The following is a 144,179-nucleotide window of genomic DNA, read 5'->3' as shown; positions in this document are numbered from 1 at the left end:
GGACCAGCATAAAACCAGCACAATTTAAGTGCAAGTGTGGGCTACCTAGATACTGAATGCTGTGTTGTCTGTTTTACAGCCTTTTTGATTGAGTCACACTAATACTGCTACTTTGGTATCAAGTAGAGATGTGCCGATCAGGTTTTTTCCTCCCGATACTGATACCGATCACCCTTGAGGGCCGATCACCAATACCAATCACATAATTATTATTATTATTTTTTTATCATAAACACTACCGGTTACATTATGTGGAAAAGGGAACCATGAATTCACCTTAATTTAGACAAAAACTTGTTTTTAATAACTTTTTTCAAGAAGAAAACTAAACAAAACAGGCATTGTGCAAATTGTACTGCTATTGATAATATTACCTTTAACAGACTGATAACATATGAAGGCTCTGAAGAGGCTAAATAATACAAAGAGCCAAAATAAAACCGCTCAACATTGCCAAAAAAATTAAAGTATAAAACTTAACATTCAAAGGCAAAAACAGGAACAATTACAATAAACAATCCAGAGTTACTGAATGAAAACTTCCTGATAGCATGGCGGCTAGCTGGTTACTGCTAGCTCTGATTGGCTGTTTCTGACTGAGCGGAGTAATTATGCAGATCATGGAGGAGATCGATTATTTTTTTTAGAGATTATCTGTCTCATGTTAGGACAGCGAAAGTTTTAAAACGTATGTAAAATGTATTTTTTAAGTTATATGCTGCAGCTTTAAGCAGAGGTTCGGTGTGAGAGTCACTAGGTGGAGCAGAAGCGAAGCTCCATCTGTCAAATATTACTACCTGTAGTGTAGCAGCGGTTCAACAGGAGAGCAGAACCAGCGTCTGACATCGCAGCTCGAAGACTTAAATAATTTTGCGGGTTATTTGTTTAGCTTTCTGACCGTCATGCTAATCCGGGTGAGTGTTTGTAGCTGTGCGCTGCTTTACCTGCTAATCTGATCCTCCGTATGTCTTTTTTACTGCAGTGAGCCTCGATGTAGCCAAACTCCGTCAAGTATGGCATTGTTTTTATGTCGTATTAGCTTCGTTGTGTTGATGCATTTTGACCTGCTTTAATTTTCCGCCGCAACACGGAAACTTCCCCATTCACTCAGTGCGTTATAGTTCCACATCGCTTAGGATTTATTGCTACGCGTTTGCGCAGAGTGAAGGAAAGAGGAGAACAGCTACACAGGCAGGCTGGAAATGAGATGATCGGTATCAGCAACAAGAGCCAATGATCACCGATCATGCACTTTTTCACGAAAATCGGCCCGATTATGATCGGTGACCGATCGATCGGCACACCTCTAGTATCAAGAGATCCAACAGGGAATAAACAAAATTTGGGAATAGGGTGGCACATAAGACCTGAAGGAAGACTCTACCTCACCTACAGTTCTGTTTCAGAGTTTATGTTTAACATACAAAATAATAATAAAATACTTTTAATATACACAGGTTTTCCTTGAAGTTTTCCTGTTTACCTGTGTTGTTGCAGTTTTTTGTAAATAGCCACCTCATCACGCTCCACTGAGCCGAGTTCTTCTCAAACATGAGATGATGACACAGTACAACCTCCATCAGATAGACCCAGAAGAAGAAGAAACCACTTCTGCTCAAACATGACTCAACAAATCATCAAATGCAGAAGGCATAAGAAATGCTTGACAGATCTTGACTGTTAATTCAAGAGAGCAGCAGGTAGGACTTTGTGACATCTGAAGAGAAATGCACATTTATTCTATAGAAAGTATTTTCATTTTTATTTAATTATTTAACATGTTATGCATATTGCTATGTTTTTTTCACCTCTTTAATAAGCAAGAAAAGAATAGGTAGGGTTAATGTTTGACTGACCAATATTTATTTGGACAGATGACAAAGCCACAAAAACAAATAAGACATTGTAATAATGTGTCTTTACATGTAATATCTCAGGCTTCTTCAGCTTCAGAATTCCATATTGATCCAAAGGTAATTTTCTCAAATAACAAGGTGGTATTGTTACCACAACATTTGAACTCGGCTTTGTTACGTTGTTTAAACGAATACTCTAAGTTCTGATGAGGCACGATGTTTGAATTGATTCAAAGTATTGTCATGTTTTTCTGAAACATTTCACAAAGAACAAATGTAACTAATTAGAGAAAACAGAAAGTCTCAACTGTTCAGTTTATCAAAACAAAAGTACTTCTTCAACTTTTATTCTGCGATGTAAACTAAGAATGTTATTTATACAACACATTACACATATTACTATGTACTGTAATTTATTGCTCATACTAAGGCTAGTATTACCTTTTTGAAGGGTCCTGAAGAAATGCATGTAATAATGAACAATCAAGCCATGATTCTGTCTAAGCTGGACCATTGTCTATGGGGGAATTTTTCTGCCATAATCCTAGAGCACACATGTCCAGTCTGAAAGTAGGATTTCTGTTCTCAAAACGTTTAATACTTTAGCTTACATTTTTATTTTGAGAGCAGAACTTCATATCTTTGTTCTCAAAACTTCTCCTTGCGCTCAGACTTAGTCGCTGCTTGGAGTAAATCTTTGCTTGCAAAACTCTGCTTGCTTGGTGGAATTTTCCTGCCATAATCCAAGAGCAAATATTTTCAGTCTGAAAGCAGGATTTCAGGTGTTTTGTTCTCAAAACTTTTAATGCTTTTGCTTACATGTAAATTTTGAAAGCAGGACTTCATATCTTTCTTCTCAAAACTTGTAATGATTGTACTCAAAACTTCTCCTCGCGATCAGACTTAGTCTCTGATCAGACTTAGTCTCTGCTCGGACTCTGCTCACTTTTGGAAACGCCTATTGGCACAGTTGCCAAGCAACCTCTCAGCCAATAGAATGAAAGTGTTGTGCTGGTTGTGTTTGGTTCCTTTTAGTGGTTATTGATTGTAGCAGAAGCCTCACCACTGCCGCATATTGTTGTTCATATCGATGGACTATTCATGTGAGATCTCGGGGGATAATGTTTCACAAGTTAGATAGACATGTTACTGTTTATATTTGTGAATAGAATATTACTATACTGTTGTGGATACAATGTATATATTTCACACCAGAATGTATGCTCTTATTGTGAAGGGGAGAAGGTACAATACTGTATTTGCTGTATGTCCACCGTCAAAATGCCAGCTAATATTAGCTTGGTGTAATACCGGGGTTCAGCACCCGCTATGAAGGCTAACCTAGATTTTGTAAATCTAACGACATTAACACACATAATATATATAAGTTTGGGAATAAGTTTTATTCCCTAACATCATAGGCGTAACTTCCTAAAGAACTGGGGCCTCATGCATAAAAGAGTGCTCAGTTTTCACACTAAAACTTGGCTATGGAAAAATTTAGAAAAGTGCAGCGCACAAAAAAAAATCGGAGGCATAAAGCCATGTGCACCTTTCCTTTACAAATCCTAATTTGCGGGAAATAGAGCGCAGCTGCTGGTCCGCCCTGTTGTCACCCTTATATGTAAATTAGTATAAATATCCGAAAGTCTCCCACCACGTGAAGCAGTAACCATGGCAACATCCTTGTTTGAGGCAGTATAAGTATTTATAATAATAATAATTCTATATTTTACGTAAAATGTGCTTTCAGGGCACAAGGTCACTTCACAAAAACAAAAATAATACATTTTAAAGAAAAATAAATAAATAAATAAATAGAGATTATGCAAATAAGAACAGTAGTGTGTCCAGCTGGGATTTAAAGAATGACAGCGTGTCAGAGAGTCCTTTGAGTGGGAATGTAAACGTCTATACCAAATAGTAGAATCATGTGTATAAGTTGTACATTTACAGAATAGACTTGCTTTCTGTCCATAAGGGGCCTTCAGAAAGCGGGCATGGCTCAGCTGAAGGATGACTGCAGCTGGACCGGTACCGCACGGTTCCTTCTTTAAGTTCTGCTCGGAGCTCCAGGATGATCAGTCTGGATGAATCTAAATGCTAATAAACCATCATCAATATTTCCCAGCAGATCAATATGATCTCTGATCAATCGCTCCCTCTGAATCCTTCTACTCTCGATGTTCTCCATCAGAGCCAAAGCTCTGTGCCACAATTAGGTCGTTGCGTGTAATTGTGGCACAGCACAAAGGTTTGCCCTTTGCACAGCTACTTATGTACGTGTGATTGTCTCCACACGTTGATCACCTTAAAATAATCAAACCTGTTTGGAGTTAATCTGCTGATCCAACCATGATTTCTTTGTCAGTCAAAATGAAATGACCCCATAGATGAATTCATGCTCTTCAGCTCACAGACCAATGCGTTACATCTCAATGAGACAAAAACTGAGGAAAAGTACTATTTACATTAGAGTCAGGTTTTCAGGTCCTTTCATTTTTATTTTCTTTATTTTGTGTGCGTTTTATGTTATTGTCTGAGGATAAATGTGGTTCAGTTTCATCGTTTAGGTTTAAACAATAAAATATTAAAACCATGAAAAAAACATCGGTTTGATGCTTCTTGTCTAAATAACTGAATGTGGTCAGACTTCAGTGTATTTATGTGAGTTTTGACGCTTTGTGGTTTGATATTATCCACAGAAAAAGTTTGTGTGGCTGCCGCACATTTTCAAACCAGTGAAAAAGTGTTCGTATATTTACATAAACTTTGACACAAAGTACATTTTTATACATGCCGATATGTGCGTAAACTATGGAGCCACACATTTTTTGTGCACACACACACTTTATGCATGAGGCCCCTGATGTGGACATGTCCCCACCAACTTTGGACTGAAGACGACAGTCCCCACCAATATTTCTTGCACCATTTTTTCTTTATTTGCCTGCATCTTCGTGTGGACAGTAACTCGGGAGCAGCTGTGTGCTGTAAAGCCTGACAGCCAGTTAAGGCTTTTTAAAGTTCCTTTGTAAAACATAAGTGGCAAACCTTCTGTGATCTACATTAGTGGATTGCTTCTTCTGGGCACTGACGTCACATCCACATGAGCAAATGCGGCTTTCTTTTTTCTGCTTTGAGTTACCATGACAGCTAGAAAAGACTAAGTCCTATTTCAGACGCAAATAAAGCAATACTATGAACATTGTTGTCTTCCTAATATAATGGGCTTTTAAGTTTTCATGGATTTCCAAGCGATCCTAAAGATGGTGGCTTTGCTGTACATCCATAGCTACCAGTTAAAACTAACGCCGCACAGCAAAGTTTGCAGCCTCCACTTCACTCCAGATCAGCTTCTTCAGCCTAAAGAAGATGGTAAATAAAGGAGCCTCCCTGAGTTATTTCCATGGAATCACTTCTGTATTCAGCCTGAAAGAGTTTATGGGAACGAGAGAGCAGACCAGAGCCTGAGAGCCCAACAACCTGAACACACTGCTGTAAACACCGTCCTATTTGAGCTCTTCACAAGAAACATGCAAAGGTAATACAACAAAATAACACGGAGACATGAAGCAACACGGTCATATTTTTCTAAAAGCAGCAACTTTGAACCTGAACAGCTGAACCAGATCTCTGACACCAGAGCTGCGCTACTGTCAAGCTATGAGGCTTGTTGAGCTTGTCAGGCTTCGGAAGCTAAAAGCCCGAACCGTAACTTCCCCTCTGACACTAACGACAATAAACACACAATATACTTGAAAATAAGGTAAAAACATTGTCAATTAGAATGGATTAAAATGCTTAGATACTTAACCCTTTGTGCTGTGAGGACTGAGGCAAATGTAGACGGCTGTGGAAAATGAAACAAGTTTTACGTGTGTGGGGTCAGTTGGACTTCATTTCTGGACACCAGGGTTAAAAAGCACATTTTTACAAGAAAAATGTCCTTGAATATTGCCTACCAGCATAATCTAAAGTTAATGTTAGCCACAAAGTTTAAAGAAAGTAAAACTTACTGTCGTATCTGTGGATGTATAATGAGGCGTACATCTTAAAACCTTTCTTCAGCTTACTTTTTGGGGTTTCAGATCGATGTACAAAATTAATTGCTACCTTGGCCAAACCCTGCAGCACCAAGTGAAAAATGCCCTTTTTAACAGACCGGAAACATCCAAGCCGCTTTTCCCCAAACACTACAAAGAGCCCAATGAGTCAGGAATGTCGGTGTTGGTAGAAATGACACAATCAAGCCAAGAATCTGAAAAAGTGATGCAAAATTTTTATATTAATTGTCAACACTATGACAGTCCAAAGGGATCACATTTCACATGTCAGTAAAAGCTTTAATTAAAATATAGTATAGAATAGAATAGAATAGAATGTACTTGATTGATCTACAAGGGGAAATTGCTTATTTGTTGAAAACTACTCCGCCTGCGGTAATAAATACAAAGTTTATAAAAGATACCTAAGAGTGATGAAGTTCAAAATGACTAAATATAAACAAATAAAGAAATAACAAGCAATCACAAACAAATTTATGAATCAATAAACTTATAATGAATGCAGAGAAAATTTTAACCAATTAGCACACACTTGGGCATTGTAAAGCCTAATGGGCTCTTTGCACCTACGGCGTTGACGTCACATCTCCAGGAGCTAATGCGGCTCACTTGTTTCCGCTTTGAGTTACCATGACTGGTAGAAAAGACTAAGTCGTATTTCAGATGCAAAAAAAACAATACTATTAACATTGTTGTCTTCCTAATATAATGGGCTTTTAAGTTTTCGTTAATTTCCAAGCGATCCTGAATTAAGAAGATGGCTTGTAAATATCTGTCACTACCAGCTAACGCCGCACAGCAAAGTTTGCAGCCTTCACTCCGGATCAGCCTAAAACTACCGGGGATAGGGATGGTAAATAAAGGAGCCTCCCTGAGTTATTTCCATGGAATCACTTCTGTATTCAGCCTGAAAGAGTTTATGGGAACGAGAGAGCAGCAACTGATCCGCCTGTACATCCTGCTGTAAACACCGTCCTATTTGAGCTCTTCACAAGAAACATGCAAAGGTAATAAAACGAAATAACACAGAGACATGAAGCAACACGGTCATATTTTTCTAAAAGCAGCAACTTTGAACCTGAACAGCTGAACCAGATCTCTGACACCAGAGCTGCGCTACTGTCAAGCTATGAGGCTTGTTGAGCTTCGTTAGTAAAAAGCCCGAACCGTAACCTCCCCGTTAGTCTGTGACACTAACGACAATAAACACACATAATATACTTGAAAATAAGGTAAATACATTGTCCGTTAGAATGTTTAGATACTTAAACAGCACATTTTTACAAGAACAATGTCCGAGAATATTGCCTACTAGCATAAACTAACGTTAATGTTAGCCACAAAGTTTAAGTAAAACTCACCTTCGTGTCAGTGAATGTATAACGAGGCGAACATCTTAAAACCTTTCTCCAGCTGACTTGTTGGGGCTTCAGATCGATGTACAAACCTTGGCCAAGCACTGCAAGCACCTAATGTAAATGATATTTGTATTGGATCGGAAACAATCGAGCCGCTTTACCCCGAACGCGGAAGCTGAGGTGCAAAGAGCCCATGGCAACAGCAGAAATGATTTTCTGTGGTGTACTTTGGTAAAATGAGTCTCTGGCTGAAGGGGCTCCTGTATCCAACCAGCACGTCATGGAGTGGATGAGACTCGTCCAAGATGGCCTGCATCTTAGACAGGATCCTTCTTTCTTTCACCATTGTCAGAGAGTCCAGCTCCACTGGGAGGGGAGAGTTGTTGGACAGCAGCAGTTGTATTGATGGGGAGGTGCAGGGCCCGGAGTGTCAAATCTGTTGAAAAACAGATTGAGTTCATTGGCTCTGTCACATGGCCCTCAACCGCACCACAACCTGCTGATCTGAACCCGGTGACAGTCCTCATCCATCCCCAGACCTCTCTGGTGTTTTTCTGCTGGAGTTTCCTCTCCAGCTTCCTCTTACAATCTTCCTTAGCTCTTCTGATCTTTACCTTCAAGCACCTCTGAATTACTCTCACATCATCCCTCTTGCCATTTCTGAAAGCCCTCTTCTTCTTATTCAGGATGGTCTTGATCTCATCCAGGGCTTGTTATGTGGGTAACAGTAAACTGTCTCAGTAGGGATGATGGAGTCAACACAGAAGTTGATTTGTGTTTTGCACTCAGTGAGCTCATCGATGTCCTCTTTATTCGGATGACAGAGTGCCTGCCAGTCAGTGACCTCAAAACATCCCTGTAGTGTCTCAGTGACCTCTTTGACCCCCTCCTCACTGTCCTCATGGTTGCAGGCTGTCTCTTCACCAGAGGCATATAACATGGGCTCAGGTGCACCAGGTATGATCAGACCATCTGAGTGGAGAGGAACTGACATCACTAGTGAGGAGAGGGTTAATTATGCTAGCTTAACTTTCATCACCTTAACATGTACTTGTACTGCACAGTTCAGAGAATTTTGGTTCACTTAACACAAAAATACGGCGACCCACATAGATTTTTTGACAGATATTCAGGAGTGCAGGTGTTTAAATTAGCTAATCATCCACCACCAGTGTTCAGGTGATCAATTCCTAATGATTGCAAAATGAAAATTGACAAACATAAATCTGCAATGAACAGAGTGTTTGGTGTTTTTACGTACTTTTTTGTGTAGGAAATGATTTTGTGGCTCTTTAGCGTTAATTGATGCACTTGAACGTACTCCAACCAAATCATGGACAGCTGTGGAACCAGAATCACATAATTGAAAAATACAAAGGTTGCACTAACAAGGATTCACTTGATTTACATGGAAGTTATTTATTCTGTTTTTTACATTTCGAATAACATGTTGATTGCTACGGAATCTCTTGTTGATCTTTTTGAGCAGCTTTGGCAACTATGTGATAATTCATCACAAAAATATTATTGAATTGTGAAACTTTTCAGCTGTAGGCAACCATTGAGCAAATATACAGATTTATTCCATAAATTTTAAGATCCCGGTACGAAATTCCACCAAGCGAGCTGAGAGTTTTGCAAGCAAAGATTTGCTCCGAGCAGAGACTAAGTGTGAGCACGAGGAAAAGGATTGAGTGCAATCATTGCAAGTTTTGAGAAGAAAGACATGAAGTTCTGCTCTCAAAATAAAAATGTAAGCAAAAGTATTAAACTTTTTGAGAACAAAAGACATGAAATCTTGCTTTCAGACTGAACATGTGTGCTTTTGGATTATGGCAGAAAAATTCCCCCATAATTGTCAGGTTGAAAGTTTGTCCAACCAAAGAACATGCCCTTAAACCTCCAACAGGTTTAAGCTGACTGCCTGTCAGGGTTCTGTGTCAGCCAGTACCTTAACTTTCTTATAGTAAAATCATTAAAAATTGATCAAACTTAAAAATAAGTAAACTTCAAATATCAATGTATCCTTGGAAATAATTACATTATCCTTTGTGTCAGTCAACAGTTCTGGTGGCCCTTAAAAAACCTGAATCATGCAGAAGAATCTTCATACACTTTTCAGTCATGAATACATGGGATTTCCATGAAGGGTGTGGCGCAGAGTGGAACAGTAATCATTATGGCAAATAGGAGGATGCAAGTTAAATTACAGCTGTTGAAATATAATGCTATACAGTAGCAGTACAATATTTATTGTTGGATATTATACGTGTTGCCTCTTGTCTTCTCACAGGGCTATAACAATGGCTTCACCCTTTCTTTCCTGTCTCGGCCTCTGTATGATTATATCAGTCTTTGCATTACCACCCACTGAGCCACCACTGGTTCGTGACCATCCCTTTGTGGCCATATGGAATGCCCCCACTGACCAATGCAAACAGCTTGAAATTCCACTGGATACCGCTGCCTTCCAGGCAGTGACTACACCTTCAGCTGTGCCAGGTCAGTTTCTTACCATCTTTTATGAAGATCGCCTTGGCCTGTATCCTAAAGTCGACATAATCAAGCACAAGATCTACAAAGGTGGTATCCCTCAAAACGGGAACTTGACAGAGCATCTTGCTAAGGCCAAAAGTACAATAGATCACTATATCTCCCAAGATTCCTCTCCTGGGCTGGCTGTGATCGACTGGGAGTCCTGGCGCCCTCTGTGGGACCAAAACTGGGGATCAAAACGTATCTATCAGAAGCTATCCATTACTCATGCATTGCAGCTGGCTCCCTTTTTGTCAGCAAAAAAAATTTCTCAAACAGCCAAGAGCCAGTTTGAGCTAGCTGGGCGACGCTTCATGGAAAAAACTATCAGCATTGGCATCGGCAAACGTCCAAACCGCCGCTGGGGCTTCTATCTGCTTCCTGATTGCTTCAACTATGGATGGAACAAGCTAGGATACACAGGGAGGTGCTCCACTAAAACTAAGAAGCAGAACAACAAGCTGCTGTGGCTGTGGGAACGAAGCACCGCCCTCTTTCCATCCATCTACCTCCATATGACTCTGAGAAACTCTCCCCGGGCCGCTCTCTATGTTCGTAATCGTGTCCAAGAGGCGCTGAGGGTGGCAGCGCTGCCAAAACACCTCTCCACTGTGCCTGTCTATGTCTACTCCAGACCCCTGTACCGGGATCAGACCCAAATGTTTCAGACTCAGGTGATTCATTTTTAACATTTCTTCTTTATTGTTTACATTCAACCCTGACTACTAATCCCAGAATTTGGGGATCTGGGATTCGTACTCAGGTTCTCAGCACCAAGACAATAATGACGCAAGAAGTAAAAAAGGCAATAAAGGTTTTTCCACATTTATGACTAGAACATCTTACAGTGCCCTCTGCACTGCGGAGGGTACCCTGAAAAATCTTTAAATAATTTCAATTTTTTTTTACATTAGCTTAATCTTCATGAACATTTTATAAAAACACATTTCATTTGGGGGCATTTATTCAGAATGGAAAACTACCATATGAAGACAGTTGTGTCTACATAAAACACATCAAGGCCTTCAAATTACTCCTTTTACTAGGCCCACAAAATATTAGAAGATATGCAAAAAAAATTTGCCCAAAATTGTTATGCTGATATTGTGATGAAGATTTATGAGAAATATATTATTTAGCACCACATAAAGTATGTAGTGCTATATTGTTTAGTGTGAATACAATTTACTCAAAACAATTAACAATTTTTTGTGTGAATTCTATTCTCTGTTTTCAGTCCAGCAGTGAACGCTCATGTACGCTAAAGCTAAAGCTGGGTTCCTGCTTTCCTCACTGTCAGATGATTCAGGCTGTTTTTATTTATTGCTCTGACCATAAATATGCACATTAAGGCCATAAGCTGTTGCATTGTAGCTTTTTCCTGACATATGATGATCAACACACATCTGCCTAAGTTAAATGGCATTTTGTTTTGTTTTTCCTATTTTGAAGGGTCTGCCACAGTCTTTAAACGCCAGAGAAACAGGAAGTCATGGATTACTCAATGAAAGTGTTTTATTAGAACAAATAAAATGTGGCACTTTTGTTTCTTTATGTGAAATTTGAATTCCCCTTAGTGAATGAGCTGAGAATAAATGTTTTCTAATATTCACTTAGCTAACACTACCACTTCCTTAGAGCCAATGTTATTTATTAGAGTTGTATTTCTGTGGACTCAATAATCCATTTCCAGTCTGTTTTGTAAGCAGTTTTACAGGATTTACATCACATTGCCATTTTTCTTTTGAAGCATAGTCTGATGTTTTAGGCAGAAACCACGATTTAAATCAGAAAAGTTCTCATGAAATCCATGAGATTATTATCGTAAGTCAGTGTAGCTCAGAGTACTGGACACTTCCAGTCTTCCTATTTGGTTAACATTCAATATTTTCTTTACATGAGCAGAGGATTTTAGGTCATTTCCAAATGTCCAACATCCAAATGAATATAATTAATAGTGAATATGAGAGAGTGACAGGAAACAGGAATCTGGTATGAAAATGTATTTGTCACTTGTGTGTGTTTTTGCCCTTTCAGACAGATCTTGTTAACACTCTTGGAGAGTCTGCAGCTCTGGGTGCTTCTGGGGTTGTAATCTGGGGAGGTACCAGGGACTACAACAACAAGGTAACTTTCAAGGCCTGAAGTCATTGACGAACAGTCTGTGTTGATATAAAATTCACATGCCGGCACACACACTGAATAGCTGTCCCGTCTCTCTAAAGGAGAGGAGAGGATCTACCACTGAAGGTTTCTGGGTTGATCTGCAGACATGATCACAAAAACTGTTGAAATATCTAAACAGGAACACAGATGACTAGGCTTTAGTCAGCAATAATCTGAATGTCTTCATTTCCTCTTTTAGGTAGAGTGTAGAGGAAAAAACACGGAGGTATTCTTATCTATATGAAGCAGTCAACCACCAGTTAGTCTTTTGTGGTTTGTTGTTTACTTTAATATAATGTCAAACAAACATTTTTCTAGACCTGTTTTGGTCCTCTGGTATTTGAATTTTGGAATTTATTGGGTTGGGTTTATTATTTATTCATATCTTTTATTTGTGCATTTACATTTAGCTTTTTTAGATTAGCGTCTTCCTTTATTGTGTCTGTTCTGCTTAGTGCCGTTAGGGTTCATTTGTCTCCCTTCCTCTGTTAACTTCAGCCTGCTGGTCTTTGCTCCTGCACTAGGCGTTCCCTTTGACTTGACTGCCTCGCCTGCAGCCCATGTCATCATCTTCTCCTCCTTTTACATAGTTGTCTGCTTTCATTGCACTTTGCTGTTTCCTCTAATATTTCCCTACCATTTTGCTGCTTCTCTGCACAAGACTTGTAAGTTTTCAGCTTTTGTTAATTAAAGAGAACGCATTACAATCTCAGTGAAATCAGCAACCCTGTATGTTGTGTACCGTAACTCAGTCTAAGTTTAGCTCCATTGAGAAGTAAAGGTAAAGCGGGTTCAGTTCCTCCAGGTACGGGATGTTTCACTTCAAACAAATTGCAACCGCCAATTGATCAGTCGCTGACAAACCCACTGGACTGGTTAACAGGTGGCACCATGTCAATTGAACTAACAGGGATTTAAAGATCGTCTCAGATGCCTGTTTTTCTTCATCTTGAAAACATTAAAGGGGATGTATTATGTGACTTTTTTGAACATTATATCATCTTATAATGTTGAAGGTCAGCAGCACTTAGCAAACACCTTGCAGAATTGTGCATCTACTGAACTACTTCTCAGCCCAATGTACCTAAGAACAGCTGTAAACGGCATCATGGAGAAACACTGTTGTGATAATTTGCACAATCATCCCATTCCCATCAGTGAGAAACTGATGGGAATGGGATGATGTGTTTACGGGTATAAAAGGGATACAGGAAAGGATAAAATGTCAATAGGTACAAAATCAGGTTATGAATAAATTCAGGGATGAGTAGATGTAGATGATTGATCCTTCAACTTCCTTCAATTTGTAGGCCTCCTGCCAGTCTCTGTCTGACTACCTGTCCTCCACGCTCAGTCCATATGTTGCCAATGTGACTGCGGCTGCCATGCTCTGCAGTAGGCTGCTGTGTAAGGGAAATGGCCGCTGTGTGAGGAAGAACTACAACACCGCTCACTACCTTCACCTGAACCCCACCTCCTTCCGCATCCTAAAGGCAGGCGGGAAGTACATCGCCGTCGGTCTCCCATCTGCCAGTGACCTCAACGACTGGGTGGAGAACTTCACATGCCAGTGCTATGCTGGGTGGAGCTGCTTTCCTGAGCTGCGGCGTCCAACTCAAGTTCAACTTATAAGGGTTTAAATGGCCCTTGCTGCCTTCTTATGGTTGTGTAGTCATTGCTGTGAGGAAAACATATCATAAACAATGTTTGCTCACAAAATAAAGATATGAGGCAAAACATTAAATTTCTGATTCCTGCATTGGGATATTTTTTCTTCCTTCACACAGTTGCTAAACCAACAAGAACAAAATAAACTTTGTGTAGTCATGATATCTGAGAAGTCCAACACATTTACAATCCACTATTGGCTGAAATGTAACAGGAGTGCTTTTTTTTTTTTTTCAGTTTATTTTTCTAGGAATAACTCACTGTCAATCTCAAGACACTTTAATAGAAAAACTGCTCCAGCTGTAAATACTTATTTAATCAATCAAATCAATACAACAGATTCTAATTTAATTACATACAATCAAATTAAATCTTAAAACAATGGAGTTGAATTCAGACAAATGGTTAAAAAAAGTTATATCTGTCCTCTTTAACCAAGCATGTGGCATCAAGGAGAATATTGTGCAGCTTTCTGCCATTAAACAACTTATTGAAGCCTAGATGATAATGTCATGGTAAACTTGTGACAGTTAATTTACAACATTTTAGATCAATGATGGCATACCTATAGATGTATTATTTCAAGGCAACACCTCAAGCTTTCTTACTAACTCTAACCCATAAAAAAAAATTAAGGAGATTAAAATTCTAAGATTTGGAGACATGTCCTGTGGTTCAGGGATGGCCCAAGGCACAAGCAAACTAAGCAGCTGCTTAGGCCCCCAGGGCCATTAAGGGCCCCCCTCAGTGGAGCTGATTGTTTTTTTTTTTGTTTGTTTGTTTTTTTAGTAATAATTTCTATGTCATTATAATATCAAAAACACACAATTTCACTATGAACTGATTTGTTTTTACAATATATATTTGATAATGTATGTAGACATCATTATTTTATGGATAAAAGAAAAAAAAAATTATCTTGGGGGCCCCTGGTGGCCGCGGTAGGTACCGCACACTTCGCTGGTACCTTCGCCGGTAGGAAGAATAGAAAAAAAAGCCAAGATAAAGGTTTGTTTTAATGTGCCTTGGTAATGTAATGGAAAAGATTTGTAAAGCTGGTAATAGAAAATTAGCTTGTTAGCAACCTGGAACAGTCCAGTTCAACAGCCAAACCTTTATGCTAGGGGCTTTGTGTTTGTGGGAAACTGAGTTTAAACTTTAGATGAGTTGGTTCTCATCAGTCCGTATATTTCTGAGGTATTTTTGGCTTCAAACCACTGTGTTTGATAAAGTTTGATAACAATAATTAAAACTTCTCAATGTTTGACATTGTCTAGCAAAATGTTTCTATGTCAGGCTACATAGGTGCTACATCGATGAGCTGCTCTGTGCTGTAGTTGGAGATATGTTGTTTGCTGCTGAGCAGAATCATTTTGTGGCTAAAACAAACATTATTTTACATCAACTTCTAAGTTATGTGAAACTTCTGTTAAATTCATTTGAAGGCTCAGAATCAGTCCAGTACCAATCCACATTCCAGGGGAGAAAGACAGGTCAGGTCTGCATTGTTGCACGTTTGCAGACCTGACCTGGTGGGCCGGTCCGTCAGTCACACCTCTCACTATAGAGCAGAAGAGGACAGAGGCTGATTTATAAACCTTTGCTGATGAAGATAAGATTAGGAGATAAGATCAGATTCACGTGCAAGTATCGGCCAATCACGATCCCCCAAAATTAAGGAAATCGGCACCCAGAAATCAACTGGTCGATAAATCAGTTGGCCAATAAATGTAACCTATATTATGCATGTATATAATGTAAACACCACTGCCAGAGATGCAGTAGGTTTATAGCAGGTGTGTGAATGATCTAATGATCGGACTGCTGACTGCAGCCAGTCCACATTGTTAGCAGAACTAGAAGGCCCCAAAACCACATTTCAGTTTTGGGGCCCTCAAAATGTTTTTTGAGGGCCCCAACGCTTAGCAACATAAGCGTTACATAACCTTGTATTAAAGCAGAAAGTACGGCGGCCACCGTAAGAAGGGCTTGCAGTATTCAATTATGCCCCATGAACTGATCAGTAGACTATTGCGAGGGAACGCAAAACCTTTTGCAAGGGAACGCAAAAGAAAAAAAAAATTCCCATGTCCCCTGGAAGGCTCCGTAGGTTTCCTTGTATGCCATACCTTTGAGGCATTAATTCAATATAAGAAAGCACAAGCTATAGTTAGGAAGACTATTAGAGCAGCTAAGAAGGCTTGTTGGAGACAGTATTGTAATTCCATTGGAAGAGAGACCAAATTGTCAGAGGTATGGAGAGTTATTAAGAAAATGAATGGTGTTAAAAAGAGTTTTTCCTTACCGGTTTTAGAATTAAATGGGAAAATAGCAGTTAGTAATAAAGAAAAGGCAGAGTTATTAGCAGAAACGTTAATTAAGGTGCATAGTTCAGAAAATGTATCTGAAGATATGGAAAGTTATAAAGAAAATTTATTGGATGAAAATCCAGAAGTTACTACTAGGAGAGTAGTTTCAAATCAGGATTTAGATATGCCTTTTACTATGTATGAGTTAGAAAAAGCTATTAATAATGCTAAGCAATCAACTCCGGGGAAGGATGGAGTGTGTTATACAATGCTTAAACATTTTAAATATTCATCTCTTACTGTTATATTAAAATTGTTTAATTTGATTTGGATGACTGGGAGTATTCCTGCAGAATGGAAACAGTCAGTTATAATTCATGTGTTAAAACCTGGTGAAAATGCAGCAGACCCGTCAAATTATAGACCTATAGCTCTCACTTCTCAATTAGGGAAAATAATGGAGAGGATTGTTACAGATAGGCTTTATTATTTTATTGAGAGTAAAAATAAATTCTGTCCTTTTCAGAGTGGATTTCGTAAAGGGAGGAATACGATGGATGCAGTTCTGTGTTTAGAGTCAGAAGTAAGAAAAGCTCAAGCAAATAAAGAGTTAGAGATAGATGTGTTCTTTGACATAGAAAAGGCTTAAGATATGTTATGGAAAGAAGGATTATTGATTAAACTAAGAAAACTTGGTATAGGAGGTAAGATTTATAATTGGGTTTTGAATTTTTTGTTTGGTAGAGAAATAGAAGTTCGGGTTGGGGCGAGTTTCTCTACCAGGTATGCTGTTGAGAATGGTAAAAAGCCCAATTCTTTTTAATATTATGATTAATGACATTTTTGATGAGATAGATAGTAGTATAGGTAAATCTTTATTTGCAGATGATGGTGCTTTATGGGCGCGGGGACATAATCTGGTATATTTGCAGAAAAAGATGCAGGATGCATCTTTTTCTGAAAGTGGAAGGTTGGGCTAATAAATGGGGATTTAGGATGTCAATTGCAAAGACTCAAGTTATTTGTTTTATAGAAGACATAAGGAAGTCAAGTTGTACCTTTATAAACAAAAGCTTGAACAAGTGAAAACAGTGAAGTTTTTAGGTGTTATATTTGATGAGAGCTTAACTTGGAAACATCAAATAGAATCAGTTCAAAATAAATATAAAAAAGTGAATAATTTGTTTAGATGTCTCTCTGGACAGGAATGGGGAGCTTCAAGAAGTGCACTGTTGGGAGTCTATCAGACTCTCATGAGATCTACTCTGGACTATGGGAGTATAGCATATATGGCAGCTGCTGACAGTCATCTGAGAAAACTTGATAGGGAGATAACACAAGGATTAAGGATTTGTTGTGGAGCTTTCAGAACATCATCTTTAGCTGCTCTACAAGTAGAAACTGGTGAACTTCCTTTAAGATTAAGAAGGTTGAAACTAATGTATGTTGTTAAGGAAGAAATTTCTAAATAGTTAACTTTGGAAAAAGTCTGGCTCTCTCTTCCTCTGGATCCCAGGTCCTCTCGGCGGGCCACGTGTAGCCACAAGGAAAACAACAATGCGTGTTGACGTCACAGAATTACAGAGTTTAATCCAATATAAGACAATGCATAAACTTAGAAGTAAGACAATGCACAAACTTACACCAGAAACTGCAGAACAACGGAGACAAACATTCATTTACCTGACAGACTTGGAAAAGAAGGAAAGGAAGAAAAGCAAAGACGTGCAAAGACATCTTTGGAGAATTGCAAGTGCAAATTTGATTCGTTACTTCTGTGTAGAAAGTTTTATCCTCTTGTATTTAATTTATTTAGGCGTACCTGTGCTCATCCAACCAGGACCTATCTCTGACCCTCCCTCAAGCCAGAAACCCCTGCCGTGTATACGGCCTTTCACAGATGAGTGTGAAAAGCTGGAACTTCCACTGTATTGTTTTCCCACAGACAAAAGGCAGTTCAAACGATCCTAGCAAACCATCTGCTGGAACTACAGGTAAAATAAAGGTCAATAGGCCAGAATAAGTTACTAATTTCAAAACGACAATTAGGCCATTTGAATCAAGACATGTTAAGTTTTAAAACTAGCTTATTTTAAATTTATTTTCTCAACAATGTGTATTGGGTGAACTTACAAGGACATAAGTGTGATCATCCAGCTAAGATGGTGCTGAAGGACTGTTGGGAACATCATAAATTAAATTGTAATAGTTTTGGATGGATTGGGGACATAAAGGCAAAATATCTTGGTTTAACTTTGTTCCAGTATAGTGTTTCAGCTCCTCATTCTGAAATTCCACCATGGTTATTTATATCTCCAGAAGTTGATCTTCAATTAAGGGAATTTTTTGAAAAGAATAAGACTCCAGAATGGGTTGTAGTTAACAGATATTTTGAAAGATATAAAGACAACATAGTTATATACACAGATGGATCTAAAGATCCAAATAGTGGTAGAACTGGGGCAGCAGTGAATATCCCACACCATAAAGTTTTGATTAAGAGGAGAACAGCTGACCATTTAGCTGTATATACAGTTGAATTATCAGCCATTATTTGAGCTTTATGTAACTCTTCTGATTGTGTTGTTGGTCACCTAGCACAACAAAAGATGAAAAACTCCTCACAATGTGATTGACCGCAGCCAAGTGGTCCAACAGACTCCACCAGCGCTCCTCAGAATTCTTTCTTTTTTTTTTTTTTTTTTTTTAGATGTGATCATATAGTTTAAACAACACTCACAACGGTTAACAAATTTTCAAAACCAAAACAAAACATTCTTATTCAATGAATCAATCAAAAATAACATCAACAGCAATAAACAGTAAAATAACAGACAACTGCTACATCAATTAACAGTCAAAACACTCACAAACATTTTTCTATATAACAACAAATTCACTGTCTGAACCCACCTAGCACAACAAAAGATGAAAAACTCCTCACAATGTGATTGACCGCAGCCAAGTGGTCCGACAGGCTGAAAAATAAAAAAAAAATAAAAAAAAAGACAGTTTTTTATTTTTCATTTTTCGTGGCTGACCGAGTGGTCAGCCACGAACACCAACCGGCGCAGCTCTCACTCATAGGGTCACATTTTTCCAGCCCAACCACAAGAAAACTTTACAAATTATATTTATAAATGTTAAATATTCTTACAGTACCTTATTAATAGTTGAACTAGAAAAATATGACCCTAAGTAAAAAAAGAAGTGAAGAGCTGCCTCTCTCGCACCTCCACCAGCGCTCCTCAGAATTCTGGTGGAGGAAGCCGCGAGAGAGCTTGATGGACCCGTTGCATGCAGTCACTCATCACACCACTAGGTGGCTCCAAACAAAATAAAAAATACATACAACCATCACTATAATCATTTCGATCAAAACTCACACAGACACACGAGCTCTTCTCTCTGTTACACTTAGAATGGTTGTTCGATTATGATATTAGGGAAGAAAGTAAATTTACTATGGCAGCATTATTAAGTATTAAATCTGGCAAATCTTGTAGATTAGATTTGATATTAAGAATATACCAATTATTAGTTTATTTACATAACAAGAAATGCTTGGTTCGATTTGTCTGGATTCCTGCACATGCAGGTATAGAAGGAAATGAGGAAGTAGATATTCTAGCTAAGCAGGCCTTGAAATCAGAAATTGTTCATTTGAATATTCCTTTAAGTAAAAGTGAGGGTAAATCTATTATTCAAAAAGAAATTATTAAGATTTGGCAGGATCAGTGGGATAATCATTAGAGATGTGCCGATCAGGTTTTTTATTCCCGATACCGATACCGATCACCCTTGAGGGCCGATCACCGATACCGATCACATAATTATTATTATTATTTTTTTATCATAAACACTACCGGTTACATTATGTGGAAAAGGGAACCATGAATTCACCTTAATTTAGACAAAAACCTGTTTTTAATAACTTTTTTCAAGAAGAAAACTAAACAAAACAGGCATTGTGCAAATTGTACTGCTATTGATAATACTACCTTTAACAGACTGATAACATATGAAGGCTCTGAAGAGGCTAAATAACACAAAGAGCCAAAATAAAACCTCTCAACATTGCCAAAAAAATTCAAGTATAAAACTTAACATTCAAAGGCAAAAACAAGAACAATTACAATAAACAATCCAGAGTTACTGAATGAAAACTTCCTGATAGCATGGCGGCTAGCTGATTACTGCTAGTTCTGATTGGCTGTTTCTGACTGAGCGGAGTAATTATGCAGAACAGGGAGGAGAACGATTATTTTTTTTAGAGATTATCTGTCTCATGTTAGGACAACGAAAGTTTTAAAACGTATGTAAAATGTATTTTTTAAGTTAGATGCTGCAGCTCCAAACAGAGGTTCGGTGTGAGAGTCACTACCAGGTGGAGCAGAAGCGAAGCTCCGTCTGTCAGATATTACTACCTGTAGCGTAGCAGCGGTTCAACAGGAGAGCAGAACCAGCGTCTGACATCGCAGCTCGAAGACTTAAATAATTTTCCAGGTTATTTGTTTAGCTTTCTGACCGTCATGCTAATCCGGGTGAGTGTTTGTAGCTGTGCGCTGCTTTACCTGCTATCTGATCCTCTGTATGTCTTTTTTACTGCAGTGAGCCTCGATGTAGCCAAACTCCGTCAAGTATGTCATTGTTTTTGTGTCGTATTAGCTTCGTTGTGTTGATGCATTTTGACCTGCTTTAATTTTCCGCCGCAACACGGAAACTTCCCCATTCACTCAGTGCGTTATAGTTCCACATCGCTTAGGATTTATTGCTGCGCGTTTGCGCAGAGTGAAGGAAAGAGGAGAACAGCTACACAGGCAGGTTGGAAATGAGATGATCGGTATCGGCAAGAGCCAATGATGGCCGATCACCGATCATGCACTTTTTCACGAAAATCGGCCCGATTATGATCGGTGACCGATCGATCGGCACACCTCTAATAATCATGATAATGGAAGACAGTCGTATGCAATTCAAAAGAGTGTGGGAGGTAGTAATTGTCTGAGTGAAAGGAGGAAATAGTTATGACTTGACTTAGAATTGGGCATTCTGGATTTAACAGTTCTCTCTTTAAAATAGGAAAGCATGAGACTGGGGCTTGTAATTATTGCAATCAGGCGGAAACAGTGGAGCATGTATTGTTAGAATGTGATAAATACTCAGAGGAACGTCAGCTTTTAAAGTCATTACTAAGCAGAAAGAATATAGGACTGTCTATGATCAATCTACTAGGTAATAAATCAAATTATGTTAGATATCTTTTATTTAGGTTCTTAAATAACACTAGGTTAATGAATCGTATTTAGAATATGTGTAAGTATGTGTGTGTATGCCAGTACATGCTCATGCATTCTTACATGTATTTAATGAATGTGTTAGATGTGAATTTGCACATTGTACACATCATTGAGGCGTGTTAAATTCCCTCTGAGATCTCTAATGACTACACTCCAGTCTGGTAGGTGGCGGTAAACATAGACATTAATACGTAGACGCCTCATGGAGCGGGTCGGCCCGTTGCAGCGATACGTAATCGCGTCCGCGATATTGAATGTGGCATCTCTGCCCGTAAGCTAATACAAATGAATGGACCGAACTTCAGAAAATGCCATTCCACAAAGTATTTTTAGCTAATGTTCATCATCGACCTTACTCACATATAAACGTGAATATATTTGGAATTTAAACAATCACCAAAGACAACATTTATGACTTTTCATTATATTTTAATTGTAATTTCTGAATAAAGAAAATAAATGTGAACCTATAATACAATTGATTTTGATAAATCGTTTTTATATATACAGTAATCAACATTTATGAACATATGTACACACACAGACGTCAATGTATTAAATAATAAAATATATGTATATATAAAATATATATATTATTTATTTATTAGTTAACAAAATATTTTATTATTCAAATAAATATATGAATAATATATAAGAAATTTTATATATATATAGTCTTGAACAGTAAGGTTAATTTTCTCCTCTTTTCTGCTGAAGAACTGTTTGTATGTGTGCAAATATGCACACACACACATATATATATATATATATATATATATATATATATATATATATATATATATATACAGGCATCTATATATATATATATATATATATATATATATATATATATATGTGTGTGTGTGTGTGTGTGTGTGTGTGTGTGTGCATATTTACTGAATGTGGAATATGTGCCAGTAAGGTAATACAAGTGAATGGGCTGAACTTTATAAAGTGCAGTTCTACAAAGTATTTTAAGTTAATACCTGCCATTGACACATTTTCTCTCACACATTAATATATTTGGCAATCAAAGAAATTACTAAAGAGAGTGTTTCTAACTTTAAAGAGCACAATTAAATTAAAGAGCACAATGTTTTGTTTGATAGAAATGATTCTGAAAATTTTTATGACATTGATGAACAGACACATATTTACAGTGTTTTATTGAAGAATATATTTACATAATTCCATAGTTTAATGTACATTTAACATTTCAAGACAAGAAACAAATAATTTTCCTGTATTTATTTTTTTATACGTTACTGAGAAATGACTTTTGATTTATAAATCAGTCATTGTCAAACATTAAACTACATATATTTCTTACTTTTTTCCAGATAATTCACAGTATGTCAACTCTGCTATTGACATCAAAGAGTGAAAATAATTCTAACAGAATAAATTATTTTTTATTTCATTATATAAGCTACATTAATACACTAATACTTCAGATTGAGATATTTAAAAATACACAAAAAGTGAAAGAATAAAACATTTATTTATTATACTGGGAACACTGGTCAAAGGCTTCAGTCTGCTGGTCACACTGGGAGAACTCAATGACTTCTGAGACGTCCTGGTTCACAGGCTGAAGTCAAGGATAAAAGAGAAATTATCCAAAATAGAAACTACATATATGTTTCCTTGACATTCATAAAAAGCCATTTTCAGCATGTTGGGCTCTGACTCGTAGCATCTTTATAGCCAAATACCGACATGATGAAGCTGAGCTGGAAACAGACTGAAGAACAGCAGCTCCAGCTCTGATCCTGACTGATCTTTGCTCACTATCTTGTGTCAGATAATCTAAGTCAATGTTAGAGAATAATTATTTTTTTTAGATTTACGGAATCTCAGTTAGCCTTCATAGCGGGGCTGAACCCGTATTACACCAAGCACTGTAGCTAATATTAGCTGGTATCTCGCTGGTGGACATAAATACAGTAAAGTAATATTCTAATCACAATATATACACAATAATATGTCCATCTTACTTGTGAAATATTGTCTGTGGAGCCCTCACATCAATATTCCATCGACCAGAACAACAATATCCTCAGTGCTGAGGCATCTTCTGCTGTTTTAGTTGAGCAAAGTAGGAGGGTATACCGCTCCAAGATGGCCGCCGTATTTCCTGCGCCGGAGCGGTCCATGAGGCGTCTATGCTTATATTATGTCTATGGTAAATGCACCTTAAGTTGGATGCCAGCCGCCAATAAAAATCAAAAGAAGAAGAAGGTTTCCTTGTGCGCATGCGCGTCAGGGGAATTTCCTGTCTGTTCGAAACCAGGGGAGGGAAAGCAGTTATTTCCTGTTGCCGTAAGTTGTACTTTTCTTATTGTCATTGTAGTTTCTTGGGTTTTCATGTAAAGATAAAGTTTACATGGAAACATGTTCTGAATGGTTTAATGCTGGATAAGCTTACGCATTCGTCAACGAGAGTGTGTGAGACCAAACTCGGTTTAAAAATCATCATGTTTTGCTTTGAAAGAGTTACCGATAAGCCAGCAATGGATAATAAGTGCTACTTCATTTAGATTATTAATTTTGACAAACTATTCTTGCTTACGGCCTACATTAACAGTTGAAGTAGATTTCTTTTCTGATTCAAAATGCGGCTTTAATGGGAATTTGTTGGATCTGTAGTCTCGGTTTTCACGTTAAACTGGGATTTCACTGCTGCAGTAAAATCCCAGCTGAAGTTGGTTTCCAATTCTAGCTTCCGATTTGGGAAATGGCTAAAGGGCGATTCTACCTAATTTTCCACTACCTTCCGTATCTTTAATAGACTCTAATTTAAAAACTACAACACCTAGACTTTTCAAACCTGTACTCGATTATTCTCCTCTAATTGCAGAATATTTAGAACCATGTTTGTGATTTGTGAAACTTTTATCTGATTTGTGAAACTTCAATAAAGGTTGATTTCACCACTGTTTTGCATCTGGGTTGCACTAGAACTGCTCTAGCTCCAAAACTACAACACCTACCCAGATAGCACACGATGTTAAATCAACGTTGAATTATAGTTAGAATTGTTGATTTTTGGTTGAAGTTTACAAATGATGGTAAACTTCAACCATCAAACAACCATCCAATCAAACCGTTGAAACTGTGTCACTGAATCAATGTTGTTTTGTGGTTAAAATCTGATGACTGAAATGCTGAGGTCTGATTAATGGTTGATTTGTGGTTGAAGTCAATTTAGAATCAACACAAATATGCATGCAGAACCACGTTCAGATGAAGGGTGAATCAACGTTGATTCCTAACCGATTCAATGCACTATCAACACAAATATGCATGTAAATTGACATACAGATGATGGTTGAATTAACATTTACATAATGTCAGCTATGGTTGAAACCCTAACATTGATTCAACATACAAGTCACCGACTACTTTCAACGTTGATCCAATAATGAGTTACACCAACATTTAATTTCCCATTGGGATTAATAAATTGGTTTGGAATTAGAATTGAATTTGAATTTGAAAAAAACTGCATGGAACAAGTGTGAATAGTAATCTGATCTTTAGTGAAGTTTCACAAATCACATAAAGGTTTCACAAATCCCAAACATGGATTAAAATATTCTATTAGAGCAGAATAATATAGTCCAGGTTTGCAGAATCTAGGTGTTGTAGTTTTGAAGCTGAAGCAGCTCTGATGTGACCAAGATCCAAAAAAAGGGCTGAAATCAACCTTTATTGAAGTTTCACAAATCCCAAGCATGGTTCTAAATAGAGGTGTGCCGATCGATCGGTCACCGATCATAATCGGCCGATTTTCGTGAAAAAGTGCATGATTGGTGATCGGTGATCATTGGCTCTTGTTGCTGATACCGATCATCTCATTTCCAACCTGCCTGTGTAGCTGTTCTCCTCTTTCCTTCACTCTGCGCAAACGCGAGGCAATAAATCCAAAGCGATGTGTAACTATAACGCACTGAGTGAATGGGGAAGTTTCCGTGTTGCGGCGGAAAATTGAAGCAGGTCAAAATGCATCAACACAACGAAGCTAATACGACATAAAAACAATGACATACTTGACGGAGTTTGGCTACATCGAGGCTCACTGCAGTAAAAAAGACATACGGAGGATCAGATAGCAGGTAAAGCAGCGCACAGCTACAAACACTCACCCGGATTAGCATGACGGTCAGAAAGCTAAACAAATAACCTGGAAAATTATTTAAGTCTTCGAGCTGCGATGTCAGACGCTGGTTCTGCTCTCCTGTTGAACCGCTGCTACACTACAGGTAGTAATATCTGACAGATGGAGCTTCGCTTCTGCTCCACCTGGTAGTGACTCTCACACCGAACCTCTGCTTAAAGCTGCAGCATATAACTTAAAAAATACATTTTACATACGTTTTAAAACTTTCGTTGTCCTAACATGAGACAGATAATCTCTAAAAAAAATAATCGATCTCCTCCCTGATCTGCATAATTACTCCGCTCAGTCAGAAACAGCCAATCAGAGCTAGCAGTAACCAGCTAGCCGCCATGCTATCAGGAAGTTTTCATTCAGTAACTCTGGATTGTTTATTGTAATTGTTCTTGTTTTTGCCTTTGAATGTTAAGTTTTATACTTGAATTTTTTTGGCAATGTTGAGAGGTTTTATTTTGGCTCTTTGCGTTATTTAGCCTCTTCAGAGCCTTCATATGTTATCAGTCTGTTAAAGGTAGTATTATCAATAGCAGTACAATTTGCACAATGCCTGTTTTGTTTTGTTCTTGGAAAAAGTTATTAAAAACAAGTTTTTGTCTAAATTAAGGTGAATTCATGGTTCCTTTTTCCACATAATGTAACTGGTAGTGTTTATGATAAAAAAAAAAAATAATAATTATGTGATCGGTATTGGTGATCGGCCCTCATGGGTGATCGGTATCGGCAGGAAAAAACCTGATCGGCACATCTCTAGTTCTAAATATTCTGTTGTTAGTTGAGAATAATCCAGTCCAGGTTTGAAGAGTCTAGGTGATGTGGTTTTGGAATTAGAGCAGATCTTGTATGATCAAGACCGAAAAAAGGACAAAAATTGACCTTTTTTGAAGTTTCACAAATCACAAACATGGTTCTGTATATTCTGGTATTTGAGCAGAATAATCCAGTCCAAGTTTGAAGAGTTCAGGTGTTGTAGATATGGATCTGGAGCAATTCTAGTGCAACCCAGATGCAAAAAAGTGGTAAAATCGCCCTTTACTGAAGTTTCACAAATCACAAACATGGTTTTAAATATTCTGGTATTGGAGCAGAATAATCCATTTCAAGTTTGAAGAGTCTAGGTGTTGTGGTTTTGGAATTAGAGCAGATCTTGTGTGACTAAGACAGAAAAAAAGGGTAAAATTTGCCCTTTATTGAAGTTTCACAAATCAGATAAAAGTTTCACAAATCCCAAACATGGTTATAAATATTCTGCTATTAGAGCAGAATAATTGAGTGCAAGTTTGAAGTGTCTAGGTCAGGGGTCCCCAAACTTTTTCCTGTGAGGGCCACATAACATTTCCCTTCTCTGGTGGGGGGCCAGAGTCAGCTTGTAACAGAAAAAGTGACGTCACGTCGGCAATGACAGTGAGACCTGGTGGGGGCATGGTTGGGAGGAACGCCCCCCCCCGATCTGAACTTGAGTGGTGTTCTGTTGTTGGACTTCTGTGCCGGTCATGGGTTGTCCATAACGAACACCATGTTCAGGCATAAGGGTGTCCATCTGTGCACTTGGCACCAGGACACCCTAGGCCACAGTTCGATGATCGACTTTGTCATCGTTTCATCGGATCTGCGGTCGTATGTCTTGGACACCTGGGTGAAGAGAGTTGCGGAGCTGTCCACTGACCACTACCTGGTGGAGAGTTGGCTTCAGTGGTGGAGGAGGATGCCAGTCAGACCTGGGAGGCCCAAACATGTTGTGAGGGTCTGCTGGGAACGTCTAGCGGCATAGACAGAGCTTTAACTCCCATCTCCGGCAGAACTTTGAACATGTTCCGGGGGTGGTGGGGGACATTGAGTCTGAGTGGACCATGTTCCGTGCCTCCATTGTCGAGGTAGCTTATCGGGGCTGCCCAAGTGGAGGAGTTTAAGTATCTGGGGATCTTGTTCACGAATGAGGGAAAAAGGGAGCGGGAGATAGACAGGCGGAATGGTGCAGCGTCTGCAGTGAAACGGGCCCTGTACCGGTCTGTCATGGTGAAGAGAGAGCTGAGTCAAGAAGCGAAGCTCTCGATTTACTGGTCGATCTACATTCCTACCCTCATCTATGGTCATGAGCATTGGGTCATGCCTGACAGAACAAGGTCCCGGATACAAGCGGCTGAAATGGGTGTCCTCCGCAGGGTGGCTGGGCTCTCCCTTAGAGAGAGAAGCTCGGTCATCCTGGAGGGACTCAGAGTAGAGCCGCTGCTCCTTCACGTCAGTGAAGCCAGTTGAGGTGGCTCGGGCGTCTGGTCAGGATGCCTCCTGGTGAGGTGTTCCGGGCACGTCCCACTGGGAGGAGGCCTCGGGGAAGACCCAGGACACGCTGGAGGCACTATGTTTCTGGGTGGCCTAGGAATGCCTTGGAATTCCCTTGGAGGAGCTGGAACAAGTGGCTGGGGAGAGGGAAGTCTGGGCCTACCTTCTTAAGCTGCTACCCCCGTGACCCGACCCCAGATAAGCGGACAAAAATGGATGGATGGGATGGCCGATATATCAGTTGACCTCTACTGATCTCCAGGTTTAATTTTATGGAAATTGTTCTACCTTAACAGAGCAGCTGTGGATAGCAAATAAAAGAAGCCTCTTCTTGCCCTCCAGCAATGTCCGCATGCATAAAATTTCTGGATGTAAACAATAACATTTAACGTATCTGCAATATATGTATAAATGTGTGTGTGTATTTTCTACATAAAAGAAATACACACACATTGAGAAATGGGTATTATTGTGTGGTTAATACCAATATAATGTTTGCCCTGGATGAGAAAGAAATAATTTTTGTGGTTTTCATCCCAGGTCACCATAACATCATGGCAGTGTATGTTCTGTCAGACGGGTCGGGCCCAGGCTCCCAGGTACCGTCACACCTGACCAGGATTCCCATGGCTCTCCTCTGCCCAAACACTAACTACAACAACAAAACAGTCAAGGTTTGTTTGAGTCACCATTTGTCTTATTTTGCTGCCTCCACTATCAGTGAAAACCTTAGAAGTTGATTAAGATTTACTTTCCTGCTCACTGCTATAAAGCTGGGTTATGTAACTTTTATAAAAAAAAAAAAGTTTTGTTTTTTTTTGCATATCTTTTAAAACTGTCTTAATGTCCTGAGAGAATATTATGAGACTCATAATCCAGTTCTTCTGCTTTCTTCTAGTGCTAACTACAGAAATAAATAACTTGGTCAGAAATAACCAGTCAGGGCCCAGAGGAAGGTCTTAGCTCTGTCAATCACAGGCTTGTACACGCTGCTCACACTCTCCCCTTGCTCTCTGCTAACTATCAGTGATTCTTGAGAATAGGGACAAAATGGGTTTTAATTTTCCCATAATTTTATTTTATTATTTCTCAACCTTATGTATGCAAATATGACAAATAATGTTTAGGAAATGTGAAGATGCTAAGGTACAGGCTACCAGTTGCAACATTTTTTAAAAAAAATTACATTTTTAATTGACCTGACCTAGAACGTTGTCATCACCATCTGACAAAAATTAATATAAAATTATTTTTAATGACCCTATTAGAGATATTTTTACTCATTTTACAGATAAATGCTTCTCAAGAAACAAAATAAATATTATTTAAAACCAAAAACAACAAAAAGTCCATCTGACGGAGTTGACACAGAACTGAAGGTGGTGACAAACTAGTGAATAAAATTAAAAACTTGGTACATGTGAAGTAATGCAATTCATGTAAAATACATTAAAATGAATTATTTGCACATTTAAGTGAGATTTGACAACAATTTCACTGAAAGAGTCAGAAAAACTCTGATGGAGTTGACATCTGACGGAGGTGACAAAAAGCCAAACTACCTCAATTTATATGATGTTATTCTGAAGGAGGTCATATTGTAGCTCTTCAGGTCCATGAAATCTTCACAGTACACCAGAATTAAGCTTTTATTTCACAAAATTTCATCAAAGTTTTGAAAATTGTCACTTATGGAGTTGACACATCATGGTCAACATCATCATCATGGTTGTAACAAGCAACTTAGGAATAAAAAAAAGAAAAAACTAAAGAATAACTTAAGCTAACCGGAGCTAACTAGCCCTCTTAGCAAAGGAAGAGAAAGGAAGAGGTCATGGGGTCCTCAGAAGTTCTGGTGCCCCCCAATAATGCCTGAATTTTTTTTTACATTCTTTTCATTTCTGACGGTGTTGACAAAAACTAGGGACAAATTTCAATGGAGTAGGAAAATGTATAAAAATTATTTTTAATTCAATTTACTGATACCTCTATAATTATTTATATGACTACTTATACTTAATTGTCACAATATATAATTTTAGTATTTCTTTAATTATTTTAAACTATTATAATGTGTTGAGTTCTGCTCCTGGACAAGAGATTTTACAGACATCATCCACCAACTACAATGTTTAAAAGAAAAAAAATATTCAGCAAATACCTGGAAAATATACATTGTTGTGCTCACATGACCCAGGTTAGTTGAGTCAGATATTTGAAAAAATTATATTTTGTGTATATTTTATTCAAATTTTGTGCTTTATCCATAGGACCTGTTTTGTCCCTATTCTCAAGAATCACTGCTATCTAAAGGGCTAGTTAACATTCTATACTCTCACCAGGAATTCTCAGGTTAGTTAGCATGGTCAATGATGATGACTGATAAAGGATTTTCCTGAAACGTTAAGTTGTTAGCATTTAGCAGCGTGTACATGAGATTGAGTGACAGCATGAAGACCGTCCTCATGGCTCTTGTTGATTGTTTTTGACCAGCAGCGGTGCCTTTCTTCAGACATAAATAGCATCACTGGGAGGAGTTGGAGGAGATTGATCTTTTCACAGGTTATCTGTCTCATAGATGTGAAAAACAGTTTTTTAAAATAAAAGTTATCCCAGCTTTAAGCTATCCCAGTGAAGTAATCACATTGAGGGGAAGTGAGTTTCAGGCGGTGAGTTGGAAAATTCAACCCAAAGCTTCCACATACAAATAGCATAAAGTCACTGCTAAGTTTTGGGATTTGAAGGAGAATGGGCACTAAAGTGGATTAGGGTTTGAACCGACAGCGCTGTGGTATGTTGTTCTATCTGTCCATGTTTTCTTCTCTCTTGATTAAAATGCGGAGTTGATAACACTAAAGCAAGAGAATGATTGCTGTCTCTCTCATTTCATTTCCACAAGCTACCTGACATCCCTGCATGTTTCTCTGATGCTAATACTCTAACTGGAGTTTCTGACAAGCTCTAGTCAGAACCAATCATGTTTGAATATTTATTATAGTGTGTTTTTCTTTCCAAGGGTGAAGTGATTCATAAAGGGCCGCTTGTGAGGGTAGCAACCGATGACTTGATCCTGAAAACCATCATTCATGGTAACCATTTCATTAGCATTGCTCTCATTCACCGCAGTTGGTCTCCTTATAGGAGAAAGTAGTTGATGGAAGCTGTGGCCCACATAGAAGAGAAGTCATTGGTCAGGGGAGGTTGTCAGCTTGGTTCCAGCCTTTCCACCACACATCAGGCCTAAACTAGCCTCTGATCTGTCAACTAGAGTGCCAGTAAAACTTGAAAATAACTATGTTTCTGATATTAATCCCCAGCCTCCTGGTGCACACTGTTGGTCAGCTGGCTTAAAATTTGTCCCTACAGGAATGACAAATCCCTTTGCCTGGAAATATACTGCTCAAAAAAATAAAGGGAACATTTCACTTTAATTATGTGTGTGGCTCCAAATCCAGGCCTCCATTGGTTAATAAATTTGATTTCCATTGATGATTTTTGTGTGATTTTGTTGTCAGCACATTCAACTTTGTACAGAACAAAGTATTCAATGAGAATATTTCATTCATTCAGATCTAGGATGTGTCATTTGAGTGTTCCCTTTATTTTTTTGAGCAGTGTATATCGGGCCATGAAACAAACACAGGCATGATGCTGAAACTAAAGCCTGACACAAATCACAGAGGACTTGAACATGTTTGTCTGTTCCAAGGAAGGTGTCACACAGCTCTCACAACCGCCCAACTACTGCAGACATTCAGACACACAAAGAAACGACCCACACAGATGTAAATAACCAGAAGCAACTTCCTCATATGAACCTAGATCAGTGGTTCTTAACCTGGGTTCGATCGAACCCCTGGGGTTCGATGAGTCGGTCTCAGGGGTTCGGCGGAGGTAAAGACACGCTGTGTAAAGTCGTGATGACGCCCCGCTTTGCCATCACTTGCTGCAGAGGATCACGTGTCTTTAATTACTTAAGCAAAACTTACAGTTTTTACCAAATTCTGTAGTTTTCGGTGTACTTCTAAATCTGCTCCTTAGTCGCATCTTTTTGGGGTTGTTACTGCCTCTAGTGGCGTGGGGGTGGTAACACAATATAATTACATTACTAAATCTGTCTTTATTATTTATTATGAATTTTTCTTTCTCTTAAGAATGTAGAGCTAATTAAATAATCTAAACAAGACCTTAAAGTGGTTCCAGTTTCTCTTGATGGCCAACCTGTTGAAACTGTGGAAAATTTGGGTCGTTCCTGGACAGTCTGCTCAACTTTGCTGAAAACACTGACTATATTTTGAAGAACTGTTCTCAGAGACTCTACCTTTTAAGAAGACGTGGTGATCATGGGGTGACCCAACTACATTCTAGTCACCCCCATGTCTTGAATTTGGAGGAAAAAAAAAAAAATTATCACTACAGAAGGGTTCAGTGAATGCGCATATGAAACTGGTGGGTTCGGTACCTCAAAAAAGGTTAAGAACCACTGAACTAGATACATACACACTATTATAACAGCTCATTTCTATAGCTTTGGGTATAGAAAGTGTTCATACCACTGGAAGATTAAGCTGTAAAGTAAATAGACTAGATGCAGACATCAGACAGTTTGCAGAGAAAGTGGGTCATGTATTCACAAAGAATCCCCAGACTAAAAGTAGTTACCAGTGACATCATTTTAGGAGAAATATTATAATCTTTGGAATTCTAAGATTTGTGACTACCCAAGATGAACAAGTCCCCTTGGAGGCGTTTTCAGTCATTTACAGATTCTGAAAGTGGTTTCCAAAGATGTCAAACACCTGTAAATCAAAAAGAAATGAAGAAGATATGGCCATTTCAGTGTTGACACTGAAAACAAGATTTCAGAAAAATCAACTCTGCTGAGCAACCTGGTGTTAACAAAGGCTGACTGTCAGCCAACGGTGGGAACCAAATCTTCAGGATCCGTTCACTTCAAAAAGATCAATTTTTGATATTTATATTTTTCTAAGAACAAGTCATTTTATCGATAATACAGTTTTTAAGTGAAATTCACAAAAAAGTAGAATCATCTGTATTTGTTCAAATGTTGCAAATTACAACCGCAGTATTTTCTTTCAGAAAAAAAGATTATGTATCTTCATAAATTACAACATTTCAAAATATAAATGTCAAATACCTTTGTTGTTCTTTACTACAAGTGTTGTCTGCATTAATAACATTTTAGGGCTATTTGTAATTTAGAAGCATAGTAAAAGAAAATTAGACTAGAGTTGCTTTGGCAAAAACATAAATCTTCTGCACCATGTTGTGGTCTGGCTCTTGAACCATAACAAAGTGAAGCAATGCATAGGACGACTTAAAATTAGATTTATTTAACAAAATCATGGTTGGCTGGAGAAGAGAGGGCAAGAAGTTATGGAGGACCAAAACCGACATAATAAAAATAAAATAATAAATGTACAAATAAAAGAATATATATTTTGATAATAAAAGCAAAAATATATATTCAGTTTTTCCTTTTCCTAGCACATGAGTTTTTGTCAAGTAATGTATATATTTTCTTTATTTCCCCCAAACGTATTTTTGTCAAAAAAAAAAAGATATTTTGCTTTGTCTTTTTTTGCTTTTCCCTTTTCTGCTCTCTGTGTTTCTGCTTGCCGTTTTTCCATTTGTTGTTTTTCTGCAGCATCGTTATGTTAATGAGGAGAGCTGCCTTCTATGTCTTCTATTGGCCAATAGACCTTTGGAACCAACGTCACTGCGTCAGACGTCATGGGGCGTTTAGGCGCAGTCGCTCGGTGCCATCTTTGCAGGCCTCAGACCAAAACAAACTTTATGGTGGTTTTGTTGTGTTACTGACTGCAGTGAAGTTGGTTTCGAGTTGGATATTGGATTTTCCAATATCCGCAAAGTAAGCAGCGTTTAGCTCAATGTTGATCTGATTTATGAACGTTAATTTCAGTCAGTCGTTCTCCAGCTCCCTCCTCAAGAGCTCGGAGGTTCACTTCAGTACAGTCGGTAACGCAATAAAACCACCAGGATAAAGTTTGTTTAGGTCTGTTGCCTGTAAAGATGGCACCAAGCGACTGCACCTAAACGCCCCACAACGTCTGACGCAGTGATGTTGGTTCCAAAGCTCTATTGACCAGTAGCAGACATAGAAGGCAGCTCTCCTCATTAACATAACGATGAAGCAGAAATACAGCGAGCAGAAAAGGGAGAAGCAAAACAAGACATAGCAAAATATCTATTTTTCTTGACAAAAACACATGTTTAGGGGAAATAAGAAAATGTATACATTACTTGACAAAAACTCATGTATAAGGAAAAAGGAAAAACTAAATATATATTCATGCTTTTATTTCTTATCAAAATATATATTTATTCTTTTATTTATTTAATCTTTTATTTCTTATGTCGGTTTTGGTCCTCCATAAGAAGTGGGAGAAAGGAGAGCGAGTAACAAAAAGAGAGAGAATGGGCGGAGTGAGTTCATCTTAAGCTGGATCTCAAGTTGTTCTGGAGTCACTGGCCAGCTGCCTTCATGTCCAATCAACACCAATTAGGAGCTCTGAAACGGTGATGTTAGAGCAGGGGTGTCAAACTCCAGTCCTCAAGGGCCGCTGTCCTGCAGTGTTTAGATGTGCCACAGGTAAAAAACAGTGGAATGAAATGGCTAAATTACCTCCTCCCTGTGTAGATCGGTTCTCCTGAGCCTTGCTAATGACCTAATTATTCTTTTCAGGTGTGGTGCAGCAGAGGCGCATCTAAAAGTTGCAGGACAGCGGCCCTTGAGGACTGGAGTTTGACACCCCTGTGTTAGAGAGACCCAAAGAAAAATAATCACTATGTAGATATAACTTGCTTTATTTAGTTAGAAATGTATATTTCTAGAAGTGTATATCTTTGTTTCATTTTCCAACAAGGTGGTGAGCTTCTGACTTTATCATAGTCATCTGTGAACTTGAGCTCTTGTGAAATTAAATAATGCTTAAATACATTTTGGAGGATTTCTCAGCTGGCTGGGGAACAACTTTTTTTTCCCCAAATAAGCAGAAGAAAACAATAAATTTAGCATGTTTAGACAATTTTTTCTTTCAGCCCGCAGAAAGCCTGTTGTAAATAATTATTTTATTTGAGATATTACAGGTACTAGATGCAGTTAGTCAACCTGGGTTGCAAGCTGCTCACCATCTTGTTACCATCATATCACACTCAGCACAGCCACAGCAGTACAGTCGCAGGCCAGGCAGGCCTAGGTCTGTGTCCCTGTGACATGCTACATATTTTAATAGTGTTCTAATGTGCTATACAAATAAACCTGACTTACCTTGAAACATATTTATTGATTTGATTTTTTATTTTATTTTTTCAGAGGAAGATGCCATGCAGAATGTCGACTGTCAGAGAATGTCCATAAACATGATCATTTTTGGAGCATTAGCTGAGAGCTTCAGCCACAGAGTCAACCCAGGGGTATGTTTGTGTAATCATCTAGCCTCATGCCAACCGGGTCTATTAAAACAGGACACTGTGGCACTGTCATCTCCGATATCAACAGGTCCAGTTCAGAGTGTTAGCCAGGAACTGGAGAACTGGATCCTTAGAGCTTTACTAAAGGACATGCTCAACCAAAAAGAACTTCACTTTATGTTTTAAGACATTTTGTGGCCTTGGTTCAAAGAGATATTTTAATGGAGAGATGAAAATGTCCTTTATGCAGTCTGTTGGCCAGGAGATCTGGTATTGTGTTTCAGAGTTCCCAAGGGAACTTTGACATGCCGTCTGAGGAGAGGTCACACAAAGTGCCGGATCTGTGTACCCATGTGCAGACAAATGTCCATGCAGCCTCAGCAGATGGCAGCAGGCTGTCTCAGGCCAATGTGCAGTTCTATCAACCATGGCTAAAAGGTGAGGGAACCCCTGGGATGGGGTCTGGGACCCCACAATGTCCACATTGACATGATCCAAATGTCTTTCTGGCACTGGGTAAAGTACCTGCGATGCTTTCTAACTCAAACCTTCATCTTGGGTGGCTCCTGGTAAAGTTTAGATCAGGCCCTAAAGAAATCCAGCTTGGCCCAAGCACTTGTCCAGGCCTGATCCAACTCGACTAAATGACTGTATTTACAGACCTGAGTCCAAAGTAAATATTATTGTATTAGCTTAAATTGCTGTACCTCTGCTAACATAGTAGTGGAACTTCTGTTTTTAGCTTTTGTTTAGTGTCTTACATTCATTTCCATTCACTTGTGTGATTAAGAGGAGCAGAGCAGCGTGAGGCCATGTGCACATGCAGTGTGCTGCTTAACTTCTGCACCTTACATTCTTTCTTGGCTCAACTGAGTGAACCGCCTCCTCCTCTATTTAGACTATAATTAACACATCTTTATGCTGAGCGTTCTCCTTTAGTTCTCTCTGTATTAGAGGCTTATTAAAAATGTGTCATGGAAGTCCAACTCCATCCAATTAGCAAGCATGTGATTTTGTTTCAGGTTGGGCTCAGGTGTAGATCTAAACTCTAACTCTTGGTCAGGCGAGCTTTGCTGTTAGATGCTCTTCAGATGGCTTCATGCATGTGTAGGAAAGGTTATGAACTGTGTCAAAAGACCACCAGGAACAATTGACTGACCCAAATTCAAATCACTGAGCAGGTCAAGAGAACATCTTAAAGCTGCAGTGACGGCCATCCTGAGGGTCTGAAGCTCCTGGTCGTCACTCAGCAGGCCAGGAGCCCGGACTGTGGGCCACTGCTTTGGATTTCAGTTCTCACTACAAATATTGTCTCAAGACACTTCAGGAAAAAAAGCTCAGTTTAGGCCTGTTTACGGTTTGCTGGAATAAAACCGTAAACAGGCCTAGAAGCTAATATCGGGTTGGGTCCAAGAGGAAAGGGAAGTGGTGAATGGCCTCTAAGTGGTGCTCTGCTCTAACCATTGCATCACACGACAGCTCCACATTAGAGTTTTGCTATTATTATCTCGTATCTCAGTTCTTGCATAAGCTGCTTTTCCTGGCTTTAACAATCACATCAATATATAACTAACTCCAACAAGTTTTATTTAAGGAAAGGCATTAACCAAAGCTGGAAGATGGTTCCAAAAGATTGTCTTGACTTTTTGCTTCACCCATTGTCTCATCAACTTCGATAATCTTTTGCATTTCTGCTGAAGAGAAGATTTCACTTGCTTTAATGTGGGGGACTAAATCAGTCTTTTTACCTGCATATTCAATTAATTGCGGGTCCATTGGGTGTTTAGGCAAAGCATCAATGGTGGTGAAGAGCAACAAATTATTTTGCTATTACACCTTAAGCAACACATGATTTTTTTTTAGAATGTTTTTAGGTGAAAATGTAGCTGTGCAAGTCTCAAATATCTGCTCGGTTCATCAATGCATCACCTAATTGCAATACTTCTGTCACATTTTCGGAGATGTGTGCGCCTGCTTCATTAACAGCCAGTTTCCCTTGCCAGCTGGTCGGGAGCTCCAGGTTCGCTATACCAGGAGAGAGCGCCTGACTCCCAGCACATTGTTTTAAAAACTCCTGCTAGCTTTCCCAAATGACTGGAAGTTAAACACTGATATTATTCTATCAGGTGATATCTAGCTGTAGAATGTTTGTTTACTAAAGTATGATACTTGAAGTATCTAATTTATTCCTGAGCAAATCGATTTGACTGATTCAAGTTAAGCCTTCAAACCATAAAAGCTTTATTTAACTGTTTTATCTGAGATCTGGAGAGTATTATATTTGAAAATGAATAATTTGCTTATTCATTCATTGTAGAAATGTGCTATACTCATTGAACATTTTAGAATCAAACTAACATTTCTTTTTCTACTATATAACAGCCTTTACTACAAAAGTTGAAGAATAATACAGAAATCAGGAGTAAAACATGGCTAAAAAAACAAACTTCTGCTCCATTTTTTTCTTTGCCGCTCTGTGCTTCAAGCTATCACGGTTGCTAGCCAACATAAGTTACACTGAGATGGAGGTTTGACAGCTAGCTGAAGGCTAGACCTGTCCGAATTCAGTTTCTCTCTTCTGATCTTCAATATTTGTGGCCTGCAAAGGGCCCATCCTTCATAGACCAGGTACTTCGAAGGATGCAGCCCCTGAATTTGGACAGAGTCATCAAGAAAGTCTAGTGCTCCTCTCACCCAGAAAACTGGGAGACGCAGGCACTGCTTGAGCCCCTGCCCTTTTTTTTTTATCTTTGATGCCCCTAATGTTAATGCCCTTTTTGAAGGTTTTATTATTATTATTATTTGTGTGTCGGGAGGCCTGCATATGGCCCTCAACCATAATATTTAGCAAAATTAATTTGTCTGGCTGCCCTCGGTTTAATAATGACTGAGGATCCTCAGTTTCTCTGCCTCCATCTTGTTAAGTCACTGGGCCCATGGTGAGGAGGAGGGAGGTGGATCTGAGCTATCAAATTACTAACCAACAAGCTAACTATCAAATTATGGGCATGATTTTTTTTTTCCAACAGAAGGCTTGTGAATTAAAAACGTAGGTCTGATGTTGAAGTTGGAAAACTGTTTCTATTGTTTCTATTTATGTTTTGTAATTGTCCTCGCAATAGTGAGAAAAAGCCTTCCTTAAACACAAATATTACACCATATTGTAGCCATGGGAACACAATTATCAAACTATCCAGGTGATTCTTTGCATGTTTACAAAGTAAACTTCCTAATTAAATCCTCTGCTGAATGCATTGCATTCAATAGCATTGTCATTCTTAATAAATAAATGCTCAAGTTTTAGATCTATGGTCTGTGTTACTGTTCAACCATTTATAGGGGCCAATGAATGTCTGGAGGACCAGCAGCTACTGAGTTTTCTTTACCTTGATATCTCTGAACATTACAATTCTAGATCTCTGAGGTGCTAACAAAAAAAATGATGTAGAGTTAACTCTGAGCTTTTTGATCTTTAAAGCCAGTGGTCCCCAACCTTTTTATCACCGCGGATCGGTCAAGACTTAGCAATTTTTCTGCGACCCGGGTTCTTTTTTTTTTTTTTTTTCCCGAATTTCCCTTACGACAATCTTAGAACAATCAGAAAGCGCGGTGACGTAGCTCACGGTGGGGAATCCCAAAAAGCTGACATCGTAACTGGTGGACATCAGGCACGTGCAGATGGGGGGGCTAGAGGTGCTTGAGCACCTGCCCCTTTAATGGTCTCTGCACGGCCTTGGAGATGATAGTGTAATATTTATTCAGCATTTCGTACAAAGAATATCCACAGAAATAAGGAGCGGAGTTGGAGCAAAATTCCTACAACAGTTGATAAACCTGGTAACTTTTCAGCTATCCATCATTAACGTGACACAAGGCTATTCATTCAGTCAGGGCTTGACGCTTACGCTAGCTATATGCATTGCAGGTAGATTGTAGTTGTGACACAACATTATTTTGTACTAAAGCCTGCTCACACGGCAAGATTTGCTACTGTTACGTGGCTGGATACATGAACCAACCGAACCTGTTGTACTTTTATTGCCTCGTGTGGTCACAGGAGTTTTGAAAATCGGCCGACAGTCCTAAAATCGTGCCGTGTGAACCAGACTTAAGATTCACAAGTTCTACTCCTCTTGTCTCGTCTCGACCTCTGCCCTAACGCTCTCTGACTCTGGTCGCTATGGTAACGTTTACACATCCCTTCAAAATAAGATACAGATGCGCCACAAAAACGAACGTTTTACTTTCGTGAAAATTTTAAGTCACGATAACAAATTAAGGGTAGCTCTGAGCTTGTTTCTCTGCAACGAGACGGTCCTATAGAAGGTGCTTGGTCTGTAATGGCGAGGCAGTTTTAAGCTTGATTGCCTCATTGGCGAGCCGGTGCATGTTATGCGGAGTGGACTTGGTATGTGAGAGTCACCTACCGGTTCGGGATAAATCCATTCTCCTGTCTCTGGTCTTTTTCCCCTTTTCCAAAGAAACTTTCCAAAGACATCTGTTTCTTACTCATTGTGGGCTCAATGTTGGCGCGCAAGATGTAACCGAGAGAATCCGGTTAAAGGGTTTTCAAAATAAAAGATCCTCCAAACTCGATACGTAAAACGAAAATATTTATTTCTTGTGCGGCCCGGTACCAATTGGTCCACGGCCCCGTGGTTGGGACGACTGTTTAAAGCAATCTGCAGCCAAGTTGTTAGAGAGGTTAAACAGAAGTAGTAGGGCTTATTTAGTAAAAATAAAAAATAGCAGCTAATTTGCTTATTTCATAACATACTTCATAACCAGAGACCTTCTCTCCTATGGTCTGTTTAACAACTACAGTCTCAGATCAACAGAGCCCTCCAGGACTGTTAGCAGCAGAAACAGCAACATTATACCTATCAGGAAAAACATGAACTACATCTGCTTTGCACTGTTCCCACTTGACGACAGTGATATAGTATGATCCTATTAAATATTAGATTTTTGATTAATATGGGTTGTTACTATGTTGTTGTACGGTGTTTTAAGAGCTTGTTCATTGTGCCCCTTTTTAACTTTGAGCCCCTGCCCTTTCAAAGGTCTCTGCTAACTCCAAACCAGCCCAATCTGTCGGTCCGATTGGAACCACAGCTCTCTGGGTTCCAGGGAGCGTGGTGGGAGCAGGCTGGAAGTGCTAATGCTAAAAATGATCAACCCTACTTTGAAACCAGACCGGCTGGGTCTGGCTGTGCAGTGTAATAGGGGCTTGGGTCTGCTTTAAACAGAGCCACCAGAGCGCACCTGAATTTCCGGTTGAGTTCCATGGTCTCCATGGTGACGCTTGTTCTCTTAAGCCCTCTGAGGCAGGGCCAAACTTTGGCCCCGTTTTTTTTTTTTTTCTTTGCCGCTCTGTGCTTGAAGCTATCACGGTCGCAACGCTTATGTTGCCTAGCAACGCTTATGTTGCTAATGTTGCTAGGCAACATAAGCCTAAATGTGGCCCCAAAACCGAAATGTGGTTTTGGGGCCTTCTAGTTCTGCTAACAATGGGTGCGTTCACACTGCAACCTGAAGTGACTGAATTCCGATTTTTTGCCGGGGCCGTTCACACTGCCAGTAAATGCGACCTGTATTCGTTCTGTAGTGTAAACGGGCAAACGACCTGAAAGTGTCCCGCATGCGCAGTAGAGGGCGCCATAACGTCGGCGTCCTCAGTGTTCTGCCAACCGCCATAGAAAGAAGAAGTGCTCAGTGTTTGCGGAAGTAAACATGGAGGCTAACGGTGGAGCTTAGCTTACATATTTGAAGTTGTTGTCCGGCCGGAGCAGCATATTAACAACTTAATCCTCATATAATCCGTCATGGTTGTTGTTTTTCTTCCCACTTGCGCGTATCAGGATGCAGAATAGTGAGATTTGTTGAGCATCAGTGACGTTCAGTTCGAATGAAGGCGACCTGAACGTTAGGTCACATTTGAATCGGATACGTATCGGATATGGGTCACATTCAAAAAAGAATCCGACCTGTGCTGTTCACACTGCCATGAAAAGATCGGATACAGGTCGCATTATGTCAAAAAAATCGGAATTGAGTCACTTCAGGCTGCAGTGTGAACGCACCCAATGTGGACTGGCTGCAGTCAACAGTCCGATCATTAGATCATTCACACACCTGCTATAAACCTACTGCATCTCTGGCAGTGGTGTTTACATTATATACATGCATAATATAGGTTACATTTATTGGCCAACTGATTTATCGACCAGTTGATTTCTGGGCGCCAATTTCCTTAATTTTGGGGGATCGTGATTGGCCGATACTTGCACGTGAATCTGATCTTATCTCCTAATCTTATCTTCATCAGCAAAGGTTTATAAATCAGCCTCTGTCCTCTTCTGCTCTATAGTGAGAGGTGTGACTGACGGACCGGCCCACCAGGAATATTGTTAATGTTTGCAGTTAACAATATTCAACCCACTGTTGCAACTCAGTGACTTTCTTGCTATATTTATCAACATTTCAGACAACAAAAGTTCATATCAGCCAAAATCAAAATCAGCAGCTCAGGCTTTTTAAACATCGGTAACCAGGGATCGGCCAGATAACTGCAATCGGTGCAGCCCTACACACACATTCATGACATTCTTTGATTAAATCAATTTCTCTTAAGCATTAGTCCAGTAGCTAAAAATGTAATTTATACCTGGTGAGTCTTTCTTTCCTGGAATGTGGACCGATACCGGTACTGGACTGATTCTGAGCCTTCAAATGAATTTAACAGAAGTTTCACATAACTTAGAAGTTGATGTAAAATAATGTTTGTTTTAGCCACAAAATGATTCTGCTCAGAAGCAAACAACATATCCCAACTACAGCACAGAGCAGCTCATCGATGAACATTAGATCTTCCTTTTCGAAAAATTGTTGCTCTGTTTTTTTTTTTCTAACCCTTCACAGTTATGCATTTTGTTATTTTGGTCTGAGACACAAGTAAAATGCATATAAAATATCATTAAAATGCCTGGAGCTCTTTGGTTGTAATGTGACAAAAAACAAAATATATGCTGTATGTTTCAAAATGGATGAGAACCTGCCCCATGCTCCTATGACCCAGTGAGTCTGACCCTGTCCTCTCTGCTCCCACCCTGTGGGTCAGGTGAGCCAACACTGCAGTGTTTGCTTCCTCTTCAGCAGTGGAACATGAAGCATTGTCAATCTCAGCGAGGGACGTTATTGTCATCCAAGCTGCTGCTGAACCACCAATGTCTCTGATAAAATATCTTCCTGGTTGAGCTTCTCTGTTAAGCTAGAGGTCGACTTATAGGTCAAACATGACAACCTTCAGTTGTCAAAACGTCTGATCATCTGTGCCTTCGTACCTCCAAGGCTTCATATGTCCCAGGCTTCACAGATCCACGTCTTGAGTCCGTCCCCTCTGGGAATCTGGCTATAGTCTCCTGTTGTTGTCTTTTGTTATGTTTCAGGACATACTCTGGGTCTCTGGCTTCACTGTGGGGAAATCTCCAACAGCGAATAAGGACAAGCTCCACCCCTGTAACTTGCTGCTGTCAGGAGATGATGCATGCATCTATGTAAGGACGTTGACTATCCTCACCTGTCCAAATGTCCTCCACTCTGGATCTAACACATCCCAGGCTCATGAGCTCTGGTGTGTGTGTTTGTTCCTGGTTTTATTGGCACAAACTCTTCTTCTGACGTTATCTCCAGGTTTCCAAGCAGAGACCTCCTGAGCCCAGATCCCCTCTGGCCAGCAGGGGGAGCTCCTTGACTCCTGCTGTGGTGAGTCAGGAGTGGCTGTAACAGCTAAACAGTGTCTCTCTGTCTCTCTCTTTCTCTGTCTTTGTCTCTCTCGCTCCCTCTCTTTGTGTGTGTATGTATTGTCAGTGACATGCGGTTTTTCACTTCGCTGTGGAGCATAGCACAAAATTAATAATACCTACATTTCCACGTTTTATTGAGTTAACGTAATTGTGCTATGATGGCAGCGTGGCTATCTTCAAAGTAGCAACCTTTTGCTGTGATTACTGCTTTGCACTCTCTCTGCATTCTCTCGATGAGTTTCAAGAGGTCGTCACCTGAAATGGTTTTCACTTCTCAGCTGTGCCCTGTCAGGTTAATAAGTCAGATTTTTTGCCTTATAAATGGGGTCGGGACCATCAGTTGTGTTGTGCAGAAGTCAGGTGGACACACAGCTGTTAGTCCTACTGAATAGTGTTAGAATTTGTATTATGGCAAGACAAAAGCAGCTAAGTAAAGAAAAACGAGTGGCCATCATTACTTTAAGAAATGAAGGTCAGTCAGTCCGAAAAATTGGGAAAACTTTGGGGTGAGCTGGACCGCAGAGTGAAGGCAAAAGGCTCAACAAGTGCTAAGCATCTCTGGGAACTCCTTCAAGACTGTTGGAAGACCATTTCAGGTGACGACCTCTTCAAGCTCATCAAGAGAATGCCAAGAGTGTGCGAAGCAGTAATCAAAGCAAAAGGTGGCTACTTTGAAGAACCTAGAATGTAAGGCGTATTTTCAGTTGTTTCACACATTTTTGTTAAGTATATAATTCCACATGTTGTGATTCATTCATAGTTTTGATGCCTTCAGTGTGAATCTATAATTTTCATAGTCATGAAAATAAAGAAAACTCTGAATGAAAAGGTGTCCAAACTTTTAGTCTGTACTGTATGTATATGTCTGTTACTCAGAATGAGCACACACTCCCAGATTATGGACCAGCTGTGTGGTACTTTGCATTTCCTCTCAGGACCTCAGGACCCCTAGAGCTCCTAGGTATACATACGTGCGGCTGGATGAGCTGAAGAACATGGCGGTGGTGAATGTCTATGGAGTGGTGGCGTTTTTCAAGCAACCGTTTAAGAGCCGTGGCACAGGTCAGTGTCTCAGTGGAGCTCAGAATGACTTCTAGACAAAGAATTAACACCTTGGACTAGAAGGCGTTAACCCTTCTAGTCCACGGTCAGGAAGAGACGTGTAACATCGGAAATGAAGAACTACTTCAACAGAACTAATATAATCATCATTAGGAGAGAAACGTTTCTATAGGAGCCTGCTGCTACATGTTGATGTGCAAATGATCAGTACATCCTGCTCAGCCTCATCATCTTAGTCATGTGTATTTACTTTTTTCTATGTAATAATCCAGTTTAGAAAACAGGTCTTTTAAATAAATGGAGGAGCATATTCCAACTTTAGCTGCTGGCTATTCTTTCTGCTGCTCCTGTTAGCATCTTTCCTTGGATAAAAGTTGAGCGGTTCCCCAGACTTGGCAACAAGTTGAATGGTTTGTGATTATATCTTAGCTTTTATTAATGTATAAGAACCTTCGCTCTTTGGAGGTTAGATGATGGCATAAGATAGAAACTAAATCAATTTTAAAAACAAGAATTGGGTTCTTGAAATTACTTACTGCAAGGTCAAAATTATACATACAGGGACATCTCAAGAAATTAGATTGCTATGAAAAAGTTTGATATATTTCTTCTGGTCATCTAAATATATTAACTAACATACATACATACCCACACTCACTGATATACATTATAATAATTATAGATGATGCTTTTTACATCTTGAGTCAGGACCTTGACTAGGCCACATTTTCCTTGGAATCAACCAGAGGTGGACCTGTGGGTTGCTTTAGCAATGTAGCAAACTTGTCTGGACTTCCACAAGTTATCCAGGTGCTGAAGATCCAAAGCAGCCCAATACCATGACACTACTACCACTGTGTTTTACTGTTGGCTTCCCACTAGGTAGAACATGACACCCACCTTACAAATGTCCACTTTTGTCCTGTTGGTCCACAGAACATTTCCCGAAAGGTTTTTGAGATCACCAAGTTGGTTTATGGTCAGTGTGAGACAGGCTTTTGTGTGTTTTTTGGGTCAGTTCAGGTTCTGTCTCTGGAACTGTCCCCTGGAGGCCATTTTGCCCTTCCTGTTGTTGAATCTGACCTTAAGCCTAATCCTGGGCTTTTCTGTGACCTCCTGGATTCACTGACGCTCTCTTCTCTTCCATGTTTGGATCCTGGTTGTTCCTGTGGTGGTGCTCTTGAATTTCTTGAGATGGGGGCCTGATGTCAGTTGGGCATCTGCCAAGCCTGGCAAAAATCAGGCCATTATGCGGCTTGTAAAATAAAAAAAAACAATCTTATTAATCACAGTTATTTTATCATTTTTAATAAGGAGTGTTATATTTTTATATAGGGCCAGCTTGGTGCGGAGAGCTTTGTTTCCTTACATAAAATCATCATTTCAAAGTTATTTCTTCAGATTGTTGTTGCTCGGTATTACTGTGTTTGTTGGTGTGAACCATTTCAGTGAGACAAAAACTAACACAACAGCCACCTGCTGCTTTTAGCTTTTCATAGCAGTGTGACAGAGCTGAGCTGCAGCTTATCAGACTTCTGTCTCCACAGATTACTGCTCCAGCCTGAAGATCACCGATCAGTCTGAGCATAAAATCGGCTGCACCATCTTCTGTGAGAAGCTGGAGGACCACCCCAGAATCTTTCAGACTGGAGACATTATCCGTATGCACAGAGTCAAGGTCTGCACCCACTATAGTGGGTACAGAAAGTATTTTCACTCTTTTTATTGCAGGCATTTTCTAAAATCAAATAAGTTCATATTTCTCATGAATGTACAGAAAAAAAATGCAGAGATTTTCTCTATTTAAAAAAGAAAACTGGAAATATCACATGGTTAAGTATTCAGTCGCTTTGCTCAGTATTGAGTAGATACGCCCTTGTGAGCTAGTACAGCCACAAGTCTTCTCGGGAATGATGCAACAAGTTTTCAACACCTGGATTTGGGGATCCACTGCCATTCTTCCTTGCAGATCCTCTCTAGTTCCGTCAGGTTGGATGGTGAATGTTGGTGGAGCCTTTTTCAGGTCTGTGCAGTGGATAAGAACAGCTGGGTGTCATCAGCAAAGCAATGGAAATAGGTGTTACATTTATAGAAGATATTGCCAAGGGGAGAAGGTAGTTGATAAAAAGAAGAGGCCCCAGGACAGTGCCCTGGGGCACACCTCAAGCCACGGGGGAAAGATGGGATTCAGATTATTTACGTTGGATGAGATATGACTAGGGTTGCCACCTGTCCCGTAAAATACGGAATTGTCCCGTATTTGGCTGTTAAATGTTGCGTCCCGTATTGAACCGATACGGGACACGATTTGCTCCGTATTTCTCTAAATGTCCGTCAACACACCAATCACACACATAAACACTAAGTGTAACAATAATGACCAAAATAAAACACAGGAAATATTAAGGTCAGCTAAATTGTCGTGGCGGGATGTAAATAGGACCCCCAAGAAAGCTACAGACCGACACTAGAGACAGACACTACGCAGCCATGGTGAGCTGCTTTCAACCAGCGTCTCTTTAAAACATCCTCAACCTGATACTCCACCGTCCTTAGAACCAAAACCTCTCGTAAAGATACAGACGTGAGAGGGAAGATGCAAATCCCAGGCTGAACAATGTTAGTGAGGATGAATATAGACCAGTGTTTCTCAATCTTTTTCGGGCCAGCGCCCCCTATCCAGGTCCCTCACCACCCCCACCAAAGAATTTGCAGGCTACTTACTATTATTTTATCATTAATATTACTGTCACTATTGTAGATGTTTTGATTTTTATGCTCGTTTCTGTATTTATCGTCAAAAATAATTTCCCAGAGAACAAAAAGCCATGGGAATAGAAATTATTTTCACAGGTCTCTACGAAAAATGCAATGAACATTCAAGTTAAAATCTGTAGGCCTAACAGCAGCCAATCAGAGTGGACAAATATTCTTATTTTGTGCCATTTTCTAGTTGTTAAATATTCCACAAAATGATCAGATAAGATGAACAACATGCCAGTTTAAACTTTGATCTATTTGCAAAACGAGCTCTGCAGCATTAAAACATGGATAGAACTGTAACTACATTAATCATAGCTCTTCTTCTCTTCAGTGTTTGTCAGTTTCTGGTGGTACAGCTCTGTGCTGCCTTCAGGCGAATGGGACATCAGAGTATCATCTATAAAACTTCACCCACATGGCATTTATTGTGCAAACCAGAGCTTTCAGTGGAAAAACTAAAGTTCCTTTTAATGCCACACAAATATGAGACAGAAACATGGATTATATCTTCATATAGACCTGTCTATTGATTATAGATTAATAGTTTTACTGGACAGAAATTACAAAGAACAAATCTGGTTCTTAATCAGATCCTAATGAGTCAAACTGAAAGTGTCATGGAGTCATCAGCCTCATGACAATAACACTGAGATGAAAAATAATATTGAAGAAATAAATATATCAAATCTAATTAAAAACATAAATAAGTGATAAGTTACTGTTATGGTCTGTAAGATATATTTATTCTCAGTATTAGATGTGGTCTCAACACACCCATGGCATTTCAATAATATTATTTTACCTTTTATCTGGAAATAGTGTCTGTTTATTCTTGCCATACAGTCCTCTGTATTAATTATTGCTCGAAAGGTCTTGCCATACCAGTTTATTCCTCCGTATTTACTTTAGTTTCTTAGTTTATTCTTGCATTTTGTTCTTCATTCATTTCCATTTAGTTTCCTTTGATTAGTATTATCCTGTCTTGGTTTATTGCTATGTCCACATTAGTTTCTTTCCTGTTGCTAATTAATTTTATCATTTATTGACGCTCACCACCAGTAATCTTCACTCATCACCTGCTGCGCCGCCTAATTGTCATGTGTTGATTTTTCACTGTTCAGCGTCGGATTCTCTGTTTTTATGCCATAATTCACATCTAGTTCGTCGCTCCGTTTTATGTCCCGCTTCTCCTGTTTCAGAGTTTTTTTGTTGTTTTTTTTAACCCCTAAGGTGCAGGGCGGTCTGGAAACGTATCGATGGGGAAAAGGCAGACTGACATAAACCTTTTAAAACAACGGAAACAATTTCGGTATTCTGATTATTGAAATTGAAAAGTGCTGTGGTTCCGTTGTTCTATCACCCCCGTTTCATACCGGACCACTTACAGCTCCGGTGTTAACGCTATGAAATGAACGCTCTCTGTCGTGGTGTCACCATGGAGGGATTTCTTTATTTAAATGGGTTCATTTTTCAGAGGGACACACAGTGAGGGTATCGAGATTTTAGTAATATGGTTATATATATTCTGCTATTAGTTTAGAATAATCCAGTGCAGGTTTAAAGTGTCTAGGTGTTGTAGTTTTGGATTTAGAGCAGTTCTAATATGATCTAAATGTAAAAAAGGGTAAAAATTGCCCTTTACTGAAGTTTCACAAATCAGAAGAAGGTTTCACAAATCCCAAACATGGTTATAAATATTCTGCTATTAGAGCAGAGTGATACAGTCCAGGTTTCAAGAATCTATGAGTTGTAGGTCTGGAGCTGGAGCAATTCTAGTGTGATCCAGATGCAAAAAAGTGGTAAAATCAGCCTTTACTGAAGTTTCACAAATCAGAAAAAAAGTTTCACAAACATGGTTCTAAATATTCTGCTATGAGAGCAGAATAATCCAGTCCAGGTTTGAATAGGTATAGGTGTTGTAGTTTTTAGCCGATTAAAGATGCGGAAGGTAGTGAAAAATTGGGTGGAATCGCCCTTTAGCCATTTCTCAAATCGGGAGTTGGAATCGGAAACCAACTCAGCTTTGTATGGAAAACAGACAATCATTTCACTGATTCCCTTACTGGAAACAACGCGAGGGGTCTAAGGTATCAGAGCTAACAAAAAGAAAATGAATGGCATGGGCACATTAGACGTCCTGATGTTACGTTCTCCGACATCCCAAGATACCTACAAGTTTGCTCCAGACATGTCCATTCTGGTGAGTGTCTAAATTCGCTTTTTGTGTTGTCATAAATCTTTGCTATGATTTTGTCCTGGTATACTCATGTTTAGTTTCTGTTGAGTTCATCTTAGTGGGTCAACCTAGTTTAGGTAGGGCTTATATTTTTTTGTGTAGCATACTCTGGAGTTTTGACAGTGGACATCTGGGTTATACCATTACTGTAAACATAGGCGTAAATCCCAGGGGGAAACATGTCATAGCCTGTGACATGTTTCTTTCAGCTGGGCGGGGTGCGAGGCAGGTGGCTGTAAACAAACCGACAGGTGTGTGATGGACCATGGATAGCAAAGGGGAAAAGAGAAAAATAGCTGAGGAGAGATTCTACAATTCATGGACCGAATCATTTGCATTCATTGCCAATGCGGAAGGATTACCTGAATGTTTGCTGTGTAGAGAGAAGTTGTCAAATAACAAAAAGAGTACCGTACTTTCCGGAGCGCACCTTACTAAAAGTCGCACAGGTACAAATTTTTAAAAAAAAACTGGAAACGTACATATATGAGCCACATCGGTCTATAAGCCGCATGGTTCAAAGTGTGGGGAAAAAGTAGTGGCTTATAGTCTGAAAAATACAGAAAGACATTTCCAGGGACGGCGCAACATTAGCTGTGCGTCAAGATTAAAGTTACATCTTAGATGCCCGATGTTGAGAAGCTGTCCAGTGATGTCCTTAAACAGAAGTCACATTAAACACACAAGAACACAATCCTGCCATAGGAACAAAGTGGTTGTTTTTATAAACTCATTAGTGATTTTTGTAAGTATATATTTAAAATGACACTTAGTGATATTGTGTTTAACATCCTCTATATTCAGGTCCAATGATAGCTGCGTTGGTTGTGTGTCAAAACAGAAGGATGCTGTGTTTTATCCTTACACTGACTTGCTTGGCATTTGCACAGAAATCAAACTTAAACTGTATTAATTTAATTTTATGTACTCTACCTTTTCAAAGGCTACTGCTTTATTTTTATAACTGCAGGTTGTAAAAATCCGTTTGTTGCCTGGATAAGCGGCACGTTATGCATGTTCATTTTGCTGTTTTTTCGATCACACACTTAACGTGACAAAGAGCAATCATTATGCAAACTGCATTTGGGAGCAGATTTTCCCTCTCGATCTTCGTAATAAAAATGTACATTGTACAACAGAGTAGTCACGTGGTGCGACATTCCTTCCAGGACGCACTGCAAGGAAAATAAACATTTAATCACGAATGCTAATTATGTATACACTTAATCATTTTGATAAAAAGCTAATATAAACACTTAAAGCCTGTTTTGCCTCCATTATAAGCCTTATTTAGGCTTTTAAACAGATTTGTTTTTTGTTTTTTTGGTTCAATATGACTCAACATTTTGGGTTGCCGACTCCTGAACTAGATGTAGCTGTGGCTCTGCAGCACAAACAAAAAACCCTCCAGTAAGTAAATACTTAAAGCAAAAGACATTTAACACATTTTTACTTTCACTGCTTAATAGGAAGAAACACATTGACAATAAAAATCTGTCCACGGTTCATTATTTCATTACTTTGGCTGAATCATGATAAACTGCCACCTTATGCCTTGGAAATCAAAACTAGCAAAACTGCTACATTGCTTTCATAGACTTGGTTCCTTTTCCTGTTGAAGGTAGCCAATATTTTAATCATATTTAACTATGTAACTCTTACTGTAATTAGAAGAGTTTGAAACGGGAGGGAGTGGCTGAGCATTAGCATTAGCCGACAGCTCTGTATGAGACAGTAAAAAAAATAAAGTATGCCTTTATTAGCATGCAAGTCATCTAACAGCATGACTTGCATGCTGTTAGACTAATGTGTCTCCCTTGAAGCTGGAGTGCTGGTGTGCTCTGAGAAATATCTACCTACAAGCTCTGGAAGGCAAGTATTTTTAAGGAAGCTTTGTGGGTTTTGTAGATCACAATTCCTGATCTGGAAAGATACGGACAACAGCCATGTCTTTCTGCGTCCACACAACAAGGTCACAGTGGTTTGATTTTGTTACAAAAATATCAGTTTGTATCTGTGCATAATATGGATGATATTTCTTCAAGTGATGTTCATTGCCAGACAGCTGAAGGCAAAAGTTTTTGTCTTTTGCATCCGCAACCTGCTGTATGCAGGATGTCCTATATTTGTAAGGACACTTTATCTCCACGTTGCCATTCCCACAGCAGTCACACGTTGTGATTCCATCAGGAGATGCTCCAAGTTCAGGGAAGTTGGTGTTTATGAAGAAACCACATGATTTAACTTTTAGATTTTTGTGACTGCTATCTTTAATTATAATGTAGGCCTTTTGTGCATCACCTTCATGATTCACAAGCCATTTTGTTTGTTCTGTAGACACAGTATTGCCTGGGTTGCACACCTGTTTAACAACTGTTAGTGCTGGGCTTTCCAAACAGGTGGCAAATACAGCATGCATAGTGGAAGCTGTAATTCGTCCAGCTCGACATTCACTCCAGGCAGAACACTTGTGCTGCAGTCCTGTGTGCTTTTCAATAGCTTTATCAGTCACTATTGCAGCATCTTTGTATTTTTCACAGCACAGCACAATAGCTGACAAGTCATGTGACTGTATGTTTTCGTTGTACAGAGATGCAAGTGACTGACCCTTACTCTAGTAGTGTGTCAAGCAGATGAACCAAAACTTCCAGATTTGTTTGTGGGATTTTTCTTTTTTGTGGACGGCTTCTTTTGGCTGGTGTTGAGACTTCAGCATGGATTTTTTTGGTCAAGTACCTTCTTTTAAGAAGCTGAAGTAATGTAGTCAATTTTATGGCCAACTTCTGGGTGAATCTTCGTCGGATTGCCAGATAATATCCAGTATGCTGGCTCATCCGTAACAGTTTTTGTGCCTTGTATCCTCACTGTTGCTTCCACCTTAAAACATAGGGCACTTATGGGGGTGCAGGTCTCTGCTGCCCCTGCCATGCAGGTGCAATGTGCACACTCAACAGTGCCAGTGTTGCTCAGCATGACCCACGGTGTTATCGGCAACTCAGACTGTCAGAAAGTGCATAACCTGCAAACACAATTAAAATGGTAAATGAAAAGATGTAAACATATAAAAAATGTATACATGTGATTCTACAGATAACTGTAGTTGAACTGAATTTTATTATAGTGGAACAACCTTGACATTGTAATTTCAGAGGTAATTGGTTACAAAGCTGAAGTTTGGTTTTGATTATGGCTTCCAATTTGGGAATTGGTTAAAGGCATATTTCACCTAATTGTCTACTTCCTTGAGCATCTGTGATAGACTTATTTAAAAATCACAATACTTCATCATTTAAACCTGATTTCTCTGATTAATGTGAAGTAAAACAATCAAGGTTTGTTTAACCTGTTTCCTCAAGGAGGCACTACAGGTGCACCAAAGGCAATAAACACCATGTACTCTCACATGCACTTACTATTTGTGTATGTGTGTATATAAATTTAATTGATTTAAAATGGCAAGTATGACATATATGGATGGATGGAAATTTACGTTTCTATCCATCTGTTTTCTAACACGCTTTTTGCGAGGAGTGCTGGTGTCTGCCCCAGGGGTCACATATTTATGTTTTTATTGTACTTATTTCATACATTTGCACTGTTTCTATTTGGATTTTCTTTCATTGTACATGTGTAAAATGACAAATTCTAAGTCTTTCTACGATAGACTAGCTCAAAGGAAGTAAAAATGAGGTAGAATTGCCATTTCAACCTGGAGAGACTCGCGCACAGAGAAAGAGAGTGGTATTAGAAAGTTTGACAAAAGAAAGTCTTTGGCGCTCTGACCCAGAAGGAAGACGTTGTACTGAAAACCACTGTCAGAGAGAATGAGCCGCTGTGTGTATGAAGATTAGAGACGTCTTTCCCCCTGGGGCCCGACCCTGGTGGTGGAGAGGATGCCGAAGACTGAATGGATATTGGAGAAGTCTTGGGCTGAAGGTGGAGGAAGGTTGAACCTCAGCCAACGAGCGGATGCCGATGAACAGCTGGACCTTATCAAGGGAGCGACGCTTGATGATTGGAGGAGGAGACCATCACTAATAGGTTGGAATCGAGGCACATGACGACATCTTGGTTGGGCCGTTGGTATGAATATAGTCTTCCAGGCTGAATTTTCACCTAGGCTTCATTTAACCAATTCAAACTTGGATCTTTGTAAACCAGTTAAACCCATATCAGTTAGTACTTTAAAAATAACGCATTCAGACTTTTTAATACTTACACCAAACAACATTCTGATTGATTGTAAAGGAATGTACATTAAGAACTTATATAAAATAAAGGAGCCAAGAACTTACCTTTGTTCGAACTACAACACTTTCACAATTCAGGGGGGGGATTGATGACATTTGATGGACCGAGTTCAGGAGTAAATGAGTTAACAGATCATGTTTTAACTGGAACACGGAAATTGAGAATATGGGTTAAATGAGTATTGTAATGAGCAGTGAGTTGATCTGGAATTATAGGATGTTCATTAGTCAAAGTTGAACCATCTCAAGGAGGATCAGAAGAAATGGACAGCATGCGAGTTAAATATGAGTGTCACAGCAAAATATCTGAATGCTTATGACGATGTGATATTTCAGTTTTTCTTTTTGGATAAATTTGCAAAAAAATTCTAAATTTCTTTTTTTTCTGTCAAGATGGGATGCTGAGTGTACATTCATGAGAAATAATACATTTTTTTTATATTAGCAAATGGCTGCAATGAAACTAAGAGTGAAACATTTAAAGGAGTCTGAATACTTTCTGTACTCGCTGTATATACTGCAAGAATTCCTGTCTGAACCGGAATGGCCAAAAATAAATATTTTCTGTATCCTACCATAAAAATCTTCCACACTGCAGAACAAGAAGCTCATATTAGGAACCCCAAATGAAAGCAATCTTTTCTGCATAGGTGCATTTATACAACAACTCCCTCACATTAGTCAACACATTCGGGTTCTCTGTGGTGACGTTTAGCGGCACAGTGGGTGGAGGTATGGAGCCTCGGACATCTAGTAAAAGCTTGCAGTTGGACGAAGACGACCGGCGCACCATAGAGGAGCTGAGGGCCTGGGCTGCCTGCCAGGCTCTGCTTTCCTCAGTCTCTGCTGCTGTCCCTCTATCTGCCGTTCAGCCCAACGCCTACTTTGACCTCATCTGCCAGCTGCTGGCCAAAGCCTCCATTGACTCCACCTGCACACTGCTCAGAGTAAGGGGAAGTTTGATTATTTGTGGCATAGCTCCCACTCTTCAACATGTTACAAAGGCAGACATGGATCCATTTAGCAGAACTCTGAGCTTCATTTAGTTTGGGACGGATGAAACCAATAAATCCTAACTGGTTTCCTATCTCCTAGGTCTGGGATGGGACCAGATGTCCTCACGCCCTGCTGAAAGTCATTGTTGAGCCAAACAGCACAGAAGGGCCATCTTCTTTCTCCAAATACAAAGAGAGCCACATTGCAAACGTCCTTGTGTACGACAACCACGTGGAGGTTTCCAGACACCTAAAGGTCAGAGTTCAGAGAGTTATCTTTGGGAAGTTTTCCACTTGAGTTAATAACTACATCTACTGCTAAAGTTCCCCAGAACAGTTCATTGTCACTTAAGTGTCTTCTAAAATGTGGAGACACAAAGGTTGGTGTTTAAAAAAAAAAAAAATCACATTTTGCAAGTTTTGCAAAGCCTACAAATGTTTACTGCTTCTAAAAACAGTCCAAGTGCTTAAAAAAACACCTAGCCAGTTTTTCTAATTAGTTTACGTTTCTGGTGTTCGTACGATGACCTGTTTCAAACCCCCCTAATGTAATGTCACAAATCAACAGGCCCTGCACCCCACCCCACAAAGCCGCTTTTCAAAGATGTATGGTTGTATAATTGCGCATCTGTTTGCAGCTATTTTCAGGTGCGAGTGTAAACATCAACTAGCAACATCTTATTTGGATTTAAAGTGACAAGAGGGCCTAAAACATTCTAAAAAGAATTCAACTGGATGAACTGAACAGACTGAAATCTCATTATCTAAGAATGATTTTGTGCATAAAATGTAGTGAATGTGTTTTGTAGCCCACCCTAAATTGTTTAAGGAAGCATAATAAGTCACCTTTAAATGTTTGAAGGTGACTTGTTTGGTGACAATCAAGCAATCCATCTGGAGTTGCAAAGAAAGCAGGAAGAAGGAAAAGATCGTGTCCTTTTCCTACAAGGTCAGACAACCTGTAATTGTCACAAATAAGTCTAAACTGATAATTCACAAAATGCCAGCTTCTTGACCCGCTGCTGCAGCCCACGTAGCCACACAGGAAGCTCCGAGTTGTCTTGCAGGGCATTTCTGTTGTTTCCTCCCTGCTTCATATGCATATCAATGCAGCATGAACTTTTAGTGCAGGTTCAAAAGATGAAATGCTCAAGGCTTCACATTTAGTTAGTCCTCTGTTCAGTACAAATGTTTTTAAAGGCTTTGTTGTAGATGTATCCCATAGCAGAGAATTAAATGAGGTAGAAGTCCAGGGGTTATGGTTAGGAAGATGACTTATCTGGGAAGTGCCTCACCCTCAAGACAATATTTGTTGTGATTTGACGCTATATGAATAAACTAAATTAACTTGAGTTCCTGTTTTCAGTGAGTTGGTCAGGCTAAAGAACAAGTGCATTTCAAGAAATTTTAATATCATCAAAGATGTTTTTTATTTCAGTAAGTTCTTTAAAAACTGAAACAAATAATTTTTTGACTGAGTGATGAAAGTTTATTATAAGCCTGGTGGCCCACCAGGCTTTTCTTCCCCTCCCCTCCTTTCCACTTCACTCCAGGCCAGGCTAAGCGTTGCTTGTTCTTGTTTTTAGAATTTCTTTTTTTTCTTTTTTTTTTTTAATAAGCTGGACTGCTAGCATCTTTTTGTGCTGAGCGTTTCACTGGCAGAACAAAATTATTCCTAAAAGAAGGGTTTATAATTGATGTGCTTAACAAGCCACAAAGCCAGGACCGCAGACTAGGACTGTTGTAAAAGAATATTTTAGTAATCGAGTACTCTATAGAATATTTTTGATTAATTGAGGAATCGGATCTCTCTCTCTACCGTTTGCTCCAAAACCATGATGACCTGGTTTCGACAGCACAAAAGCTGTTGTACTCCAACCATTGCTCCGCCAAATTCAACAATCCTTATTTGTCCCCAAACCCTGACAAAGCGCCACACAATTCAACGCCATGCTGCTAGCACTTCACAACAACTCCTAGGCGGAAGTACAAGCGCTGCCCACCACAAATAATGATCCGGCCGGAACACGGTGCGCTACATAATAAAACATAAATTAACGAAGCTTCGAGGCAGATAAATTTTCCTCGAGGAATTTTAATAATCGAGGTACTCGAATCATTCGAGGAATTGTTTCAGCGCTAGCCCAGACCAGTCACATTGCTGGCTCCTCTGTGCTGTTTCGGGCGGTGATTTCTGAAGTTTACCTCAGTGCAGATCGCAAGTGCCTCCTTTCACTCAAACCAGACGCAGGCTGACCTGTACGGATATTTACTGACACCTCGCCACGCTCCCTTGGGGCTATTTGAGAAGTACTGACTTAACCTGATACATAGCAAAAGCTGTTACCGTCATTATACACGTATCCCCTATTTGATTTTTAGAAACATTCAGAAGTGAATTTTATGAGGGAACCACTCATAAAAGTACCAATTTCTGATCTCCAGTTTTTGTAAAGCCCTGCCTTACCAGTGTTTTTCTTGAAGATGTACGGTATATACAAGAAATAAAGGGAATAGCACTGAAGATCCTGTTTTCTAACTTCTTTGAGTAGTTAAGCATATTAGAAGCAGAAGTGATGTGGCGATGCTGTCAGCTACGAGATGCTTTGGACAGGTTTTTTCCAGTCAGTAGCCCAATGTCATCAGTGCAGACAGGAAAGGCTCTTGGTCATGACGGCCTTCCCTAGTTTGTAGAATTAACTACCTTTTAATGTGAAGTTTTTTGTGATTTGTTTCACTTAGCCTCTCTTGGAAATAGTAATTCAGGGAGGAGATGAAGGATCATCTGTTTCATATTCTGCTGTCACAACATTGTTGTGGGGAAAAAATAAATCAGCAAGTACTGTAAGATGAAATCATTCAATCAGGTATATTTTGCATATTGTGCACAATACAGAGAGCTTGTAAGATAAGATAATAAAACAACAACATGATACAGTTCCAAATGAAAACTCCAACAGGCAGAGTCAACACATAGGTCTATACCAAGGATAAGGGATCCAAAACTTGGAATAGGCAGTCTAGTTCCAATGCAGCTGCAGGAAAACAACTTCTAACCTTGTGTGTAAACCAAGCAGGTTCTTTTGGTGAGATTTTGAAAACATTTAATATAACATGATCAGCAGATGTTATCTGTAATAATTTTCCCACCACAACATAATGAGGATTTTAACAAGTATGGAAATGTTACGTACTGTGACTTTTAACTACGGATTTAAAGAAGTTGCAGCTTAGGAAAAATTTCCTTTCTGGTCATCTTTTTCTGCTCTCCATCAATAATACCCTAAAATGTGTGAAATATGGAAGAGAGGGTGTCAGGGAGACTGTCAGGTGAAACCTCTGCTGATTTCAGTGAGGCCTCACAGGCATTCACAGCTGCTCCAAAATACTAGCACTCACTCTGCAGGCCCCACAGTTCAGATTGTCTCAGTGTTACTGCAACAGTTTTTTCCCCCAGAAGTACTGGGCTGTTCTCACTCTGAACTATTACATTCAAAACTAAAAATGCTTTTAAGTGAAGGAGTTAGTGGATGAAGCTGCCTGTTCAGTTCCAACTGACTTACTCACAGAGTTCACTTTTCAAGGCAAACGTCATCAAACTAGTTCCTGGTCTACTGGACCGATTGTTCCTCCTGTAATCTGAGTCACATGTTATGTCAGATGTAAAATCACATTTGGACCTTTGAGCATAAAGTGTGAGAAGAACCACTCAAGTTTGTCTACTTCACTGTAAGTCCTGGGCCAATAGATAGCCATGCTACGGTTCCAGCTGGTAACTCAGGTTTTTGCTTCTATCCCTAACAAAGAGAGCATTCCTCTGGACATACCCTTCTCTGTGTTTAACTGACCCCTATGTCCCGTCAGCCTGGTGCCTTTTTAAGAATCTATAACCTCCGAGCAATCCCAGGATCCAGTAGAGTGCCGGGCCTCACCAGCAGCCAGCCTGTGGAGCTGGATCATCTGGCCTTCCACCTCCACGGAGGAACATCATACGGGAGAGGCATCCAGCTTCTGCCAGAAAACAGCCCAGATGTGCAGGAGCTCAGGAGGTTTGTTTGAGCCGCTTGGACAGAACCTGTCACAAACAGGTTCCTTTAAATCCTATGAAGGTTTTTTGAAATCCAAAGGGTCAATTCTATACAGAGACATAATGAAATAATGTCTCTGTAATGCACCCATGGAAGAGATTTATTTATTTATTATCATTATTAGATCAACTAGAAATAACTGGTCTAATAATTTATTTTAATTAGGCTACAAGAGTCTAATGACTAGATTAGATTCTTATCTACAGTCTACATAACTGGGGAAACACAGTCTGCATCATCAGAAGTTTTAAGCTTCATGGCTTCTTTATTAGCATCACATTAGGGGAGAAAATGTGATCAATTTTTTTGTATTTAATGCTGAACACTGTTTGATGGACCAAGGCTTTTACTGTCTGTACTGTCCTTCAAATATGTCAGCCCACTGTAGCCATTTAATCAAAAGGTAAACCATCAATATGATTCCAAGTGCTTTGTTGGACAGGGAAGGGATTCAAAATGTTTTTTTTAATATTTCTGCCACCTCTTCATTACAGTCACCTGTGTTCACACTGCAGCATTACGTCAAAAAAAGCCTTTTTTTTTTTTGACGTAATGTGACCTGTATCCGATCTTTTCATGGCAGTGTGAACAGCACAGGTCGGATCCTTTTTGGAATGTGACCCATATCCGATACGTATCCGATTCAAATGTGACCTAACGTTCAGGTCGCCTTCATTCGAACTGAACGTCACTGATGCTCAACAAATCTCACTATTCTGCATCCTGATACGCGCAAGTGGGAAGAAAAACAACAACCATGACGGATTATATGAGGATTAAGTTGTTAATATGCTGCTCCGGCCGGACAACAACTTCAAATATGTAAGCTAAGCTCCACCGTTAGCCTCCATGTTTACTTCCACAAACACTGAGCACTTCTTCTTTCTATGGCAGAACGCTGACGTTATGGCGCCCTCTACTGCACATGCGGGACACTTTCAGGTCGTTTGTCCGTTCAGACTGCAGAACGCATACAGGTTGCACATGTGTGCCCGGCAAAAAAAATCCGATTTGACAAAAAATCGGAATTGATTGACTTCAGGCTGCAGTGTGAACGCACCCTAATAATGGCAGAGTTCAATGCTTCTGGCCCTGCTGTCACAGATTATGATGGGTGACAGAAAATGATGTAATTATGGTAAAATAGAAGGGTTAGAGTTAAAGAAGCTTATTCTTGGATGTATCTGTGACTCTTCTTCTCACTGGACTAAAATAATACATAATGATATAATAAATAAATAACTGTGCCAAACTGGCAATCTGTCCAAGCTGACCTCATCTCTAGCCCAATGACTGCTGGAGAGAGGCACCACGGGGAAAATGTATTATTTGGTTGGACAAAGAATAAATTTCCTCCATGGATGCACATTTCCTTTGATTATGTCATTATGTCTCAAAATTAACCCTTTGTATCTTGCAAAACTTTCACAGAATATAGAGAAAGTAAACCAGGATTGCTTTTTATTCCTCTATGTCCTCTTGTGCACCCTGCAAATTCTTTTGTATTTTTGCACGTTTCATTCTCTTCTGATTGTGTTGTCAATGAATGGATCTATAGAAATCAACTCAATCCTTTGCTTTGATCTTGTTTGGATGCTGTTAGAGCCATGGAGGCGTTTTTAGACCACCAAGACGAAGAAGTTTCTGAGCTGAACGACTCTGAGCTGCTGGAAGTCTGGAGCACTCCACCAGAGTTTATAGGTATGAAAGACACCTAAAAGTCACATCTCTGAAGGTCATAGAGAATATCAGCAGAAGGTGATGATGTTTGAACTGTCCTCAGAATTATTTAGAATTTTACTGGATTCAATATTTAGAACAGAATTAGTCTTTGTTTTCTTTGTTAATGACGGCCGTCTCCGCAGTTTGACTTTGGTCTCAATCTGTCACACTCAATAATCTCCGTCTCCGTTTCTGTTTCAGATGGCGATGTGGTGGACTGTAGAACTGGTATGAAGATGAAATATTACAGCAGTAAACTGAGTTTGGTTCTGGACTAGTGTAGAATAATTTTTAGACAAACCAGAGAGTGAAGTAGCATGACAAAAGAGGAAACTCCGTTAAGGTGTGTGTCATGTTATTACCACAGCATTTCAGAAACTAGTCAGTCATGGTGGTGGCAGTGTGGTGGTGTGGGACTGCCACAGTGTCACACATCAGTGTGTCTGAACTACAGGTGTCAAACTCCCGTCCTCAAGGGCCGCTGTCGTGCAACCTTTAGATGAGCCTCTGCTGCACCACCTGAATAGAAAAATTAGGTCATTAGCAAGGCTCTGGAGAAGTTATCTACCCAAGAAGGAGCTAATTAAGCCATTTCATTCCAGTGTTTTGTACCTGTGGCACATCTAAAAACTGCAGGACAGCGGCCCTCGAGGACTGGAGTTTGAGACCCCTGATCTGAACTGAAACAGAAAGCAGAGATCCACAGAGATGGAGAGCAGTCACCAGTCCACAGTCTGTCAGGCTGGTTTGGACTGATTTTCTCCTTATTAAAGGAAACCATCATTTGAAAAGACATTTTTTTGTATTTCCTCATGTTACCTTGGCCTGAAGTTAAAACATATTTGATGATCTGAATATTGAGATCAGAGGTCCCACTAGACTTTTTTGTTCTCCGTCATTTTGACTGATGTAGTCAGAAATATTCAGTATAATTTCTTAATTATATTGATATAGACTACTATGTTGCATTTAATTTTTATGCAGCTTAATTAATATTCAACAAGTTGAATGCTCTAGATCTCATCTATCAAACAGATGAACATATCTAACCTTTTCTCAGTGATAAAAACTACTGAGAACAATGAAATCAGTTGAATTATGAGCTGCCAGCATCAGTTCACCTGCACTTTTTAACCAGACTTGTTCCAAAGCTTCCTGCTCATAACACTTCAGTGCGCTGTAAGCTACCAGTCAGATGCATTAAGTTCACGGCACGTCGTGCTGTGTGGTTTCCAGCCACATGGGTACAAAATAATGGCTACAAGTCCAGTTAACTAATTTTAAAACCAGGCATTAATCAATGTTTTACTAGAATCTACCTGTGATGCATGTGGCTAGAGTCAGCATAAAGTCCTGACTGAATGAAAATCATTTATGTCACGTTAACGAAGAACAGCTGAGATTATATTCAGATTATCTTCATGTGTCAGAGATTATATTCAGAAGGGATGTTTTTTGATTGATTTAACTACCTTTGGAATTAACTCGATACTAAAAGTTGAAAGTGACCCGCATGTCTGCACTAAATAGGGGTGTGAATTGTAATTTGTCAAAATGTCTGACAGACTTCAGATTTTTCTGTCTATTATATAAACATACTGATCATATATGGAACATATTAAATTAAGGTGACCCCTGCTTGACACACAGAAACAAACAGCAGAAATCTGCCAGGAGTAAAAACATTTGACTGAAGAAGGATCGAGGTCCTCAACTTCATTCATGATGAAAGTCTTTATGGAGTTTATTTTCCTGTTTTGCAGAGCGATGCTGTGACCACCAGCTGCAACTGGTGACTCTGTCCCAGGTGAAGCAGAGTGCTGGTGGCCAGACTCACCATGTCCGAGCCCAGATAGGCTCTTATGAGCCCCGCCGGCTGCACCACGCCCTCAAACTCTTCTGCTGCAGCTGTTCAGCAATGTAGGTTCACACACTGTCGCCGGGTCCTGACCCATCTCCTGCTAAACGCTCCAATCACAGCTCACTTCCCAGGTCCTCCGATCAGCACCAGAAGCAGCTCCACAAATCATCACCTCAGCTGATCTTTCATTCTTCCAGCACATGAGCTACATTTGTTAACTATATGGGTAATTATGTAGATGGACAGAATAAATATGAATAACCCGTCCTCCACAGAGGTCAGTCTGCTGAAAACATTCCATATTTAAAGTCATCTGTCAGCTGGTAGAAAGGCATGTTTGGTCCAGTCTTTAGGAGCCCAGCTGTGTTTTAACAGATGTCATACAAGGCAGAAAACAGCAAATAATGGAAGATTTGAACCCACCAAACAGCTTCAGTCATCTAAACACACTGGTGTGTGCAGAGCTGACAGGCTCTTAGCTTGAACTTAGCAGGACACATTTTATTCCCTGTTAACCATTAGGCCTGTCACGATAAACGATAAATCAATTAATCGCACGATAAATTAAACCCATCGACCTCATTTTAATTATCGGCTTTATCGTCTCTTCCTGCCTTTTTTTCTTTCTGTTGATGACACTGAATGAAAAAAGGCTCAGCTCCGGTGCTCTGCACTGACCCTCCCTTCATCATGTCCTTAACGTTACCAATTATCCACACTATTTTATAGAAAATGAACGGAATATTACTGATTTGAAAAGTGTTGTCAATAAATTTAATAGTTATTTTGTTAATATAGGACCTCAATTAGCAGGAAAAATAACGACTATAAATACTGTAACTCAACAATATCAAATTGAGAATAATCCCAGCTCCTTCTATCTTCAGAAATCATAAACACTGTGAATAAATGCAAAAATAAAACATCCACTGACTGTGATGATCTGGACATGAAAACTATTAAAATAGTAATTAAAGGAATCTCTAAACCATTAACTTATATTTGCAACTTATCATTTCAAACAGGATCAATTCCCAACAAAATGAAAATAGCTAAGGTCAAACCAATGTATAAAACTGGCAATAATCACATTTTCACTAACTACAGGCCTGTCTCTCTTCTCCCACAATTTTCAAAAATTCTGGAAAAGCTCTTTAAGAAAAGAGTGGAAAAATTTATAGAGAAACATTCTTTACTTAGTAGCAGTCAATATGGATTTAGAGTAAATTGGTCAACAACGCTGGCCGTAATTGACTTAATAGAAGAAATAACCAATGCCACAGATAGTAAGAAATTGGCAGTAGGGATATTTATAGATCTAAAGAAAGCTTTCGACACAATAAATCATGAAATCCTACTTAAAAAATTAGAACGTTATGGAATTAGGGGAGTAGTTTTGGACTGGATGAGGAGTTATCTAAAGAGCCGAAAACAATTTGTGAAATTGGGAGATGTGGAATCTGACTGGCAGGAGACTGTCTGTGGAGTACCACAAGGATCAGTATTGGGACCAGTTTTATTTAATCTTTACATAAATGATATCAATAAAGTGTCCAATGTATTAAAACTTATCTTATTCGCTGATGACACAAATATTCTAGCCTCTGGCGACAATTTAGAGCATCTTCTCTCAACAGTCACTTCAGAGATTAGTAAGTTAAAGATATGGTTTGACCATAATAAATTATCATTAAATTTGGATAAGACGAAAATCATGGTTTTTGGGAACTGTTACAATAATACTGAATTTCAAGTTCAAATAGAGGACGTAATTTTAGAAAATGTTTTTGCTAATAAGTTCCTTGGCGTAATAATAGATGACAAAATTAGTTGGAAACCTCATATTAAACATTTACAGGGTAAACTCAGTAGAAGTATATCTATATTGGTTAGAGCTAGACATATACTGAATGCTGAATCTCTTCATATTCTATATAACTCTCTGATTTTACCATATTTATCATATTGTTGTGAAGTGTGGGGAGTCAATTACAAGACTGCTTTACATCCGATAACCGTCCTACAGAAACGAGCCATTAGAATCATCCATAATGTTGGTTATTATGAGCATACAAACCCACTCTTCATAAAATCTAGAATACTCAAATTTAACGAGCTTGTAGAATTGAAAATGGCCCAATTTATGTTCAAAGTATCTAAAAATGTGTTACCTGAGCACATACAACGTATGTTTTCTGAAAGGGAAGGAGGATATAATTTAAGGGGTTATTCAAACTTAAAGCTCCGCAAGTTGCGAACAACAAGAAAAAGTTTTTGTATTTCAATTAAAGGTGTAAAGTTATGGAACAAATTAGATGACGACTTAAAACTACCATCCATCCATCCATTTTCCGTCACCCTTGTCCCTCAGTGGGGTCGGGAGGGGTGCTGGTGCCCATCTCCAGCTCACGTTCCGGGCGAGAGGCGGGGTACACCCTGGACAGGTCGCCAGTCTGTCGCAGGGCAACACAGAGACACACAGGACAAACAACCAGGCACACACACACTCACACCTAGGGGCAATCTGGAAAGGCCAATTAACCTGACAGTCATGTTTTTGGACTGTGGGAGGAAACCGGAGAACCCGGAGAAAACCCACGCATGCACAGGGAGAACATGCAAACTCCATGCAGAAAGACCGGGGCCGGGAATCGAACCCAGAACCTTCTTGCTGCAAGGTGACAGCTCTACCAACTGCGCCACTGTGCAGCCGACTTAAAACTAAGCAATAGCTTAATACAATTTAAAAGAAAATATAAAGAAGTCATTTTCAATAGAGATAAACATACGAGTAAGAGAAAGTAATAATGTGTGCAAGGAGGAGAACAACTTGGTGTAAGGGTTTGAAAAGACAAACCACTATAAAAAGGGATAATGCATAGCTATATATTAGTAATTGCTGACAGCTACTCTGACTTTTAATTGATTGAATTGGTTCTTTTTTTCTTCTTTTTTTTTTTTTTAAATAACAGTAGTACTGTAAGTTTTCCAGTGTTTAGGGGGTAGGAGTTAATAAGTTTTTACTTCTTTCCTACCCATTTTGAACATATGTTAACTGAAATAGATATCTGTATTTTTTTTTTCTTCTTTTCTATTCACTTTTCTTATTATGTACTATATTACTTTTTATATTTGTATCATGTTCGAAATAAATTTCAATTTCAATTTCAGTTAGTGTAATGTCCAGCTCACACGACACGAGTTGTCGGCCCATTTTCAAAACCTGAGAGACACATTAGCCGACAGAAATCCTCGGTATAATGGTTCGATCGGGTTCGTCGTGCTGTGTGGTTTCCAGCCAAATGGGCACAAAATAATGGCTATAAGTCCAGTTAACTAATTTTAAAATCAGGCATTAATCAATGCTTTACTGGAATCTACCTGTGATGCATGTGGCTAGAGTCAGCATAAAGTCCTGACTGAATGAAAATCATTATAACCTATTTATGTCACGTTAACGAAGAACAGCTGAAAACCTACCGGCTTCATCAACTGTGGTAGCAATTTGGCTCCAACTCCTCTCCTTGTCATTTCTATATTCTTTGCACGAAATGTTGAATAAATATTAATGTTTCCACATATCATCTCCAATGTCCGCTGGACTTCGGGTTGCGCCGTGTCAGCTGTTTGGGATTCCCTTCATAATTTCCCCTCAAAAAGCACCGAGGAGAATCCGCGCTTTCTGATTGGCTACCTGTCACATTCAACAGGCAGCGTTAAGCTCCCAGTCAAGGAAACCTCCTGATTTAGATCGGAGCGGCCACGACGATCTACCGTAACACACCACACACTGCAGGATGATCGGTTACGACATCACCAGCGACAATCTTAGATCGGCCAACGATCTAAGATTATCATAAGGGGAAAATGGGGGCAAAAAATCGTGTAGTGTGAACTATTGCATCAGGTAGTCGGATGTGCCCATCTTCTTTATTTAAATCTAGTGATTACTGAAGGACAATCTAGTATACAGACTTCATAATCTGCACTCTTTTGGTTGAATGCAGTATTTATTTCCACTTCGGCTTTATGTTGTTTAGTTTTTATTCAAGTACGTTTTTTGTTCATGGAAACTGAGAATCCATTTTATTTTTGTTTTTGGTTGCTTTATTTAGTTAGTCAGTTCTAGTGTTATGTGTTCATTTGAAAATAAAGTGCATCTATCTATGGCAGGAAATCGCATGCATTATTAATCATTTCCATCAAAAGGTCTTGAAACAATATTATTGTTTATCACAATAATTTTTTAGACAATTAATCGCTCAGCAAAATTTCTTATCGTGACAGGCCTATTAAACATAGTTCTGTCCAAATTCAGATCACAATGCTGCTAAGAGTACTATAATATAATATATTATTTAACTAAGTCTGTGTCTTTGTAATCCTAACCTGGTTGTTGCTTTCCTGCACTATTCTGCTCAGTTCAAATCTCACTTCACTTCACAGTTCAGTCTGGCCTTTCTCCCTCTGAAGTGGATTCCCTTTGGTAGATTTTCTATCAGACCAATCAGCTAACAGAAGAAGTTGTGGACAATGACGTTGACGTCTGCATTGTTTCAGAATTGTAGTCTGCCTGTAGTGAAGGAAGCAGTTCAGTCCGTGACTGTGGGGTTCTGGACCCCTCCAAACCCTCCAGGGATTTCCACCCATGAGGTGGACATGTGAACATCAGGACAGGTGGACAGGAGTAATTATGTACAGGTGAACATGTGGACAAAGCATCTTAGAGCAAAGTGCTTTGTTAGGACAATCTGGGACAGTGAGACAGGACAGAGTCTGTCACAGACAGTTTAGATAAAATCTAGTCATTTCATATTTATTTCAGATTTTAAAGAAACCTTTAGACAATGAGCAAAACATATCATAAAGGATCTCATGTCTAGAAGCATAATTCTGTCAGCTGGTACAAACCGCCCATCGTTAGGCCACCACCAGGAGCCTGTAGCGCCCCCCTGAGGTCAGATGTGTAATGAAGAGGATCTGCTTAAATATTCCTTCCCGTATTCATGAATATGTTCCTTTCTTCCTTCCTTGTCCTTTGAGCAAACGGTGGACGCAGAGCTTTCTGTGCTCTGCTCACTCTCCTGCTGCCAAAAACATCAGCCTAAATTTCCTTGTAAATTCAAAGGAAATGAATTTACAACAGAACAGCTGTTGTTCAACTACAGCTGAACAACACCTGTGTGTTACTATGCCAAATAATTAATTGAGAAAACTTTACTGTTTGATCAATGGTAATGTATTTGTGACTGAACCGAAATGATTCTTTTTTCTTCTGCAAAGTGCCTTGAGACAACGTGTTGTGAATTGGCGCTATAGAGATAAAGTGAGCTGTCCTGTGTGAGTCCATGGAGAATAAAAGCTCCACTGTGTTCCCAGTCAGGACGTCCCGGATGAAGAGCTGCTGGCCGGGATCTTCTCTGAGGCGACCCGGCGCCCTGCGGCCTGTGCTCCTCCTCCATGGGCGCTGTCTGGACAAGTGGATCTACCAGGAGACGCCTCAGCATCCCAACAGAACTCTCCCAGTGTCCACCTGTCCACCAAACTCATGACGGAGGGCAAAACTGAGCAACTCATCTTCCTCATGGGTAACAGTCAGGACCAGGAAATGTCTGCAACTTCCTTCAGCATCTTTCTGTTTTTAAGATGAAATCTATTAAACTTTGTGGCTTTTCTTCTCATCAGATCTGCAACAAAGGAAATTATGTTTTCATTTTAACCCCTCCCTCCCTCCAGGGTGCTCTCTGGAGGAGACGCAGCACCTGGCAGCTGCTTACCCCAATGTTGTTCCAGTGGCGCCATCTGGTGGCCGGCTGGCCCTGTTGGACCTGACCGCACCCTTCCTGTTCAGAGGAACAAACAGACACTACGGGTAACAGCCCAGCACCTCTTCTGCTAGCATAACATAATAAGAGAACCAAAACCCAGACAGACCCAACAGTTGAGTGTGTTAGGGACGGCATCTCTGACAGCTGTGTGTGTTGCAGGTGTAAGCGGTGCTCTGAGGCTGCAGTGAGGGAGCCGAGTGCTGCAGGAGTGGAGCAGATCGATGAGAAGATGATAGCAGAGAGTGAGACATGCTGCACTTCCTGTAGTTGAAGATGAGAGAGAAAACAGTAACCATATCAACAGGCATTATAAGCTAAAGAAAAAACAACTGAATGTTTAATGGATTAAAATCTCCAAACAAAACCAGGTTATGGTTATATGTCACTCACTATTAACTTCTTATGGTAATAAATAGTCTGAACTAGTACAGCCCTCAATCTGATCCTGAGGCCCCAGAGAGCCCCAGCTGCCTTGGGCCAGTCTGACCCCCACCAGCAGGTGAGGCCAGGTGGGTGAAGTGTCTTGCCCAACACACCATGATGGAGTTGAAAGGAGCGGGAATCGAACCTTCAGCCTGATGAACTCCGACCTCCCGAGTCTCCAATCACCTCAATTACATCCTAATTGGACTGTCATCACTTGATTTTTCAAAAGTCTGCCAAAATCTCAACTATATTAATAAAAAACAAAAAAGTGAAACATTTTTCACCCCAGACTTTGAAAAAGTTAGCCTGGTAAAAACCAGCCCCATGTCCAGCACTTTGCTTCAACAGGGTCTGGGCTCTCGACTGTTAAATCATTGCTTCCTAGAAGTGTGGACTATGTTGAGCTTTTAAATTTTACCCAATCACTGAGATATAATGCGCCAGTTCAGCACTATGAATTTTACCGGAAATTGGCTGCACTGTAAACAACCATCCTCCTCTGCTGATCCTCCAAACAGCAAATAGACTTCTCCTTCAATTTGCTCATTGGCCAGCAGGAAAACTACCTGAGGAAATCCAGGTGAATGGAAGAAAGGCCAGACTGATATGCGAATCAAGATTTGAATTGAACTGAATTGCACAAGAAGGCAACAGCCAATCTAGGAAAAACCCGTTCTGACCTGGAAACGTTGGCTGGCTGCTGACAGCATCTTTACAAATTTGCTTGCTTAACGTGACTGATTTGGGGTCAGCCCTAAGCCTTCTGTCTGTTTGCTTGTGTTCTGCAGCCCTCGGTGTGCAGCCACTGCAGCTGGTCTTGCTGATGAAGTTGCAGTTGCAGGATGCCACAGACACTCTGGACGTCTACTTGTGGAGACATGCTGTGAGTTTCTGACTTTCATGTCCTTGTCAGACAGGCAGGTGAAGTCTGAGCTGGAAAATCTGACTGCAGGATGAGAACAGCTGTGTGTTTACCGAGGCTGGGTACAGCCTGGACGGGTCGCTGGTCCATCCCAAGATATCACCTTCACTAAAGTGGAACTAGAAAATCTCATCTCAATAATGAACTGGTTTCTGAGTGGATCCTCATTTAGTCATCCAGCCTGCTAAGGGCCTAACCTGATGAAGTTCTGTGTTTGTTTATAAGAGGATATGGTGGGTGTGTGTGTGTGTGTGTGTGTGTGTGTGTGTGTGTGTGTGTGTGTGTGTGTGTGTGTGTGTGTGTGTGTGTGTGTGTGTGTTTATATTTTCACATTTAGAAAAAGTCTTGCCCTTGCAGAACAGGACAAAATAGTGGTACACATTTAATACAGGAGACTGACTCAGGAAAGGAAAGTCATAAACACAGATTCATTGGACATGGAGTGAAATATTTCAAGCCTTTATTTCTCGTCACTGTGATTATTTTGGCTTTCAGAAAATGAACAGCCCAAATTTTATGAAATGTTGGAATCTCATTAATCAGCTAATTAACTCCACCTGCAAAGGTTTCCTCAGCCTCCAGCTCAGGGGTCTTCAACTTCACCCCTCCAGGACAGGTGACCTTTGACCTTTAGTAAGGTCCCTGGTCCAACAATTGCACCAAATGACTGGAAACCGGTCAGCTCAAGCTTGGAATCAAAGCAATAGGAACCATTGTTCTGTAACCTGATGAAGGGAGGACTAGAAAATGATGCACAACACTTGAATTCTGAGCTAACATTTCCAGACGCCGTCAGTAGGGATGTTGAATCAGCTCCAGCTCCTCACAGCTCAGGAGAGCAGAGCACAAAGATGGATATAATTAATTTATACTTTAAAATTTTTGATGAACATATTCTTGTAGTTCACCCATTGTCCCCTTTGTGCACCACCCAGATCCGCTTACCAGTTTCAGGACCTGACCAGAACTGTGTTGGCCGGCCTTAATCAGTTTTTGTTTCTGTGTGACTGTTGCCTATGTAAGCATGCAGCAGTGTGCATGTGAGCAGATATAAGAGATGGAGAAAAACACAGAATTATTTATTCCTAACAATATGCTGGTGGCTTTTCAGTCATTAGACCAGGAACTTCGTTACACTGTTCTTTATTCTAGTCCTTATCTGATTCTGTTTACTTGGTATTATTTAGTGTTTTTCATTTGAAAACTGGCTGAAAAAACTGACTAAAAACTGATGAAAGATTGTTTGATCTTTGAAACTGTAGTCTGCCCCAGTTACAGAAACGTGGCCCCTTTAGCCAGAGCAGTGGTTTGTTTTGAAAGCAGCAGTTTCCTGTCTGCTCCCTGATTGGCTAACAGAGCTCAGAGTTGCTGCCCTCCTACTGGATGGAGGAACTAACTAAACTGTGTTGCTTCTGTCTTCAGGAGCTTTTCTTCAGTGTGGCAGCAACAGATGTCTCAGCCAATCAGGAAGCTCAAAACAGCATTCATCGGACAATGGAAACACTCTGTCCAGCAGAGGGCAGCATAGGTATGTAATAGGACCAATGAAGTCCATGAAGGCCTGTGGACTGAGAGAAATCAGTGTTTCTCTCTGCCTCAGCACCTTCACAGTCGCCTCATGACTCTATCACTTCCTGTCCAGTCCAGGGTTCAGGTGACCTTGATGATGCCTCACATGTATTACAGGTGAGCGGCCATGGCTCGACCTGTGTCTCATGGCCTACCAGACAGAGGGCGAGGACAGGCAGATCCAGACTTGCTACCAGATCTGCAATACTGTGGTCGTCAAACCCTGCTGTAACAGTCCGGACAATACACAATGAAGCACAATGGACCAGCCTGGACTGGACCGGACCTGAAGCACAGCACCTCACATTCAAACACATCAAGTGTTCTGTCTTCTGGGCTGCTTGGTGGGAAATCTGTTCCTTGCACTGATGGGATGCTTTCTGTTTGTTTCCATCCCAAAGTTTTCTCCACCATTCACCATAGTGATTTAATGACTTTCTAAATAAAAGCATAATCAGTAAGTTTGGATCAGATATTTTATTGGTGGTCATAATGTTATGCCTCATCAGTGTGGCTATAGGTTAAAACTGATCAGGGGTCATGTTGAAGGAGAGCTGACCTGTATGGAGTCTTCACTTTGTTCTCTCTGAGGACAAAACCAGTTTCTGGCCTCATTGCACATCACCCTGAACACATCCTGTCCACTGTGCAGCATGGTGGTGGCAGCATCATGCGGGAATGTGTTTCTTCAGCAGGAAGCAGGTCAGAGATGATGGGAGGATGAATGGAGCTAAATCCAGAACAATCCTGGAAGGAAACCAGTTAGAGACTGGAGCAGATTGAACAGGTGAGATGTAATGGGATGTTTTTGGATCAAACTATTTGCAAAAAGGACAGAACTTACAGAAGTTTATCTTTCTGAATAGCACCAGTTATAAAGTATTAAAAACCTGCAGGAAAGTATTTGTATTTCAGGTATAAAATAATGGATGACATAAAGAATATGCTTCAATCTAGTGTAATTCTCTCTAAAGTGACATATTGACATGGTTATTCATATTGTACAGAAACTGATTCTGATTCTATTGAGGGCCAACCTTGTCACAGCTCTTGTCCTTTCCGTAATCAGGGTTATCACTGCCACTGTTTTCTGCAAGGTAAATAGAATTAATATGGGAAGTTTGACGGATCTTTGCTCCTCCCAAAGTCCCTCCTCCCCCCTCTCCTTCCCTTGCCGGGCCTTTTTCTCTCCGCCTCAGAGCTTCGTGAGGTGGAACTTTTCAAACTTCGTGGCTCTTCAGTCATACGAGCGGTGACCTTGGTTCAGCACATCTGCTCCCCGCACAGACCCGAGCCGGCCCGGGAGTCGGGAGTGGACCCTGGTAGCGCTGCTCATACTCCCAGAAGCTCAAGACGTCTTTGACCTGACAGCACAGTCTGGAGATGGACCGAGCATCGTGGCGCTCTGTGGCCGCCTCTGTTTAAACCGAACCATCATGCTGCCTCAGCGGCTCCTCTGCTTGCTGCTGTGTAGCGACATCGGTGCCGCTCCGCTCCGCCGGAGTCCCGGTCCTCGTAATGACGCTACCACCCCTGAGAGGAATGCACTGAGCAGGTCGTGCCCCCCACAAACAGCCAGCGGCGTAGCCGAGTTTCCCCCGCTGGGCCCGAAACCAGCCAAGCTACAGGGAGCGCTGCGCCAACGCTCTGTGCGTAAAAGTTCTGCACTAAATAGACATTTACGCACAGAGGAGAGCAGGCGAAAAGCCCAGTATACTGTGGAAGAAGGGCTGAAAAAAAACGGACATGGGCTTAAATGCGGAATCAGAACAGATGAGAAGGATCCGAGGTCCAATCAGAACCGGAGGAAGCGAAGCGAGCCGCTGTTGGAGGCGTCGGTCGCTCTGCCGGTCGCTATGGCGCAGGAGCGTGACCCCCGGTTCCCCTTGATATTCAACAGCAGCAACTATGAGGAGGAGGATTATTTCCTGCCGGACACTCCTGACACCTCGCCAGGGAACCCGCGGACCAGACCCAAGCAGATGAAGAACCCATTTTATCCCCTCACTGCCGCGTCCTACGGAGCCTGGGCGGTGCTGCTGGTGGCCGCCGTCATCTTCAGCGTAGGCATCATCGGGAACGTGGCGCTCATGTGCATTGTGTGTCACAACTACTACATGAGGAGTATCTCCAACTCCCTGCTGGCAAACCTTGCGCTCTGGGACTTCATAGTTGTCTTCTTCTGCCTGCCGCTCGTGGTTTTCCATGGGCTCACCAAGAACTGGCTGCTGGGAGCGTTTTCCTGCAGGATCGTCCCCTACCTGGAGGTGAGAGGTTGGTGGAAGGGCTTTCTAGAGAGTATCATGCTCAATGTTAAATCAACAAAGGCCATGTGTGCTGTGTAGGATTACTAGTGTGTCAGCAGATTGTCCTCCTGAGCTGTGGATCTCTGCAGCTCCTCTAGAGTCTCCATGCTCTCCTGTCAGTCCGGTTGAATGTCCAGCTGGTCCATCCTGTCTCCAGATGAAGGTTTGATCAGAACACGACATGTTGTTGTAGAACCTAACTCTGCTTTAAACAGAACCACCAGGTTCTGCCTGACCTTCTGCCGGGTTCCCTGGCCTCCAAGGTTGATGCTTGATCTTTAAAGAACCTCTGAGGCCAGAAGGCCAGAACCAGACCAGCTGCATTCAGACTGAGGTTCAACTGCACACAGATGGACTTTTTTTCAGTAACACTTTATTTGAAGGGGGTTGAATAAGACTGACATGACACTGTCATAAACATGACATAACACCTGTCATGAACATCAATAAGTCTTCATGAATATTTATGACTGTTGTCATAAAGCGTCATTCGGTAAATTATGACACTTTTAATACATAGTTGACATTATTCAAAATGTCTTTATGACAACTTGACATTAACCAGGAAATCATGATCTGTTATGAATTTGTTATAAAAGTATTACTTTAGCTTTAATAACATAAAACTACATAATTTTTAAAGTTTAATCAGTAATACTTTTATAACAAATTTATATCAGTAATGATTTCTTGGTTAATGTCAAGTTGTCATAAAGACATTTTGAATAATGTCAACTTTGTATTAAAAGTGTCATAATTTACCGAATGACACTTTATGACAACAGTCATGAATATTTATGACGTGTGTTATGTCAGTCTTATTCACACCCCTTCAAATAAAGTGTTACCTGTTTTTCTACTGTGGTGAATCCTAAAGACAAGTCTTGCTGGATTTTATTTGGTGGAATCAGAATAAAGGGCTATGGATATAAAGACTATGATTTTCTGATCTTTATCTGTTAAGAAGGTGAAAATAATGCATCATCTTTCCTCCACTTAATAATTCGGACCTATGTTGTTCCCAATGAAATGCTGACATTTGAAGTTACAATGTGACAATTGGAAAAGTAGGAGGAATGTGAAAACCTCTTTAAAGCTCTCCATGTCACACCCAACTGATTTATTTCACTCTGGTTCAGGGGTAGAAAGTCATTAGTCTTTGATTTGATGCTATTAATCCACCATACTTTTCAAATTAGAGATGAGCTGATTTCCTTAATTTTGGGAGATTAGTAATCGACCGATACTTGGATGTGAAGCCGATCTCATCCATCGATGTTATCTAACCTCAGCAAAGGTCTGAAAATCAGCTACTGTCCTCTGTTGCTCTGAACCCCTCAGTGTTGTTACTGAGGAGTTCTGGTGAAGCCCAGTGCTGGATGGTGAATGTCAGTCTGTGTCTGTTCTACTTGTATGACTTGCACAGGTTGTAACATTTTGATCATTTTCGGCATTAACACCTATTTTATTCTTAACCAAATCTCATTATTTCTCAAGGTTCTTACCCCTCAGTGTAAGAACCCATCTTACACCCTCTTGCAGTTGAAACTGTAAAAGGGTGTATGGTTTTAGGACCGGGTCCTGAAACTGGTAAACAGGCCTGGGTGGTGCATAGAGATAAAAATGATTGAATTACAACAACTGGGGGCTTGTCTGAGTCGGTTTTTGGGTTCCTGAGACCAGGACTCCCTTCTCAATTAATTAATGTGGTGACCAAAAATGGAGCTTTTTGGTGTGTGCACAACTTAAATGGCAGGCAGAACGTTTTTTTTTTTGTTTTGTTTTTTCTGGCGGTTTGTTTTCAAAATGTCTGACTGTAAAACTCAATTGTTGTTTCTCGCCTGTCACCTGTTTCTGACCTTCAAATTTTTTGACAATATCAGGAGAACATTCACTTAGTTTTTATTGTGCAAAACCCATGGTTAGATTAATTAAGTTGGTTTGGGTCTTGGGGTCTGTTAAAACTCCAGACAGAAACTGATCAATTCACAAAAATTGACCTCACCCGTTTAACGGGATGCTTAGACATTTCTAGTATGTCTGAGCATCCTGTAAATAGCGTGTGGTTTCTGGGTCTAATATAACATAGCATTGCGCATGGGAAATCGAGTTTTTGACAAGATAAAGGATCAATGAGAACTCATGATTGTTGTTTAGGCCATTGTGCTGGGGGTCGGTTGAAACTCCAGAAAGGGCCAATATCACCCTATGCAAAAAAAATAGCCCCTCCTGTTTTCTCAAATTGAGGAGCAGGTCATCCCTGGAGAACTTTAGAGTAGTATGTAGTTTTGGGTCTAACAGAAAAATCAAAAGTATTGTGCACAGGTGATTTTTAATTATATCATTTTTTATTATATTATACAATACTATTTTTCTTGTTTCTTCCCTCTCCTCATTTTATTGTTGTTTACATTCTTTGCATATACATGTACATATAGATATTTTTATTATTTCATGAACCATACTGAATGTGAGGCATTGAGACCTGATTGGACCCACGGACACTTGGTGGATTGATCAGGTCTCAGTGGAATGAATTTGGTTCTGGTGTTTTAATTGGCTGAAACCAATTAAAACACCAGAACCGTTCTGGGCCGGCCAGAACAGTGTGTTGGGAAAATAAGGAATTCACAAGAACGGCCTGGTGAAAAATAAATATACTAAGTATGTTAAATCTTAGCATACTTGAGCATACTCGAAGCCAGACTAATTACCAGTAGTGTGTTATTTTGGAACAACTAATTTTGTACCTAGTGTATTTTAATAGTAATTCAATTGTAGAAAATCACAGTGTACTAAGTGTACTATCGCATGCTTTTTTTTTTTTGGAACTATTATACTTTGTATACATTAAGTATACAGATTTGTATGTAATATAAACATGCTTGATTAGTATTTCTTAAGTACACTATGTTTGATCAAATTCCATTTAAAATATATTTAGAATTCTTGATATATCAAGAATATTAGTAGTGTGATGACAGTATGCTACAGTTACACTTTTGGTTTACCATAATTGCTAATGAAGTACACTTTTTAGTTACTTATTGTCTTATTATTCTGCTTTGCCACTTTGCACATTACATGTTTCATACACACATCAGTACTGCAAACACATCAGGCTACCAGAACACAGAAGGATCCATTACAACACACTTTCCAGGTGAAACTAATTACATTGTGTAGTCAATATATTCACATTTTTCAAGAGTACATTGCCAATATACTATCAGAACTGTTCAAATTGTCAATATATTAAGAGTTTACAGACAACATATTTATGAAAATCAGCACAATGAAACAATAGGTACACTTTAGAGGACATGTGAAAAATGTTTCACCAAGGGCAGGTGCTGCAAGGTTGGAGTCTTTGTCCTGTTAGGCGACGTTCCTGGATAATACCCGTGTTAAACGGACGGCGGAGTCCGGCGACGACAGGCGCTTAAATTCTGTAACAAAAGTGTGTTTTGTTTTGTTTTTTCCCAAAATCTCTCTCACTGTTTATTCAATGTCACATGCTGTTTTTATTTTGTTTTTTAATTATGTAAAGCAAATTGAAATGCCTTGCTGCTGAAATGTGCTATACAAATAAAATTTGATTGACAGTATTGTTTTGATACAATGTCACAGTATTCCAGTATTACTGCAGACAAACTGGCATTTCTCCTTCCTAAGAACAGTGAGGATCAACGACAGAACATTCCCGTTCACTGCACTTTACAGAAACCTACAAAAAAGAACAATAGAGCAATTAAACAGAAAGCATTTGTATTTTAAAGAGAACAGAAAAATAGCAAATAAAAAAATAATACAATTTTAAGACGTTATGGACTCGCCATGTATGTGACATCATCAGAACTGATGATGATTGGGACCCGATGCCTGGGGGGTAAAAACATTTCTGGATGTCTTTGCCTGTTTATGTTAGAAGTAGATAAATAATCAGCAGTATCATAAATTCAGTTGATGTTGGCATTAACTATGAAGCTGCTTTAAGTGTGGACTTAAGGAGACAAACTACCTTAACATCTTTCCATCCATGATCTGAACACGCTGATCCTTGCAGGGTGGTGAGGGGGGCTGGTGGTGCCCATCTCCAGCAGCCATCAGATGAGAGGCAGGGTTCACCATGGACAGGTCACCAGTCCATCACAGGGCCCTGAAAGCCAACAACAAATAAAATGTATGAAGGAGAAATGTTAGATTAACAAGGAGAAAAATTCTGTCCAGTTGTCTTTAAATCAAATCATGTTTATTAAGCACTTGGTGTTGGTAACACAGCAGTTTTTGTTGTTGAAAATGTAGCTAGCTCCTCATTGAAAAAACAAAAACAAACTTGCATCATGAAGACGATGTGGAGGTTCATCCTCAGAGCTGGTTGTTGATCTGGTGGAGCCAGAGCTTCTTCTGAGACAGGAAAGTCTTTAAGTTTTCTAACACCTGATCTCTCTGGCTTCATCTTTCATTTTCATTTACTTAAGACTGCAAACATATGTTGAAGATTAAAACATGGATGAACAAGTTATTGTCATGAATTGTGTTTTAGTGAAGTGAGGGAGAACACAGGGAGGACCCAGGATGAAGATGATGAGTGATAATTTAATGACAGATGGACAGCTCAACAGTCCGGACGAGTAGGCAGCACAGGGAGCTATGGCTAAAGCTAACACTGGAAGCTACTGAATTAAATGACTGAAAGAGCTGAAGCCGTCACAGGACTTCATAGTTCTACTGTGGACGACTGACTAACTAACTAGACAGACAGACAGAGACAACTGACAACTCACATCTGACGAGTCATAAACGACAAGGACAAAGACAACAGGTGGGCTTAAAAACACAGGAAGGGTAATCAGGGAACAAGACACAGCTGGGAACAATCAACAGGGAAACGGGACTAAACACAGAAAATCTCAAACTATACAGAAAAATACGGATCACAACAGTTATAACAACAACCTCACAATATCAAAGTCTCTCTGTCTTATGGAGCTTAATTAAAACCAGGTTAAGTTTATGAATAAAAGTATAAGTTGGAACAAACAGAGCCTCCATACATTTATAACACGAAGTTGAATGATTGCTATAGTAATAATAATCATAAAAGTGACAATCAAACTGACAAAATAACTATTTCCGAAACCAACGTAAGTTTATGTCTTTACTGCAATGTTTATAGTTAAAGATAATTAGCATTTTGAAGCAAACTTACCACAAGTTCCACTATAAGGATTGTTAATATTTGTTGTTTTTTGTCATTTTTAACAAAATAGTAAAATATTATTAAGCACCTAAAAAGACATACTTCATTAGCCTAAAATAAACACTGATAAGTAATTTAAAACGTACTGAAATTTCATATTTATTTCATATTTAATGGTTTACTTTTAAAGTAAGCTTTAATTTAAAAAAATCTATTTTGAGCATACATTTTAAAATATATACAAAATATCTTTTAAAGCATATTGTTTCAATACTTGAGCAAATACATATTTTGTTCACTTAAAGTATACTTTTATTTAATATATTTCTTAAGTGTATATTATGGTACAATCCCAGGTCAATCTTGAAAGTGAAATCTACATCTCAACGGGGTTTATCTGTTGAGATCTAGTAGAAATAAAGGAAATAAAAAAATTAAGTGTGTTTAAAGTAAAAATTCCTAAATTGGTACAAACATGCTGTTAGTATACTTCATATATATTTATTATCGTACACTTAATACTTAGTATACTTGAAATGTACTTATGCAAATATAAGTGTGTTTGAAATATACTAACGTATTTTTTTTCCCACGAGGGTCTCCTAGCAACCAACAACGCTGCGTAGTAATGGAAAAAAAGAAAAAAGATAATGAACTTAAATCCAACTAAAATGATGAGACAGCAAACTGAACACCTTTAAAACTGGTGCCAACATACATGGGGTGAGGAAACATACAAGATACAAAGATGAACATAGCATCAACAGTGTGTGTGTAAGCAGATAAGAGCTAGAGGAAAACACAGAATCCATAACACGTTCTTGTAATTGGACGATGATTCACCAAAGTGAGGAATTCCCATCATTTAAAAGGAGGCTCACACACTAACCCAAGAGGAAGGCAGGAGTGGCTGAGTGTGTTATCAGACATGTCGGGTCTTGACAGACCAACACATGTTGGCCTGAGCTCAACGATTCTCTCTCTGTCAGGTTGGAGTAAAAGTCTGCGCCGATTCTAATGTTGGTGTGCTCCATTTCTTTGCTCATGCTCTTTCACTTTTCATAAAGAATTTATGAAAGAAATCTGTTTTTATGAATCCTGTAAGGTTCATTTTTATAGTTATTAAAACCATTTTTAGGTCATTCTCCTGCTCACCCTTTCAGGCAGGCTTTGCTTGATGAAGGTTTCTTTGACAGCTGCAGCCAGATATGCAGGTCCTGCACATAAAGATCCCAGGAGAAGAAGGTGGATCCAGTTTCACATCTAAATCTAAATGAAAGGAGGTCTAGTTTATCTGATTAAGGTCACTTCACACTGTGAAAAACCTTATGCATGTGTTACAGTCTGCTCCCCCATCAGACTGGGGAGTGGGATTAGTGAGAATGCCTAATCCCACTGTCTTCATCACTGTAAACAGGCTCTGTTTATAATTTAGCTTCATCACAACAGTTTCTTCTTGGCATAAACGTCTCAATCCTTCATCACTAAAAGGAATGAAATCAGACTGATGGAGTCGATAACTTGCAGCCCTTAGTGCTGCTGGATCTTCATCACCTACAAGTAACAGGGTCAAAACTGAGGGCAGGCCTAAAACACACACACACACACACACACACACACACATGCGTGCTCGCATACAGTAACACAGAGAATCTTAAAGTTCAACCCTAAGCTAACCATTGTCCTCTAACTGAACTTGAGTTTGAGCTTCATATGACCAATCAATGCCATGACTCCATGCTGGAAGACATGCTGCCTCCCAGCTCTGGGGAGACTCTTACAGGCTCCTCCTACATCTCACCAGGTTGTTCACCTGTGTGTTGTGTTACTCCTGCTCCCAGCAAACACTTCATCTTCACTTGGCGGATTTTTAGGCCATGCAGTTCTTGCAGACTTTACCACATGAACACTGCCCATAGTCAGTAGTCCTTCTCCTGGGTCTGCTACTGTTATGTCCATCAATCTGGGAGCTCGTCCTTTCCATTGAGTTCATCATAAGCTTTATTTGGGTGTCTTCCTTTTGGTGGACACAGAATGGCCAACAGAGACTGGAGCTGTCTGTCAGCTGTCACTGACTCTCCAGTAGTCACCTCCCTATTTGTGGTTTCATCCAGTCTTTCCTTACTGTCACTGATGTCTCACAGAGTTCATGTGCGAATACATCCACTGATGCATCTGGACACATCATCAGTGATGGAGCAAGCTCCTGTTCAAACTGGCTGTTCGGCTGTAGATCGTATCCAGCCTGCTGTGGTTTCTGTTTAGACCTGAGGGGCTGACATGCTACATATACACCCTAATTAAAAATAAGAAGATTTAGACTTGTCTTTTTGATTATGTAAAATTATTAAATTCTAAATCACTTTGTGTCACTGAAGAAATAAATGTGCCTCTCTGTTCTCAGAAACTTGACTTAAAAATATCTAAATGACCAAAGTATTCCACTCATAAACCTGGTGCATAATGTGACGATGCTTTAGTGAAATCAAACACTGGATTGCATATAAGCAGTCTACAGATTAATAGAGATGACATTGTCCTTTGGCATTCTAAATGATTTCACAAAAAATATAGTAAGTTTTTCTTTGTGTTGATCCTGATTCATCTGTCCTCACAGTCAGCAGCAAAAGTAAAGAAAGACAAATATTTCTTTTGTAAATACAAGTGAAATTCTGTGTGTGTAAACGCCTGTCAGGTGCTAGCTTGCCATGTCTAAGATGTTTTGTAGCAGGTGCAAAGGTTCATCAGATGAGGGTAAGGGTCGTGATGTTCATGGATTGGTGTTTATATCACTTAACATTCTGCTTTTGTTCTTCTGGCAGGTGGCGTCTCTCGGGGTCACCACCTTCACACTGTGCGCTCTGTGCATCGACCGTTTTCGTGCAGCCACCAATGTGAAGATGTACTATGAGATGATTGAGAACTGGGCATCCACCACGGCCAAGCTGGCAGTCATTTGGGTTGGAGCATTGCTGCTGGCTTTACCTGAGCTGCTCATCCGACAGCTGGTGACAGAGGACCGTGACCCCCCCGATGTGTCGCCCTGTGAACGTTGTGCGGTTCAGATCTCCACTGAGCTCCCAGACACGCTGTACGTCCTGGGGCTGACCTATGACAGCGCACGCCTCTGGTGGTACTTTGGCTGCTACTTCTGCCTGCCAACACTGTTCACCATCTGCAGCTCGCTGGTCACTGCCAGAAAGATCCGCCACGCTGAGCGAGTTTGTGTACGAGGGAGCAAGAAGCAAATCCAGCTGGAGAGCCAGATGAACTGTGCCGTGGTGGCCTTGGCCATCCTTTACGGTTTCTGCATCATCCCTGAGAACATCTGCAACATCATCACAATGTACATGGCGACTAGCATTCCCAGGGAGACCCTGGACATCCTGCATCTGGTCAGTCAGCTCTTGCTGTTCTGCAAGTCTGCAGTGACCCCTGTCCTGCTGTTCTTTCTGTGCCAACCGTTCACCAGAGCCTTTCTGGACTGCTGCTGCTGCTGCTGCGAGGAGTGCAGCCCACCCCACAACAGAGAAGTTGAAAATGAATGTCCCACAGCTGAGCTGGAGCTCTCACCGTTTAGCACCATCCATAGAGAGCCCTCCACCTCCGCTGCTTACTCTGCTGTGGGGACACACTGCTGAGATCAGCGCTACTGCATGACTGATCGGCTCCAAGCTGTTTCATTCTGAGACCCCAACTTGATGCCAGCTGACAGACTCATAACGAAAGTGTCTGTCTATCCAGTGTTTGCTGACATTGATTTCAGCCCAAATCCATGAAACCTTTTTTTAATAGTAGAAGGTTTCTGTTATTTTTCTCAAGGTATTGCCATCCTCATAGCATCATACTTTTGACATGTAGAGTAGCCCTCTAGAAGCAACACATTTCAGAATGTGGAATCACCGATATGGAAGAGCAGCCTGCCTGCAGCCTGTTTTGATCTCTTTGGAGAGAAAATATGAAAGAGGCAGTATTGTGTAAAATCAAACTTTTTGAGCTTTACCTCATGTTATAATGTTTTTCCCTATCAAAAACATACCTGGAGTGTTGCTGTGATTCTTTCATGCCTGTTTGAGTAATCCTTTAATCTCCATGGCAACCGCCTTCAAGACGCAGCTCCTCTCTGAAGCTGCAGTCTCCAGCTGAGCTTCCCTCTCATCATTTTCTTAAAAGAATCCAGTCAGTATGAGTTAATTTAGTTTTTTTTTTTACAGATTTTGTTTCTATTCCTCATCACGTTTTACCAGTCATAACCTCTATATTTATCAAGGCACAAAAAGACTCAATATCACTGTAAATAAAGAGGTGTAAAAATGGTTCATTTATGTTAGCATAATAGCTGTTTGCTGATGTTGTGAATGAGCATTTGAATGATTTGAGTTCTTCCATTTTACTTTTACAGTGGAATATTGGAAGTTTTTTTCTTTTTTGGCATTTTAAACTTTAGTTTGGATATAAGTAGTACTTCTTTTTCACCAGTGTTTTAGAAAGGAATAAAGTAATAAACAGCAACACCACTAAAAGAAAAAAAAAAGTTTTTTCTGTTTTTGCATCTTTGCCACACTGATTTTTCAGATTATCACGTGAATTTTAGTATCACAGATAACCCGACGATGAGTTTTGTGATGATGAGTTTAGTTACTACAGAAAAAAATATATTCAAACAAACTTGACCTCATACAAAAATAAAATTTATCTTGTTTTTAAATCATGGATTAACTGGGATTAACCTTAATCACTTAGGCTAAACCTGGCAACATAAAATAGGCCAGAAGCTCTAAATATGCAGCACATGATGCCCTGATCTAAAGTAGTTCAAGAACAGATGTGACATGATGGAAGGAAACTGAGGGTGGTGCAAACTCAGACCTCTTTCAATAGGACATCATGGAGAAAGAGGAGGATGACCCCACCTACTCGGGTGTCCAAGTCATTTCTAGTCGAGCACTAAGGGCCTCTCTAAGCTGGAGATACAGAGTATGAGATGGGACTGGTCGATCCCTAAGCAGTAGAACCGTCAGCGGCTTACCACTGTCACCCAAACCACAGGTCAGCCACCTCAGTTCCAGTTAAAAATAGATCTCAAGCATTTATTCGTAAGTATTCACTTTTAATGCAGAATTGTGCGAGTAAAAATGGCAAATTTGAAGAGCATCTCTTATCCTCCCCGGCTTCACGGTGATGCTGTTCTTCTTTTTATGGTGCTTTTCAAAAAAACTGAAAGTGTGCAATTTTGCCCCGATCTGGTCTGGAGTGTGAACTGAAGCTAATGCCGTTCACAAATAAATAGATCTTACATCATACATCTGAAAATGGACAGGGAAAAGACAGCTTCTGTGGTTTAGTCTTTTAACGTTACCCAAAGGGACGAAGGATGCTAATGTGTTGCTAGCTGGTGGTAAGTTTGCTTCAAAATGCTAATTATCTTTGTTTAATTATAAACAATGCAGTACATATATAAACAAACTTAAGTTGGTTTCAGGAATAGTTATTTTATCAATTTTATTGTGATTTTTATGATTACTATTATAAAATCATTCAACTTCATCTTATAATGTATAATGCCTTCATGTATGGAGGTTCTGGGTGTTGTGACTTAGTGTAGTTTTCTTCATAAACTTAACCTTGTTTTAATTAAGTTCAGTATGCCAAAGTACTGAGCCCCTAAGGGGACATGGATAAAAAAAATAATAAATCCCAACTTATTTTCTCAAGATCCTGCGCTCAAGAAAATAGCGCAGGATCTGCTAATGAAAGCAATCGCAGATGTCTTTCAATGGCTCCCAGCCATTCAATTTCTTTCTTTCCTTCCCCCAAAATCTCAGAGCTCAGCGCACACCATCTCTCTCTCATCGCTGCTATTACTGTGAGAGAGCTACAGATATGAATTGTGGTGGTAGTGGAGAAAAAAAATGGCCCTCTCTTACGCTTCAAACAGTTTTTGGATCGCTCTTACAGATCCTGAACAGGAAGGAGTTGCTCAGATTGCTTTTTTCAGAAAAACTGACTAGGTGTCTCACAAAGATAGAATTCTTTCTCCACCTTCACCTTCACTGCCCTCCCTATGCATTGCTTTGGCAGGCCCCAATTAATGGCGGAACTCTTGGTTACTACAGAGGAGGGCTGAGTTGGCAGTTAAGAACTACAATGATGGTGGAGCTCTGATTTACTACAGAAGAAGGATAAGCAGGATGTCAGAACTACAGAAATGCCAGTGTTCCAGCGGCTTCTGCTACAATCAAGAGCAGCCACACAGGCCCACCCACTAGAAGGAAACAAACGCACCCAGTACAACACTTTCTTTCTATTGGCTAAGAGGTTGCTAGGTGGCTGTGCCAAAAAGCAGTTCCATGTTTTGTAAGCGAGCAGAGTCATGACTAAATTCTTCTTCAGAAATGGAACTTTCTGAAGAAGAGTCCAAGCAGAGACTGAGTGTGAACACGAGGAGAAGATTAGAGTACAAGTGATACAAGTTTTGAGAAGAAAGACATGAAGTCCTGCTTTCAAAATGAAAATGGAAACAAAAGTATTAAAGGTTTTGAGAACAAAAGACATGAAACCCTGTTTTCAGATTGAACATGTGTGCTCTTGGATTATGGCAGGAAAATTCCACCAAGCAAGCAAAGTTTTGCTAGTGAAGATTTGCTCTAAGCAGAGACTAGGGCCCCGTTTACACGACATTGTATCGTTGCATTTGTAGTGTACATTTATATGAAAATGGCAAATGTTTTCTCTGACAACGGCACAGTTTTAAAACGGGTTCCAGAGTGCAGTGTTTCTAAAACGTACTGGTCTCCGATGTCTTGTAAATAGAATAAATGGATCTTTTCTGTCAGAGAATCCCCAGCTCATGCATAGTATGACACAAAACTGCTTCCGACAATCCACAGAAGAAAAAGAAACTACTGACAATGCTGGTGTTACTGCAATTCGTGTCTCCTCATCAGATATGGTTCCCTCAGTGTCTCTTCACCGCTCCGTACAGCCCAGGTGGCAAAATACACGTGTACTTGTTCAGCGATCATAACAGGTTCAGCCTCTTATCTAGAGAACTACGGACACCGCGAAAGCTCAAACATCGTGTTTCAGCTAAGTTATCCCACTTTTTTTCAAGTGCGCCCTAATCAGACACACACAGTGCATGTTTTTCCCCAATATCTGGGGGAACGGTACCTGATGGGGAAACGCAAATCGACGCGCTTTCAAGTAGATCTTTTTTGTTTTTTAACACATGCGCACTTAGTTTCAAAGAATCTAGCACCAACTAGTGGCGTGGCAAGAGCATTACACCTTTTCGATGTGTACCGTGTGTAAACAAAGATTGTAATTAGAACGTCTTCATGTAAATGTGTGAACAGAAACTAAACAAAACTTCCATTTTCATTGGATGATGGTCGTGTAAGTGTGAGCGCGAGGAGAAGTTTGGAGAAGAAAGACATAAAGTTCTACTTTCAAAATATAAATAAGCAAAAGTATTAAACGTTTTGAGAACAAAAGACATGAAATCCTACTTTCAGACTGAACATGTGGCTCTTGGATTATGGCAGAAAAAAAAATCCCCCATAGTTAACCATTCTGAGCTTTTTCGATCTTGAAAGCAGGCTGCGGCCAAGTTGTTATGGAGGTTAAACAGTCAGATATTGGAGTTTATTTAGTGAAATAGATCACAGCCTTCCAGCTCTGTGAGCAGCAGAAACCCCTCAACAGCAACATTATACCTATTGGAAAAAACATAGATTACATTTGCTTTGCATTGTGCCCACATAATGATGATACAGTATGATCTTATTAAATATTAGATTCTTCATTAATATGGGTTGTTATGTTGTTTTAAGATCTTGTTCAATGTGCTCCTTCTGAATTTTGAGCCCCTGTCCCTCCAAACGTTTCTGCACGGCCGTGTGTTGTGTGATCTCACATGTGAGGCAGGAGAACATTTATTGCAGGTGTGCTGAATTAGAGAGAGAGCTGAAGCTGTTGACTTCCTGTTGTGTGTGTGTGGGTGACTCTTCCTTTTCCTGCTAGAATCTCTGCTGAGAGGGTGGAGGGTGTCTGCTTTTAAGGAGGAGCATTCACAGCTAAAGTTTGGCTATAGCTTTGTCTATGAGAGAGAGCATGAAAGACAAGGCCAACATAAATCTGGATGACTTTAGATTTTTAACGTTTCAATTCAGACAAGACAAAAGTTGACTTCTTCCTATGTTGTGGAAATTTTTGTTATCAAAAAATGAGTCAGTGTTCCAATAGCTAGAGAAAGATTAATCTTTGTCTTTATTTCTATTTGAAGGCAAAAGCGTTTTAAGACCTGTCTCAATGAACCGAACACAGATCCCCAAACAACACACATCAAAAAAGAACACACCCCAAGTCTGAGCTTATCCAGGTGGACAACAAAGCCACATAAGGACCCACTGTCATGCAACTGCTCCTCACCTCATTGGAGGGAACAATTTCACTTGGACTTTTGTTGAAAAAACTCAGGAAATAAGAACTGATAAAGGAGTGTTATCAGAAACCTCTAGTTCTCCCTTACCACAGGAAAACTAGTTACAAGTGCTCTCACACTAACACTAACAAAACATGAATGAAAAACATTTGTAAACACAAAACGCTATCAATCCAAATTTAGACAAAATTAAATACATGAAATAAAGTTAAAATAAGGTTAAAATGAAATTTTCTTTCTTGAGAAAGAAATGCATAGTCAGTCACTTTCTCTTAGTGGTCATAAACTGGCCCCTCTGTTATTTTTGACCAGAATATGTCATGAAACATCCCATATGTCCCACAGGTCTTTAGGATTTCCTTCTTGGTCCTCTGGTACCAAGAAGGACCAGAGTTGGAAATATCCTTTTCTAGGTTGCAGCAGAAAAACTGGCTAAGTCTAGAAAGCATTGAGGGAGTTTGTCCAGGCCAATAATCCCAGTCCTCCCAGCATGTTGTCTCATCCCCCCCAAAACAGTCCTGGTAGCAGTTGGGAGAAGGTCAGTGAGCAGCTTGTTCAACATCACAACCTTAGTGTACCCATAGCCCTTTTGTTTCTGAATGAATGGCACTGTCTAATTACTGGAGCAGCGACAGGGGCTGCCAGCCCCATTAACAAAAGACACAAACATCCAAGGCCAGAGCCAGAGAGCAAATGAAAGCCCAATGGATGATTAGACAAGAATTTGGTTCACATACAAAGAGAGCCCTTCAAGTGATTATGTAGACAACACAATTAGAGGAATGTTGTGTCCTAACCCAAAGACATGCATGTGAGATTAAAAAAAATAAAAAAGTTTAATCATAGGATGAGGCTGAGAAATCAAGTAATCAAAGATGAACAGAGTCACACTCCCATCGTGGCCATGCTGCTGGTTCCACAAGGCTCTACTGTGACTCAGGTGTTTGTTCATGTTGTTTTTCATGTTGCTGGAATACCTTCAGTTGCTCAAAAGAAAGAAAAGCCAGTTTCAAAAGAATATTTGTATTATTCACACATTTTCTACATTTTGTCACATACCGAGGAGGTAATTCAATCTTTAATCAATCATATTTTAAAGGTTTTAGACTGGTAGAGATTCACCTTTCAGAAGGACAACACAAAACATCCAGCCAGAAATACAAAAGCTTTAAATTTAGACTTTGTAACATCATAACAGTTAAAGATAGACTCCAGTAAGCCAGTAGAGGCAGAGAGAGACATAACCTAAATTGTCTCAAACAGCAACACATGGTCCAACGTTGAAGAGATTCAAGGACAAGAAGCAGAGTTATTGACACATCAGTCTGTAAACAGTTACAAATGTATTTCTAAACCTTTTGGACTCACAGGAGATGATAGTTGAGGACTGATCTACCAAAATAACGTCCAGAGCTTACCCACGACTCCATGGGAGAGTACCAAGGCCAGAACCACTGCTGTCCAAATGGAACTCAAAGGCTGGTTTCATATTTACTGAAAAACATTTTGATGATCACCAAAATATTACTAATACAAATTTTATGTGTATAGCACATTTCAGCAGCAAGGCATTTCAAAGTGCTTTACATAATTAAAATATAAACAGCATGTGACATAGAATAAACAGTGAGAAAGAGAAAGACATTTGAAAAAGATTTTAAAAAAAGATAAAAACATCAAAACCCACTCTAATCCTAATTTAGCCATAAGCAGCTCCAACCAGGTGGGTTTTAAGTTGAGATTTAAAGGCACCCAGTGTTTCAGCTGTTTTACAGTTTTCTGGAAGTTTGTTCCAAATTTGTGGTGCATAGAAACTGAATGCTGCTTCTCCTCGTTTGGTTCTGGTTCTGGGGATGCAGAGCAGAACCAGAACCAGAAGATCTGAGGGGTCTAGACGGTTGGTACAGCAATAACAGATCTTTAATGTATTGTGGTGCTAAACCGTTCAGTGATTTATAAACTAACAACAGTATTTTAAAGTCTATTCTCTGAGCTACAGGGAGCCAGTGTAGGGACTTTAAAACTGGTGTTATGTGCTCTATCTTCCTGGTTTTAGTGAGAACGCGAGCAGCAGCGTTCTGGATCAGCTGCAGCTGGAGGATTGATTTGTTAGTCAGACCTGTGAAGACGCTGTTGCAGTAATCAATACGGCTAAAGATAAACGCATGGATGAGTTTCTCTAGATCCTGCTGAGACATCAGTCCTCTAATCCTGGAGATGTTCTTCAGGTGATAGAAGGCCGACTTTGTGACCGTCTTAATGTGGCTCTGAAGGTTCAGGTCAGAGTCCATCACTACTCCCAGGTTTCGGGCTGATCGCTGGTTTTCAGTTGTAATAACTGAAGCTGAGCATTGATTCTAGTTCGCTCCTCTTTAGGTCCAAAGATAATAATTTCAGTTTTGTTTCTGTTCAGCTGGAGAAAGTTTTGGCACATCCACACATTTATCTGTTCTAAGCATCTATTCAGTGATTGGATGGGTTCAGAGTCACCTGGTGACATCGTGATGTAGAGCTGTGTATCATCCGCGTAGTTATGATAGTTGATCTTATTTCCTGCTATAACCTGAGCCAGTGGGAGCATATAAATGTTGAAAAGAAGGGGTCCTAGGATTGAACCTTGGGGTACCCCACATGTGACCTTTGACCTCTCTGATGAGAAGTTTCCGATTGAAACAAAGAAATCCCTGTTCTTTATGTAAGATTCAAACCAGTGGAGCACTGGACCGGAGAGTCCGACCCAAGTCTCCAGTCGATTCAGTAAAATGTCATGGTCAACAGTGTTGAAAGCTGCACTGAGGTCCAACAGAACCAGCACTGTGGTTCTCCCACAGTCTGTATTTATATGGATGTCATTGAACACTTTGACTAGGCCAGTCTCTGTGCTGTGGTGAGCACGAAAACCAGACTGGACGGAGTCAAAGCGATTCATTATTGTTAGGAAGCTATTTAATTGTTTAATAACTGCTTTTTCAATAACTTTGCTGATGAATGGGAGGTTGGAGATCGGCCTGTAATTCTGCAGTAGTGATTTGTCCAGATTGTTTTCTTTTTTATCAGTGGTTTGATAACTGCTGTTTTCAAAGCCTGGGGGAAAACACCTGAAGAGAGCGGTGAGTTACTATTTGGATCAGATCATTAGCAACGACAGGCAGGACTTTCTTAAAGAAATGTGTGGGTAGGACATCCAGACAGCAGGAACTGGAGCTTAATTGACTTATAATTTCTTCTAGGGTTTTATAATTAAGTAGTTGAAATTGAGTCATTTTTCCTGTATTTGTTTTGTTTGGGCACAGCATTGGTACTGGCTTTGGAGTGAATGTGCAGATTAATCCTCTGATCTTTTGAATTTTCTCTGAGAAGAAACTGGAGAACTTGTTGCAGGCGGCATTAGATTGAAATTCAGGTGGTAACGTCATAGGAGGGTCTGTGAGCCTGTCAACAGTAAAAATAAAGCTCGACCATTGTTAATGGTTTTGTTTATGACATCCGCAAAGAAAGCCTCTCTTGCATGTTTTAGTGTTGTGTGATAGTTACATAGTCTTTCTTTGTAGATGTCATAATAAACGTGAAGTTGAGTTTTACGCCATTTCCGTTCGGCCCTGCGGTAGAGTTGTCTTGCAGATGGAACTGCTTGTGCATTTCTCCATGGAGATTTCTTCCTACCAGTCACAACCTTCACTTTAATGGGGGCAATGTAATCAATGATATCTGAAAGTTTGCACTGGAAATCATCTACCAACTTATCTACGTTATTATAGCTTAAAGGCGAGGAAGAAGAGTAGATTTGATTAAATGTTTCTGCTGTGTTTTCTGTGAAAGTACGTTTTGTGATAGTAGCTTAATGTAAAATAAATGGTTATTGTTTTTAAAAACAATAAACAGGGCTTTTTAACACAGAAATTTGCAAAAAATAACTTTCATTTCCAACTGATTTCTGCAAATACTGGCAATTTACATTCCCTTTATTTGAGTCTGGAAAGTCAGGAGTTCTGGGCTGGGAAAAATGTCCAAACCCAGTGAGATGGTCTAAGGCTGCTTTGCTTCTTCATTGTCTGGACAACTTGATGTAGTTTATGGAGCCATCAATTCAAATCTTAAGAAGAAAATCCTGAAGGAGAATGTCTGGCTATCAGCTTGTGACTTCCAGCTGAAGTACATGTGGCTTTTACAGCAGGGCAATGATCCAAAACTTAGCAGCAAGTTCAGTTCTAAAGGCCTTAAAACCCCAAATTATAATTTCTTATTAAATTTTTTTTTTTTTATTTGTGTTATAATTTTCTCATCTTATGTGTTTCATAAACTTAAACAAGTGTCAAACCTCAAAAGAGAGAAGAAGTGGGTAAGGAATGGGGCTTTTTATATTGTGAATTACACATAGCCTCAGTGCAGAACCTCACATTAAAGATTTTGTTATCCCTTAAAGGTGTGCTGTGGTGTCACAAAGTAAACTCAAAACTTGTTTAAAAGAGAGGTTACTTTTAGATGCATATCTACTAGAGATGTGCCGATCAGGTTTTTTTCCTCCCGATACCGATACCGATCACCCATGAGGGCCGATCACCGATACCGATCACCGATACTGATCACATAATTATTATTTTATTTTTTTTATCATAAACACTACCGGTTACATTATGTGGAAAAAGGAACCATGAATTCACCTTAGTTTAGACAAAAACTTGTTTTTAAAAACGTTTTTCAAGAAGAAAACTAAACAAAACAGGCATTGTGCAAATTGTACTGCTATTGATAATATTACCTTTAACAGACTGATAACATATGAAGGCTCTGAAGAGGCTAAATAATACAAAGAGCCAAAATAAAACCTCTCAACATTGCCAAAAAAGTTCAAGTATAAAACTTACCATTCAAAGGCAAAAACAGGATCCATTACAATAAACAATCCAGAGTTACTGAATGAAAACTTCCTGTTAGCATGGCGGCTAGCTGGTTACTGCTAGCTCTGATTGGCTGTTTCTGACTGAGCGGAGTAATTATGCAGATCAGGGAGGAGATCGATTATTTTTTTCAGAGATTATCTGTCTCATGTTAGGACAGCGAAAGTTTTAATACGTATGTCAAATTTATTTTTTTAAGTTAGATGCTGCAGCTTTAAGCAGAGGTTCGGTGTGAGAGTCACTACCAGGTGGAGCAGAAGCGGCGCTCCGTCTGTCAGATATTACTACCTGTAGCGTAGCAGCGGTTCAACAGGAGAGCAGAACCAGCGTCTGACATCGCAGCTCGAAGACTTAAATAATTTTGCGGGTTATTTGTTTAGCTTTCTGACCGTCATGCTAATCCGGGTGAGTGTTTGTAGCTGTGCGCTGCTTTACCTGCTATCTGATCCTCTGTATGTCTTTTTTACTGCAGTGAGCCTCGATGTAGCCAAACTCCGTCAAGTATGTCATTGTTTTTATGTCGTATTAGCTTCGTTGTGTTGATGCATTTTGACCTGCTTTAATTGTCCGCCGCAACACGCAAACTTCCCCATTCACTCAGTGCGTTATAGTTACACATCGCTTAGGATTTGTTGCTGCGCGTTTGCGCAGAGTGAAGGAAAGAGGAGACCAGCTGCACAGGCAGGTTGGAAATGAGATGATCGGTATCAGCAACAAGAGCCAATGATCGCCGATCACCAATCATGCACTTTTTCACGAAAATCGGCCCGATTATGATCGGTGACCGATCGATCGGCACACCTCTAATATCTACTGATGCACCAGTATTTGACTCTTTCTGACCAGTATGCCCTTCTCAACGTCAGACCTTCAGGTTTAAAGTGTGGTCCTGAGGTCTACTTCCATAAGACGATACTGGCAGGTCACATACCTCGCATATTCAACATATGTGGAGGCAGCTCCAGCACAAACATGTATTTATATGCATTGTAGCATTAACTGTAGAATGAGCTTCTACCTGTAAACACGTGTTTGTTCCTCAGACTCCAGGCCGCACTGGTTCAGACCAGAAACAATCAGGGACAGCTTGTCTCAGACTAAATGAGGCACCATGTTCTGTTTGGCTCACTGTAACTCTGTTCACTGTGAGGGCGAGCTCACACGCATACTCAACTGGGTCGTTATGACAACAGCAGGCTAAGACAATGGTGCACTATGTCCTCCCTCGCTGGGTGGCGACGATGATGACGAAACGATGGTGAGAGATCAGCCAGCTGAGAGTAGATGCTGCAGATATATTACTATGAGAAGCTAAAGTGTCTTCACCAACAACAGCAAAACATTGTTAAAATTCTGTCCACACAGCAGTGTCTGCTCCTGAGTTATTTTATCATTTGTTAGACTGACAAATTATCAGAATTTGTCTCAGAAGTCTCATAAAAAACAATGTCTGAAGCTTGAAAAACAATGGTAGCTGTCCTCCAGATTGACAGCCATGAGCTTTAACCTCTTTTCTTCATCTGGACGTGTGCTGATCATCAAAAGAGAACCAGTCTGAACACTTTATTTGAAAGTTGGTAGAGCTAAATCAGTTAAACTTTATGGTAACACTTTATTTGAAGGGGGTTGAATAAGACTGTCATGACACTGTCATAAACATGACATAACACCTGTCATGAACATCAATAAGTCTTCATGAATATTTATGACTGTTGTCATAAAGTGTCATTCGGTAAATTATGACACTTTTAATACAAAGTTGACATTATTCAAAATGTCTTTGTTATGACAACTTGACATTAACAAATAAATCATTACTGTTTAAACTTTACCTTTAATAACATAAAGTTACCTCATTTTTAAAGTGAAATCAGTAATTATTTTATAACAAATTTATATCAGTAATGATAAATCAAATAAAGTGTTACCAACTTTATTTGTAAAGTTTCTTGAGAGGATGTAAATTTTATTAACCAAAAAAAAAAGCCCCGGCTTACCTGTCTGAGCTTCTTCACCCCTACATACCTTATCGGTCTCTCAGGTCCGCAGATCAGCTGCTCTTGGAGGTACAGAGATCCAGAAGGAAGCTCAGAGGGGACAGGGCTTTCTCTGTCATGGGCCCTAAGTTATGGAACGACTTGCCTTTGCAGGTCAGAGAGGCCCCTTCACTGTCCACTGTTAAAGCTCGTCTTAAAACCCATCTATTTGACTTGGCTTTCAACTCCAGCAGGATCTAGTTTTAAATTGTATGTTTGTTTTTAAACTGTAAGTTTTTATTTATTTTTTTAATTGTCATGTTGTGTTTTAATGTACAGCACTTTGTATCAGCTGTGGTTGTTTTAAAGTGCTTTATAAATAAAGTTGGTATGGTATATTATGTCTATGGGTACCAACATAGACATAATATAAGCATAAACGCCTCATGGACCGCTCTCGCCTATTGTCACTGACGAGATTTAGGGCGGCCATCTTGGAGCGGTACACCACTCCACTCAGCGTTATGTGTTTAGCAGCACAATGACGTATCAGCGCATTTAATCGATCATAACACACTTTTTTGTTACTGGAAACCATATTCAAACATCTATCAAAGCTACATTTATAAACAATTGTATTTTTAAGTATGTTTTTAATACATAGTTCATCATATTTAAATATGCTTAGTGGCTATAACAATAGAATAGGAATGGAAAATTCTGATATCAATGTATGAAGAGTGTTGGGATCTGGAGCTGTTTCATCCACCAGAGGGCGCCTGCAGACCTACGCACCTGAAACCGTTCTGCCATCAGGAGGCTGCCGACACTTCCCTGCCAGATTGTTAGCCAGTTATGGTACAGGCTTACCTCAGGTCAATTCTTTCTGGTCTCTTCCAGAATTCTGACCCTCTTGTGTCTCTGACTGTTTACAGCTGGTTGTCCTGTGAAGTGCTGGAGAAAGCAGATTCTGCCAAAGATCGTCTGGACCTACAGATCGGCAGCCTCCCTCCGAGCAGAAACAGTTCAAGCTCCCAGACTTACCTGTCCGTCCTCCAACGCCGCCGCAGCCCGCAATCCTCTGAACCTGAATCAAACTCCGGATTCCACTGGATTTCCCCCCAGTCCTTTTTCCTCCCGATTGGAGGTAAGCTCGCCACCAGCACCATCTCCAATTTCCCACGACCTCAAACTTACCGTCTGTTTTCCATCATAGTTGACATGAGCTCCAGTCCCAACGGACCCGGATTGTTTTCCTGTGTTTATTCGCCATTTCTATTGTAATAAATCACTTAAATCATTCTCGGTCTCTGGAGTGGATCTGCATGCGGGTTAGAAAGTTAGACCCCAATATGACAAAGAGCATATCACAAAGCACACAGCCGTTCATAATTTATTTAATAAATTATTTAGTAATATCAATATATATTTATATAACTATACAAACACTAATAAATAAAGATTAATACTGGCACAAATAAATAATGATTAATAGTGAATTATATATATATATAAAATATGTTTTTCAGCCGATGAGTCCAAAATCCGATGTGAGATTCATCCGTGCTGCAGTGAATCCGTCTCTCTTTATAGATTTCTCTCTCTTCTTCCTCACATCGTGTCTTTAGGAAACTTTCAAAACAAAAACGGAAGATTTAGGATGTATCTTACTTTTGACAGAGTGAAAGAATATAAATATAATAGTCTTTACCACCTGTGTAAACTTTGCCGGTGAATGTTATAACACATAATATAAGTTTTATAATATGTGTTATATTGTTTCATTTCTAATATAGGCCCTTGTGTCAGATAATCTAAGTCAATGTTAGAGAATAATTAATTTTTTTAGATTTACAGAATCTCAGTTAGCCTTCATAACGGGGCTGAACCCGTATTACACCAAGCACTGTAGCTAATATGAGCTGGTATCTCGCCAGTGGACATAAATACAGTAAAGTAATATTCTAATCACAATATATACACAATAATATATTGTTAAGGAAGAATATATAATAAAATAGTTAACTTTGGAAAAAAGTCTGGCTCTCTCTTCCTCTGGATCCCAGGTCCTCTCAGCGAGCCACGCTTGGCCACAAGGAAAACAACAATGCGTGTTGACGTCACAGAATTACAGAGTTTAATCCGATATAAGACAATGCATAAACTTACACCAGAAACTGCAGAACAACGGAGACATACATTCATTACCTGACATAAATGGAAAGAAGAAGAAAAGCAAAGACGTGCAAAGACATCTTTGGAGAGTTGCAAGAGCAAATCTAATGTGTTACTTCTGTGTAGAAAGTTTTATCTTCTTTTCTTTAATTTATTCAAACAAGGCGTATCTTTGCTCATCCAACCAGCAGCTATCTCTGACCCTCTATCTGAAGTCTAAAACCCCTGCCGTGTTTAACGGCCTTTCACAGATGAGTGTGAAAAGCTACAACTTCCACTGTATTGTTTTCCCACAGACAAAAGGCAGTTCAAACGATCCTAGCAAACCATCTGCTGGAACTACAGGTAAAATAAAGGTCAAAGAGCCAGAATAAGTTACTGATTTAAAACCACAATTTAGGCCATTTGAATCAAGACATGTTAAGTTTTAAAACTAGCCTATTTTAAATTTATTTTCTCAACAATGTCCATCTTACTTGTGAAATGTTGTCTGTGGAGCCCTCACATCAATAATCCATCGATCCGAACAACAATATCCCTCAGTGCTGAGGCATCTTCTGCTGCTTTGATTGAGCAAAGTAGGAGGGTATACCGCTCCAAGATGGCCGCCGTATTTCCTGCGCCGGAGCGACCAATGAGGGGTCTACTCTGATGCCCCTTTTCCACCGACTCTACTCGGCCGGTGTCGCTTTAAATGCGTTTCCACCAGCCCTTTTCAACGGGGCTCGCCCTGCTTTTTAGGGTCCTGCTTCAGAGCAGGGCCAGCCGGGCCGGTGTTACGTCAATCCGCGTTTCCCCATCAGATACGGTTCCCCCTGAGTTTTCTTGCCGCTCCGCAGCGCCCAGGCGGCAAAATACGCGCGTGCTCGTGACGAGCACTGAGAAAGCACGCGCGTGGAAAGCACGCGCTTGTTCGGCGCGCTTGTCTGAGGAACTACGGACACCGTGAAAGCTCAAACAACATGTTTCGGCAAAGTTGTCACACTTTCTTCACGTTTTGCGGGAAACTACTACTACTAATAATAATAATAATAATATAAGAAGAAGAAGAGTAATAATAATAATACAAAACGTATATATTATAATTATTTTAAATTTAAATATATGTTGAGCATATATATGTATATATATATATATATATATATATATATATATATATATATATATATATATATATATATATATATATGTTATACATATTATAATTATAATAAGTAATATATATATGTTATATATATTATAGATAGATAGATAGATAGATAGATAGATAGATAGATAGATAGATAGATAGATAGATAGATAGATAGTGCTATATGAATTAAAAACAGGGCAATGCATTTTAATGCTCAATATTACCCATCAGACATGGCCATATTTCACCCATCAGATACCGTTCCCCCTGTTTTAATGAGCGGGAACGGTATCTGATGGCCATATTTCACCCATCAGATACCGTTTCCCCTGTTTTACAGTGGGGAAACGGTATCTGATGGCCACAGTTCACCCATCAGATAGCGTTCCCCCTTTTTTACAGTGGGGAAACGGTATCTGATGGCCACAGTTCACCCATCAGATAGCGTTCCCCCTATGTTAAAATCACCCATCAGATAGTGTTCCCCTTGTTTTACAGTGGGGAAACGGTATCTGATAAAGACATTTCACCCATCAGATAGCGTTCCCCCTGTTTTACAGTGGGGGAACGGTATCTGATGGCCACATTTCACCCATCAGATACCGTTTCCCCACTGTAAAACAAGGGGAACGCTATCTGATGGGTGATTTTAACATAGGGGGAACGCTATCTGATGGGTGATTTTAACATAGGGGGAACACTATCTGATGGGTGAACTGTGGCCTTCAGATACCGTTTCCCCACTGTAAAACAGGGGGAACGCTATCTGATGGGTGAACTGTGGCCTTCAGATACCGTTCCCCCACTGTAAAACAGGGGGAACGCTATCTGATGGGTGAAATGTCTCCATCAGATACCGTTTCCCCACTGTAAAACAAGGGGAACACTATCTGATGGGTGATTTTAACATAGGGGGAACGCTATCTGATGGGTGAACTGTGGCCATCAGATACCGTTTCCCCACTGTAAAACAGGGGAAACGGTATCTGATGGGTGAAATATGGCCATCAGATACCGTTCCCCCCTTTACCACAGGGGGAACGGTGTCTGATGGGTAATATTGAGCATTAAAATGCATTGCCCTGTTTTTAATTCATATAGCACTATCTATCTATCTATCTATCTATCTATCTATCTATCTATCTGTCTGTCTGTCTGTCTGTCTGTCTGTCTGTCTGTCTGTCTGTCTGTCTGTCTGTCTGTCTGTCTGTCTGTCTGTCTGTCTGTCTGTCTATCTATCTATCATTATAATATATATAACATATATATATTTATTATAATTATATATAAAATATATATTATGTATTATAATTATAATATGTATAACAAATATATATATATATATATATATATATATATATATATATATATATATATATATATATATATATAAAATTTATTATAATTATTAGTATTATTAATTTCACGCAAAAACGTGAAGAAAGTGTGACAACTTTGCCGAAGCATGTTATTTGAGCTTTCACGGTGTCCGTAGTTCCCCAGATAAGCGCGCCGAACAAGCGTGTGCTTGCTACGCGCGTGCTTTCTCAGTGCTCATCACGAGCACGCGCGTATTTTGCCGCGTGGGCGGGGCGGAGCGGCAAGAAGACGAAGGGGGAACCGTATCTGATGGGGAAACGCGGATTGACGTAACACCGGCCCTGGTTTCGTAGGTGACGCAAGCCTCGCTGCTGTTCACTGATTGGCTGAGGGCGTGGACAAGACGGAGCAGCGGAGAGAGAAGAAAAATGAAGGCGCAACGTTTGAAACTCGCTGCAACACGGAAGTGATGGAAGATACAAACAAGCCGTTAACTAAAAAAGATGCCGGTGTTATGCCCAGAAACGCATGCCTGCCCAAAATTGCATCCCCTCTCGCGGGAGCGCGCATCGCTCTGTTCTCTCGCATATTGACGAGAAAACGGACTGAAATATGACCGAAGAGGAAATTTTAAAGATATTTGTAACATTATCACGTTTCTTAACCATGTAATCCCTAAAATGGTGGGTTTTATTTCGCAAATTACTTGAAATAAATACGGTTTTTACACCTTTATTGACACATATGAGTCGAACTTTTTTTCAGCCCGTGTCTGTTGAAAACGTTCTCCGCAAATGGTTTGAAATTCTGTTTTTTTCTTTTGATACCATAACAGCTTAAAAGCATTACAAAACAGAGGCCCATTATGTAGAACATTTTACATCATGCATAACTTTCTAGTCTGTTAATGTAGGAGGGAATGCATTTTAATTAATGAGCCTGAAAATATTTGCATCCATCCTGTTGATATAAAAATTATAGCATTAGCTCAGAGAACAAGTGTCATTACGTAGAAATGGTGAAATCCTACTCTAATCATGTAGAAAAACTTATTTCACTCTTAACTCTTTATTTCTCCAGGTTAACACAGGGATGCATTTTTTGGCAACATGGATTTCCAGACTGCCACGATATGCATCCCCCCTCTATTCTCCCCAAATATTATCATATTGATATAAAACTCATACCAGTAGTTTACAGAACTACTCTAATCATGTAGAAAAAGTTATTTCACTCTTAACTCTTTATTTCTCCAAGTTAGCACAGGGATGCATTTTTTGGCAATTTGCTTTTCCAGCCTGCCAAAATATGCATCCCCTCTTTATTTTCCTCAAATATTATTCTAGTGATTTAAAACTTATACCAGCTGTTCATGGAACTACTCTAATCATGTAGAAAAAGTTATTTCACTCTTAACTCTTTATTTCTCCAGGTTAACACAGGGATGCATTTTTTGGCAATTTGCTTTTCCAGCCTGCCAAAATATGCATCCCCCCTTTACTCTCCCCAAATATTATCATATTGATATAAAACTCATACCAGTAGTTTACAGAACTACTCTAATCATGTAGAAAAAGTTATTTCACTCTTAACTCTTTATTTCTCCAAGTTAGCACAGGGATGCATTTTTGGGCAATATGGATTTCCAGCCTGCCAAAATATGCATCCCCCCTCTATTCTCCTCAAATATTATTCTAGTGATTTAAAACTTATACTAGTAGTTCATGGAACTACTCTGATTATGTAGAAAAAGTTATTTCACTCTTAACTCTTTAATTCTTCAATTTAACACAGGGATGCATTTTTTGGCAATATGGATTTCCAGCCTGCCAAAATATGCATCCCCTCTCTATTTTCCCCAAATATTATCCTATTGATATAAAACTCATACCAGTAGTTTACAGAATTATTCTGATTATGTAGAAAAATATATTTCACACTTAACTTTTTTTTTCTTAAAGTTAGCACAGGGATGCATTTTTCTCAACATACATGCCTTATTTATTGTCCCCCATATATGAAACTTATGTATTACATATAATTTTCATGTAGGATGGTCAGTTATGATATTTTTTTATATCGGTACAAAAGTCACGTTGAACATTTTTATTTATTGTTGTCATAATAAATCACACTTTATAATGTTGACAAAATTGTCTGTATTGTGATTGTAAATGGTTCCCCTTATTACAGTTTTTCATTTTATTTTTATTTATTGAGAGCATCATTTAAATATGAATGTATTTGAATTGACTGTTCAACACATTGTGTTGTATGCACTTAAAATTCATACTTGTCTATATTACCAGTGTACTTCTCATTCGTAATGCATGTATTTCAATCAATCACTCAAATTTTATTTGTATAGCACATTTCAGCAGCAAGGCTTTTCCAAAAGTTACTGTTATGAATACCATTTCATTGAAGTTAATAATTGTTTTGTTTTTTTTCATTTTTATGTTAAACCAAAATAAAAAAATTTGTATATGCTTTAGCAAGGTTGCATGTCAGATTTATTTCCTTCACTATCTTAGCAACAGTGATAATAAACATGACTTTTGTACCGATATAAAAAATATCATAACTGAACATCCTACAAGAAAATCATATGTAATACATAAGTTTCATATATGGGGGACAATAAATAAGGCATGTATGTTGCCAAAAAATGCATCCCTGTGCTAACTTTAAGAAAAAAAAAGTTAAGTGTGAAATATATTTTTCTACATAATCAGAATAGTTCTGTAAACTACTGGTATGGGTTTTATATCAATAGGATAATATTTGAGGAGAATAGAGGGGATGCATATTTTGGCAGGCTGGAAATCCATATTGCCCAAAAATGCATCCCTGTGCTAAATTGAAAAATGAAAGAGTTAAGAGTGAAATAACTTTTTCTACATAATCAGAGTAGTTCTGTAAACTACTGGTATGAGTTTTATATCAATATGATAATATTTGGGGAGAATATAAGGGGGATGCATATCGTGGCAGGCTGGAAATCCATATTGCCAAAAAATGCATCCCTGTGCTAACTTGGAGAAATAAAGAGTTAAGAGTGAAATAACTTTTTCTACATGATTAGAGTAGTTCTGTTCACTTGTTCTCTGAGCTAATGCTATCATTTTTATATCAACAGGATGGATGCAAATATTTTCAGGCTCATTAATTAAAATGCATTCCCTCCTACATTAACAGACTAGAAAGTTAAGCATGATGTAAAATGTTCTACATAATGGGCCTCTGTTTTGTAATGCTTTTAAGCTGTTATGGTATCAAAAGAAAAAAACAGAATTTCAAACCATTTGCGGAGAACGTTTTCAACAGAGACGGGCTGAAAAAAAGTTCGACTCATATGTGTCAATAAAGGTGTAAAAACCGTATTTATTTCAAGTAATTTGCGAAATAAAACCCACCATTTTAGGGATTACATGGTTAAGAAACGTGATAATGTTACAAATATCTTTAAAATTTCCTCTTCGGTCATATTTCAGTCCGTTTTCTCGTCAATATGCGAGAGAACAGAGCGATGCGCGCTCCCGCGAGAGGGGATGCAATTTTGGGCAGGCATGCGTTTCTGGGCATAACACCGGCTTTTTTCTTTGCTTCGGATTTCAATATTCAGCGGCAGCTCGATGGAGCCGTGAGGAATGAGTCGTTTTTGTCAGTAGTGGAGCGAATGTAAAGCCTCGTTAGCCGCTTCAGAGCGACGGAGCCCCACGGTGAACACCGACCAGACGCAGCTGACGCCGCTGCTGCTCTCCAGCCAGGTGAGAAGTTTGTAGATATATCTGTCTGGTTTGTACTACATTTATGGTTGCACACATACAATCATGGAAGACATTTAAAACACAAAGTCTGCTGTATTTTTATTGCTCAAACATAACATGAGCATTTTCTGAAGACACTCGGTTGCACATTACAGTTATAAATAACTCAATATTGTACAGCATTTTACCTTCGTAACTTCCACATTAGTAACTGTTATTTATCTACATTTATGTGCTATAAGCTATAACATCTAATTACTTTTCCCAGGGAGCAGAAGGAGAGCAACATGGCTGACATGATGGAGAACGATGAGGAGAACCATCAGAACAACAGGATCTCCTTCAGGAGGAAGCAGCTACCAGCAGATATGGCAGAGCTCCATGGAGAGTTGAGACAAACAGAAAAATAAAAGTTGTTGTGTCTCAGTGAACAAAGTCTCTATTTCTGCTCACTCCACATGGGTACCAAACCTTAAAACCGGAAGTCCCGCCTCAAAACAGGAAGTCCCGCCCACCTGTCAAATGTGATTGACGAAAGGGCTTTCCTAGCCTCTCTATGGCCAAATTGCCAATAGAAGGATTCAGAGGGAGCGATTGATCAGAGATCATATTGATGATGGTTTAATTAGCGTTTAGATTCATCCAGACTGATCATCCTGGATCTCTGAGCAAAACCTAAAGAAGGAGCCGTGCAGTACCGGTCCAGCTGCAGTCATCCATCAGTCGAGCCGCCCACTTTGTGAATGCGCCTTATGGACATAAAGCATCTTTATTCTGTACAACTTCACATGATTCTACTATTTATAATAAATGTCCACTTTCCCCACTCAAAGGACCCTCTGACTCTCTGTCTGTCTTTAAACGCTTTGCTGTTCAGAGTCAGACAGGCATTTGCAGGATCTCTTTATTTTTCTAATTTGGATATATATTTTTTTTTTTTTGTTAAAATTTATTTTTAGTTTTGTGAGGTGACATTATGTGCCCTCAAAGCACCTTTTAAATAAAATATATAATTATTATTATTATAAATACTTATCCCTAGTAATAAAAAAAAAAGGATACTTTGGTATATTAAACTTTAATTCCCTACAAAAGAACATACCTTTTCATTTTCTTAAGGAAGTAGAGCTAATTAAATGAGATAAACAAGAACTGAAAGTGATTTCAGTTTAATAATATATATATATATATATATATATATATATATATATATATATATATATATATATATATATATGGGTTTTATGTATGCTTTGTGTCTTGTGGTGGTCACTTTAATTTTCCCTTCTTTAATATTTTATTGAAAAGCAGTTATTCTTTTGTATTTTATTGATTACTGACAACAGCTCCAGTAGATGAATTTAGTCTTCTGATATCACATGCCATCTAGTCCCTTAGTACATTAAGTAGTGCTACATATGCTTTAAGTATATTTTGTATATATTTATAGGTAGTGCACTTAATACTTTGTATGCTTAAAATGTACTTACACAAATGTATGTTTGAAATATACTAAAGTTTTTTTTTTTCACCAGCTAGCTGGTAAGTTTGCTTCAAAATGCTAATTATATTTGTTCCAAACAAACTTACGTTGGTTTTAGAAATGGTTATTTTATCAATTTTATTGTGAATTTTCTGATTATTATAAAAATCATCCAACTTCATGTTATAACTGCATTTTCATTATTTATTAAATATCATCCAAACTCAACATCTTAAGCAAATGATCAAACCACAACAGTCAACTAAAATGACATTAAGAAACTTAATCAATCATAGCAAAATGTTTTGCACCATATCAGCCGCAGGAGATGATTGAGGATGAAGAGACACTGATTTCTGGTTCTTTAGGTTCTAACGGGTCTGCAGGTTAAGTTTCTTCATAAACTTAACCTAGTTTTAATTAACCTCAGTATGCCAAGATACTTTGATATTGTGAGGCTGTTATAACTCGATGTTAACCAACCAATAGGGAGAAATTGTAGCATTCAGGCATCAGCCCTCCTCAGGGTCATTATCATATTGAAGTAGAAATGAATAAGGAAAATGGAAAATGTCTATTGCAAAAGAACATTTTTTCCCTATAGCAGCCGCTCCGTAGCAGGCTGTGCCAGATCCACCGGTTATTTTTTTCCCCCTAAATAAAATCACTCATATTCATCCTGACACAGAAGCTGTGGTATGTCACCGAATCAGTGTTGGGTGGATGTATTACGTTGTAGCCTTTTATTTATTTATTTTTGTTCATAATAAAATCATTCAGTTGTTTGCCACACAGAAGCTGTGGCAGGTTCAGCCGCTGCCGGGGCAGGTTATGGCAGCTGACACTGAGTGCTGCTATCACTGCCACGATATGAGCTTGCCTCAAAGGAGGCTTGATTTGTTCTTTATTTTTATTAAAACTCTTATTTTACAGTATGTTTTATGTAAAATCAACAATCAAAAGCTTTTTCACTTGAGCATCTATTTAGCTCCTAAAATAATTTCCATTATCTGCCAGAGGAGAAAATATGTGCTTCAACTGTTCAATTCAACAAACGCTGGTCATTTGTTAAAGGTTGGAAAGTGGCGAAGATCCGCTCTTCACACCGCTACACAGATTCTTCCTCAGAAAGACCAACAGTTTCTTCCAGGCGTCCTCCTGAGCCCGAGAATGTTCCAGGGTCTGTCCTCCCCAAAGAACCATCACTGCAAACGGAAAAGGCAGCCATCAGTTCAACGACAGTGACACTTGGAACAGAGAAGCAGAGTGAGTTTGGAATGAGAAGTCAAACCTACTCTTCTGACGTGACTGTATTTCTCTGAAGAGACTCACTCTGGCATGAGGCATGTATGGTGGTTCGATCAAGTGACCTGCGTTTGGGTACGACAAGAGAGTCAGCAGATGGCTGTTCCCTGCTCGTTCCATCATCCCCTTCATCTGAAAAACAGAACAAACCATTCAAAAGGCTACACGTCAGGCAATTTTATATTTTATATTTTTTACATTTATTTACATTAGTTCCAATTAGTGACACTTGATGTCGCAGCAAAGCACATCACATTAAATCTTATAAATCAAATCAAATTTCTTTGTATAGCACATTTCAGCAACAAAGAAGTTCAAGGTGCTTTACATCATAAAAATACAAAGTCATAGAACATCAGGGCCGTGCAGAGACCTTTGGAAGGGCCGGGGCTCAAAGTTAAAAAGAGGCAGATTGTATGTACAACATAGCAACAATCCATATTAATCAAGAATATAATATTTAATCTGATCATACTATATTATTGTCGTCATGTGAGGGCAATGCAAAGGAAATGTAGTCTATGATGGGTATAAAGCTGCTGTTGAGGGGTTTCTGCTGCTGACAGAGCTGGAGGGCTGTGTTGATCTGAGCCTTTTAAACAGACCACAGGAGAGAAGGTTGCTGATTATGAAGAATGTTATGAAATAAGCAAATTGATCTTGATTTTGTCGTGGTAATGCATTAGACAAGAAATGTGAAAATCTAAGGATGCATGCCCTAGTGGAAAAAAATACTTTCATATATTTCAAACATACTTATATTTGTGCAAGTACATTTTAAGTATACTTTACTCAAGTATGCCAAAAAAAAACAATATGCTTTTAAAATGTTTTGTGTATATTTTAAAACATATGCTCAACATAGAATTTTTATAAAAAGTCATCTAACACTTTAGTTGGAAAGTAAACTATTAAATATGCTGAAATTTTGGTATGTTTCAAATTACATCAGAGTGTATACTTTAGGCTAACAAAGTTTGCCTTTTAAGTGCCTTAATAATCTTTTACTATTTTTGTTAAAATGGCAAAGAATAAAGAAAAATAATAATCCTTATAGTGGAACTTGATGTAATATTTAACAAAGAAAGTAATGTGTTCATGCCTCAAAATATCAAAGATTGACAGTTTAGTAGATTCTACAACAAAAACAATACTTGTTGCATAATAATGTTGCAGGTTTTCCAAATATGATCTGTTGTTTCCAGTTATTTAACTAAAACACAGAAGCTGTTTTTTCCAACCCATTTTTGTATGATGTAAGATCTATTAGTGAACGGCATTAGCTCAAGTTCACATTCCAGACCAGATGGTGACGGTATTGCACCTTTCAGGTTTTTTGAAAAGAGCCATATAAAGAACAACCATGAATCCAGTGAAGATAACAGATGCTGTTGAAATTCTCCATTATTACTCACATAATATTGCCTTAAAAATAGAGAGAGCCTTGATAATAGTTAGTAGTTTTGGTAAATTCAAGCTGGTGACGTCCTAGTCCTAGTTAGACGACAACACAACTGGACAACAACCGGATGGAAATGAAATGTGAGTCACGAAAGGAACCGAAGGGCTAACACGTTAGCTAGTTTCCACTAGCTAACGTGTTAAGTGCTAGCTAGTGGTAAGTTTGCTTAAAATGCTAATTATCTTTAACTATAAACAGTGCAGTACATATATAAACAAACTTACGTTGGTTTCGGAAATAGTTATCAGTTTGTGATTTTTATGATTATTACTATAACAATCATTCAGCTTCATGTTATAACTGCATGGAGGAGAAATGTCAGTTTGTCTGCAGTAATAATGGAATACTGTGACATTGTATCAAAACGATACTCTGTCCTTGGTGAAACATTTTTCACATGTCCTCTAAAGTGTACCTATTGTTTCATTGTGCTGATTTTCATAAATATGTTGTCTGTAAACTCTTAATATATTGACAATTTGAACAGTTCTGATAGTATATTGGCAATGTACTCTTGAAAAATGTGAATATATTGACTACACAATGTAATTAGTTTCACCTGGAAAGTGTGTTGTAATGGATCCTTCTGTGTTCTGGTAGCCTGATGTGTTTGCAGTACTGATGTGTGTATGAAACATGTAATGTGCAAAGTGGCAAAGCAGAATAATAAGACAATAAGTAACTAAAAAGTGTACTTCATTAGCAATTATGGTAAACCAAAAGTGTAACTGTAGCATACTGTCATCACACTACTAATATAATATGTAATCCCAAAACCTAAGTTGGTTTCAGGTTGAGGTCACCAACAGATGGGTGGACGTTCTCCATCAGGATGTTTTGGTCAACAGCAGAAGTCATGGTTTCATTTAGCTTCCAGGTCCTGAAGCAGCAAAACAGCCCCAGACCATCACACTGCCACCATCTTGTTTTCCTGGTGGTATGATGATTTTTTCTGAAATCATCATACCAACTTTTACTTTTACACCAGATGTAACAGAATACACACTGTCTAAAGAGTTCAACTTCTCTCTCATCAGTCCACACAATGCTTTCCTAAAGTGTTGGGGATCATCAAGATGAGTTCTGAAAAAACAAAGTACAGTCTTAATGTTCTTTTTGCTCAGCTGTGGTTTTCACCCTGGAACTCTGCTATGCATGTCCTTTTTGCTCCATGTCTCTTTTTTATGGTGCCCTCAGGCATGACCTTACTTGAGGGAAGTGAGGCCTACAGTTCTTGGATGACATTGTGCTGTCTTTCTCAGTGTGATGTTGGTCAGCTGTCCACTCCTGGGAATCTCCACCATTGTTCCATGTTTCCACCATGTGTGGATAACGGCTCTCACTGTGGCTCACTGGAGTCCCTGAGCTAGAAAATGGCTTTGTAATCCTTTCTGGACTGATAGGTCTCAGTTACTTTCTCTCATTTGTTCCTGAATTTCTTTGAAGGTCAGCATAATATCTAGCTTTTGAGGATCTTTTGGTGTCCTTCAGTTCGTCAGGCAGGTCCAGAGTAAGTGATGTCTTGACTGAGAACAGGAGTGCCAGTAATCAGGCTGCAGACAGTGAACTCAGATGTATGTTCCAGGCACATAATGCCATTTAATAGCATAATAACTGTGCTATAAAATGGCAACTCTTTATAACAACTGAATCACCTTCAGTTGTTATAAATAATGTCATTTAAATTAAACATGACTTTGCTGTTAGATGCCTTGAAATTGGCCTTTGTCTCTTTAAGAAGCTCTTGCTCTTTCCGGCACTCAACCTTCAGCACATGGCCATAGTAATGTTTTTTTGTTAAGCCATTAACAATGATTTTACCAACGTTTCACTGAGAATTAGTTTGCATGATGAGCTCAGCAGCTGGGACACAGTGAAATGGGTCTGCTTTGCTCTGACTAATGATGAAGGTTTGCTGTCGTCCTGATCGCAGCCTTGCTCATCTCCATACCTCCAATCATCCCCAGACTTGGCTGTGTCTCTTGGCTCTGATGGAATTTTTCAAAATTTGACAGGGGCTGTGCTTTCAGAATGCAATAAATGACACTTCAACAAACTGTGAAAATATGAATAACTGTCCCTGCATTTGATTATTTCAAATTAAGTAATATTGAACATCTTTTCACATTGATGTACTTTGGTAGTATATAGACAAAACTGTTTTGATTGATAAAATAATGTTTAAGCACACAACTGCTATCTTGAAGGCTCTATTTGTTCTCCCACAGTCTACAAGGCCACATAAAATAAAATTATGGAGTGCCAGATTTGGCTCTAGGTTCTTGAGTTTGATACATGTGCTTTACTGTATTCAGTCAAGAACTTTTTAATGTTTGGAAACTCACATCCATTGCAGACTCATGGGCACACCAGTTCTGATCATCCTCACCAACAATCAGCATCAAGGGACACTGGAGTTTTCCCACCTGGTCAAAAACAAACAGAATTTTTAATTTAATTTCTTGTTTTTGGAAAAAGCCCTCCAGGAGTTAGCCACATGTTCTTTAGTTCTTTTCTAGTAAGCTTTGTACTGAAAAAAGTGGTAACCTCTCATGAAGGGAGTTGGAGGGGAGGGGTGCAGCAGTTGCGTATCAACACTGGTTACAAATCATAATTTACAAGAGGTCTCTGTCCACATAATGTAATACAAATGGATGGAGAAGAGATTGCTTGAATTTTTAGTTTAATGTTTGTGCACATCAACTCAAATTTTGTTAGCTAAAAGTTAAATGTCAAGATAGTCCTAATATTGAAAAAAAATTCTAGACTGGGCAATAGTGACGATGTGCCTGATCTAGATCTATTCATCTGTTCTTTGTACTCTGAGCAACATCATGAATTATTACATTATATTTAGAATTCCTAATTCCATTTTCTGAACCATGTGAAATAAGGTTTGTTGCAGTTTATTTTTTACATGTTTAATCAAGGTAGTCAACCTAATGTTTTTGTCAGTTTCAATATCTATTTATTCATATTGGATGTTATACTCCTTGTTGCACTGACTGAACAAATTAAAGTTGTGTTGTTTCCACATGTTTGAACAAGATTGTGCATCTACTGCTGTATTTAAGCGTGGTGTACTGGTGCAGAGTTATCACATAAATGTGTAATTCAGTACATTATCTGTGTTTGAAAAAAGAAACGTTTTAAGTAAATTCAGCGATGTTTTTCTGTGTCGGATCAATATCAGTCGATACTAAACCTGTAATGAAAGTGAAAAACATGTATTGTTGCATCTCTAGTTAAATTCTTATAGAAAGAGATTTGCCAATTAGAACTAAAATAATTAGTACACTTAAAGCTGAATGTGGGAAAGAACAGACATGTTGTGCCTTTAGTTACTCACATCCACTTTGAGGGAGAGGTCAGTGGGGATGGGCAACAGGAGATCTCGCCAGACCACCTCGTTATCTTTGGTAAAGTGAGTATTCCCAGAGTTTCTTTATTGAAAAAGAAGGTTGTCATATAGACATGTTGTGATAACTATGATGAAAACAAATATTTCTGATTTATTTTTCTCTTCTCAGTTCAGTGATTTGAAGCCTTTATGCAGAATTTCAGCCACTGACTGGGAACTTATGAACTTACTTTCTGAAGTAATCCAGCATCTCCTTCAAGAATCCATCCATTGGCTGCACATGACTCCCACTAACACACACAGCACACCTGAGCTGGAGTACACATACACACATTTTTAGACAAACAGATGTTGATCAGATGAGAAACGGATAGAAACCAGAATCTCTACTGTTGTTCTTTACTAGCTGACAGAACAAAAAACGCACATGTATTTAAAATGTCTCACTTTTAATCATGGAAACAGAAACTCCATAAACATCTTAGCTTTGCTGTTGTGGATTGAGTTGAAAACAGACTATTGTGGAGGAAAATGAATTGAACAATTGTTTTCAGAGACGTTTTCTTCTCTGATGTACAAAATTCAATCAAATCATCTAAGACCTCATCCACACAAAGACAATTTTTGGTGTATCTCCAATAGTTGTTGTCCTTTAGGTTGTGTGTTCACACCCGTTTCCCATCTTGGGAGTCCAGAAATGATTAGTTTTAAAACCGTATTCCAGAGTGCATACATTTAAAAAATTGTATGTTTTCATGACTGCATGACCTCATTTTATGTGATCATGCGGCTTGCATGATCGTGTGTAGTGTAGATCATCATGTAGTGCCTCACTCTCACAATAACAAAAATCTCAACATTTGGTGCTTTTTGTGCATTTCCGTGGCAGTGCCACCGAATTGCCTGGAATGCCTGCTAAAGCATTTTCTGTATTTTCAGCATTTTCATGGATCTAAGTGAAAATGTAATTGACTTAGCTCCATGTGTACAGGATCTAAATCAAACCTTCATAATTTGAGAATGCACAGCTATTTTCAGGATGACAGTGGTGCCCAGGGAGAGACCCAACATGGCGATTCTGCTGCCGAGGACCTTAGGGTGCTTCTGGAGGAATTTGTAAGCCATCTGCAGGAGAAAAGCATCTTACAGTTCACACCAGTGTGCAATGGTTGAATTGTAACACAAACAATAGATCTAAAACTTTAGCATTAATTTATTCAGAATAACAATTCTGAATAAATTGCATTAAATTTTATTTAATGGGTTCAGCAGAGATAAAATAAAAAAAAATTAGTTTACATTTAGCATTTAATTAGGAAGTTTACTTTGTAAAGATGTAATTAATCATCTTGGTAGTTTGATTATTGTGTTACCATGACAGAAAGCAGAAATACGATCCTAAGGTCACCAAAGGGGATCCACTCCACACCTTGGTGCATCTAGAAATTCTGTCCATGAAAGTAACGAACAGAATCGGTGACAAAGGGCGGAGTCCAACTCTCACCGGAAACGAGCCCGACTTACTGCTGGCAATGCGGACCAGACTCTGACACCGGTCATACAGGGACCTGACAGCCCGTATTAAAGGGCCGGGTACCCCATACTCCCCCATACTCAGAGAACCCCCCACAGGGTTCCCCGAGGGACACAGTCAAATGCCTTCTCCAAGTTCACAAAATGCATGTAGACCGCCCAACCGGTCTACACCGGCCTATACAACCAGTGTAGACTGGTTGGGCGAACTCCAGGACCTTGCTGAGGGTGTAGAGCTGGTCCAGTGTCCCACGATCAGGACAAAAACCACAATGCTCTTCCTGAATACATTTGATTTGACATTTTGATTTACTTAATTGTGGCATGTTTGGCTTTATGCTGCAGCTCAAATTATTGGTACAGTATTTTTGGTAATGTCTGTGATATTTTGTGAGCTCCAAGTGCTATGGGCCAAGTCTTCCTATAGCAGTTGAGGCTCTGCAGTAACTTCTACTCACAGCCTCTCACCTCCAGCCCAGATCCCGTCAGCAGAGGTGCAAACCGCCTGGTAGTAGAGGCTACAAAGTGGCACTATTATGTAATAATCAACTTTTTTGAGCTTTACAGCATATTATGCTGTCATTAAAAACACCTGGAGTGTTTTGCCTTGATTCTTTCATACATGTTTGAGAAGTCCTTTAATTTCCATGGCAACCATTCAGCTGTGCAAAACGCCTGGGTGGAGCTAGCGCCGCCTTCAAGGTATAGTTTCCAAGCTTCTACCTCAGACAGAAGTCCACCCCTGCAGCTCCAGTGGGGCGCTCCCAGCAATTGGCAAACAGCTGCTGAAACTAAATCTTATGAGTTAATTATAGGAGCTATTTCTCAGTGAAACAATGGTAAAAACATTGCTAAAGGGTTAGCAGCAGAGCCAAATTGTGGTGACTTCCTGAAGGTGGAGTTTTGGAAAGAGCAGGAGTTTTACAATTTTTTAAGTTGTATTCAGTATATGCATTTATTTAACTGAAGTTAACATAAACATCAACTATAGAGTCTTTAAAAAAGCACACACAAAAAAATATAATTAAAATTTGTTTTGCAGTTCTGTTAAATCCTAATTAAAGGAGCAGTACAGGTTCTGGTCAAAAATTATATCATGAAAAAGTTTATTTAAATCAATAATTCCATTCAAAGAACTGCAAACATTGAGACTAATATGAACAGTTCAATAAACGTGAAAACAACCATGAATAAAAGAGTCTGTAAAGTTAGTCAAATTCCTCAAAAGCCAACAGTGCGCCTTATAATCCGGTGAGCCTTATATATGGACCAATATTGAGCCACAACAGGTCTAGCAACTACGGTAAGCAGCCGCTGACTTCATTTTCGCACGTAGAAGAAGAAGCGCACAGTGCATGCTGAGATAGTTGTCAGAACGCTGGTTTATTAATAAAGTTTGACTGACCTATCTACCTACCGACCTGATAATCAGGTCGTCTGCAGGTCATTTAGCACCACGTTCTCCACCAACATGCTGTGCGCGAACGGAGAAGGGTGACCATCGTCGGGCCACGCCCCGGCCCAGTCGCGGAAGGCTCTCCTCGCCAGCCGGAAACGGACTGTTTTGTTGACATTCACTTTAGTGCAGCTCCATCTAGTGGATGCATAAAGTAACTCCAGCCTCTACAGTAGTGTCTATTCTACACGCCTTATATATGAAAAAAGTTTTAAAATAGGCCATTCATTGAAGGTGCGCCTTATAGTGCGGAAAATACGGTAAATTGATCCTTTTATTATTACTTATTTATTTATTTATATATTTATTATTATTATTGAAGCCTTGCAACAAAATTTCTTTCAATTTGTACATTTTTAAATGTACAGTTTAATGACAATAAAATCTGTCTATTTCTATGTCTCTGCAATATCACCCCTCTGCTCTCGGCTTCCACCGAGCTGTCGGCTTGTGGTAACGCTCAGTCCCCCTCCTGCCCGTTTCAAACTCTTCTTATTAATGTAAATATAATTGAGATATTTGACAAAAAAAGCTAAGTCTATCAAAGCAATGAAGCCAGCTTTGCTAGTTTTGATTTAAGGTATAACAATGCAGTTTATCATGATTCAGCTGAACAATGAAATGAACAAACTGTGGTCTGATTTTTGTTAATGTGTTTCTTCCTATTGAGCAGTGAAAGTAAATAAAATGTGCAACAATTCTAGACTTTTCCAAGATTGGGGGTTCCGGATGGACAGATGGACGGATGAAGGACCACTGGTGGACAGCCCTAGCACCCTGGCCAATGGAATTAGTAAGCTCTCTGGGGGAAACTCTGACTGTATCAACATTGCCATTACAATATACAGTAATCATCTTCTTCTCTTTTGTCTTTTTCCTTTGGGTGTTGCCACAGTGACTCATCTGTCTTCTACGTTTATGATTCACATACTTGATTTATCTTAAGTTTTACATAAGATGCCTTTTCTGACACAAGAGTCTGTATTTACCTGGATTTGGGAACAGCACAAAAAATCACTGACTCGTGACCACCTATTTGGTTACAAATGCATGCTTTCCTGATTTTGAGTTACAAAATTTTGCATCAGGTTACCAGAAGTTGATATCTGACATTACAAATAAAATTTTGCACAAGCATAAAATATAACTTAGATGTTTAAGGCTAAGAGGGTTTACAAGCTGCAGCTGCTCCACCATTGAATTGCAAACTGCTATAAACAGAGTGACCTTTGAGTCGCAGGTTAATGAGTACCTGAAGTGTCGCAATCACCTCGTGACCATAAACTATTGCCAGAGGTTGATTTTATTGACCCTTCCAGTGTGTAGACACTTATCTTAAATGGCTTTGGTGGCGTGGGTGATATGGACAAAACGTTTTACCAAGATATTTTTCAGTACTATTCTGATAACAATAAAAGTGATAAGAATTATGTATTACTCTTTAGATAAATGGATGGCTATGATTGCATAGCACAGCAATCTTAGCCACACAAACACAAATGCTGCTCTTAAAAATATTTCTATTTGTAATATTCTTTAAGAAGAAGTGGGATTTGTTTCAGTAAAACACACACAGTACCTGTATTTAATCATATTTTGAATTTTATGGCAAATTTTTGTTTATTGAAAAAAAAAATTACAATAATGATTCCTACAATATGGATATTTTTACGGGGTTATAAGCATCCTTAGTTGGAATTTATCACAATTACGATAAATCAACATCTTATTGTGATAAAAAATTAATCATGATAAATGATGCAATACACGCCCATCCCTATGGTAGTGACCCAATTGGTGAGCTTAAGCACACTAAGTAACTGGTGAGAATGGTGTAAGTGATTTTATAGACTTTACAATACTCTCAAAACTTTGTTTAGCAATCAACAGTTACAAATTGATCCCAATCCTGCGATTCCATCAACATCACGTTCTTTAAGCCCCATCATGCCACCAAGACCCGTAAAAACCTAACAATCAATCAATTTTATTTGTATAGCACATTTCAGCAGCAAGGCATTTCAAAGTGCTTTACATAATTAAAATAAAAACAGCATGTGACATTGAATAAACAGTGAGAAAGAGAAAGACATTTTAAAAAAGATAAAAACATTAAAACCGCACCCCTTTTAGGACTTCAGTTAAACGTCGTTTAACTGGGACTCTAACCCTCTGGGATTTTAGTGAAAAACACCGTTTGACAAGGACTCCAACCTCTAGAACTTTAGCAATTTTAAAATTCACTTACGTTTCTGTCGTTATCGTGTTAGTTGAAACGCCGTCAACTGGGACTCTAAACCCCATAGGACTTTAGTTAAACGTTGTTTAACTGGGACGTTTTCCGGGGGTCTTTACATCATTAAAACGTAAACAGTGAGAAAGAGAAATAAAAAGAAATTAATAAATAGATAGAAAGTAAAGATAAAAACATTAAAATCATCGAAGACATCAAAACCCACACTCTAATCCTAATTTAGCCATACGCAACTCTAAACAGGTGGGCTTTAAGTTGAGATTTAAAGGCACCCAGTGTTTCAGCTTTATTACAGTTTTCTGGAAGTTTGTTCCAGATTTGTGGTGCATAGAAACTGAATGCTGCTTCTCCTCGTTTGGTTCTGGTTCTGGGGATGGAGAGCAGACCAGAAACAGTAGATCTGAGGGGTCTAGACGGTTGGTACAGCAATAACAGATCTTTAATGTATTGTGGTGCTAAACCGTTCAGTGATTTATAAACTAACAACAGTATTTTAAAGTCTGTTCTCTGAGCTACAGGGAGCCAGTGTAGGGACTTTAAAACTGGTGTTATGTGCTCTATCTTCCTGGTTCTAGTGAGAACGCGAGCAGCAGCGTTCTGGATCAGCTGCAGCTGTTTGATTGATTTATTAGTCAGACCTGTGAAGACGCTGTTGCAGTAATCAATGCGGCTAAAGATAAACGCATGGATGAGTTTCTCTAGATCCTGCTGAGACATCAGTCCTCTAATCCTGGAGATGTTCTTCAGGTGATAGAAGGCCGACTTTGTGACTGTCTTTATGTGGCTCTGAAGGTTCAGGTCAGAGTCCATCACTACTCCCAGGTTTCGGGCTGATTGCTGGTTTTCAGTTGTAATAACTGAAGCTGAGCATTGATTCTAGATCGCTCCTCTTTAGGTCCAAAGATAATAACTTCAGTTTTATTTCTGTTCAGCTGGAGAAAGTTTTGGCACAACCACACATTTATCTGTTCTAAGCATCTATACAGTGATTGGATGGGTTCAGAGTCACCTGGTGACATCGTGATGTAGAGCTGTGTATCATCCGCGTAGTTATGGTAGCTGATCTTATTTCCCCTTATAACCTGAGCCAGTGGGAGCATATAAATATTGAAAAGAAGGGGTCCTAGGATTGAACCTTGGGGTACCCCACATGTGACCTTTGACCTCTCTGATGAGAAGTTTCCGATTGAAACAAAGAAATCCCTGTTCTTTCTGTAAGATTCAAACCAGTTGAGCACTGGACCAGAGAGTCCGACCCAACTCTCCAGTCGATTCAGTAAAATGTCATGTCATATTTGGATCAGATCATTAGCAACGACAGGCAGGACTTTCTTATTTGTTTTGTTTGGACACAGCATTGGTACTGGCTTTGGAGTGGATGTGCAGATTAATCCTCTGATCTTTTGAATTTTCTCTGAAAAGAAACTGGAAAACTTGTTGCAGGCGGCATTAGATTGAAATTCAGGTGGTAACGTCATAGGAGGATTTGTGAGCCTGTCAACAGTAAAAATAAAGCTCAAGCATTGTTAATGGTTTTGTTTATGACATCTGCAAAGAAAGTTTCTCTTGCATGTCTTAGTGTTCCAATATAATAAAGTGTGTGATAGTTACATAGTCTTTCTTTGTAGATGTCATAATAAACGTGAAGTTGAGTTTTACGCCATTTCCGTTCGGCCCTGCGGTAGAGTTGTCTTGCAGATTGAACTGTTTGTGCATTTCTCCATGGAGATTTCTTCCTACCAGACACAACCTTCACTTTAATGGGGGCAATGTGATCAATGATATCTGAAAGTTTGCACTGAAAATCATCTACCAACTTATCTACGTTATTATAGCTTAAAGGGGAGGAAGAAGAGTAGATTTGATTAAATGTTTCTGCTGTGTTTTCTGTGAAAGTACGTTTTGTGATAGTAGCTTTTTGTGCAAGTTTGTTAACGGATAAAAAACTGTCAAAGATAACAGGAAGTGATCCGACAGGCGACATCAGTTACAGAGACATTGGAAATATTCACACCCTCACTGATAACCAGGTCCAGTGTGTGTCCATGAGTGTGTGTTGCTTGTTTGACATGTTGTGTTAAACCAAAACTCTCTAATATATTAAACAGCTTTGTTGCCCCTCGGTCTTGGGGGTTGTCAACATGAATGTTGAAATCACCGACAATTATTAATGTGTTGGAGTTTTGTATAAAGTTAGTGTCAAAGTTCATTTGTGGCCTTTTACCTCAATTCCAAGATACTCAAAAGACGTGAAATTACTCAAAAGATATTTTACTACAGTTTATGATATTCTTAAATATTGAAGCCACGCCTCCCCCTTTTATATGTTTTCTATTCTCACTTTAAATATTGTAGTTAGGAGGCTCTGATTCAATTAGTATGATTGGTTCATTATTGTCATTCAACCATGTTTCTGTCAGAAACACAACATCAATATTATGCTTGGTGATGAAATCATTAATTAATAGAGCTATCAGAATAACGTTAGCTAGGGGTAATCCTAATCTGCACACCTTGCTCCATCAAATGAGAACATTTTTTGCTTTGTCACACGATATTGATGGGATATTGAGAGAAGCCAGTTTGGGTGGTATTTCTAATTTTTCAGCTAAGCTCTCTCTTTTGAGATCTTTGTTTCTTGCAATGGCAGTGAAAGCTGTATTGATGGTTGTGTAACCCCCTCTGACTCCATGGAGCCGCCACTTTCATTTGACGGTTGTAACCCGCAATTAGTCAGGTACTTTGATTTTTGCGGGCCCAGTTCCTGTGTTGCCCCAAACTCTGTAAACTTATCTGAAGCCCCGCCTCCAGTGTGCAATTTTAACTTCCTCACCTGTCTCCACTGTGGCTGTGACTTGCTGTTGGCATCTTACACACAAATTGATCCAAATCAGTGAATCTACGGACTTGATTGCCTGGTGAGTCTGTCATCTGATAGCAGTATTGCTTTTACATTTGAAACTTTAAATTGATTAACTTGAAATATAAATGATAATTTTTAAAACTTTATTTAAATTGTGGTTAATTTAACCTGATTATTGAAATATTGAATCTTGTCAAAATTATTAGAAATCTAATAATTGCTTTTGCATTTAATATGTATAAACCAAATGTCTAAATTTGATATTGATTTCCTTGTATGTTTGTGCAAGATGATAATTGTTGTTTTGGATAAAATACTTAATGCTTTAGGTCAGTTTTTTTTCTGTTGGACCATATCCTCATCTGGATATGAAGATGGCGAGCTAGGAAAAGGACAATGGACTTTATGATATTGGAATAAATTTATTCTGAGTAAACCGTCTTGTGTCTCTCATTGTGCTGCTGTAGTTTTATGTTTTTATGCCAATCACTTAATATATATACTCACCAAAACTAAAAGCACTGCCTCCTGTTTTTTCATTCAAACCTCAGACTCTTTCAAAGGACAATCTTCTGATGCTGCAGTTAACTGCCTAGCCTTAAGTGTTACACAGTGTTCTGACAAAATATGACCTTCATAACTTTATTGCAGCTTTCTGATGTTTATCTGTAGAGGTGGTCCTAGCATGTTTGGCGCCCTGGGCAAACCACTCTACCAGCGCCCCTCCCCTCTTCCCCATTACTATGAAATTGTTGACTGCTCATGCCACCCTCCCCACCTCACAATATTGTCCCCTGGGCAGTTGTCCATGTCGCACATCAAACTGCAACAGTTTACCTAATTCCACACATGCTGTTACATTCTCCAAGAAATGTGTGTTTTATTGCTGCTGCAATGCTTTTATTTTATATGTTGCTGATACCAAAGTTGATACCATAACTTGTTTGCTGTGTTTTCTGAAGTGACATCTTGTTAACTTGACTCGCCACATATTTAGGTCCATGTCCATCTAACTAAAACTTACAGGAAATATTCTCATCCTCCAAAAATTTAGAGGTTTCTTTGCAATATTGCAAAATCCCAGGTGTGAAATTAAGTGATACATTTCTTGACTCTAGACTCAACTTTCTGACATCAAAAAAGACATGGAACTCAAGTTGGACTTAAGCTTTTTGACTTTGACCTAAAGAAAATGTAGAGTATAAAAGCATGTGTTCCCTATACATGTATTTAATGAACTACACTCTGAATGTCTTTGCTATGAGGAAATAAACAAACTGGGAGCTATCGTCCTGCAACTTTTGGATGCATCCTTATGCCAACATACGGAAGCGCATTGCTATCACGCAGGAAAAAAAAAATTTAGAGCGCTATCACGATATAACGTGATACGTGTCTTGTTAAAACGTGATATGTATCTTGTTAAAACATGATAATTTTATGTCCAGGAAGTGGCGGTATTATGCTAGGCTAGTACAGTGGCTAACATGAATTGGTCAGATTTCCTTTCATGTTTGGTCTACAACATGTAGAGATACGGATGCTGCTTTGCACTGTGGTTAAACCATTAATAGCATGCGTACTCTGAGCAGGATCCTAAACAGAACGGGACTGCACAGAAGGAAACGTCAGTCCGGTCCTCTAGCTGTAGCGGCGTTCCTGACTGGATCGAAGCTGAAGTTGACTTCCGATTGTAGCTTCCAGAGGTGTGACCAAGTCACTGTGTTGCAAGTCGAGTCAAGTCTCAAGTCATGAACCTTGAATTTCAAGTCATTTCGAGTCGTTTTTATTTTTATTATAATTTGTGATTATACATAAAATTCAAATAATAGACCATTTATTCTTTTTAAAATCTGTATTTATCTCAAATGATAGAACATGTGCAGCTGAACACGAAGTATAAAAAACATTTTTAAATTGGACCTCTTTATTGCACATTTCTGTTAAACTTGATATTCAATAAAAAAGACGAAAATGCTGACATTTCCACAGCACAGTACAAAGAACCATAACACTCTGGTCACTGAGTGAACATGTATTTTTATGTGTCCATGTTTGAGTGACACAAGAAACAAAACAAATCAACTGACCAATTAACAGAAATCTGCAATTGAGGATACTGTATTTCAGTTAACTATTCTGCACTGCATTTGCAAAAGACCAAACTGCCCAAAATGTGTAAGTAAATATGTACGTAAATATGGGCCAGATGTTCTAAACACAAAATTTATTTGGGACAGTCACTGTATTTGGTCTGTTTTAACAAATAAACCACATGAAAAACTCTAAATCATTGCAAATAAAGTGGAGTGGTTTTGAATTTGGATGTGATGGTAAAATAAATATCTGTCAGGCCAAGTGGGTTAAATCTACAGCCAATTTCACATCTCAATATTGATAAAAACATATTGTGTGAATCAAGCTGGTCAGAATCACTAAACACAAAATAATGAGCTCAATATTTTATGTCTTACTCAGTTAACTATCCCACTTAGTGTTATATTCAGGGTCAGTGAGATTGTACATTTTTTATTTTTTTTATTTGTTTTTCCAGCAAAGCTATACAACTTGGCTTCCTGAGCTAACAGTGCACATTATTTGTGGAGGCATTTGAAGGACCGGATTTATGGTAAATCATCACCAATTTAACCCAGAGTACACATGCTAACACAAAGTTAGCTAAAGTCAACTATCTTACAGCAAAAGAAAAGTGCCACCTACCGATCTTTGTGAAGCTTCAAATGCCGGACAGAGTTGGACGTCGTGGCATCTCCACCCGATATCCAATTATTTATTGCATGTTTTACAAGTTGCAGTTCGTTTTTTATTCGAAAGTTCAGAACCTACGTAGCCAAAAGAAGTTACTCGTGGAAGCATATTCCAGCGGTTATTTCGTCTTTAGTTCCCTGAGCTCTGTAGCGTCGCTGCGTTTTTTTAAATGTCCAAATCCTGTTAATTTGATTGGTTGTGCTGCAGCTACGCACACATACATACTTAAGGAGAGAGGAAAAACAGGGGGACGGTCTGCACATATTGATAGGAATGAGTGAAATTAATTAATGACGCCACTTTATAAATAATATGTTTATGACTTGAGTAAAAATATCAAGTCTTTTAAAGTAAACCGCTTCAAGTCGAGTCAAGTCCCAAGTCAATGGCCGTGAAAGTCCAAGTCAAGTCCGAGTCTTTGAGCATTTTTTCAAATCAAGTATCAAGTCGTGATTTTAACGACTCGAGTCTGACTCGAGTCCAAGTCATGTGACTCGAGTCCCCACCTCTGGTAGCTTCTGATTTGGGAAATGGCTAAAGGGAGATTATAACGGAGGCTCAGATGTATTTGCTGAACATTTTCTGTTCAGATTTTTTTTAACAGTACACTTGCTGAACAACGGCAACGGCTGTTCGTAACCAAGCAACCGAAATCAACAGAAGGCTCGATAGTGGCAAAAGACAAAACTAGATCCTGTTAAGCATTCTTCAAAATAAAAGACTTCCTCTCTCCAAAATAAATCATAAATCAGCAAAAGCTGAATGGCCTCCTTTAAGCGTACTGAGAAACAATCACCTAATGATCCTGATTCATAAATCTCTACTCGGCTTGGCTCCAGCATACTTAAACTTTCTTTTACATAGATCTGTTAATTCCCATTCTTTACGTTTTAACAATATTTTTCTTTTGCATGTTCCACGTTTCCGAACTGAAAAAGGGAAGCAAGCTTTTAGTGTGATGGCTCCTACAGCCTGGAATCAGCTCCACTGTGAAATAAAGATGTCAAAGCTGGTTTCACTGGACTTATTTCGAGCGATTCTTAAAAACAGACGAGATTCTATTAAACAGTGTCACTGTTTTTAAATTCTTTTCTACTGTTTTACACTTCTGCATATGTATTAATTAATTTTATTTTGTAACCAGGTCCCTCTTCAAAATAAGATAAGATGTGTATCTCAACGGGGTTTACCTGATAAAATAAAAGAAATAAAATAAAAAATAAAATAATATTTGTCAAATATTGGTCAAAGATTTTTAATATTTGTCGACAAACAAGGAGCAAAGAAGAGACACCTCTCCTTTACCATATAGGTGACTTAAAATAATGTTTTCTAATGGAGACAAAGAGGGTAGATAAAGATTATTGTGTTGCTTTGATAAAATAAAACTCTGAACTTGAAGATAGTTATAGAAATATTTTGTAGGAATATCATGTTTGTTTTTAATTTCTTCAAGTTACATAAATACCTTCCCTGAAAAAAGATCAGACACTTTAGTTATATTCTTAGCAGTTTAAATCCTGCTCTACATGGATGAACATTACATCGGATAGTTGTTGCATTTCTCCCAAATAATCAAGTGTTTTTTGCCAGATCATCATTGTATTTTTCAGAAATGGGTATTTTGTTTGCTTAATTAATGCCTGATGAGTTCATGTACTCAATAGAGATCCAGTGGGACACAATAGTAACCCATGCTGGGGGCTGTTTGGCAGTAAAGTAAAACATTGCTGCCCTGATCTGGGTTGAAATAACATAATAGGTTTGATAATTGTTAACACTCTCTGTCATATGGCAGATATAAGAGAGAGTTTCATTCTCGGGCGTTTACCATTTAAGTGAAGTTGGAAAAAGTTATATTTAGCTCCTTAAAGAAGAAGGGGAGTTAAGAAATTGAAACTGATTGGAAAACATATAAGAATTTTGGCAATATTGTAATTTTTATAATATTGATGTGACCAATTAAGGAGATGGGTAGCATCTTTAACTATTAAACTTTTAAAGCTAACATACTTAGACACTTCTGACCTGGAATAGATTATTCATCTCTGATGCTATGTTGCATCACTATAAATCGGAATCTGAAAAGTTGTGGGCATTATTATCCCAGCTGATGGATCCTTGTAAGCCACACAAAAAGGCAGGTGCTCTAGGACAAAAAAGTGAAAGAAAACAGAAGGTTAAAATAATAACAAATATTGTAAATGTGATAGGAGTTTATTTCTAATGCATTCCAGATGCAAAAATATTTTTAAATCTCTCATTACTGAGGTTTCAATTCAGATAAAGACTTCACAAATCACAAACTAGATTTGAAATATTCTGCCATTAGCATAGAATAATCTGCTCCAGATCTGAAGTGTCGATGTATGTTCGTTTTTAAAGCAGAACAAATGATTTCTTAACATTTATATGTTAAATATAATTTCCATGATTAGTTACTTATTTACAGTCATATGTCAAGTCATATGTTACGTATAATTTACATGATTATTATTATTCACCGAATTTAACTTGATTGTACACAATTCCAAAAGGTGACGTAAAAAATAATTAAATTCAAAGCTTTATGTATGATTTATTTTGGAGAGAGGAAGTCTTTTATTTTGAAGAATGCTTAACAGGATCTAGTTTTGTCTTTTGCCACTTAGCCTTCTGTTGATTTCGGTTGCTTGGTTACGAACAGCCGTTGCCGTTGTTCAGCAAGTGTACTGTTAAAACAAATCTGAACAGAAAATGTTCAGCAAATACGTCTGAGCCTCCGTTATAATCTCCCTTTAGCCATTTCCCAAATCAGAAGCTACAATCGAAGCCAACTTGAGCTTCGATCCAGACAGTCAGGAACGCCGCTACAGCTAGAGGACCGGACTGACGTTTCCTTCTGTGCAGTCCCGTTCTGTTTAGGATCCTGCTCAGAGTACGCATGCTATTAATGGTTTTAACCACAGTGCAAAGCAGCATCCGTATCTCTACATGTTGTAGACCAAACATGAAAGGAAATCTGACCATTTCATGTTAGCCACTGTACTAGCCTAGCATAATGCCGCCACTTCCTGGACATAAAATTATCATGTTTTAACAAGATACATATCACATTTTAACAAGATACGTATCACGTTATAACGTGATAGAGCTCGAAAAATTTTTTTTCCTGCGTGATAGCAATGCGCTTCCGTACCAACAGACCAGGATCAGCTCTGAACAGGCCTTGTAACGAGGCATTCATTTGATTCAGGTGTGCTGGAGCAGGGAAGCATCTGAAAGTTGCAGGATGGCAGCTCTGGAGGACTGAACTTGAGGACCCCCAAGTTAGTGGCTCTAGAAACATGATGTAATGTTGATCACATTTGCAACCGGCTCAAGGCATAAATTAACTAAGCCCCTGAATGCTAACATTTTAACACAACAGATATAAAAATGTAATGCTGCTAAATTTGATTTAATGGTTTCAGCATAAATAAATGAAAAGGTTTTAAATCATTTAACATTTAAACTTAATATTTTAAGGAGCTGGCAAGTTTACTTTGCAAAAGTTCAAAGAACAATATTCATAGTTAGATTGTTTTGTTACCACAGCTACAATATGATTATATAGCCATGCGGTGGGCAGCATGAGATGTAAAAGCACACGCCGCACATAATTCTTTGTTCCCATAGATATATCATCCTCATTGCAAGCTCAAAGCGCACCTCTGAAAGCGTGTCTAAAGGCTATAAATGTGCTTCACATTGAGCCAAGCAGAGCAAACGATGCGGCTTTTAAACATGACTCGTACCTTGATTAAGAATTCACCAGAGAAACAGAGTCATCAAAGGGTGTTGATATAAATGCCATTACAGGAGAGTCTGTGTCCTGTTTGAGTGAAAGGTGGGGCGCGCAATGCATGCTGCAGTAAACTTCACAGATGAAGCTGCGATAGAGAGCTAAGTGTCCCACACGCAGAGGTGTCAGCAGTGTGATTGGCGAGTGCTCCCGGCCGGCTCCATGTATTTTAAGGCCCCCCAGGCTTATAATACAGGCTTAAAATAATATAATATAATAATACAGTGGAACAGTAGGGGAAACCCTGAAAAACTCCTATTTTCTTGTAATGTACTCTACAAAGCACTACAGTTTGTAGAGCACATCACAAACTGCTTCGTGGATGAGTGTCCATGTGATGCTCATGTTGCCATTGGTTTTATATCCACATATTCCCTTCACATTTACCTCAAAGTAGTCCTGCTCCACAATCTTTCCTGTTTCCATGGTGTATTTACATGTCAGGTAGTCAAGTGCCATTGAGGCAATTCCATGTGAGGCCAGCAAAGCTGCACGATATTCCACCAACTGACCTCCACCGCCCCACAGGTCCAGAAGACCAGGAAAAGGTCCAGGTCCTTTAAATAAGTCAGATCAACAAAAACAGTTCTTAAATTTCTTCTTTTTTTTTTATCAAAAGCATTTTATTGAATTTTCACATATTTTTTGCACATTGACAGAATAAAAAAAGGAAAAAAGTTACGGTTTTAGTCCTAGAAACAAAGTGAAGAGATACAAATATAAAGCAAGAAAATAACTTAATTTTCCTTCCTGTTCCTTCACATTTTTAACTGCTTCTGCATAGCTTATGTTTTTAGTTGTTTTAATCTGTACGATTTCTTTTGCTCTCTTCCGGTTACGTACTTCCGGTATTCCCTTTTTGCTTCAAAAACAGGTTCACAAGCAAGAGGCAGCATGGAAATGTTATCAGATGCCATCCACTCTGAATTGTCATGCAGGAACACCGTAAGTTACATCATATGGCAGATTATACTGTTTAGTTGGATATTATTGTTGATTTTCCTGTAATGTTATTTTAGCGAACTTGAACCACTTAATTTGGGTATATATGTCCCTACATGTTGAGATAGAGTGTATTTTTTGTCATTTCAGTTTTCACCACATGTTCATGAAGACAATTAAACAAGCTGCAACTAAACTCCAGGGTCCTCATTTGTGGTTTAACTCGGTGTCACCAACAGCTGAAAACACTACAACCGAAGTGGTGGAGGTATATAAGGTCTGACTTGAAAACTGAGATACCCTATTTTGATATTTTTTGGCAACTCTATTTCTTCAAACTCAATAAGGATTGACAAACTTCCTACTCTTTCTCCATCCACTGTTTTTGACAATCTTTTCAAGTTATTCACTTTTGCACCTTCAACACTTCTCTTAATTTTATCAAGATCTTCATAGAGGGATCCCATAAATCACTCCTCTAATTTTTATTTTCTCCCATGATTTTTTTCTCCAGCACAGTTCTTTTGCAAATATTATCCACATTTAAAGCCTTAATCTTTTGTTCTGAATCTTTACATACTACCAATAGGTTTCCGTCTCTCAAAATCTTTACCATTTACCATTTTAACATCTCCAATTTTCTTTTTAATTTCTCTTGACACCACAATGATTTTATCCTGTTCTTCCTCGTTCCTAAGTTTTAATATTACTTTAAATTCCTCCCTCACAACTTTCCTTCTAACTATCCTTTCTTCTTCTGAGCTACTTCCTTCCAGTTCCCGTTTACTGTCTTGGCTATCACCAATTCCCTTTCCTTCATCTATTTTATTTCTTCCACATCCTCTCCCTCTTCCCACTGGCATTCACCCTTCAAAATCCCCATCTTCCTCATTTCCTAGCTCCATTTCCATCCGAACCATTCACATACCACTTGATGCCAAATCCGCCTTTTCCAAATGCGATGTTTCTATTATTGTTTTTTCCGCGTCGCTCCAACGAACTTAGCTCTTTCATGCCGTTTCGACCGTGGCTGTTTGGTTGGGACAAACCACTAGAGTAAACGGGGGGAGGCGGACCGATCCACTCCTTGTAGTGACTTGATTTTGATGATTTTGTGTCAACACATTATGCACAGTCAGTAATAATATTTATAGAGCTTTGGAACGTGACGTCACTGCTGTAGACGGAGGAATATCAGTGTCATTTTTGGGGGTCATAAACATAACCGGCAGAAACAACATTCTCGTAGATTTTTTAAATCCAAGTTACTTAAAATAATTTAGCTATGGTATGAACTTGCTGCATTATTGAATGTAATGTCCAATCACACGACTGAAACGGTAAAAAGATGGAAAACGGACTTTCGTTTCACTATTTTCCTGCTTGGAAACAACGCGAGGAGGCTAAGCTATTGGAGCTAACAAAAAGAAAACGAATGTCCTGGGTGTCAGCGGTTGAGACGTCCTGATATTACCTTCTCCAACATCCTCAGATACCTACAAGTTCCCTCCAGACATTTTCATTCTGGTGAGTGTCTAAATTTGCTTTGTTATGTCAATTTTTTGCTATGATTTTGTCCGGGTGTACTCATGTTCAGCTTATGTCGAGTTCATTCAAGTGGGTCAATCTTGTTTAGGTCGGGCTAATATTGTTTATGCTCACTCTAAAAAGAAAATAGTTGATCCAACTTAATTGAATTGCTTCAATTGGTAACAAGTAATTCAATTAAGTTGGATCAATGTAATTTTGTAGTTTAACTTGACAAAATTAGGTCAATCTAACTCAATTTATTTACTTTACTTCATATAAAAAAATTTAATCCCCCTTACTTAAATTTATAGAAAGTAAACTCAAAAATTTAAGTTGTTCTAACTTAAAAAAACAAAACTACCCCAAAGTCCTTTATACTTATTTTGTACTTATAATACTGCTTAAATATAAATCATTTTTAGCATGTTGTTTTAGCTTTTAAAATAGGAGTAAAATTCATTTTACACTACTCAAAAATTCAACTTGGTTATAATAACAAATCTACATTGCACAAATAGAACATTTTACATTTTATTGTGAAATCACAAACTTACAGATTTTTCACAACATATTATGCACTGAACATACTACACAGATCTTTTGAAACTTCATAAGAGATTTTGCTTTTCTGCTTAATTAGGTTTGCTTTGGAGTAAACCCAACTTGGGGCACCCAAGTTCAGTTCTGGAGAGCTACCATCCTGAAACTTTCAGATGAATCCAATCTCCAACACACTGGAATAAAATGAATTGCTCATTACTATGCCTCTGCTCAGCTGAGTGTTTGCTGGTGTGTGAATTCAGCAAGGTGGTATTGAAATAGTCCATCTGAAAATTGCACACTGATGGCTCTCCAGGACAAACCTTGGACATCCCTGTGTGAGCTTGTAGAATCCAGAAGTATTCCTCTGAAAAAAAATAAGGTTTTTCAGATTTACCACAAGTCCTCCTAAAATGAAGGAAATCAACATTCTCAATCCATAACCTGTTTTTACATAAAATGTAACATGTGTGACTATTTTAACCTCAAGAACAAACTGAAATGAGCAATGACATCCACATCCTTTCAAACAAGGATGTGGGGTAATGGCTGCCGAATTTAAACCATGTATGATACTTAAGTTAATTGACATCAGAACAGAATACCCAGATAGCACAGAATGATTGAAACAACATTGAATCAATGTCAGCCAGAAACATTGAATCAACGTTGAACGCTGACATTGAAACAACATCGAAAGTGGTCGGTGACTTGTATGTTGAATCAACGTTAGGGTTTCAACCATAACTGACATTATATCAATGTTGATTCAACCATCATCTGTATGTCAACTTGTATGCATATTTGTGTTGATAGTACATTGAATCAGTTAGGAATCAATGTTGATTCTACATTATATCAATGTTGAGTCAACCATCATCTGAACGTGGATCTGCATCCGGATTTGTGTTGATTCTACATTGAATCAGTTAGGAATCAACACTCATTTGACTGTGGATGTACATGCAGATTTGGGTTGTTTTTATATTGAATGAAAGCTAAGGATTTATGTACATTTTAGGTCTGATAGGTCTACATCATAACATGCCACTAAAAGTTTCTTCACTGGTGTTAAACACTATATTATTGGCAGATGATGGGTAAACTGTGTACAAAAGTTTAAAAATGACAACATGGGTTTGATTTAACATTTTATTTAAGAAAAGAGGGACAGATCTTTAAACATATTTGATTCCTTTTTGACTGTCAAAACAACAGTCTGTTGTCCACAGAAGAACAGAGTCCATGAAGTTAAGCTTTGTACTGTATGAAGTAGGGAAACAGTACAAGTTGTGGTAACCCCAGTTTGACTCTGGTTGGCGTCACTTTGATTCCTTGTGATGTCTTCCTCTCATTCTGGTGCATAATGAAGCCGCTTCTTGACAATTTTGCTGCAGTCCTCAAGAGTCAGCTTTCGGTCAAACTGCAGAGCAACAGCTGAAAAAAATAAAAGTGAGGAAGGTGCCGGTTAGAAAGATGATAAACATTTGAAAAGTTCTGAAACACAATGAAAGATTAAACAGTGTACTGGTTACAGGTCTGAGAACAAATACAAACCATATAGTTCCCCATGTACACTCACTGTTAAATTAATATCTTAATCTCTCATTAATATTTATCTTAATGTTTACATATACAACTACATTTACCCATCAAGCTGCAGTATAGTGTAGGATTTATGATATTGATATTAAATCAATATTTAAAATAAAGGGCTGTTTATCAGAAAACCTAACAATAAAACTCAGGGAGGATCAGGTTTATTTAACACACCAGAGACAAATAAATCGAACAAAAGGTGATTTATAGTGTAGTTGGAAAAATTATAATTTATACAGAATAAACTTCCATCAAATAGCTGGTTCAATCTTCCATCAACTACAAATATTTCCAAATAAGTTGATTAAATTCCTTAAAAAGTGTCTATATACTAATAAAGATCCCACACAAGTAACAATAGTCCAGTTCAATTTAACCAGTTACCAATCCAAGGATCAACAGACTGAATCAGTCATTAGCAGGTTTAGTTCAGTGTTTCACCTGCCTTACATGTTAAGTGTTTCCCTTCTGCCTCACCTGGATTGAATCTGTGGATGATTAACAACCTTCTGCACTTCTTGATGGCTGCAGACGGTCATGTAATCATCCAACTCAGCTGTTCTGGTACAGAGGCTCATTTAAGCACGACCCTAAGCATATCATAATAAAAAGTTAAAAACAAGTGATTACTATCACAACAATTTAAAGCCCACCTGGAGCAGCCAGCCTTACACTTCCTTGTCCACCACATGTTCTCCCAGACCAAACAATAGGCCCCGCCCTATTTTAAAAACTCAAATCCCACAAAATCTCACAGGATTTCATACTTAGGCCTGGAGTGGTGGGTAGGATGAAAATAATACAAAAGGAGACATGACCTCAATTATTAAAAATATCCGTTTTGCCCCAAAATAACCAGGATTACTATGGGCACAAAACAATGCCCTTATTTTGGTTGGGAGGAGCGACTGGGTGGGGGAGGTTTGGGAGGGAGTAGGGGGAGATGAGGAGGTGATGAGGGCTGCAACAAACTGCCCAGATTGCACACAATGGTAAATAAATGTTGAATTATAGTCAGAATGGTTGATTTTTGGTTGAGGTCAACAACTGACGGTTGATCAACCATCAAACAACCATCCACCTCCAGCCAAGTAACCGATGCTGAAACTGTGTCATTGAGTCAATGTTGTTTTGTGGTTGAAATCTAATGAATGAAATGCTGATGTCTGATCAACGACTGATCAATGTTGAATCAATGTTGAATCAATGTCAGCTCTTTTGCCACACCCCTTCCCCTCCTCTCCTCCTCATCAGAGCTCTGGGTCAGAGCATTTTATTAGTGAGTGGGGGGTATTACATTCTAAATTAACCTCTGTAAAGGATAGTGGGTGAAGATTCATTTCTGTACATTTTCTTTCTTTTTCTTAACAAAGTCCTACTGACCATTTGAGTGTGATATATTGACACAAAAACATCTACAACTTACTACAAGGAGTGGAGCGGTCCACCCCCACCATTTACATGAGTGGGATGTCCCAAACACACAGCCACTTCGCTGTTGGCTTGTTGGCAAAAGATGTTAATTCAATGTTGAATTGCCATCATGTGCAATCTGGGCAGGTGCAGAGCTATGGGGGGGGTGGGGGGCTTAAATGTCTGATTATAGACTGAGAAAGTCTACCGCCTGTTGAGAAAGGTCTATTTAATGTTAAAGTTACTTTCCCTCAATGGAATATATACTAGTCAGTCCCAGTGACCGTTTCACTCACGGTTTAGCTGATGTGTTTCCTGGGTAAAGATCAACCAAAAAACGCAGACCAACCTCCCCGCCCCTCGCTCAACAGTTTCTGGTAGCGCAGGCGATAAACGTCAGGGGCCTGGTGATTCGTTAGGGGTCCGGTAATTAGCCCCGCCCCTTGGCCCAACGCTGACTTGTTCCGCTAGTGAATCTGGGTACAGAACGGAATCACAACTCAGTGTTGTCAACACATAGTGCTTAAGTTAAAACGTGATTGAATAACTCAAAGGCTGATTTTTAATGTTTTTGAAAAGATAATGCATGGATGTAACTTTATATGCGTTTTGTCATATTGCAGGCTTTAGCTTAAAAAAACAAATTCATAGATTATACATCAAAGCAGAATAGTAATCCAGCCAATGGTCATCTTAGGTTGGAAATCAACACAAAATGCATATTTCTGTTGCTTATCAGATATTTTGGAGCTGGTATGAAAATAGCATGACTAAAACATTCTTATTAATCCCTGAATGGGATAAGATGCGGCTTCAAACCTTTTAAAAAAAACTTACACAGTATTCTTTAATAAGGTCTTCTGCATCCTCTTCAAGAAAGGTGACGAGCCCTTTCAGAGCACATTCCCTTCGAATCCCAATGTCCTCCACCTGGAGAAAAGGACGAACTCAATAACACAATATTGATATTGTGTTATCAATATTACATATCTCTGAAAAGATTCCTGATGTAATAGTAATATATTCGGGCTGTTCACAAGAGCAAAGGACTAACAAATACCATAATTACACAAATTCCACCTCTGCCGCATTAATGCTTCAAGTTAGGGTTTGTGAAACTAGACTATGTTGTTGAGGTTAAGGCTTTTTCTTAGCACAACCTACTGGGACTAATGAATATCATTTGTCGTTAAAGAGATATCTTACAGCATAAAATTGATACAAGTCTAACATTTAAAAAAATCTAATTTAAAAATAAGCTACAAAAATTTACTAAATAGTAGAGATGTGCCGATCAGGTTTTGTCCTGCCGATTCCGATTCTGATCACTCATGAGGGCCGATACACCGATACCGATCACATAATTATTTGTTTAATCATAAACACTACCGGTTACATTATGTGGAAAAAGGAACCACGAATTCACCTTAATTTAGACAAAAAACTTGTTTTTAATAACTTTTTCCAAGAAAAAAACTAAACAGGCATTGTGCAAATTGTACTGCTATTGATAATACTACCTTTAACAGACTGATAACATATGAAGGCTCTGAAGAGGCTAAATAACACAAAGAGCCAAAATAAAACCTCTCAACATTGCCAAAAAATTCAAGTATAAAACTTACCATTCAAAGGCAAAAACAGGATCCATTACAATAAACAATCCAGAGTTACTGAATGAAAACTTCCTGATAGCATGGCGGCTAGCTGGTTACTGCTAGCTCTGATTGGCTGTTTCTGACTGAGCGGAGTAATTATGCAGAACAGGGAGGAGAACGATTATTTTTTCAGAGATTATCTGTCTCATGTTAGGACAGCGAAAGTTTTAATACGTATGTCAAATTTATTTTTTTAAGTTAGATGCTGCAGCTTTAAGCAGAGGTTCGGTGTGAGAGTCACTACCAGGTGGAGCAGAAGCGAAGCTCCATCTGTCAGATATTACTACCTGTAGCGTAGCAGCGGTTCAACAGGAGAGCAGAACCAGCGTCTGACATCGCAGCTCGAAGATTTAAATAATTTTCCAGGTTATTTGTTTAGCTTTCTGACCGTCATGCTAATCCGGGTGAGTGTTTGTAGCTGTGCGCTGCTTTACCTGCTATCTGATCCTCCGTATGTCTTTTTTACTGCAGTGAGCCTCGATGTAGCCAAACTCCGTCAAGTATGGCTTTGTTTTTATGTCGTATTAGATTCGTCGTGTTGATACATTTTGACCTGCTTCAATTTTCTGCTGCAACACGGAAACTTCCCCATTCACTCAGTGCGTTATAGTTACACATCGCTTAGGATTTGTTGCTGCGTGTTTGCGCAGAGTGAAGGAAAGAGGAGACCAGCTGCACAGGCAGGCTGGAAATGAGATGCAGGTGATGATCGGTTTGTGTGATCGGCCATCACTGATCATACACTTTTTCACGGAAATCGGCCGATTATGATCGGTGGCCGTTCAATCAGCACACCTCTACTAAATAGCACTAGTTTCTGGCAAGTTGAATAGAAAGGTGTATTTTATTGAATTCATGAATGAACCACAATACAGACTGACTTTAACTAAATCCACCAAAAATACGACAGGAAAACTTGCTTTTCTTTGAGTGATATCAGCTTTGCAAAGTGTATCAAGTATTAATTAAAACAAAGAGTCTGAAAGTAACTAGAAACTTTAACTTCTTTGTTTTAAATGAAAAATAGTAAATCCCTCAGTGTTCTCATCGATGATATCCATACCTCATCATAAGTTCTCATGATCCCAGCCATTTTTTCACGTGTTGCTCCTTCTTTGGCTTGGATGACTTTAATCAGCTGACTTGAGAGCCTGTCCAACTGGGCAAAGAAAGTCTGCTCAAGGGGAAGAGCCACAAGTCTCAGGAATTCTGCATTAATCTGAGAAACAAAATAAAACTTTAGTATGTTACAAAATGACTTAAAGTAAATACTGAGCAATCATTCCCAAATCCAAGTAAAAGTCCTCAATCTGCATTACTACCTCTTTCTGTTGGAACAGAACAGGCCACCTGTCCTTGAAATCCTCTATGCCAGGTTCTTCATTCACCACCTCCTGACACCTGTAGGCAAAGGCATGAGCCATTTTGTCCGCAATGACCTTGTCATTGTTCCTCCTTTTGATTGCTGTCAAGAGTTCAATTCTCTGTTTTTCCATACTTTCTTGTGCTTCTCCCAATGGGAAGGTTGGCTTCAGCTCGTCTTGGCTTCTTTATTTTTGCAGCGGGAAACAAATTGAGATTTGAAGCCCACCAAACAGCGAGGCTGATTACAACTAGCAAATGTGTTCAAAGCAAATAACTGATGATACTTCAACGTTAAACACAGTTCAGTTTCAAATTAAAGGTAGAAAAAGTCATTAATATTTTTACACCGTTTAAATAATTTTTTGTCATGGTGGGTAGCATACTTACTGTTTTTTTCACAATCCGGTGGACAGTCGATGGTCAGAAGAAATGGCGGCTGCACATGCAGTCGGTACAAGAAGTGGATCCGTCTCAGGCAAAGCTTACGCAATGACGTAATGACGTCAGACATAAAACTGCATTCAACTTAATTGTTTCACTTAAACTCAAAGTTAAACGTTTGTTTCAGATAAAATGTGTGACTTTTAAGTTAACTGAACTCATGAAAGTAAGTTGTCATAACTAAAGCCAAACAATTAAGTCAGGTTAATGTAAATAAGGCCATAACATTAACTACAGCCCAAATACACTTTTTAGAGTGTAGCGTAGTCCGAGTTTTGTCAGTGGACATGAGATGTAACAAGCAAACTGTCAGGACAATGGGTTTTTGGGTTTGTTTTGCTTTATTTTGTTCATTAAAATAACGTCCACATAAAGGACGTCCACTGCCTGCAGCGTTTCTGTCCACCGCCTCACCATGACACAAACCAGATGAAAGAGCCCATCTTTAAACATTTATGTGTAATTAAACAATAAAGCTGACAAGTAAATTTTATGAAATTAATCACACTTTAATAAATATTTGTTGTATTTAACATATTTCAGGCAAATGAACATGTAATGAAATAGATCCTGTCCTAGATTGAACATTCTGGGTAACAAATGTGATGATCGCCTGAGGTAATACATTTTATGAACAATTTTAAAAATATTTTTTAAATATAATTTTGGTTAAAAAATAAAAAGGGGTAAAAATGGAATAAAAATATGCCTAATCTATATAGTTTAGTAGAATAATTTCACACAGATTTTGAGTTAATAGGTCACATGACCTAGAAGCTATTGAAGAAAAATACTAAATTTTGACTACAGAAATAGTTTTAAAAAAAGTGTTAAAATGTAATAAAGATGAATGTGCCTCGTATAGTACAGTGCTTTTCAACCTTTTTTGAGCCAGCGCCCCCCCCATCCCCTTGATGGGGGCAGGTCCCCTCACTGCCCCCATCAAGGAATTTGTAGGCTACTTTGTACTGAATATTATTTTATTATTAATATTTCTGTATTTATCATCAAAAATTATTTCTCAGAGAACAAAAAAGCCATGGGAATAAAAATCACTTTTCCAGGCGTCAACTTAAACTTGGTAGGCCTATTAGCAGCCAATCAGAGTGGAAAAAAATATTCTTGTTCTGTGCCATTTTCTGATGTTAAATATTACACAAAATGATCAGATAAAAGATGTACAACAATGCCAGTTTAAACTTTGATCCATTTGCAAAAAGACTGTACTCTGCACCATTAAAACATGAATAAAACTCCAATTATGTCAATCATAACGGGCATTTCAACAATATTATTTTACGTTTTATCTGAAAACAGTGTGTTTATTCTTGCCATACAGTCGTCCCTATTAATTATTGCTCAAAAGGTCTTGCCATACACGTTCATTCTTCTATATTTAATTTAGTTTCTTATTTTATTCCTGCATTTTGTTCTTCATTCATTTCCATTTAGTTTCCTTTGATTAATATTATCCTCTCTTGGTTTATTGTTATGTCCTCTTTAGTTTCTTTCCTGTTCTTAGTTTTATTTTATCGGTTATTGACGCTCACCACCAGTAATCTTCACTCATCATGTTATTCACCTGCGCGTCCATCATCATCATGTGTTGATTCGCCGCTGATATTGATTTTTCAGTGTTCAGCGTCGGATTCTCTGTTTTTATGATTCACATATAGTTCGTTACTCAGTTCTACGTCTCGATTCTCCTGGTTCTGAGTTTTGTGCAACGTGCGTGTCGCTTTTTTTTTTTTTTTTTTTTAAATCCCTCACGGTGCGGAGCGTTTGGGAAGCGTATCGATGGAGAAAAGCAGACTGGCATAAGCTTTTTAAAACAACGGAAAAAATCCTGCTATTCTGATGATTGAAATTCAAAAGTGTTGTGGTGCTGCCGTCTCATACTGGACCACTTACAGCACCGATGTTAACTGTATAAAATGAACGCTCTCTATATCACCCATGGAACGATTTTTTTAAAATTATTATTTAAATGGGTTCGTTTTTCAGAGGGATACACAGTGAGGGTATCGTGATTTTAGTCGTTTATAAGAGCGATATTCCGTTGTCCTTCCATGGAAGCGGGCAGCATCCAGATAGAAATAACACTTTTTAATATAAGTTGCTGCTTTGACATGATCACAGCACTGCCAAAAAAAAAACCTCAATAAAACATAAAATATTTGAAAATGAGACACCAGACAAAGTGAATCACAGCAACGTCATCAGCCGGTGAAACGCTGAACTGATGCGGTGAAGCTACTAGTAGCAGGAGCGGAGCTGAGCCAAGAAGCTAACAGAAACACTGAAGAGAAGAAGAGCTGCCATCGATACAGTTGCAGCCAAGCAGGATTTAATGTTACACAATGCAGTTTTACCAAGTTGCTCAAAGTCTAAACTGGTACTGTTGTGATTGTAAGGTGTAAAGTTTACCTTCGACCAAACGCCCCCCAAAGGAATCGTAGGCCCCCCCTCCCTTTTTTAAAAAATTCCGCCAGCTGCCGTCCCCTGAACGTCCCCCAGGGGGCGGTACTGCCCCCATTGAGAAACGCTAGTCTAGCAGAACAATTTCATACAGATCCTGAGTTAATGGCACACGATTTGGAAGCTATTGAAGAAAACATTTAATATTAAAATTATTTAAAATATTGAATATGACTTAAAATTTTAATAGAGGATAATGTGCCTCGTGTAATAGCATGAATTACCACCTTTTTGTATCAATTGGTCACAAGACAAGGCATTTATTAACATTTATTTACAGGAGTGTTTGGTTCGGAAATTGACAGTCCTTATGTGAACCTCCGAGTGCTTGAAGAGGAAGCGGTAGAGAACAGCTGGCCGAAATTAGCATTCATAAATCGGATCAACCTTGAGCTGAAAGCCCCTTACTCCACGGAGAGCAAATATCCAACATCCAACTTGAAAACAATTTCACTGTGGTCGGTAACACAAAGACCGGTGTTCTGACTAGTTTGTTTTGGTCTGTGGCCAACAAAGATGACGACGAGCGACGTAAACGTCACACACAGTGACGTAGGTTCCAAAGCTCTATAGACAAGTAAGAAAATGTACAGAAAGGAATCACAGCCCACTGTTCTCAACATGTAGTGCTTAATTTGAAACATGATTAACCCCCACCTAGTAATAAAATGTTCTGAGCTCAAGGAGGGGGAGGGCTGGGGTGAGGGAGGGTAAAGAGGGGAAGATTGGGAAGAGCTGGTGGGTGTGGGGAAGTTTGAGGGGAATAGTTGGAGATGAGGAGGAGAGAAGGGGTGCAACAAACAACATACTTGGATTCAAAATTGATAAGCAGTTTTTCCCAACCCTGGTTCTTAAGTCAAACTGACCGGCATGTTTTCAGTTCAGCAAAACCCTGTTAATCAGCCATCAATTAAAATCATGTGTCCCTAATTATGGAAATGCCTAAAACTTGCAAGGCAGTGTGCCCTGAGGACCAGTGTTGGAAAAACACTGAATTCGACGTTGGGGTTTCAACTATTAAAATTCGACCACAAAACAACATTGATTCAATTACATATTTTCAACATTAGTTAATTGGCTAGAATTGGATGATTGTTTGAAGGTTTATCCACCATCAGTCATCAGCCTTAACCATAAATTCAACCTTTGTGATCATAATTCAATATTGAATTAACATATTTTGCAAACAAGCCAACAGCAAAGTGGCTGTGTGGTTGGAGCATCCCACTCATATAAATGGTAGGGGTGGACTGCTCCACTCCTTGTAGTAAGTTGTAGATGTTTTTGTGTCAACACAATATGTACAAACAGTCAGTAAGGATTTTATGAACAATTAAGAAAATGTACTGAAAGGAATCACCAGCCACTATCCTCCACAGTGCTTAATTTAAAACGTGATAACCCCTGCTCAGTGATAAAATGCTCTCACCTAGAGCTCTGATGAGGAGGGGAAGGTGTGCAGTAAAACAGCTGACATTGATTCAATGACACAGTTTCAGCATCGGTTACTTGGCTAGAGGTGGATGGTTGTTTGATGGTTGATCCACCGTCAGTTGTCGACCTCAACCAAAAATCAACCATTCTGACTATAATTCAACGTTGATTTACCATTGTGTGCAATCTGGGGTGTCACAGGCTATGACGCAAATCTTTGTTGACGGAAATGTTGAATTTTTATATTTCAATGGAAATTGCATATTTCCATTGAAATATAAAAATTTCCGTTCTGTTCTTGGCTGTTCAAGAGCCAAGAACAGAACATCTGCTCTTGGCTCTTGGTTAGATGACACACAGGTGAACTCTGCTTAGTGATTAAATGACTTCTGCAGCCACCTGACAGCACTGAAATTTATTTAGCATTATTGAATAAACGGGGCACAGACAAACATTTCAAAGTCTATTTTTCCTTTTTCATCCACCACTTCATTACGAGCTAAGTTTCAATTTTTACTTTAATTTCAATACATCAAGGTTTGCGGCTGCATTAATAAGAGGAAAAATTTTAAGAGGTGTGAATACTTTTGTTACCAACTATCCTGCTTCTAGTCCATCTAGACTGGTTCTAGTCCTACCTGAAGGCAGGAAGAGGATTGCAGTGAGTCCATCCTCTGTAACTGGGATCCTCCGGACACCAGGAGCCATGTACCACCGCTCCACTTCTACACCGGCCAGCGGGACCTGATCCCCAAAGCCCTCTGTCAGGTGACTGCTGTAGACAGATATGGTGACCACCATGGGGGCCTGGACATTCTTCTTCCTCATCCTGTTGGTAAGGGGAGAGTCAGCTAAGATATTGGTAGTGATATCTGTGTAGACAGGCAGCAATTGCATGATCAAGCAACCTGAGTCCTGGTTTGCTGCCTGGAACTGGCTTGAGGCTCCATAATAGACCCATAGCTTCAACACCTGAATAAGTCCCACCTATACTGCAATCTTCTGAAACTGTGAAGAGGAAGGCAAAAAAATAAAAGTGAAACACTGTCTGCATTTCTTGTTACATGGCTGTGTGTCTGACGTCTGGAGTAAGATGCCACACCGTTCACAGCACCAGTGGCATCAGAAGTGTAGTGGGCGAATGCGTGCCAGCTGTTGCCGTCTTCACACTGATGGTGGGCGTAGATGGTCAACAGGGAACTGGGGAAGCTGTTCTGGACCAGTATAACAAATTTCTCATCCACAAGTCCTCTGGAGGGCTGGACTGACAGCGTCACACAACTATGTTTCTCATCCATCTTGAACTGATGAAAAAAGGATTGAAAATAAAACATTTAACACTACATATACACTGGATTCATTTTTGATTTGGTCTAGAGCCATAACTTTAAAGCACTAATTGTGATTCATTTTAACCACTCTTTTTTCTTCTTAAATGCAAAATCCCAAGCTGGAGCCTTTGTGTTCACATGTTTCTGGTATGCCCATAAATCTACCACACAAGTGAAACTGTCCTTACGGGCAGCTTCTCTTGACCCACTGGAGTTTAGTTTTTCCTTCAAAAATTGATCTGATGGGACACTGGAAAAGATTATTTTTGTGATCAAGTTGTGCTAAAAGGAGTTAGCCTCACAGTGAAGCTATTCAAGTCTAAAATAGTACTTCAATGCTAAACATGTTGCAGCAGCACAAACATCCTCAAAGATAATATCAGAGTCCACAGTCCACATTTCTAAAGAAGGTTTTATTTTTCAAAGTTAAATGATTAACCACGCCTTCCATTTCCCCCAGTGTGAACCAAAACTTGTTCTACGCTGTCAAAACCCTTGGCTAAAACCAGGGGTGGAAATTAAAAATTTTCTCCACCAGCCACAGTGGCTGGTGGAGAAAATTTTTTACCGGTCACTCAAGCATTTCACTAGCTACTGTTTTTTTCTTTCGATTACAAACCCCACCAATACAAGCAAATTATATAAAATGTGTGATTTATTCTTAACAACTCTATGAAAACCGATTTACTGACAATAAGTTTACTATACACATGCGTAATAATTTAACATAAAGCATGGACACCTTAACAGGCTTGTAGTGCAATAAGTTCATTTGAAGTAATTACTGCAGCAAACTTTAACTACACAACCCAAACATTCTTACAATCATATGTTGTGAACATTTCCACATTTTGGCTACAACTCCCCCGATAGTAAAGATGTGTCTAGTCATTTATAAAATATTTTAAATGGTATCAGTAACTGTTTTCTGTTTTATCTGTTTTCCCTTACTTAAGCTTTCTATTGAAATTCACAATTATTATTACTAAAATATCTCAGAACGTGTTCATTATTAAATCAACGGGCCGTCATTATTCCTGTTTTTCTGACAACCTGGAGCTTAGTGTTGATTTCCCCCCGTCTCTCTCTCTCACACACACACACACACACACCTGTCCTCTGGTCCGCATGAAACTTTTTCTTTATTAACATTTTCACTCCTTTTTACCGGGCAGCAGCAGCTAACCTGAACTCTTCCTCAGTCTGTCCCTGGTCTCTCTCATCATCATCCTCCGACGATAATAAAGACCCTGAATCGCTAATTCTCCCTCCTTCTCCGCTACTGAATCTGCTCCAACGGTCAAAATTAGTGTGGTAAACATGACACATTTTTCTGAATGGACTTAAGCGCTTTTTAGCTTTTGTCGTAGTTTTTCTGACCCGCCCCGTCTCGTATCCTCTCACTTTTCTCGGACTCCGGTTAGCAGCTAACCGTTAGCTGAAATGGTTCTATTTATAACGTCAGAGGGGAGGGGCGAGCCAAGGAGGACTGAGGGACTTCATTGGATAAGCCAATGGGCTGTCGCGGTCGATAAAAATTATATTTAATATACTTTGTTTGTTGTTGTTGTTGTTAAATTAAGACAGCGTAGGGCCGCCAGATACGGACAGTAAATGCATCAGTCTGTAGTCCAGACGGTCAGTCCTCCCCTGGACAGAAGTTCAGACTGAATGCACTTTTTTTTACTTATTATTCTGTTGCTCCAATTTACACGCCACTTCATACTTTTACCCGCATTTGGCCAGTGGCGGGTGCTAATTTCCACCCTTGGTAAAACCATCCACACGGATAGTTTTATCTAGTTGAATTATAATTGTACTAGATTCAAAGATAGTAGAACTATGTTCTTTTACAGTTAGACTAGAAAGTAGCATTTGCTGCTTTGTTATTTTCTTACATTATTATGGCATAATCTTGAATCAGTGGCGTCACTGCTTGTTGGACAGAACATACGCGTAACTAGTACACAGTGGTTTAGTATGCAGAGAAACCCAGGTAAAGTAAGCCCAAACCATTGACTTTCCAACGACACACTACACCGCTGTTATGATTTTGTGCTTAAGCTATTAATGAAAATAATAATTTAAAAAACCCAACAAGGAATTGACGTTTTTTTCTGGAAAACTGAAAAAAGTGTTTTTCCTCATTTTAAAGCCAGCATTAGGATTTCAAATTAATTTTTTTTCTCACGAAGTTTTCAACTAACATCATTATCGAAGGTGTTCCTATTTGCAAATTCACTATGAACTCTGCAGCTAGGACGGACTAAAGGAGAGAATGAGCTGCTGGGTAATCATGAAGTTACTGAAGTTCAGACCTGGCTCAGAACCACCAGTTGGAACCTGAAACCACCGTGGTAATGAACGCAGCATGTTCCACCCTGGCAGAAGTCCTCCATGCTTCCACTTTACAAAAGATTAATGAAGCGTGGCTTCCTCAAGGGTTTTCCCAGCACAAGCTCACAGTAAAGGGCAGCTACATTTAAAAACAAGCTGTCCACGCGCGTGTGTGCTGGAAGCTCACCCCTCCGGCTGCAGGCCCTCGCGCTCTGGTCTTCTGCTTTATTCGTGCCTCTTTGTAGGTTTGAGGCGTCAGTTGGTCTCCAGCGGCGTCTGCTCCACACCAGCACCCAGCTAAGAGTCGAAACTCCTAACCCATGCCATGACACATTGTTTTTTAGTGAATCCGACACTCCTAACCCATGCCATGACACATTGTTTTTTAGTGAATCCGACACGGAGGTTTTAGTCTCCTCCCACAGACACAATACCACCGGCGAACACTAGATGACGTAAGAAGCCATCTGTGGCATTGGAATGGACTCTTTGCACCTAAGGCGTTGACGTCACATCTCCAGAAGCTAATGCGGCTCACTTTTTTCCGCTTTGAGTTACCATGACTGGTAGAAAAGACTAAGTCGTATTTCAGATGCAAAAAAAACAATACTATTAACATTGTTGTCTTCCTAATATAATGGGCTTTTAAGTTTTCGTTAATTTCCAAGCCATCCTGAATTAAGAAGATGGCTTGTAAATATCTGTCACTACCAGCTAACGCCGCACAGCAAAGTTTGCAGCCTTCACTCCGGATCAGCCTAAAACTACCGGGGATAGGGATGGTAAATGAAGAAGCCTCCCTGAGTTATTTCCATGGAATCACTTCTATATTCAGCCTGAAAGAGTTTATGGGAACGAGAGAGCAGACCAGAGCCAGACAGCCAAGCAACTGATCCGCCTGTACATCCTGCTGTAAACACCGTCCTATCTGAGCTCTGAACAAGAAACATGCAAAGGTAATAAAACGAAATAACACGGAGACATGAAGCAACACGGTCATATTTTTCTAAAAGCAGCAACTTTGAACCTGAACAGCTGAACCAGATCTCTGACACCAGAGCTGCGCTACTGTCAAGCTATGAGGCTTGTTGAGCTTCGTTAGTAAAAAGCCCGAACCGTAACCTCCCCGTTAGTCTGTGACACTAACGACAATAAACACACATAATATACTTGAAAATAAGGTAAATACATTGTCCGTTAGAATGTTTAGATACTTAAATAGCACATTTTACAAGAACAATGTCCGAGAATATTGCCTACTAGCATAAGCTAACGTTAATGTTAGCCACAAAGTTTAAGTATAACGAGGCGAACATCTTAAAACCTTTCTCCAGCTGACTTGTTGGGGCTTCGGATCGATGTACAAACCTTGGCCAAGCACTGCAAGCACCTAATGTAAATGATATTTGTATTGGATCGGAAACAATCGAGCCGCTTTACCCCGAACGCGGAAGCTGAGGTGCAAAGAGCCCATTCGATCATAAAAACGTAGAAACAGATAAATCTCCTTTGTACTTATGTACAAATATGTTACATATTGTTTACAAATGTATGAAGGCAAAAAGTAACCCAGATGTCTGAAGCTGTGCATAATCATAAATCCAACCACATTCACATTTACATTCCAGTTAACATGAACTGAGCACACAAGAGGGAATGCTAGACTCATCCACAGAGATGCCCCTTTAAAATATATTTATAAGACATTCACATGCAATTTTCCTCTCTGATTAAGAAAATGATCCTGCCTACGGACAAGGAGAAAATTCATGGGAAGATGAGTTCAGGCCACCTGGTACTCTTGCCAGGGCCTTGGATAGAATAATTTTAGATGGGCCCCCCCACCCACCTGACATCACATGCAAAACACGCAAAAGTCACTACAGTCTTTTTTCTTGTCTTTTCTTTTTTTGGACTATCCATTAAACAAACACTCTCCCCTTCAGTTCAACCGTATATACATGGTTAATGTTATTATAAAATAACTTACAATTAAGCAGTGGTGGGAAGTAACGAAGTATAAGTACTTCGTTACTGTACTTAAGTACAGTTTTCGTGTATCTGTACTTTACTTAAGTAGATTTAATAATGGATACTTTCTACTTTTACTCCACTACATTTTACAGTAAGTATCTGTACTTTCTACTTCACTACATTTCTACAAAACCGTTGCGTTACTCGTTACATCCACGCCGCATTGAGCTTTTTTTTCCATTAAAATGTGAAGTTCAGGGTCTTAAGGTGGCGCTGTAAAATCCAAGCAATAACATGACTTAATATCTGTTGTCACCCATCGCCTCCACCTTTACTCGCACGCGGAGCTCCAGACATGCGCAGTGGTAGATATCCGTCTAATCGTCAGTAATATAATAGCGCTGCATAAACCATAAGATATGGTGACATGTAAAACCAGCAGCGCTTCGCTTTAACAGACGGTGGGGACTTCGTCCAACTTTTAGCGTCACTTCGAAGGAAAGCTTAAAGAAAGGTAAGATCTGTGGACGTGATGCTAGCAAAGCTAGCTGTACTGACTGAGACACATGTTGCATCTGCGATGAAAAAAAATTGTCACTCATGCCATTGTGTGTTGACTGAGGTGTCGCATATATGGGACAACGCTGTGACCAAAGTGCAATATAGTAATATGACATTCAGGAACGATCTGATTCTTCTGGACGGATCTTTACTAAGTCCTAAGGACTGAAGCCTCACTGAGAGCCGTTCTTTGTTCTTGTGTACACTGCAGTAGCTAACACATACACACGTTTATTTAATCGCCGAATAAGTAAAAGTTGAACGAACACAGAGCATGCTCATTGATTGATTTCGTCTCCTGTCATGGTGGCAAACATCGCAGTGGGAGGGAGGATGAGAACAG

At 39.2% G+C, this 144,179-nt stretch overlaps 5 protein-coding genes, 2 long non-coding RNA genes and 2 pseudogenes across 8 annotated transcripts; 5 read left to right on the top strand and 4 right to left on the bottom strand.

Annotated features, from left to right (window-relative positions):
* The first annotated feature begins 1,588 nt into the window (after positions 1-1,588).
* Positions 1,589-13,726, top strand: spam1 (sperm adhesion molecule 1). Its single transcript, XM_088006688.1, has 4 exons — positions 1,589-1,700; positions 9,575-10,490; positions 11,854-11,943; positions 13,293-13,726. Exons 2-4 carry the CDS (start codon positions 9,585-9,587, stop codon positions 13,620-13,622), a joined length of 1,326 nt encoding a protein of 441 aa, XP_087862814.1. The 5' UTR covers positions 1,589-1,700; positions 9,575-9,584; the 3' UTR covers positions 13,623-13,726.
* Positions 7,630-8,244, bottom strand: LOC148159555 (uncharacterized; annotated as a pseudogene).
* A 9,748-nt stretch (positions 13,727-23,474) lies between the features above and the next one.
* On the top strand, positions 23,475-71,159 carry pot1 (protection of telomeres 1 homolog). Its single transcript, XM_088006687.1, has 20 exons — positions 23,475-23,581; positions 28,257-28,390; positions 30,733-30,805; positions 35,074-35,174; positions 42,620-42,727; positions 42,864-42,935; positions 43,912-44,038; positions 45,586-45,716; positions 53,938-54,234; positions 54,383-54,538; positions 58,147-58,331; positions 59,974-60,071; positions 60,294-60,320; positions 61,856-62,012; positions 67,333-67,541; positions 67,690-67,825; positions 67,941-68,023; positions 68,996-69,090; positions 70,552-70,657; positions 70,816-71,159. Exons 1-20 carry the CDS (start codon positions 23,515-23,517, stop codon positions 70,950-70,952), a joined length of 2,499 nt encoding a protein of 832 aa, XP_087862813.1. The 5' UTR covers positions 23,475-23,514; the 3' UTR covers positions 70,953-71,159.
* LOC148159554 (uncharacterized) lies at positions 50,841-52,010 on the bottom strand (annotated as a pseudogene).
* Positions 71,160-71,577: 418 nt separating the features above from the next.
* Positions 71,578-82,741, top strand: gpr37a (G protein-coupled receptor 37a). Its single transcript, XM_014977469.2, has 2 exons — positions 71,578-72,965; positions 81,030-82,741. Exons 1-2 carry the CDS (start codon positions 72,135-72,137, stop codon positions 81,846-81,848), a joined length of 1,650 nt encoding a protein of 549 aa, XP_014832955.2. The 5' UTR covers positions 71,578-72,134; the 3' UTR covers positions 81,849-82,741.
* Positions 82,742-93,543: 10,802 nt separating this feature from the next.
* LOC148159553 (uncharacterized) lies at positions 93,544-94,829 on the top strand. 2 transcript variants are annotated; one of them, XR_015763126.1, is made up of 3 exons: positions 93,544-94,385; positions 94,463-94,674; positions 94,744-94,829. It is a non-coding gene; the product is annotated as an uncharacterized LOC148159553 (long non-coding RNA). The 2 variants fall into 2 exon arrangements; XR_015763125.1 differs by having other exon boundaries at positions 93,544-94,674.
* A 6,925-nt stretch (positions 94,830-101,754) lies between these two features.
* LOC106913085 (uncharacterized) lies at positions 101,755-102,359 on the top strand. The gene is made up of 2 exons (XR_015763124.1): positions 101,755-101,924; positions 102,193-102,359. It is a non-coding gene; the product is annotated as an uncharacterized LOC106913085 (long non-coding RNA).
* A 1,231-nt stretch (positions 102,360-103,590) lies between these two features.
* Positions 103,591-141,707, bottom strand: LOC106911550 (peroxisomal succinyl-coenzyme A thioesterase-like). Its single transcript, XM_088006685.1, has 11 exons — positions 141,489-141,707; positions 138,736-138,937; positions 138,542-138,641; positions 138,272-138,462; positions 124,621-124,790; positions 110,541-110,660; positions 109,766-109,848; positions 109,524-109,617; positions 108,520-108,600; positions 104,703-104,844; positions 103,591-104,612 (listed from the first exon to the last, which is right to left on the bottom strand). Exons 2-11 carry the CDS (start codon positions 138,929-138,931, stop codon positions 104,476-104,478), a joined length of 1,314 nt encoding a protein of 437 aa, XP_087862811.1. The 5' UTR covers positions 138,932-138,937; positions 141,489-141,707; the 3' UTR covers positions 103,591-104,475.
* LOC148159552 (uncharacterized) lies at positions 127,224-138,262 on the bottom strand. Its single transcript, XM_088006686.1, has 5 exons — positions 133,238-138,262; positions 132,979-133,134; positions 131,095-131,187; positions 129,322-129,434; positions 127,224-128,682 (listed from the first exon to the last, which is right to left on the bottom strand). Exons 1-4 carry the CDS (start codon positions 133,409-133,411, stop codon positions 129,423-129,425), a joined length of 435 nt encoding a protein of 144 aa, XP_087862812.1. The 5' UTR covers positions 133,412-138,262; the 3' UTR covers positions 127,224-128,682; positions 129,322-129,422.
* Positions 141,708-144,179: the final 2,472 nt, after the last annotated feature.

Source organism: Poecilia mexicana, unplaced genomic scaffold, assembly GCF_051168715.1.
Source record: "Poecilia mexicana isolate PSO_F unplaced genomic scaffold, ASM5116871v1 scaffold_6, whole genome shotgun sequence".
NCBI classification, from domain to species: Eukaryota; Metazoa; Chordata; class Actinopteri; order Cyprinodontiformes; family Poeciliidae; genus Poecilia; species Poecilia mexicana.
The sequence above is the reverse complement of the archived record's forward strand: the minus strand, read 5'-3'. Positions and strand labels throughout refer to the sequence as shown.

Bases quoted from the DNA above. Each gene is read 5' to 3' on its own strand.
- spam1 (XM_088006688.1), top strand. From the start codon at position 9,585: ATGGCTTCACCCTTTCTTTCCTGTCTCGGCCTCTGTATGATTATATCA. The intron at 10,491-11,853 runs GTGATTCATTTT...TTGCCCTTTCAG, and splicing joins CCCAAATGTTTCAGACTCAG to ACAGATCTTGTTAACACTCT. The intron at 11,944-13,292 runs GTAACTTTCAAG...TTCAATTTGTAG, and splicing joins CCAGGGACTACAACAACAAG to GCCTCCTGCCAGTCTCTGTC.
- pot1 (XM_088006687.1), top strand. From the start codon at position 23,515: ATGCGCGTCAGGGGAATTTCCTGTCTGTTCGAAACCAGGGGAGGGAAA. The intron at 45,717-53,937 runs GTCTGCACCCAC...TTTTCTGCATAG, and splicing joins TCCGTATGCACAGAGTCAAG to GTGCATTTATACAACAACTC. The intron at 62,013-67,332 runs GTAGGTTCACAC...CTGTGTTCCCAG, and splicing joins TGCTGCAGCTGTTCAGCAAT to TCAGGACGTCCCGGATGAAG.
- gpr37a (XM_014977469.2), top strand. From the start codon at position 72,135: ATGCTGCCTCAGCGGCTCCTCTGCTTGCTGCTGTGTAGCGACATCGGT. The intron at 72,966-81,029 runs GTGAGAGGTTGG...TTCTTCTGGCAG, and splicing joins GGATCGTCCCCTACCTGGAG to GTGGCGTCTCTCGGGGTCAC.
- LOC148159552 (XM_088006686.1), bottom strand. From the start codon at position 133,411: ATGGAAAAACAGAGAATTGAACTCTTGACAGCAATCAAAAGGAGGAAC. The intron at 133,135-133,237 runs GTAGTAATGCAG...TTTGTTTCTCAG, and splicing joins TTCTGTTCCAACAGAAAGAG to ATTAATGCAGAATTCCTGAG. The intron at 131,188-132,978 runs GTATGGATATCA...CCTTTTCTCCAG, and splicing joins TCATGAGAACTTATGATGAG to GTGGAGGACATTGGGATTCG.
- LOC106911550 (XM_088006685.1), bottom strand. From the start codon at position 138,931: ATGGATGAGAAACATAGTTGTGTGACGCTGTCAGTCCAGCCCTCCAGA. The intron at 138,463-138,541 runs GTTGCTTGATCA...CCTTACCAACAG, and splicing joins GGCAGCAAACCAGGACTCAG to GATGAGGAAGAAGAATGTCC. The intron at 110,661-124,620 runs GTAAATGTGAAG...TTTCTCCTGCAG, and splicing joins TGGAGCAGGACTACTTTGAG to ATGGCTTACAAATTCCTCCA.